At 44.9% G+C, this 144,179-nt stretch overlaps 1 protein-coding gene and 1 long non-coding RNA gene across 3 annotated transcripts; both read left to right on the forward strand.

Moving 5' to 3' along the window:
• The first annotated feature begins 22,655 nt into the window (after positions 1–22,655).
• Positions 22,656–117,914, forward strand: rnf126 (ring finger protein 126). 2 transcript variants are annotated; one of them, XM_072482093.1, is made up of 9 exons: positions 22,656–22,755; positions 59,056–59,117; positions 63,559–63,622; positions 75,582–75,832; positions 76,255–76,323; positions 81,523–81,604; positions 85,644–85,737; positions 98,062–98,177; positions 114,059–117,914. In XM_072482093.1, exons 1-9 carry the CDS (start codon positions 22,684–22,686, stop codon positions 114,206–114,208), a joined length of 960 nt encoding a protein of 319 aa, XP_072338194.1. In that variant the 5' UTR covers positions 22,656–22,683; the 3' UTR covers positions 114,209–117,914. The 2 variants fall into 2 exon arrangements, with proteins under 2 accessions (XP_072338194.1, XP_072338195.1); XM_072482094.1 differs by having other exon boundaries at positions 81,523–81,592.
• An 8,401-nt stretch (positions 117,915–126,315) lies between these two features.
• On the forward strand, positions 126,316–128,442 carry LOC140394911 (uncharacterized). The gene is made up of 2 exons (XR_011936073.1): positions 126,316–127,204; positions 128,107–128,442. It is a non-coding gene; the product is annotated as an uncharacterized lncRNA (long non-coding RNA).
• Positions 128,443–144,179: the final 15,737 nt, after the last annotated feature.

The following is a 144,179-nucleotide window of genomic DNA, read 5'->3' on the forward strand; positions in this document are numbered from 1 at the left end:
GCATTGAGGACTAGACCCCAAATCGGTGGCGCAGTGGTTAGCACTGTTGCTTCACAGCGCAATGGTCCCAGGTTCGATTCCCGTCTTGGGTCACTGTCTGTGTGGAGTCTGCACGTTCTCCCCGTGACTGCGTGGGTTTCCTCCGGGTGCTCCGGTTTCCTCCCACAAGTCCCGAAAGACGTGCTTGTGAGGTGAATTGGACATTCTGAATTCTCCCTCAGTGTACCCGAACAGGCGCTGGAATGTGGTGACTAGGGGCTTTTCACAGTAACTTCATTGCAGTGTTAATGTAAGCCTACTTGTGACAATAAAGATTATTATAATAAATGCAACCTGGAACAGCACTTGGGATCGGCACCCGCACAGATCACTGTGAGCAATTAAAGAAACCTCCAGATAAGATCTGGGCATATATAGAACACATAGTAATGCTTACATAAGAGCAGGTTACCTCTACACTTTAGAAACTCATAGATTCATCAGTTGTATACATCTCTGCAATGGTAACTAAATATGCAGATGTATTTTAAATAGTTATACTTCATTGGAAGGGATAGCAGCATGACATCACTAGCAGGGAAATGTCATGTGATCCAGTCTTAGGGCTCGATTCTCCGGAGAAATCTCCAGGTGTGGTAGTGAGCGGAAATTGCTGTGAGCTTCCCAGCACTCGGCCCAGCGAGGCCGGCAAGGCAATTCAACGTTAATTGGTTCACTTAACTGAGGCCTCATGAGCTTCTCAGCCCAAATGACGGATCGCCAGCTGATTCGCCGGCACCACTAACAAGGTCGAGCAGCACATAAGCTGCACTCGTTCAGCCAACCCCAGCCAACTCACAACAATGGCTCCAGAATTCAGCGATGCAAACCCCGGGAGGCTCCTGGATGCAGTGGAGATCAGGAGGGATGTCCTGTTCCCCCCCGGAGGCCCGGAAGGTAAGTCACAAGACAGCCAGTGATGCCTGGGAGGAGGTGGTGGCAGCAGTCAGCTCGGGCAGTGTGACCAGGACTGGCTTCTAGTATCCGAAGAAGGTCAACGACCTACACCGAGTAGACACCAACATCACACCCCCCCAAACCCCCAAGGAAGCGTTCACCCAGGCGATCCCCAACCTTCCCTCCATCTCCCTCCCCCTTCAACCCTCCCTCCCTCCACCTGAACCCTCCCTCCACAGCCGCCCCCATAACTGTCAACCACGCGTGTGGCTAACGATGCCCTCTGTGTCTCCTCCGGAAAAGCTCTCCCATAATCAGTGGGAGAGGGCCCAGACTGGCAGTGGGGTGTCGACTTGAGAATCCTCACCTCGAGGAGTGGACCCTGGAGGTGACCGGTGTGGCCGAAGACAGAGAGGTCACCAACACAGAGAGGGCGGATGCTGCAGAGGTGAGGAGCCACCAGACTCCACCCGGAGGACCTGTTAAAGGTGAGTTATTGCCTTACTGACTGACCCATCCCTCCTACTGACCATATGTCCATTCTCCCGCAGGTCCTCCAGCCGAACTCACCGGCTCATTCCAGACGGCCCCCTGTCTTGACTCCGGGGAGAACACCTCAGAGGAGAGCTCCGAGGATGCAACCGTTATTATTATAAATGTGCGGCCGTGAGGCATAACCAAGGACAAATTAGATCCATTCCAGCTCCTGGCACAGCTGTTACCCCCACCCTCCACCAGCGCAGATACACACACCTCCGTGCGAAATGTGGTCAGGCTTCCGGGGCACAATCTGGTGAGCACCACACTGCTGATGTTGTACATCAGGTGGGGCAGGAACCCCCAGGCGAGACAGCAGGTGCGCATTGCCGAGGCACCAGAGCATGGCCCGGTCACTGGGGGATGTGTCCCAGTCACTGAGAAGCATCGTCGAGGGCGTCAACATGATGGTGTGCCAAAAAAACAAAACAAAAAGAAAACTTGCAGGGCTGGCAGAGATATATGATGCAGGGGCTGCCAGGGCTCGAACTGGCTGCCCTTCTGACCCAAGGCGGCCCCCAGGGCCCTATAGGCACAGGCCGGGAGGAGGGGGCGCTGAGTGCCAACCCGGACCCATCCCATGGAGCGGCGATGGTGGCCACCAGCTCTCCCGAGTTCCATCCCCCTGATGAGGCCGCGTCTCGGGGTCAGCACATGGGACAGGGCGGCAGGGCTGTACATGTGCCGCCGGCAAGTGCGCCAGGCCCTCTGGCCCTGGAGGACTCCCGCCACGGGCACCGACGGCCACAGGATGATGTAAGCAGCTTTCTCCCTCCACCTCCGATGTGCAGTCTGGGGAGACACCTAGACATAGTGGTAGAGCTAGGATGACCAAGCACGTTCAGGATCACTGCTGCCCTTATGGGGTTGAAGTAATATATGTTTTTAAAAATTTGTTCAGCTTAATAAAACATTTGTCATGTGAGAGTACCAGAGTGTGGGTGGAGCTGGGCTGTCTGTCAGCTTTATACTTTCGTTTTAGGCTGTTTGCTTCAAGGTGTGTTTTAGTGTTTTTTTCAGAGCTGGGTAGCTGCAATCACAGCCAGGAGGATATTAGTCTTTCTCTCTGTAGTCTAAAAACTGTAAATCGATCCTTTGGTGATTTAAAACTAATAACTGCTCTCAGTAGTGATTTTAACCTGAAGTGCTTCTGTTAAAAGTTCTTTTTTAAGTCTTATGGATGTTAAAAGGAAAGCTTAAAGTATTACTTTGTGTTATATTCTTTGGGGGTTGTATTTGAATTAATGGTTGCTAAGATGTTCACTGTATGTTTTAAAAAGGTGAACTTGAGTTCATAGAATAAACATTGTTTTGCTTTAAAAAATACTTTTCCATTTCTGCTCTACCACACCTGTAGAGTGGGCCGTGTGCTCCCCATACCACAATCTATTAAAAGTTGTGGGTCAGGTGAACTCCATGATACACTTTGGGGTTCTCTAAACCCTGGCCCATAACAAATTGGGGTCTTGTCCAGGATAAAAGTCTATCTATTGGATTGGCATATGAACTTAAAGACAGTGAGGGGTGAGCATATTGTGGTTGCTTTTCAGGTGTGGTATTCTAGTTTAAGTAGGGAATGTGTTGTGGACAATGGCTCTTTCAGAGGCTCTGAAGTTTTTGGGGGTGGAGACGGTCACACACAGTAACTTACGGACAGAGACTAAAAGCAGACTGTTAGATTTGGCAAAAACATTGCAGTTAGCATTACCTGACAAAATGCCAAAAGATGAGGTATTATGGCGGTGGCTAAGCATTTAAAGTTGCCTGAGATACAGTTTGACTCATTGGAAATGGCAAAAATTCAGTTACAAATTAAACAAATGGAACATGTGAACGAATTAAAGCAGCTTGAATACGAAAGAGATAGAGAGTAAAACGAAAGAGAAAGGCAGAACCAGATCAGGGAAAAAGATAAAGAGAGAGAGTTTGAACTTCAGAAAATGGCCATGAAACATGACAGTCAGTTAAAATTGGCAGGCGTAAAGGGAAACGTACTGTTGGATGATAGTGATGAGGATAGTGAGAAAGAGCATCATAATCGAAGGCTTGGTGGGGTTCTATTTAAATATGTCCAAGCATTGCCAAGATTTGATGAGAAGGAGGTAGAAGCCTTTTTCATTTCATTTGAGAAAGTAGCTAAACAAATGAAATGGCCACAGGACATGTGGGTATTACTGATTCAAACCAAGCTGATAGGTAGGTGTTTGCATCACTACCAGAGGAGGTATCTGGGACGTATGAGGAGGTGAAAACCCCATCTTCGGTGCATATGAACCTAAGATGCAGCCTGAAGCCTACAGACTAAGGTTTAGAAATGTAAGGAAATAACCTGGTCAAACATACATGGAGTTTGAAAGGATCAAACAGAGTGATTTTGATAGGTGGATAAGGGCTTTGAAAATAGACCAAATGTATAAAGCTCTCAGAGAAATTATGCTTTTGGAGGAGTTTAAAAATTCAATTCAGAGCAGAGGGTTAAAACTGCGAGATTAGCAGCAGAAATAGCAGATGATTATGAATTAATTCATAAATCAAAGCTTGGTTTCCGACATCAGTTTCAGCCGGTGAGGGATAGAAACTGGGGACATGAGAAATACTCAAGTGGTAAAGGTAAAGATGATCTGATGGGAGATAATGAGAGTGTACCTCAGACTAAAAAGGAAATCTAGGACGGTGGAAAAGAAATGAAATGTTTCAAATGTTTTTACTGTAACAAACTAGGCCATGTAAAGTCACAGTGTTGCTGGTTGAAGAAAAGCACTGGAAGGCTGAAGTTGTAAAACAGGATAAGACAATTTTAAGAGATACGGGAGCTAGTCAATCTTTAATGGTAAGAGATGAGGAGTTATGTAGTTTGGGAAGAATGTTGCCAGAAAAGGTGGTAATATGTGGAATTCAGGGTGAGAGGAGTAGTGTTCCATTATATAAGGTAAGGTTGGAAAGTCCAGTGAAGAGTGGTGAAGTGGTAGTAGGAGTAATAGAGAAACTATCTTGTCCAGGAATACAGTTTATCTTGGGTAATGATATAGCTGGATCGCAGGTGGGAGTGATGCCTACTGTGGTTGATAAGCCAGTGGAAAACCAGACAACTGAAGTGTTGAAGGACGAATATCCTTGAATGTTTCCGGATTGTGTAGTAACAAGGTCGCAAAGTCACAGGTTAAGACAAGAGGAGAAATCAAAGAATGAAGATGAAGTTGAAGTGCAATTATCAGAAATGATTTTTGATCAGATGGTTGAAAAAGAACAAGAACAGGTGGAGGATGAGGCGGATATTTTTAGTTCAGGAAAATGGCGGAGTTACAACAGAAAGATGTAGAAATAAACCGGATATATCAGAAAGCAGACACGGAAGAGGAATCTGCGTGTATACCAGAGTGTTATTACCGTAAACGTGATGGCTTGATGAGAAAATGTTGACCTTTACATTTGCATGCAGATAAAAAGCGGACAGATGTTCATCAAGTAGTATTGCCAGTAGGGTATAGAAAGGAGGTGTTGCGAGTAGCACATGAGGTACCAGTGGGAGGTCATTTGGAAATAAGGAAACCACAAGCTAAATATCCAAAAACATTTTTATTGGCCTGGACTACATAAAGATGTAGTTAAATTTTGTCAATCATGTCACACATGTCAAGTGATAGGGAAACCTAAAGCAGTGATAAAATCAGCGCCCTTAATACCCATTCCAGCATTTGAGGAACCTTTTACAAGGGTCCTAATCGATTGCGTAGGACCGCTCCCTAAAGCAAAAAGTGGGAATCAATATCTTTTGACTATAATGGATATGTCTAACAGGTTTCCAGAGGCCATTCCAGTGCGTAATATTACAGCTAAAAAGATTGTGGAGGTGTTACTTAAATTCTTTACTAGATATGGACTACCCACAGAAATACAATCAGATCAAGGATCAAATTTTACCTCGGGGTTCTTCAAAGAAGTTATGGATAGCTTAGGAATAAAACTATTTCAATCAAATGCGTACCATCCAGAATGGCAGGGAGCCTTAGAAAGGTGGCTTCAGACATTAAAGACAATGTTGAGGGCTTATTGTCACGATTATCCAGAGGATTGGGATAAAGGAATTCCATTCATACTGTTTGCAATTAGGGATGCACTTAATGAGTCAACCAAATTCAGTCCTTTTGAACTAATTTTTGGTCATGAGGTAAGAGGACCACTTAAATTGATTAAGGAAAAATTGGTGAGTGAGAAATCGGAAATTACATTAGTGGATTACGTGTGTTATTGAAAATATGGAAAGATGTGTCATTTGAAACATGGAAGTCTGGCAATATCTGGTCTGAGAGAACCATGAGAGGATACAGGGAAAGATCCCACAAAGGGCAGCTGCAAAGAGCAGGATTGTAAAATGCAAATATCCTTGGTCAAGCAGGCTTAGCAAACACACAGGATTTTGAATGAAGCCAAAAACAATGGCTCACACCTTCATTGATTCATTGAAATTAACTATCTTAGTAAGCAGCTGGAAAGGAAAGGAAGAGGTTCAGTTGAATTTGGTGACAATTCTAGGTGTGAAATTTTGCTAATACCAGGTAAATTAAAGAAACCTTTACGGGTTAGAAACAAATCAAAATATCAAATTATTACTGAATAATGAAACCTCCGGTCAGGCATCTCAAATTGGACATCAGCTGATGGATGATCTGCGGTCTCCACGGGGTAGGTACTACGCAGTGGAGTTATTAAGGGTCTCGGCAGACAGCAGCGACTGACGAGGAACCCCAACATGATAAATGACAATAGTTTAAGAATTTTTGTAGCTTGATGCCATGGTGGGAAAATTATTACTAATGTAGCAAACAATATTGCATTGAAGAGCTGTAAACATTATTAAGGAAGAAATGTCATGTAAATTGGTAGGGACTATTATGTATGATAATGGGGGTATGTGTGCCGTTCAAGAACTTGATCAGCATTTCTAAGATGTGTGAATGTTTTAATAGAGGGGGAATTGTGGTAGTTTAGTGTGTTTTCTTGATTTAACTGCATAGAACGTCATGAATAATATTGATGTTGTTTACACGCCATATTTAGTATGTAATAGCTATGGGTCCCAAAGCTACGAAGGGATGTGCTGATATTGTACTTTATTTTTAGTATTGAAATTGTGATAACAGTTCCAAATATGTAAAGTAGTAACACAGTCTATTTCTGTGGTTAGGTGATGAGTAATGTGTTAAAATAAGACTTAATTGTTTTTTTACTGTGTATTTAACAATAGGGAGAATTTATTTGGAAAAAGAAAAGTGATAGTTCGATGTGGTTTTGCGAATACTGTTGGCGTATTATGTTGCAAATGTTGTCATGGAAAATATACACTTTCATGTTGTAAGGGAAATGATGACAGACAAAAGGGATTTGAAGGAAATTTGTCAGAAATATATTCTCTCATGTACACCAGGGACTGGCAGACATACATAGTTCAGGACAATGTTAGACATTAATGTGGGGAAGTCAGGGATAGAAGCAGGGTCAATTGAACCTTTTAAATTAATGAAGCAAGGGAATCAGTGGGTGGTACATGATATCATAATTTACCATTCCAATGAGACACGGAAAGCAATTTGGATGATGGAAAAATGGGACACTATAAGACCATAAGACCATAAGACATAGGAGTGGAAGTAAGGCTATTCGGCCCATCGAGTCCACTCCACCATTCAATCATGGCTGATTTCAACTCCATTTACCCGTTCTCTCTCCATAGCCCTTAATTCCTCGAGTAATCAAGAATTTATCAACTTCTGTCTTAAAGACACTCAACGTCCCGGCCTCCACCACCCTCTGTCGCAATGAATTCCACAGACCCACCACTCTCTGGCTGAAGAAATTTCTCCTCATCTCTGTTCTAAAGTGACTCCCTTTTATTCTAAGGCTGTGCCCCCGGGTCCTAGTCTCCCCTGTTAATGGAAACAACTTCCCTACATCCACCCTATCTAAGCCATTCATTATCTTGTAAGTTTCTATTAGATCTCCCCTCAACCTCCTAAACTCCAATAAATATAATTCCAGGATCCTCAGACGTTCATCGTATGTTAGGCCTACCATTCCTGGGATCATCTGTGTGAATCTCCGCTGGACCGGCTCCAGTGCCAGTATGTCCTTCCTGAGGTGTGGGGCCCAAAATTGCTCACAGTATTCTAAATGGGGCCTAACTAATGCTTTATAAAGCTTCAGAAGTACATCCCTGCTTTTATATTCCAAGCCTCTTGAGATGAATGACAACATTGCATTTGCTTTCTTAATTACGGACTCAACCTGCAAGTTTACCTTTAGAGAATCCTGGACTAGGACTCCCAAGTCCCTTTGCACTTCAGCATTATGAATTTTGTCACCGTTTAGAAAATAGTCCACGCCTCTATTCTTTTTTCCAAAGTGCAAGACCTCGCACTTGCCCACGTTGAATTTCATCAGCCATTTCTTGGACCACTCTCCTAAACTGTCTAAATCTTTCTGAAGCCTCCCCACCTCCTCCATACTACCTGCCCCTCCACCTATCTTCGTATCATCGGCAAACTTAGCCAGAATGCCCTCAGTCCCGTCATCTAGATCGTTAATATATAAAGAGAACAGCTTGGCCCCAACACTGAACCCTGCGGGACACCGCTCGTCACCGGTTGCCATTCCGAAAAAGAACCTTTTATCCCAACTCTCTGCCTTCTGCCTGACAGCCAATCGTCAATCCATGTTAGTACCTTGCCTCGAATACCATGGGCCCTTATTTTACTCAGCAGTCTCCCGTGAGGCACCTTATCAAAGGCCTTTTGGAAGTCAAGATAGATAACATCCATTGGCTCTCCTTGGTCTAACCTATTTGTTATCTCTTCAAAGAACTCTAACAGGTTTGTCAGGCACGACCTCCCCTTACTAAATCCATGCTGACTTGTCCTAATCCGACCCTGCACTTCCAAGAATTTAGAAATCTCATCCTTAACAATGGATTCTAGAATCTTGCCAACAACCGAGGTTAGGCTAATTGGCCTATAATTTTCCATCTTTTTCCTTGTTCCCTTCTTGAACAGGGGGGTTACAACAGCGATTTTCCAATCCTCTGGTACTTTCCCTGACTCCAGTGACTGTTGAAACATCATCACCAACGCCTCCACAATTTCTTCAGCTATCTCCTTTAGAACTCTAGGATGTAGCCCATCTGGGCCCGGAGATTTGTCAATTTTTAGACCTCTTAGTTTCTCTAGCACTTTCTCCTTTGTGATGGCTACCATATTCAACTCTGTCCCCTGACTCTCTGGAATTGTTGGGATATTACTCATGTCTTCTACTGTGAAGACTGACGCAAAGTACTTATTCAGTTCCTCGGCTATTTCCTTGTCTCCCATCACAAAATTACCAGCGTCATTTTGGAGCGGCCCAATGTCAACTTTTGACAATGTCAACACTAGACAGCCAGTGATGGACAAAAGACCTTTTTGGTTACTGATGGACTGAGTTGTGTGCTGTTTCCAAGGGACATGAGGAAGCTTCTACGTTACTGCTACCCCAAGGAAGTAAAATGCTTTGGAGGTAGTGGAACACACGGATATAGCTATTGTGTTCCCTTCCTGAGCTGCTGCGGCTGTGGTTCACGGTAATTGGACTTGAGGAAAGAACAAAAAAAGACTCTTATCGACACTGGTCTAGTGATATGGATGCATTTACGAATTGATTTCGGTGCACAATTTAAAATCACAAAACATACATACAAATGAGAAAGATCGGGGATAAATGTTAGTCAGTACAATTAGATGGGGGGATAATTGACCAAAAGGTCTAATTATGTTTCAAATGTCAAGACGGGGTGTTATTGAAAATATGGAAAGATGTGTCATTTGAAACATGGAAGTCTGGCAATATCTGGTCTGAGAGAAACATGAGAGGATACAGGGAAAGAACCCTCAAAGGGCTAATAGCAGCTGCAAAGAGCAGGATTGTAAAATGCAGATATCCTTGGTCAAGCAGGCTTAGCAAACACACAGGATTTTGAATGAAGCCAAAAACAATGGCTCACATCTTCATTGATTAATTGAAATTAACTATCTTAGTAAGCAGCTGGAAAGGAAAGGATGAGGTTCAGTTGAATTTGGTGACAATTCTAGGTGTGAAATGTTGCTAATACCAGGTAAATTAAAGAAAACTGGAGACTATCAGTCTACGAGAAACATAATTTAGAGCCAGAATCAAAGTCAAAATTATGAGCTGAGGACACAATTGGAAAATAAAACTAGAGCAATGACAGGAACCAAACCAAAAGTAACACCTCTTGAACCCAAAGCATTTTTGAATATCACAAAGGAACATTGAACATCACAAAGGACACAATGTAATCAGATCTATAAGATGAAGTTATGTCAAAATGAATACTTAGTTGGATTAGAATGTTTAGATCCAAGATACTTTTTACAATCAAAGAAAATAAGAGTTACTTTACAATAAAGTCATAAAAACTAGATAACTGTTAGAAAAATATATAAACCCGAAGAAAGGGGACAGCAACCAGAACCAGAACTCAGAGAGAGGCGGAGCAGCAGAGAAGGAACAAGCAGCTCAGAGTCAGATTACAGTCAGCGCGGCCATGGGAAAGGGACAGGGCAAAGCAGCCGAGCTAAAATAGCTAATACATCAAAGGAAGACTAGAATTTAAAGAGTTGGCAGAGTCAGCTCTGAGTCAGCTCAGAGATAGCCAGCAGAGTCAGCTCTCACAGCTCGGTACATGGGAAAGATAGGACATAGCAACCGAGCTCATCAGCGAATACATCGAAAGAAGACCAGATTTTAAAAAGAAGATTGATTGTCAAGTTGGGCCTGAAGGTCCCGTCAACCAACCAGAAGGATCCAGAAGCAAGATATTTTTCCTTTCTGGAAAGAAAGTATTTGCAGCTTTTAAAAGAAAAAATATAATAATAAAATAACTTAATTTAACCTGAAATAGTGGTTATTCCAAAGTCTACTTTACTTACTTAGCAATGCGGGACCCAGGATCGATGCTACTAAGTGGTAAGTAAATGAAATCTTCGGTGAAGGTATGGGTTATACCGGGGGATAACTTGAAAATATAGTTTGATCTGAATAGCGCCCACTGAAGCCTGCATCGGAGTCAGGGAGTGAGAAACCCTGTTCACCATTTAGAATGTCGGCCCTTTTTGGTATAGGGGGACTTCTAAGAATAGTGGTGAGTTTTCAACAACACGTGTCAAATTTTAGGGAACGATTAAATAGAGCAGGTGAATTGGCTGGACAACATTTAAAAGTTGCACAAAATGTGATGAAACGGGTAGCGGACAAGAAATCCAAAGTTCGTAGTTTTGCCAGTGGAGATAAAGTTTTAGTGTTGTTACCAGTGGTAGGTGAGCCTTTTAAAAGCTAGGTTTTGTGGACCTTATCAGATTGAAAGTAAATTAAGTGAGGTGAATTATGTGGTAAAAACGGCAGATAGAAGGAATACTCACTGAGTGTGTCATGTGAATATGCTTAAAAGGTACTTTGAAAGGGAAGGTGAGGAAAAGGAGGAGGTTTTAATGATTCTAACTCAAAGTGACGAACCAAATCCAGATGACTGTGAATTTGACATACCTCAAATTAAATTGGAAAACGAGGATGTTCTTAAAAATTGGGATAAATTTTTTAGTTACCTTCCAGAGGAAAAACGTACTGACCTGAAAGTTATTAATATCACATGGGCAAGTCTGTGGCGATAAATTGGGAAGTACTAAAATGGCTATACATGATGTATATGTGGGAAATGCTGTTCCAATTAAACAACATCCATACAGACTTAACCCTTTAAAATTGGCACAGGTTAACAAAGAGATTGAGAGTATGCTTAAAAATGGCATAATTGAAGTGGGTTGCAGCCAATGGAGCACACCCATAGTGATGGTACCAAAACCAAACGGTACCCAATGGTTGTGTGTGCACTATAGAAAGGTTAATGCAGTTACAAGAACGGACTCTTATCCTATCCCACGTTTGGAGGATTGCATTGAGAAAGTGGGATAATCAGCTTTTATTTCCAAACTGGATTTACAAAAAGGCGAAGGAGATTTCAGCTTTTGTGACTCCAGATGGTTAGAACATAGAAAAATACAGCACAGAACAGGCCCTTCAGCCCACGGTGTTGTGCCGAACCTTTGTCCCAGATTAAGAACAAATTAATGTACAACCCATCATTCTACCGTAATCCATCTACCTATCCATTAGCCGCTTGAAGGTCTCTAATGTTTCTGACTCAACAACTTCCACAGGCAGTGCATTCCATGCCCCCACTACTCTCTGGGTAAAGAACCTACCTCTGACATCGCCCCTTTATCTTCCACCATTCACCTTAAATTTATGTCCCCTTGTAATGGTTTGTTCCACCCGGGGAAAAAGTCTCTGACTGTCTACTCTATCTATTCCCCTGATCATCTTATAAACCTCTATCAAGTCGCCCCTCAACCTTCTCCGTTCTAATGAGAAAAGGCCTAGCACCCTCAACCTTTCCTCATAAGACCTACTCTCCATTCCAGGCAACATCCTGGTAAATCTCCTTTGCACCTTTTCCAAAGCTTCCACATCCTTCCTAAAATGAGGTGACCAGAACTGCACACAGTACTCCAAATGAGGCCTTACCAAGGTTTTGTACAGCTGCATCATCACCCCACGGCTCTTAAATTCAATGCCTCTGCTAATAAACGCTAGCACACCATAGGCCTTCTTCACAGCTCTATCCACTTGAGTGGCAACTTTCAAAGATCTATGAACATAGACTCCAAGATCTCTCTGCTCCTCCACATTGCCAAGAACCCTACCATTAACGCTGTATTCCGCATTCATATTTGTCCTTCCAAAATGGACAACCTCACACTTTTCAGGGTTAAACTCCATCTGCCACTTCTCAGCCCAGCTCTGCATCCTATCTATGTCTCTTTGCAGCCAACAACAGCCCTCCTCACTATCCACAACTCCACCAATCTTCGTATCGTCTGCAAAATTACTGACCCACCCTTCAACTCCCTCATCCAAGTCATTAATGAAAATCACAAACAGCAGAGGACCCAGAACTGATCCCTGCGGTACACCACTGGTAACTGGGCTCCAGGCTGAATATTTGCCATCCACCACCACTCTCTGACTTCTATCGGTTAGCCAGTTCGTTATCCAACTGGCCAAATTTCCCACTATCCCATGCCTCCTTACTTTCTGCAGAAGCCTACCATGGGGAACCTTATCAAATGCCTTACTAAAATCCATGTACACTACATCCACTGCTTTACTTTCATCCACGTGCTTGATCACTTCCTCAAAGAATTCAATAAGACTTGTGTGGCAAGACCTACCCTTCACAAATCCGTGCTGACTATCCCTAATCAAGCAGTGTCTTTCCAGATGCTCAGAAATCCTATCCTTCAGTACCCTTTCCATTACTTTGCCTACCACCGAAGTAAGACTAACTGGCCTGTAATTCCCAGGGTTATCCCTATTCCCTTTTTTGGACAGGGGCACGACATTCACCACTCTCCAATCCCCTGGTACCACCCCTGTTGACAGTGAGGACGAAAAGATCATTGCCAATGGCTCTGCAATTTCATCTCTTGCTTCCCATAGAATCCTTGGATATATCCCGTCAGGCCCGGGGGACTTGCCTATCTCAAGTTTTTCAAAATGCCCAACATATCTTCCTTCCTAACAAGTATCTTCTCGAGCTTACCAGTCTGTTTCACACTGTCCTCTCCAACAATATGGCCCCTCTCATTCGTAAATGCTGAAGAAAAGTAGTCGTTCAAGACCTCTCCTATCTCTTCAGACTCAATACACAATCTCCCGCTACTATCCTTGATCAGACCTACCCTCGCTCTAGTCATTATCATATTTCTCACATATGTGTAAAAGGCCTCGGGGTTTTCCTTGATCCTACCCGCCAAAGATTTTTCATGCCCTTTCTTAACTCTCCTAATCCTTTTCTTCAGTTCCCTCCTAGCTATCTTGTATCCCTCCAGCGCCCTGTCTGAACCTTGTTTCCTCAGCCTTACATAAGTATCCTTCTTCCTCTTAACAAGACATTCAACCTCTCTTGTCAACCATGGTTCCCTCACTCGACCATCTCTTCCCTGCCTGACAGGGACATACATATCAAGGATAAGTAGTATCTGTTCCTTGAACAAGTTCCACATTTCAATTGTGTCCTTCCCTGACAGCCTATGTTCCCAACTTATGCACTTCAGTTCTTGTCTGACAGCATCGTATTTACCCTTCCCCCAATTGTAAACCTTGCCCTGTTGCACGCACCTATCCCTCTCCATTACTAAAGTGAAAGTCACAGAATTATGGTCACTATCTCCAAAATACTCCCCCACTAACAAATCTATCACTTGCCCTGGTTCATTATCAAGTACCAAATCCAATATGGCCACCCCTCTGGTCGGACAATCTACATACTGTGTTAGAAAAGCTTTCGGGACACACTGCACAAACACCACCCCATCCAAACTATTTGATCTAAAGAGTTTCCACTCAATATTTGGGATGTTGAAGTCACCCATGACTACTACCCTGTGACTTCTGCACCTTTCCAAAATCTGTTTCCCAATCTGTTCCTCCACATCTCTGCTGCTATTGGGTGGCCTACAGAAAACTCCTAACAAGGTGACTGCTCCTTTCCTATTTCTGACTTCAACCCATACTACCTCAGTAGGCAGATCCTCCTCGAACTGCCTTTCTGCAGCGGTTATACTATCTCTAATTAACAATGCAACCCCCTCACCTCTTTTACCACCCTCCCTAATCTTATTGAAACATCTATAACCAGGAACCTCCAACAACCATTTCTGCCCCTCTTCTATCCAAGTTTCCGTGATGGCAACCACATCGTAGTCCCAAGTACCGATCCATGCCTTATGTTCACCCACCTTATTTGTGATGCTTCCTGCGTTGAAGTATACACACTTCAACCCATCTCCGTACCTGCAAGTACTCTCCTTTGTCAGTGTTACCTTCCCCACTGCCTCACTACACGCTTTGGCATCCTGAACATTGGCTACCTTAGTTGCTGGACTACAAATCCGGTTCCCATTCCCCTGCCAAATTAGTTTAAACCCTCCCGAAGAGTACTAGAAAACCTCCCTCCCAGGATATTGGTGCCCCTCTGGTTCAGATGCAACCCGTCCTGCTTGTACAGGTCCCACCTTCCCCAAAATGTGCTCCAATTATCCAAATACCTGAAGCCCTCCCTCCTACACCATTCCTGCAGCCACGTGTTCACCTGCACTCTCTCCCTATTCCTAGCCTCGCTATCACGTGGCACCGGCAACAAACTAGAGATGACAACTCTGTCTGTCCTGGCTTTTAACTTCCAGCCTAACTCCCTAAACTCGTTTATTACCTCCACACCCCTTTTCCAACCTACATCATTGGTACCAATGTGCACCACGACTTCTGGCTGCTCCCCCTCCCCCTTAAGGATCCTGAAGACACGATCCGAGACAACCCTGGCCCTGGCACCCAGGAGGCAACATACCTTCCGGGAGTCTCGTTCGCGACCACAGAATCTCCTACCTATTTCCCTAACCATTGAGTCTCCTATCACTATTGTTTTTCTATTCTCCCCCCTTCCCTTCTGAGCCCCAGAGCCAGACTCAATGCGAGAGACCTGGCTGCTAGGGCCTTCCCCCGGTAGGTCATCCCCCCCAACAGCATCCAAAACGGTATACTTGTTTTGAAGGGGAACGGCCACGAGGGATCCCTGCAGTGTCTGACCGTTCGTTTTCTTTATCCTGACTGTAACCCAGCTATTCTTGTCCTGTACCTTGGGTGTGGCTACCTCCCTGTAACTCTTCTCTATCACCCCCTCTGCCTCCCGGATGATCCAAAGTTCATCCAGCTCCAGCTCAAGTTCCCTAACACGGTCTCTGAGGAGCTGGAGCTGGGCGCACTTCCTGCAGGTATAGTCAGCGGGGACATCGGTGGTATCCCTCACCACCCACATCCTATAGGAGGAGCATGCAACTGCCCTTGCCTCCATCCCCTCTTACCTTACAGAATATAGCTGCACTGTGGACCAACTGGAACTCCGCCCTCTGACTCTGCTCTCAGTCAGCGGCACTCTCTGTAAACTCCCAGCTCCCTTCACGCTCTTTGAGGAAATGGAATGAAAGGAGCACCTTACTCCCTCCGCACCTAACTCCCTCAGTCACCAAACTCTCACTACAGCACTCAAATGCACCCAAATTCAGCACTCAGTGCAAACCAATTCAATATATCAATTCAAAGTTATCCCATTTGGCATGAAAAACGCCCCAGCCACATTTCAATGGTTAACTAACAAAGTTGTTTCAGGGTTACCCAATTATGTGGTATACATCGACGCTCTGGTAATTTTCAGCCAGACATGGAAAGAACATTTGAAACATCTGATGGAGTTATTCAATCGACTTCAGGAGGCAGGTATGGTGATAAACCTAGCCAAAAGTGAATTTGGAAAAGCCCAAGTCACTTTCCTTGAGGAGTTTCTGATACCCTCGAGACATAGTGAAATAATTTCGATTTCTTGGCAAGAGTTGATTTGATTGAACATTGTTGAAAATTGTTTGTTGCATGGTTGCTCCACTGACGGACTTGCTGAAGATACGTCGAAAATTTCAGTGGACAGCGGACTTTCAACAGGCATTTGACTGCCTGAAAGCTGTGATTACCAATGCTCATGTGTTGGAGAATTACAAGGGACTCTGTGATCATATTGAACTAAAGTATCTGACTTTAAAGAGAAATGCCGAGGCATAGGGAAATGGACAGATCGTGCAAGGACCTTCTTGTTCAAAGAGACTGTCAATCGAGAAGGATTTCAGTTGGAGGAAGAACAAAAGAAAATGGACTATATTATTATACCTGTTTGTGTGTATTTTTTTTTAAACTAAAAAGTATATTTACTGTGTGCATTTCTTGAAGGATAGTGAAAAGGTGAAAAATGAAACCATCTTGAAGTTGATGGTTTATTTTTTTTCTTGGGGAGAGGTGTCATGTGAGAGTACCTTTAAGAAATGGGTGTTTAAGAAATGTACCTTTAAGAAATGGGTGTTTATCAGTGATGTCAGAGTGTGGGTGGAGCTGGGCGGTCTGTCAGCTTTTTACTTTCGTTTTAGGCTGTTTGTTGCAGGGTGTGTTTTAGTTTAGTTTTCAGAGCTGGATAGCTGCAGTCACGGCCAGAAGGGGTATTAGTCTTTCTCTCTGTAATCTAAAAACTGTAAATCGATCCGATGGTGATTTAAAACTAATAACTGCTCTCAGTAGTGACTTTAACCTGATGTGCTTCTGTTAAAAGTTATTTTTTAAAAATCTTATGGATGTTAAAAGGAAAGCTTAAAGGATTACTTAGTGTTGTAGTCTTTGGGGGTTGCATTTGAATTAAGATGTTCACTGTATGTTTTAAAAAGGTGAACTTGAGTTCATAGACTGAACATTGTTTTGCTTTAAAAAATACTTTTCCATTTCTGCTGTACCACACCTGTAGAGTGGGCCGTGTGCTCCTCATACCACAATCTATTAAAAGCTGTGGGTCAGGTGAACTCCATGATACACTTTGGTGTTCTCGAAACCCTGGCCCATAACACATTGTCTTAATGCATCATTTACCATCTAGCTAAACAGAACATTCTACACATTTAAGGTTGTATAAAGCATTACTGTAGCTATTTATTACTTGGATGCAAAAAGAAACAGCACGGGTGGGTCTAAAGTATGTATGTGGATGCACAGTGTTTACTGAAAGTGAGCACAGGCTGAGGATGGGTAGGCAGCAGTACAGGCCAACAAACAGTGCTAAACTTTAATCTGAGAGATAGAAATATCCAAGTCCAGGGATCAGGTACAGAACTTTAAAATGTCTAATTAATTTTGGTGAAATTGGAGGAGGCCATTCAGCTTAGCAGAAGACCTATGCCTGGAACTTTTGCAGGACCACTTTCCCGGGCCTATCATAGCTTTGGCGGAAGATCAGTGAGTGAAAACGCTGTAAAGCAGACAAATCTCCACTGAGATCATGGCAGGAGATCAGTGGAATCCCACGGAAATTCAGGGCAGCCATATTGAACATGAAGCATTCATAAAACCAGCAAGCCCTTTCAAAGCTAAAATAAAGCGAACAAATTATCATTCAAGCTGAATTACGGGCTGTAAAAATCCTCAAGGACAAAGGAAGTGGCCCAGTGCGACAAATCTGAGAAAAGAAAGACTTGCATTTTCATGACGTCTCTCGTGACAAACCGACATTTCAAAGCATTGTACAACCAATTAATTACTTTCAAAGCGTGATGCGGAAATGCCCCCTTCCAGTCGGGGAACACTTCAGCAGTCAAGGGCATTCAGCCTCTGATCTTCGGGTACGCGTTCTCCAAGGCGGCCTTCAGGACGTGCGACAACGCAGAATCGCTGAGCAGAAACCTATAGCCAAGTTCCGCACACATGAGTGCGGCCTCAACCAGGACCTTGGATTAATGTCGCATTACATTCACCCCCCACCATCTGGCCTGAGCTTGCAAAATCATATCATATAATCATATAATTTACAGTGCAGGAGTAGGCCGTTCGGCCCATCGGGTCTGCACCGGCTCTTGGAAAGAGCACCGCACTTAAGCCCATGCCCCCACCCTATCCCCATAACTCAGTAACCCCACCTAACCTTTTTGGACACTAAGGGCAATTTAACATGGCCAATCCACCTAACCTGCACATCTTTGGACTGTGGGAGGAAACCCACACTGAACGGGGAGAAAGTACAAACTTCCCATAGTCGCCCAAGGCCAAAATTGAATGCGGGTCCCTGGAAAGCCCGGAATAAACCCACACAGACACGGGAAGAACATGCAGACTCCGCACAGACAGTGACCCAAGCCGGGAATCGAAACTGGGACCCTGGAGCGGTGAAGCAACAGTGCTAACCACTGTGCTACCGTGCAGCCCTGGGCTGAGACAATTTACACCTCTTTAACCTGTGATTATCCCTCTCTCCAGTCGCACCGTCTGGACTTAATTACCTGCGAAGACTCGCATTCAAAGTATCATCTTGTATCATTGACTTTGTCTATATATGTGGTTGTGTAACCCACTTCTTCACTCACCTGGTGAAGGTGCTGCGCTCCGAAAGCTAGTGATTCGAAACAAACCTGTCAGACTTCTTACTGTTTCAAAGCACGGCCACTGCTTTCATACAGAAAATGAGGCAATTTGTGCTCATCAAACTCCCACGATGTAATGACCAGCTAATCTGGTCTTGTGATGTTGATTGAGGGATATATTGCCCAGGACACCAGGTCCCGGCTTCTCTTCAAAATGGCACCAGGGCATCTTTTACATTCACCTGACCTGGCAGCTGGGGCCTCATTTTAATGCCTCGCCCAAAAGACAGCACCTCTGACAGTACTGCATTCCTTCAGTGTTGCATTGGAGTATCAGCCTCGATTATTGCACTCAAGACCTTGAATGGGACTTGAACCCAGAAGCTGCTGACTCAGAGGTGCGAGTGCTACCAACTGAGCGATGGCTGATATTCCCTACAGGAAACGCAGAAACATGTTATAAGGCTGGTCAGAGATGCAAAGAGAGCTGGCTAAAGGGACAGCCACTGACATTAAACGTAACTAAAACCATTCCTTCAGTACAACAGCAGCACAGTCAGAGAAAGGTCGAAAACTGTAAAAGATGCTAACAGGCCTGAGACTTCTAAAGAGCATAAAATGGTAAATATTTTGAATAAATACTATCTTCTAGTATTCACAAGAGAAGACATTCCAGCTCCAAATAGGGATACTCCAAGTATGATCAGCATTATTAAATAGACTCTTAATGAATAAATCCCCAGGGATGGATGGTATTTATCCCAGATTGCTGAGAAAGAATAGGGAGGAGTTCTGTGAGGCACTGCCTACCTTTAGAATGGAATCATTAATGGGCACATGGGGAGATCTCAATCGAATGGAAAAGGGCTAATGAGCTATCCATATTGACAAAGGTTGGCAAAGAAGACACGGACAACGATTTGGTTAGATCTAGGATTTGGGTTTTTCTTTTTATTCACTCATGGGATGTAGACATTGCTGACAATACCATAATTTATTGCTCAACCCTTCTGAATGGCTTGCTGGGCCATTTCAGATGGCAGCTTACAATTAACCAAATTGCGGTAGGTTTGGAGTCATGTGAAGACCAGACCCAAAAGAATGGTAGATTTTCTTCCCGAAAGATCTTCAGTGAAGTAGATGGATTTTTACATCTCAATTGTTTCAGGATCACCGTTACTGAGACTTGCTTTCTGTTTCTGCTTTGCTTAATGGGCGGCATGGTGGCACAGTGGTTAGCACTGTTGCTTCACAGCGCTAGGGACCCAGGTTCGATTCCTGACTTGGGTCACTGCCTGTGCGGAGTCTGCATGTTCTCCCCGTGTCTGCATGGGTTTCCTCCGGGCGCTCCGGTTTCCTCCCACAAGTCGCGAAAGACGTGCTTGTTAGGTGAATTGGACATTCTGAATTCTCCCTCAGTGTACCCGAACAGGCGCCGGAGTGTGGCAACTAGGGGCTTTTCACAGTAACTTCATTTCAGTGTTAATGTAAGCCTACTTGTGACACTAATAAAGATTATTATTATAAGATTCAGGCCCTCCCTAAACCCCTCCACTGCTTTGCTCTTTGACACTCTGACCACCTCTGACACAGCTTTTGCCCCTCTCTCGTAACAGCTCTTCCTTTTTGGCTTTGACTTCATTTTGTTTGAAAAGAGCTCGGTGAAGCACCTTGCTGGTTTAGCACACGGGGCTAAATCGCTGGCTTTTAAAGCAGACCAAGCAGGCCAGCAGCACTGTTCAATTCCCGTACCAGCCTCCCCGAACAGGCGCCGGAATGTGGCGACTAGGGGCTTTCCACAGTAACTTCATTGAAGTCTACTCGTGACAATAAGCGATTTTCATTTCATTTTCATTTCACATTAAGAATGTCGTAAGGAAGAGAGAGTGGTAGTTACTGGACAGGTTAAAAGAAAAATAACCAGTACCATTAAAATTGGGAAAAAATAGCCGGGGTGAAATCTTTAATAAAACTATGAAAGAGCTCACAATACACATTTATGTACGGGGAGCTGTGCTGATTTTTCAATAAAATTGAAATACAATCGGCACGATTCTCCCAAAAGGGATCAAAGTCCCCTTTCGAGCGCGTTGAGCCGCGTGATTCCCAGCGCTCGTAGTGCAGAGAAACACGTGGCTATTCAATGCGACTCGCATTGTACAAGGAGCCTGAATGGGGAAAGTGCGGCCGAGGCTGCACAGAGCCCCGTTTTGTGCAGTGGGGAATCTCCACTCGCTGGACCACCACGGTGTAGCGAGAGATTTCCGAGGCCCCTAAAGTGATCCCCGAACTCCCCCCAGCCAGAACGCACTATGGGAGGGTCTCCAACCCCTCCCCGCACCCCCCGCAAAACACACGCAGGGTACCTCAGGCCCAATCGCGCATGCCCAAAAATGCCAGCTTGGAACTGCTAACCTAGGACCCTGGCAGTGCCCATGCCAGCTGGCAGTGCCAACTGGGCTAGCTGTCTCGCTCTAATATGCATATTTTCCAAAAAGTGATCCCGTCCTCAATGGGCGGCATTCACATCGCAAAGGATCATGGGCTCAGATCCCATGCCGCTGGTGAAATTTAAATTCAATTAATCAATAAATTTAGAATTGAACATTATTTCCAGCAATGGTGCCATGAAACCATTGCCGCTTGCCGTAACCCCCCCCCCCCCCCCCCCCCCCCCCCCCCCCCCCCGCCCATCTGGTTCACTCGCTGTCATCCTGGGTCTCGCCTACTTGTGATTCCAGATTCAGGGCCGTGTGGTTTACTCTGAAATGGCCGGGCAAACCACTCAGTTGTACCAAAAAGTCAAATAAGAACAAAACCAGACTGACCATCTGGCATTGACCTAGCACTTGAAATGATAAAAGCACTCCTTGTCCAGCTGTCCTTGCAGAGATATTGTTCCCTCCGGAGAGGGGGGGGGGAGGGAACTTTGACGTTGGTGACTGAATTTCTTTGGGGGCGAGGGGGGGGTAGAGGTGCGGGGGGGGGGGTTGGAACTTCGATATCGATGACCGAGATTTTCTGGGGGTGAGGGTGCGGGGAGTTGATCTTCGATGTCGCTGAGATTCTTGGTGGGGGTTGGGTTCGATGTCCGATGTCGATGATCGAGATTTTCTGGGGGGGGGGGGTGCGGGGAGTTGGTCTTCGATGTCATTGACCGAGATTCTTGGTGGGGGGTGGGGAGTCCCATTGAAGGGGGGAACTTTGATGTCAGTGACCGAGATTCTCTGGGGGAGGGAAAGGGGTAGGAATTTGATGTCGGTGATGGAGATTCTCTGGGGGTGGAGGGGGGACTGCGGCGGGTCTTCGATGTCGGTGACCGGGATTCTCTGGGGGTGTGGGGTGGGGATTGCGGAGGGTCTTCGATGTCGGTGACCGGGATTCTCTGGGGGTGTGGGGTGGGGAGTGCGGAGCGACTTCGATGTAGGTGATCGGGATTCTCTGGGGGTGTGGCGGGGGGATTGCGGAGGGGCTCCGATGTCGGTGATCGGGATTCTCTGGTGGTGGGGGGACGGGGGGACTGCAGAGTGACTTGGATGTAGGTGATCGGGATTCTCTGGGGGGTTGGGGTGGGGGGGGAGGAGTGCGGAGCGACTTCGATGTAGGTGATCGGGATTCTCTGGGGGTGTGGGGGGGGGGGGGGGGTGCGGAGGGGCTTCGATGTAGGTTACCGGAATTCTCTGGGTGTGTGGGTGGGGAGTACGGAGCGACTTCGATGTCGGCGACCGGGATTCTCTGGGGGTGTGGGGGGGAGTGCGGAGGGTGTTCGATGTAGGTGACCGGGTTCTCTGGGGTTGTGGGGAGGGAGTGCGGAGGGACTTCGATGTCGCTGACCGAGAGAAGCTGGGCACTCACTCAGTTCAAGGGCAATTAGGGATCGGAAATAAATGCTGATCTTGTCAGGGATGCCCCCATCTGATGGAAGTCATCAAAGCTCCTCACAGTCAGGTGGAGCTGAGTGAATGGGGCAAAAGCAGGGGAGGGCGGGGCCAGCTGCCTGCCAGCTCTGATTGACAGCTCCATCACACGTCACAAATGGCGTGTGAGGTCATATGTGTGACGCGGTGCGGCGGCCGCTACGTCACTGAGGCGGCGCTACGTGAATATGGCGGAGGCTTCCTCACTTGCTCGCTATTTCTGTCACCGCTGCTCGGCCGAGATTCTCCCCAGGCTGCCGGTGAGTCAAAGCTTTCTGTCCGGCTGGCACGGTCAGAGGGGGGCGGGATTGGCGGCGCGGCGGGTGAGGAGGGTGAAGGGCCGTCGCTGGGGCCGGGGGAGAGCGCGCGGCCGGGCCGCCCAGCCGGTGAAGCTAAGCCCGGGTTCGGCTCGGCACGAGCTCGGGGCCCCGCTCGCTGCCAGATAGTGAGCTTGCCGCAGTGCGCAGGCGCGGGCTACTGCCCTGCCCCACACAGACCCAGCACAAACTTGTCTCAACTTTCCACAACTTTTCTTCCTCTGTTCAGTCAACACCCCCCAAATCGGGGTTCAGTCAACAGCCCCCCCCCCCCAAAAAAAACTGGGTTCAATCAACAACCTCCCCCTGCACAAAAACTGGGTTCAGTAAACCCCCCCTCCCCCAAAAAACACTGGGTTCAGTCAACAGCCCCCCCCCCCCCCAAAACTGGGTTCAGTCAACAGCCCCCCCCCAAAAAAAAACTGGGTTCAATCAACAACCTCCCCCTGCACAAAAACTGGGTTCAGTAAACAACCCCCCCCCCCAAAAAAAAACACGGTTCAGTCAACAGCCCCCCCCAACTGGGTTCAGTCAACAGCCCCCCCCCCCCAAAAAAAAACTGGGGCCCCCCCCAAAAAAAAAACTGGGTTCAGTCAGACCCCCCCCCCAAAAAACTGACTAATGTCTTTCACTTCTCAGTCCTGCTTGTTGCGACTGCTACCAGTCGATCTGCTGTCATGATATGTCACATTTGACTTTCTATGTCTAACTGGAGCTTACACACCTTGCTGGTCTCTGCCTTAAATATGTACGAACATGCATACAAATTAGGAGCAGGAGTAGGCCACTTGTTCCCTTTGCCCTGCCTTTTGATAAGATCATGGCCGATCCGGTTATAGGGCTTCCTTCCTTCCCCCAACCCCCCATTGTACTTTAACTCCACCTAGAATACATTCTATGACCTTGCCTTCATTTCTGTCTCACTCCATACAATCTGAAGCTGATGGACCTTGCACAACTACTTAGTTGAGATTATGGTGTAGGGCTACTGGTGCGCGCAACCAGCTACTTGGAGTTATGTGTGTTTGGAGAGTTATGGGACACTAGTTTCCCCTCAACACCTCTCTTTATGTGGATGTGTAGCTTAGTAGATCAAAGGTACAAGCCCTCAAACATTTCCCATGTGCCCTATTATTTCATTTATTTTGATACAAGTACTTTATATAGTCTTTATTTCACTTTATTTCTTTCCTCTCAAATCCATCAGCCATTTCTCGAGTAACTTTTAAATGAACTCTTATTAAAATTCATCTTGCACAATTTGAACTTCTGGTCAGGCACTCATGGGCACACTGATTACCCTCACCTAATCAACTGTTGTAAGATGGTGCAAGTTCTGTGGTTTAATTAGGCACTATTGCTGTGGTTGGCAATCTGAAATTAAAACGGTGTCCCAACGGTTAGGTGGGGTTACTGGGTAACGGGGATCGGGTGGAGATGTGGGCTTAAGTAGGGTACTCTTCCCAAGGGCCGGTGCAGACTTGATGGGCCGAATGGCCTTATTCTACACTGTAAATTCTGTGATTCTAAAGCAGAGATTGCTGGCAGCATTCAGGTCAGGCAACATCCGTGGAGTGAGAGACAGACAGCTACCCTGATAGGTTTTCTGTTATTTTAAATTATAATTACAGCTCCGTTTAACCACAGTACACGTTGTCAGTCATATTTGTAACCAGAATATATTTGTTCACCAGCCAAATTTAAATGTTGGATTAATTTAACCCACCATTTGGATTTATTTCACTGTAAATGTGGTGTATTTTTTCCCCTACTGCTGCAATTAATTGAAATGTGTAAAGCAGACATGAACAGAAGAGCAGTATCATTTTCTCTTTCACGAAGGGAAATCTCCCGTCTCATTTAGTGAGTTATCTTTCTGGTTATAATGCCAGAGGCTTAATATGGGAAAATCTAAGGCTTTCTCCTTACTTGGAAATGAGTGACGCCTTGTGCCACTATTTAGTTGGAGCAGAATCTGGCAAGTGTCTCTACAGATTTTCTTGGGGCGCCATCTGTTGAACACTGGAAATAAATCAAGGAAGTATGAAAATGCTCGTACTTGCAGAAAAAAAATCACACTCTATTTCATATTTTTGTTTTTTACATAGGGCAAGCCTAATAGTCATCAGGCATTTATAGAAGACTTGGGCTTTATTCATTTTAGGCACTGATGTGTATTAGCTGTCTGTGTGTCTGGGGTTGGGGGAGGAGGTGATGGTTACATATTCACAATCTAAAACTACCGTGAGAATCAGTTTGTCGTCGTTCTTAAAAATATAGTCCACAAAATACAGCTCAAATCTCTTGAGATTTACTGTGAATGATTTGACTTCTGTTGAAGTTGACACTTAAAATGTGGTTATTGATGAAGCGAGTGAACAGTCATTCCAATAGTTATTTTGGCTTTCTGTTTCAGTTTGTAGTTGCATTTTTGTTTTCCATATTCTGGAACATTCTGTCTTGGTGACTAACAGGCATCAAATGATTGTATTAGAATAGTTGCGTGTCAGGCAGCTCTGTTGCCTCTTGAGTCAAAGACTTAAATATTGAATCTAGGCTAACAATCTAGCACATTGCTACGCTATCAGGAGTGCCATCTGTTGGATAAGATGTGAAACCGAGACCCTGTCTACCCTCCCAGGTTGATTGAAAATGGCAGCGTTCAAAAAGCTGGGCGTGGTGGTGCTGGAGAGAGATTCTTCTGGTGTGCTGGCCACTATTTACCCTCAGCCAATATCACAAAAGACAGATTATCTGGTCATTACTGTGTGTAAGACCTTCCTATAATTGGTTGTATGTTTCTGATGCATTACTTCAAAAGTACAAATCACTTGGAATGTCCTTTTCTTTCTATTGCAGGCAGTGCTTGTGAAATGTTTGCGAGAAGTCTCTGGAGGACTCGCATACTAGTCTCTAGAAATTGTCAGCTCAAAACATGTGACCAGTTGCCCTGTTTTGCTTTTGTTAATTCTGCTTTGTTCCTGAGAGTATTACGCTGCATTTCTGCCTGATTGTTCCATCTTGCCCTTGCAGATATGGACTACATTCATTTACCCTATTAAAAATAATTTGTATTAAATTCAGGTAGTTAGTGTTCCTTACTAATTATCTTTAGTTTCTGCTGATATTGGGGAGTCTAGGTAAGTGCATGAGGGAGAATGGAAAAAGAAGGGTGCAGCGAGGGTTCAGTGGAGTGGGAGGAGGCTCATGGAGAATAAACACAAGTACAGACCAGAATAAACACAAGTACAGACCAGTCCTATCTATTGGCCTCTGTTTGTGTAGTACGTTGTAGGTAACTTAGGAAGACTTGAGACAGAAATTTGAAGGTGGCAAGACAGGTGGAGAGAGTGATTAATAAAGCATTCTGGGCTTTATTAATAGGGGTATTGGGTACAAGAGCAAGGCGGTTATGCTGAACTTGCACAAGATACTAGTTCAACCACAGCTGGAGTACAGTGTACAGTTCTGGGCGCCACAGTACAGGAAGGATGTGAATGCATTAGAGGGAGTGCAGAACAGGTTTACAAGAATGTTATCAGGATAGACTGGAGAGGTTGGGACTGTTCTCCTTGGAGAGAAGGCAAAGAGGAGATATTTAAGATCATGAAGGGGTGTTTTAAATCAGACAGGGAGAAACTGTTCTCGATTGTAAAAGCATCAAGAACGAGAGCGCACAGATTTAAAGTGATTTATAAAAGAAGCAAATATGTGAGAGAAAGCTTTTTCACTCGAGTGGTTCTTGCCTGGAATACACTGCCAGAAATTGTGGTGGAGGCAGCTTCAATCGAGACATTCAAGAGGGCATTAGATCATGTACAGGGAAAGGCAGGAGAATGACATTAAGCCACGGTGCTCTTTTGGCGAGCCAGTACAGAATTGTGGGCCAAATGGCCTCCTTGTGTGCTGTGACAATTCTGTGATTGTGGTATGCAAATACATATTGTCACCACCCAAAAACTGTATTTCCATACTTTTTCTTTCCCAGAGAACTAATAACCGATACCAAACGATGAGCCCATTTAAATTTTGTATTAAATTCCTAACCAAGCATAAACAGAATGTGCAGGATGTCCTGCAGTGGTACTGATCTCCGTGTGAAAGACCTAATTGGAAAAAGCTGCAGGTGTGACCTCCACCCCCTCTATGCTCCACACATGAATTTAACCTAATAACAGACTGTTGTAATATCAATATGTCATACTTGTTCCTGTTGGGTGGCGAAAAGCTTAGAAGGTTAGAAGTTTTTTAAATTTAAGTAGTTAAATGTCATACGGTTTTTCTGCTCATAATCAATATATTAGTTTCCATGGCAATCGTTATTGGTTCTTTGTTCGAATGATATTTGTTTATGGACTGCTTTTGTGATTTGAATATTTACAGTGCTTTTAGCATTGCAGCTCTTGACTGGAGCAGGGAGCATTGTTCTCTTGCAGAATAGCACTTGGTTTGAAAATAGTATGAATGTATATAATTGCAGTAGCATAAGGTGTGACTAAATATGTGTGCTGTAGTTGCATGTTATGTGAATTTGATTTAAGATTACATTTGCACTGCAGTTTGATTCAAGTAAACTATAAGTTTGAGCTGTAGGAATTTATTTCTACTACTTGGGCACAGTGGAATTGGAATCTTTCTAATTGGAACTTTGATTTGAGCTCAATCCAGATTGGGTTGTCTGCTCTTCTGCTCCTCGTCAGCTTCAGTGTTTTACATGAAACACGTTTGGACCAAGCTCACAGTGAGCCTTATTTTCAAACAGTTATTCACGTGGCAAGGCCAGCATTTATTGTCCATCCCAAATTGCCTTTGAGACGGTGGTGATGCACTGCTGCAGTTTATGTATTGTGCCGTGCTGTTCGATCAAAATACTGGATCTCCCTCCCTAACATTGAAGGAACCGTGATATATTTCCAAGTCTGGCTGGCTGGTGACACGGAGGGAAACTTTCAGGTGGTGGTGTTCCCATGTGCCTTCTGCTGCCGTTGTTTTTCAAGGAAGTGGAGCTCAGGGATTTTGTAACGTGCTTCCAAAGAAACCCTGGTGAGTTGCTGCAGTGCATCGCGTATGTGGATGTTCCACGCTGCTGCTGCTGCTGTTGTGTGCTGTTGATGGAGGGAGTGGGTATTTAAACTGGTTAATGGGATGTCGTCTCTATCGCACCTGTGCTGATGATGCTACCAGAGTGCTAAAAGAGATGGCTAGGGAAATTGCAAATGCACTAGTGATAATTTACCAAAATTCACTCGACTCTGGGGTGGTCCCGGCGGATTGGAAATTAGCAAACGTGACACCACTGTTTAAAAAAGGAGGTAGGCAGAAAGCGGGTAATTATAGGCCAGTGAGCTTAACTTCGGTAGTAGGGAAGATGCTGGAATCTATCATCAAGGAAGAAATAGCGAGGCATCTGGATGGAAATTGTCCCATTGGGCAGACGCAGCATGGGTTCATAAAGGGCAGGTCGTGCCCAACTAATTTAGTGGAATTTTTTGAGGACATTACCAGTGCGGTAGATAACAGGGAGCCAATGGATGTGGTATAACTGGATTTCCAGAAAGCCTTTGACAAGGTGCCATACAAGAGGTTGCTGCATAAGATAAAGATGCATGGCATTAAGGGGAAAGTAGTAGCATGGATAGAGGATTGGTTAATTAATAAAAAGCAAAGAGTGGGGATTAATGGGTGTTTCTCTGGTTGGCAATCAGTAGCTAGTGGTGTCCTTCAGGGATCAGTGTTGGCCCACAACTGTTCACAATTTACATAGATGATTTGAGTTGGGGACCAAGGGCAATGTGTCCAAGTTTGTAGACGACACTAAGATAAGTGGTAAAGCAAAAAGTGCAGAGGATACTGGAAGTCTGCAGAGGGATTTGGATAGGCTAAGTGAATGGGCTAGGGTCTGGCAGATGGAATACAATGTTGACAAATGGGAGGTTATCCATTTTGGTAGGAATAACAGCAAAAGGGATTATTATTTAAATGATAAAATATTAAAACATGCTGCTGTGCAGAGAGACCTGGGTGTGCTAGTGCATGAGTCGCAAAAAGTTGGTTTACAGGTGCAACAGGTGATTAAGAAGGCAAATGGAATTTTGTCCTTCATTGCTAGAGGGATGGAGTTTAAGAATAGGGAGGTTATGCTGCAATTGTATAACGTGTTAGTGAGGCCACACCTGGAGTATTGTGTTCAGTTTTGGTCTCCTTACTTGAGAAAGGACGTACTGGCACAGGAGGGTGTGCAGAGGAGATTCACTAGGTTAATCCCAGAGCTGAAGGGGTTGGATTACGAGGAGAGGTTGAATAGACTGCGACTACTTGTTGGAATTTAGAAGGATGCGGGGGGATCTCATAGAAACATATAACATTATGGAGGGGATAGGATAGATGCGGGCAGGTTGTTTCCACTGGCGGGTGAAAGCAGAACTAGGGGGCATAGCCTCAAAATAAGGGGAAGTAGATTTAAGACTGAGTTTAGGAGGAACTTCTTCACCCAAAAGGTTGTTAATCCATGGAATTCCTTGCCCAGTGAAGTAGTAGAGGCTCCTTCATTAAATGTTTTTAAGATAAAGATAGATTTTTTTTGAAGAATAAAGGGATTAAGGGTTATGGTGTTTGGGGCGGAAAGTGGAACTGAGTCCACAAAAGGTCAGCCATGATCTCATTGAATGGTGGAGCAGACTCGAGGGGCCAGATGACCTATTCCTGCTCCTAGTTCTTATGTTCCACAACAGCGCTTCCGACATGTTTTCCTTTTCCCTCGGCTGAGGATTCTCCCCATCACTGTGGGGAGCTCAGCTGTGTTCAATCCATTTCGGGAACTTCTGCCCTTTCCCTTCCCTCTCAGAACGACGATGGTGTCCTCCTTTTTCACTACACAATCCTCTCTGTTCAAAGGATTAACTTCTGCCATTTCCATCACCATCATGCCATTACCAAGCAAACCATCCCTGCCCATCCATTGTCAGTATTCCCGAGGGACCGTTCCCTCCACGCACCGTGGTCCGCTCTTCTATCATACCCAATAGTTAATGTAGGCTGGAAAATAGCAAATATAAACTCCACTATTTAAGAAAAGAGGGAGAGCGGTTACAGTGAGCTAAAGATTTGTTAACCTGACAGCAGCAGTCGGGAAAACTTTAGAAAATATTATCAAAGATATAATAACGGAATATTTAGAAAATAAATGTAGGACATGTTGCTCTGTTTATTTGGTTCTAAATATGGCGGTCAATATGGTCGCCTTCCTTATTCCTAATTACGTTTGCTTTAGAGTCGCCAGGTCTCTTTCTATACCGCCACAAGGTTCAAACCCGAATACTGATCAAAGAGCCGATACACCAGTTAGTAGTTCAAAGTCAATACTATTTATTTACACACACATCATGCACAAAATACTACAGACTAAACTATCACTACTGCGAAAGCCTATACTTAGCTTCGGGCGCCCACTCAGTCAGAGGGACAATGGCCGATCGTATCTGAGGCTGCTGGGGTCGAAGTGGTGAAGGGGAACAGCTAAGGTCGTCCATCTGGTAGCGAGCGTTGACCTTGGACTTACTTGCTTCTGGTGTAGCTGGTGGAAGGGTCTCTCTGCTTTGAGAGCCGATTCCAAGAGAGCGATTCTCTCTTGGGGCCGCCTTCTTATACCTGAAGGGGGCTTCGTGCGCTTTTGGGCGGGCCTTGAACTTGGCCCCAATCAATTAATCACTCGTATTGATCTTGACCAATAAAGGGGTGGGTGCCCTGATGGCTGGGGGTGACCTAGGTCGCCGTTGGCCTGGCTTTGTTTGTGCTTTCAGTTTGGGGAACTGGCACCGTGAAGTCTGGAGCCAGATCGGTTACTTGAGTATCTCCCTTTGTTCCCAGAGATGGGTCATCAATATGCTAATGGACCTACAGTTTCAGTCTCGTCTGGGAGCTGCGGTTCCAATACACGTACAGGCTCTGTGCCTGCCTGCTTTCTTAGCATTGTCCATAGTTCCCTGCAATCTTTGCAAACATCCATTTTGTATTCTGGAAGTGGCAATCCCAGATGGCTACACACCCTCCTTGTGATCCTCAACGCTAAGTGTGAAGGATAACATTACCGCGTTGTCTTCGTTCTCCTCCCAAGTTGGGCACCCATAAGCACTGACAGGCTCTACACTGCTCTGTCTTATGAATTGCAACTTTTACCTAAATTATTTTATGTACATACATCATTATAAAATTCTAAGGGGCGCTATGACATTCAGGCATGCATTACAAAATAAAAAAACTGGAACCTCTAACTGTCCTTAACTAAACTATCCTCAATCAATTAAAATACTTTACAACATTTTAAACTGTACAATAGCAACAACACAGGTCTCTCTGGCTTGGCAGTCAAGCACAGAGTTTTACATTTCTTTATTACAGCGAAACGAACACACAAAAAAAGGATGTACTTTAATTCCGTTAAAGGGGTTGGGGGCTCTGTTGAAGTCTGTAAATAGGGGATCCGAAGGTGTATAACGGAGTGCGGGAGGCTTTCCTTCGCCATTTCCTGAGTCTAAGGGTCTGAACGACACTGCAGAGTATCGGCAGTACTAACAGTGCTTCCACAACGTAGGACAGGGAATACCAGGTGATAAACATGTCACACCAGGTCGGTGTATCGGTAACTATCTCTGGGTACAGTGTATGACGGGGTGGGAAACATTCACGGCCTGTGTGATAGGGGTCAGGGGGGTAGCGTCCGCGCGCAACTGGAGGGATCCCGCAAAGATCCAACTGTAAAGCATGATGGTTGTCTTCATCTTTCCTTCTTTCTTCTTTTCTTCTTCTTGGGGCTTCTGTGGTTGCGTAGTTCTATGGACACAAGCATAATTTCTGTTGTTATCTTGTTTAAGATCTCGTGTGTGTGTGTGTGTGTGTCTGTCTGTCTTTTCTTATCAATTACCCATTATAATTGGTCACCATCTGTGACTCCCTCATTTAAAAAAATAAAAATAAAAATTTTGGGACAAGACATCCGAGAAAAATACTGACAGTGTGAGCCGTCTTGCAGCCCGTGCGATCTACCATCCCAGTGTTTGAGGATGTAAATAGCATTTGGAAGCAACCTAAGGGTCGCCATAAACAAACAAAAGAGTTTTGAACTAAAAGTGCCAAATGGGGTGCGTATGGGCCGCGGCGGGTAAGAATGGGTAGAACCCCCGGGTAGGACGGTGACCAGTGCCTTATGTGCTCTACCCGAACATAGCTGACCAGATGGGGGGTCCTCAGGCAGGGCGGGGACCAGTGCCGTTTCTCCACTGCCTGAGAGACCGGCAAGAACGGTAAGAATTTGTGGTCATTGTGGGGGTTGCATTTGTGCTAACTTCTACCTTCCAAGCAGAAGAGCAGTTATGATCGCTTGTCGGTGGACAAACTAGTTCCTCTAACAGCCATTTGGCGTCAGAAGGGTAGTTCTGACCATCACGATGTGGCGTGGGGCCATAAAAAACTTTAAATGAACAAACACCATTCAACATTCACAATAACGAACAAACATAACAAACATGGTGCAGGTTCCATCAGAAAGGACACCGTAACTCTCCATCGGTTCCTTTTTACCATCATCTGGACACCTCATTGCTCAATAGCGAACAGAGTCGCAAAGGGATTCATTTGGTGGGAGTCAGACTCTATGTCATCATTTTCTCCCGGCTGCCACACTCTTGACTAAAGCTGCTTGGGGCCAATTGGGGTCCATCTCATCATTCCGGATGAGCCTGAACAAATTGCCTAGGTGCCAGAATTTTGTATCGAAGTTGGAGCTGCTAGGGTTTAATCCGTAATCATGGGCGGTGGGTCTGGATCAGGGGCTTTAATATACGTTATCTCGAAGGGGTCGCTGGAACCATGTTCGGAATCGCTGGGAGTGCGGCCTGGTGCAGGGGTATAATCGTAACGTGGTGTGCTGGGGCTGTCGTCATCGCTATAGCTGTCATAGAACATTACAGCGCAGTACAGGCCCTTCGACCCTCGATGTTGCGCCGACCTGTGAAACCACTCTAAAGTCCATCTACACTATTCTCTTATCGTCCATATGTCTATCCATTGACCATTTGAATACCCTTAGTGTTGGCGAGTCCACTACTGTTGCAGGCAGGGCATTCCACGCCCTTACTACTCTCTGAGTAAAGAACCTATCTCTGACATCTGTCCTATATCTATCTCCCCTCAATTTAAACCGATGTCCCCTCGTGCTAGACCTCACCATCCGAGGAAAAAGGCTCTCACTGTCCACCCTATCCAATCCTCTGATCATCTTGTATGCCTCAATTAAGTCACCTCTTAACCGAAAACAGCCTCAAGTCCCTCAGCCTTCCCTCATAAGATCTTCCCTCCATACCAGGCAACATTCTGGTAAATCTCCTATGCACCCTTTCCAATGCTTCCACATCCTTCCTATAATGCGGCCACCAGAATTGCACGCAATACTCCAAATGTGGCCGCACCAGAGTTTTGTACAGCTGCAACATGGCCTCATGGCTCCGAAACTCAATCCCTCTACCAATAAAAGCTAACACACTGTATGCCTTCTTAACAACCCTCTCAACCTGGGTGGCAACTTTCAGGGATCTATGTACATGGACACCGAAAGATCTCTGCTCATCCACACTGCCAAGAATCTTACCATTAGCCCAGTACTCTGTCTTCCTGTTATTCCTTCCAAGATGAATCACCTCACACTTTTCGGCATTAAACTCCATTTGCCACCTCTTAGCCCAGCGCTGCAGCTTATCTATGTCCCTCTGTAACTTGTAACATCCTTCCGCACTGTCCACAACTCCACCGACTTTAGTATCATCTGCAAATTTACTCACCCATCCTTCTACGCCCTCCTCCAGGTCATTTATAAAAATAACAAACAGCAGTGGCCCCAAAACAAATCTTGTGGTACACCACTAGTAACTGGACTTCAGTCTGAACATTTCCCATCAACCACCACCATTTGTCTTCTTCCAGCTAGCCAATTTCTGATCCAAACTGCTAAATCACCCTGAATCCCATGCCTCCGTATTTTCTGCAGTAGCCTACCATGGGGAACCTTATCAAACGCTTTACTGAAAACCATGTACACCACATCAACTGCTTTACCCTCATCCACCTGTTTGGTCTCCTTCTCAAAGAACTCAATAAGGTTTGTGAGGCACGACCTACCCTTCACAAAACCGTGTTGACTATCTCTAATCAAATTATTCCTTTCCAGATGATTATACATCCTATCTCTTATAAACCTTTCCAAGATTTTGCCCACAACAGAAGTAAGGCTCACTGGTCTATAGTCTCTACTCCCCTTCTTGAACAAGGGGACAACATTTGCTGTCCTCCAGTCTTCTGGCACTATTCCTGTAGACAAAGATGACTTAAAGATCAAAGCCAAAGGCTCAGCAATCTCCTCCCTAGCTTCCCAGAGAATCCTAGAATAAATCCCATCCGGCCCAGGGGTTTATCTATTTTAACACTTTCCAGAATTGCTAACACCTCCTCCTTATGAACCTCAAGCCCTACTAGTCTAGTAGCCTGAATCTCACTATTCTCCTCGACAACATTGTCTTTTTCCTGTGTGAATACTGACGAATAATATTCATTTAGCACCTCTCCTATCTCCTCAGACTCCACGCACAACTTTCCACTACTGTCCTTGACTGGGCCTACTCTTACCCTAGTCATTCTTTTATTCCTGACATATCTATAGAAAGCCTTCGGGTTATCCTTGATCCTACCTGCCAAAGACTTCTCATGTCCCCTCCTGGCTCTTCTTAGCTCTCTCTTTAGGTCCTTCCTAGCTAACTTGTAACTCTCAACCGCCCTAACTGAACCTTCATGTCTCATCTTTACATAAACCTCCTTCTTCCTCTTGACAAGTGTTTCGACTGCTTTAGTAAACCACGGTCGCTGCTGGTTGAAGGAAGGGAGAGGCTGAGTCGTGCCTCTGGAGGTGGAGTCGTAGTCGTGTCAGGACGGGTTGGGGGAGGGTAGGAATATGTCGTGCGTGGGCGGGACGTACACATCCGCTGCTGCAAGCTGGATGTGGTGTGCATGGTTGTTCTGCGAGCCATAAGCCTTAAGCTGGTTTATGTGGAACCATGCAGACTTGCCATTTGGATAAGTGATTTTATACACAAAGAGGCTGACTTTATCAGAGATGGAGTACGGTCCGGAAAATTTGGGGGAAAGGAATTAACTGGGGTTGTATCGGGATAGCATCACTTGCTGCCCTACTGCAAACTTAGTGGCATGTACCGTTTTATCAAAGCAAGCTTTGCTTTGTTTCTTGCGGGTTCCAAGCCTGACGGCTGCTGCAAGCTGGGTGGCCTTCACATTTTCAATAACCTGTTGTACTGCTTTCTCATGCGTGAGGGCGGTGACTGTGGGGCTGGCCAAATCCAATCCTAATAAATATTCTGTCCCTTCATGGGGCGTCCGGTCATGAGGGTGTGGGGGGTGTATCCTGTGGATGTGGATACTGTGTTTCGAATGAACATTAATGCAAATGGGAGAACTGTGTCCCAGGTGCTGTTGTGTTGATGCTGGTTTGGGGAGGGCATTGGTGTGCTGGTTCTGTTGCTGTTTCGGGGGCGCTTGACATTCTCGTGCGTAATGTCCTAATTGGCTGCAATTATAACATTCCTGGGATTTGGTCTGCTGTGGGCTGTTTCTTCCCTCATTTATCCATGCGGGGTTCTGGTGCGTCCTAACTGGATGCATGTCTGCCTGTTCTTCCTCTGTTTTAACAAATGTGGTTTGCCTTGGATGGACTGTTCCCAATTGCGGGACAATCTTTTCAAAACCCATTTCTAGTTGTGGGCCTCGTCTGAGGGGTCGTAATTTGTGCAAGCTCTCTGTCCTGCCTCTGTCGCATGAGAGACTAGGATGCAAGTCCATTTGGCCATATTATCTGGGGACAAATGGGCGCGGGCTAACTCTACGAATACTGCTGTGAAATGTATCCACAAGCATCCAGCAAACGCTGTGGGGTGCTCTGCCTTCTACGGGGTCTCCTTTGTTATAGCCGATCGCATCTAGGATCGCCGTGTGCATTTCTTATTGGGTGCCTCCTCCTACATTCTGTGGGTCGGGAAGGGCTGCCACGACTGAAGGGTCAAGGCTTAAAACTGTGAGCTTCACTTGCTCCTTTTCATCTAGGCCATACATGGTCACCTGCTGTTTTACTCTATCAAAGAACTGGTGGGGTAGGAACGGTGTTATTTTATCACATGCGTCTCTTAATTAGGCGACGGTTAGCGGGGTAGTGTATAGGAAATCTGAGTTTCCTTCTGCTGCGGCCCTGCGATGTGTGGTTACAGGGTTCATAGGGGTGTGTTCTGCTTGTGCAGTCGGGAGTTGGGGTGCTTTTTGTTGAGTAATGGGTCAAGAGACATTGCAATTAGTTGTCTCATTTATGTTAAGTATCCATTAATTGACACATATGTAAAGGGGCTTCAGGTGGCCTCTGTCAGGTGGTGTGTTAAGAGTTTTGAGCAGAGGCTGTGGAAGTGAAATAAATGGTGTTTGATGAAAAGGAACAAGAACTTTAGACTCTTCATATCACAGCAACTAAAATGGTTAACAATTGGTAGCAGAGGATGGTTGCTGTGTAAATGTGAAGGGTTGAAAGATACAACTTTTCCAGATCAAACCAAGGAGTGAGTGAGAAAAGGGGGAAAAGGATATATGGCTGAACCAAGGATAAAGATGGCTGGAGATGACTATCCTCCCTTATTTTCTGAAAGAATCGTACGACCAATGGAGAAGTGCAGTAGTTATGTGGACTGAAGTAACTGCTTTGGGAAAGGGAAAACAAGGTATGGCATTGGCTCTTTCTCTACCATATGGCAGTAAAATCCGAAACAAAGTGCTTTCTGAGCTGGAATTGGAAGAGTTAGACTCAGAAGAAGGTCTGGAGACTTTATTACATTATATGGATAAGATTTATAAGAAAGATGACTTTGTTAAGTGCGTATGAAGGATGGTCGGATTTTGATAAGTTCTGGAAAATGGAGGATATCTCCATGGAAGACTATATAATGGAATTTGGCAGACTGTATAAAAGGCTGCAGAAACACCATCTGGAACTTCCACAGTCTATGTTGGCCTTTAAATTACTTGGCTGTGCTAGAGTGAGCAACATGGCTAGGCTCCTGGTTTTGACAGGAGTTCAGTTTACTGATAAGGATACCTTATTCAAACAGATGACAAAAGCTTTACAAAAGTTTCTGGGGAAACATTCGATTCCGATGGCTCTGATGACCCAAATAGGTCAGCCTGCAATAAGGCAGAATATGGGAGATAAACTAGTAACAGGATGGCGAAATCGTATGGCTACGAACAGGGCTCAAGACTATAGACAGAGACCGAGACAAGGAAATTATGAAGACAGAAACCCAGTTAGAACCTACAATAGGAAGATGAACCCCAGAAATGCACGGGGCATGATAAATGGATGTTTTCGATGTGACTCTCAATACCATTATGCTTTCAACTGTCCAACTCGTTATGATAGTGTTTGAAGCGACACATGACACGGAAGAGCCAGAAGAGGAAAAAGATAGTGACCAGAAAGAAGGCATTGTCCTATTGACAAGCAGTTTTACGCCGGTAATGAGGGTGTTGGTTGCAGAATCCTTCAACTGTGCTGTATTGGACAGTCGCTGCACATCTACTGTGTGTGGAATTGACTGGTTAAAATGTTACCTGGACTCTTTGAATGCTGAAAATCGTAACAAGGTTAAGGAATTTGAAAGTTCCACAAGTTTCAGGTTTGGGGATGATAATACCCTGAAGTCGCTGAAAAAAGTGGTGATCCCTTGCAATATTGCCCGAGTGAATCATTTCATTAGCACGGATGTTGTATCAAGTGAGATACCTTTGCTTCTGAGCAGACCATCGATGAAGAAAGCACACATGAAACTGGATATGGAACAGGATAAGGCAACAGTTTTTGGAAAGACGGTGGACTTAAAATTTACACAGTTGGGACACTATTGTATTCCATTACTGACAAATAATTTTTCAAGTAGAGTGGTTAAGGATGTGTTAATGGCAGTTGAAAATCGGACTTTAGCTGATAAAAAGCTTGTGGTATTAAAACTGCATTGGCAATTTGCACATCTGTCTCCTCGGAGGCTGAAAAATCTATTAAAGGATGCAGGGGTAAGGGATGACGACTATACTAAACTGATAGAACAGGTTAGTGACCGCTGTGAAGATTGTAGGAAGTACAGAATGACACCAGCACGACCGATAGTAACCCTACCTTTGGCCAGGGATTTTAACAACATTGTGGCCATGGACCTTAAGATCTGGGATAAAGCAAATAATATATTTATTTTGTATTTTGTAGATTTAGCAACCAGATTTAGTCAATCAACGATTGTACGAAGTAAAGAAAAGAGAGTAATTCTGGATCAAATCGTGGAAAAATGGATAGGGACAGGAATGGGTCCACCGGCAAAATTCCTTACGGACAATGGGGGAGAATTTGCTAATGATGAGTTTAGGGATATATGTGAAAACATGAATATCAGAGTTATGAATACCGCTGCAGGAAGCCCATTTAGGAATGATGTCTGTGAAAGAACTCATGCTGTCATCGATGACATGCTTCGGAACATTTTGGCAGATCGACCAAATTGCAGGCTAAATTCAGCTTTAGCATGGGCAGTACATGCAAAGAATTCATTGCAGATGGTTGGGGGCTATAGTCCTTTTCAATTAGCGTTTGGTAGAAGTCCTAAAATTCCGTCCATTTTGAATGACCAGCCTCCAGCTTGGGAGGGGACTACAATTAGCTCTGGTTTTGCTGAACATTTAAATGCATTACATAGCAGTAGAAAAGCTTTTTTGGAAGCAGAAGTCTCTGAAAGAATTCGCAGAGCTTTAAGACATAACGTACGGCCATCAGATGCCGTTTTTCAGCAAGGAGGCATGGTATACTATAAGAGAGACAATTCTAATGAATGGAAAGGCCCAGGGGAGATCATAGGCATAGATGGCAAAACAATTATTTTGCAACATGGTAATCAAACTGTTGGGGTCCATTCATCAAGGATAATGGGTACAGATTACAAATTTTCAAATTTAGACAAAGCAGACCGACATGACGAGGAACCAGAGTCATCTGGTATGCATGTGTTACAGAACTATGAGGACCAATTAACTGATATAGACAGGGTTTCTGTGGAGGAACGCAACACTTCTGGTGAATTAAAACAGGCCATTTTTCCGAAAGGGCAACTGCCAAATGCTGGTACAAAAGTGACATACTTGCCTGAAGGGTCTAGTCAATGGAAGGATGCAACTGTTATTAGTAAAGCAGGGAAGGCCACTGGAAAATATGAACATTGGTTGAATGTACAGCATTCAGGGGGAGGAGTCAAGACAATGGATTGGGAAAACAAAGTTCAAAAATGGAGGGCACAGAAACGCAGTGCCAGTTCAGATAGTACATCGGATAGTGAACAGGTCCGCAGGAAAAGGTCGAGAACTATTGAAACGACATCCCACAGCAGAAGGGAAAGATCAAGCAGTAGCAGTACAGAACGAGACACCAGGCGGGAGAGGGGACGTAGTTTGTCAAGATCTCGGAACATGAGTAAGACTACGAATACTAATAGGAGTAGAAGCGCACATGCACGTGAGATTTTGGTGGCTTCAAATAAATTAGATGAAAAAGTTATTAAAGTAGCTAAACAGCAAGAATTGCTTCGTTGGAGTGAATTTGGGGTATACACGGAAGTACCGAATAGGGGACAAAGAGCTCTATCCCACAGATGGATTTGCACGGAAAAGGTTCTTCCGGATGGAACTTAGAAGGCAAAGGCCAGGCGTGTGGCAAAGGGATTTGAAGAAAACTTGGAAGATCAGGATTTAAGGGTAGATTCACCTACAGCAGGAAAGGTTGTTCTAAAGATCTTCTTGGCTCTATTAGCCACAAAGGCATGGGAATGGAAATCTATAGATATAAAAGCTGCCTTTTTGCAGGGGCATCAGCTCCAGAGAGACATTTTTCTCCGTCCTCCTAAAGAAGCAGCTAACACAGAAGGGTACTCTGGAAATTGAACAAATGTGTATATGGATTAAATGATGCATCTGGTATTTTTCGGTACAGTCAGTTTTGTTAAAGTTAGGCTGTTGCCAGTTGAAAGCAGATCCTGCAATGTTTTACTGGCACTATAAAGGAAATCTTTCTGGCATTTTTGTGATGCATGTCGATGATTTTTTGTGGGGTGGGACTAGTGATTTTGAAGCTATTGTAATCTCTGGTTTGAAGAAAGAATTCAGGGTTGGAAGTCAGGCTTCCGGTGCATTTAAATATATTGGACTGGAAATTGGACAGACTAAATTAGGGGCAACTTTTATGTCAGCAATCTTATTTGGAAAGCATCACCCCAATAGCAATTAGTCGTGGCCGAGTTTCACAAAAAGATGCAATGGTTTCAAAGATAGAAAAAGAGCAACTACGAAGTTCAATTGGGCAACGGAACTGGTTAGGTAGACAGACTAGACCGGACGTGAGTTTTGATGTCTTAGAGTTGAGTACAAAAATGAATGATCCCAAAGTGGAAGACATAATAAGAGCAAATAAAGCATTGGCCAAACTAAAAATGCAGGAGTGTGTTTTGAAGTTCCCGGTTTTAGGTGACCGTAAGCACTTGAAACTCATAGTTTATAGTGATGCGTCCTACGCAAATTCATGTGATGGGGTTTCAAGCGCGGGAGGTTTTATAATTTTCCTTTTGGGGAACAATGGTAAATGTTGCCCGCTTGTGTGGGAAACAAAGAAAATAAGGAGAGTGGTAAAAGCACTTTGGCTGCTGAGACGTTAAGCCTTGTAGAGGCGGTGGATATGGCTTTTTATATAAGTATGATATTGACAGAAATTTGGGGATTTGGGCAATATACCTATTGACTGTCACATTGACAAATCCCTGTGGGAAAATGTGCACCCTACAAAAGGTGTCAATGAAAAGAGGTTACGGATAGACATCGCAAGTTTGAAGCAGATGTTGGACAGAGGGGAAATAACAAAAATTACATGGATCGACAGGAGCTATCAACTGTCAGACTGTTTTCCAAAAAGAGGGGCGAGTTCACATAAACTTTTGGATATTGTTAATGAAGGGCGTTTGTTTCTGTGACTTTTTTTTTTCTTTCTCGTCCAAACAAAAAACAAAGAAAAGGGGGGACATCATGTGTATGTTTTTGAGTTTAGAAATTTTGTTTTCACCTAATTATTTTTTTTCTCCAAGGAAGGGGTTAATTAATGTTAAGTAATGGGTTAATTAGTTGTCTCTTATGTTAAGTATCCATTAATTGACACTGATATGTAAGGGGGCTTTCAGGTGGCCTCTGCCAGGTGGTGTGTTGTTAAGAGTTTTGTGCAGAGCTGTGGAAGTGAAATAAATGTTTGGTGAAAAGGAAAAATAACTTTAGACTCTTCATTTCACAGCAACTAAAACGTCTAACACTGTTCATTTCTGAGGGTTTTCCTACATATCTATGGGCAGTCTCATTTAACTCCTGCCAGTCGGGGCCATTTTCCTGGTCTAACTGGGGTCCAAACGTGCTCTGAAACCCATTCTGAACAGAAAGCAGAGATTGCAATTCTGCAATTTGCTTCCGGCCCTTTGCGTGATCTACCGAGCTCTGCCTTTGTTCCATCGTGGAAGTGTGGAGTGCTCGTAGGGCTGCTTTTAAATCGCTGCACTGTTTCTGTAACTGCTCGACTTGTTGTTCGGTTTCCTGTCTTACCAACACCGTGCTTGCGTGTCTTGGTAGGCTTTGTCATATTGGGACTGAAAGCTGCTCAAATGGGCGAGACCAGACTGGTGTGCCCGCTTGGCATCCTCCACCTCCTTGTCCCTCGCCGCTAACTGCTCTCTCAGTTCCTTATTCACTCTCTCATATCCACTCACATCTCCTTCACTACTCTTGTCTCTCTCCTCAATCTCTCTACGGAGCATCCTCACAACCTCCCCTGTGCCTCGCAATTGTGCCAAGCAGAACACGATTGCCATCGGCTTGCGAGCTTTCCCATAGCTCTTCTTATGGATTTCTGTCAGGTTCTCCCACCAAGTATGCCCTATACGTCCGGGACCTGTTTCATCATTGGCGCAGAATTCACTCCAAAGGGGCCATCCTTTCCCTTTGAGATATTTTCTGATCTCTTCTTCCCATGTGGGACACTGTCCTACTCTACTGGTTGATGCGACCTCGAATTCCTGGGGGTTCATAGGCGTTCCATTATCTTCATTGCCATTTTTCTCTATCTCTGTTGTCTCTACTGAATTTGGAACAGGGGGTGATAAAGTGGTGATGCAAACACGGGTACGGCTTATGCTAATTTCCGGCCTACAAAACTCCCGACAGTTTTACGCAACAAAATCTCTCGGGTTTACCTTGTATCCCTGTTAGTACGCATGCATTAACACACTTCCGAATCTTGGAGGTTTGATCAGTATTGTTCTTGCACTTGTGGTTTTTTTCTGTTTCCAATTGGATTCCAATTCAAATTTGGGTTCTCTTGGAGTGATTAGGCCACTTCTAGGTCGAGTCCCGTCAGATGTCACCAGTAAATGTTGCTCTGTTTATTGGGTTCTAAATATGGTGGTCAATATGGTCGCCTTCCTTAATCCTAATTACTTTTGCTTTCGAGTTGCCAGGTATCTTTCGATACCGCCACCGAGGTTCAAACCCGAATACTGATCAAAGAGCCGATACACCAGTTAGTAGTTCAAAGTCAATACTATTTATTTACACACACAGTAATATCTACTCATGCACGAAATACTACAGACTAAATTATCACTACTGCTAAAGCCTATACTTAGCTTCGGGCGCCCACTCAGTCAGGAACAGTGGGCGTTGTTCGGATCTGAGGCTGCTGGGGTCGAAGTGGTGAAGGGGAACAGCTAACATCGTCCGTCTGTTAGCGAGCGTTGACCTTGGACTTACTTGCTTCTGGTGTAGCTGGTGGAAGGGTCTCTCCGCTTTGAGAACCGATTCCAAGAGAGCGTTTCTCTCTCGGGGCCTTCTTCTTATACCCAAAGGGGGCTTCGCATGCTTTTGGGCAGGCCTTGAACTTGGCCCCAATCAATTGGGCCGTATCTTGATCACTCGTATTGATCTTGACCAATAAAGGGGTGGATGCCCTGATGGCTGGGCGTGTCCTAGGTGGCCGTTGGCCTGGCTTTGTTTGTGCTTTCGGTTTTGGGAACTGGCACCGTGAGGTCTGGAGCCAGATCGGTTACTTGAGTATCTCCCTTTGTTCCCGGAGATGGGCCATCAATATGCTAATGGACCTCCAGTTTCAGTCTCGTTTGGGAGCTGCGGTTCCAATGCACGTACAGGTTCTGTGCCTGCCTGCTTTCTTAGCATTGTCCATAGTTCCCTGCAATCTTTGCAAACATCCATTTTGTATTCTGGAAGTGGCCATCCCAGATGGCTACAGACAGGGCAGAGTCAAAGTGGATTTATGAAAGTGAAATCATGTTTCTGAGACCTGTTGGATTTTTTTGAGGATGAAAGGGTGGCAGTTAGATAATGTTAATGACACTGGACTAGTAATCCGGAGGTCTAGGGGATGCTAATGCTCTGGGGGCATGGATTCAAATTCCACCACAGATTTGAAATTTGGTTAATAAATCTAGAATTAAAAGCTATCCTCCGTTTTAGTGACCATAAAACCATTGACTGAAAACCCATCTGGTTTACTCATGTTCTTCATGGAAGGAAATCTACTGTCCTTGTCTGGTCTGGTGGCATGTGCAGTCGATTTTGGCGGGAGAACAGCTGGTGAGTCAGTTTCAGCGGGAGCAGTGCGGAAGTGGCTGCTGGGAGGTAAGCCTGTCCTTTAAAAGCACTTGTCTTTGCAGGGGCAGGCCAGTCGATTTCGGCGGGAGAACAGCTGGTGAGTCAGTTTCAGCGGGAGCAGTGCGGAAGTGGCTGCTGGGAGGTAAGTCTGTCCTTTAAAAGCACTTGTCTTTGCAGGGGCAGGCCAGTCGATTTCGGCAGGAGAACAGCTGGTGAGTCAGTTTCAGCGGGAGCAGTGCGGAAGTGGCTGCTGGGAGGTAAGTCTGTCCTTTAAAAGCACTTGTCTTTGCAGGGGCAGGTCAGTCGATTTCGGCGGGAGAACAGCTGGTGAGTCAGTTTCAGCGGGAGCAGTGCGGAAGTGGCTGCTGGGAGGTAAGTCTGTCCTTTAAAAGCACTTGTCTTTGCAGGGGCAGGCCAGTCGATTTCGGCGGGAGAACAGCTGGTGAGTCAGTTTCAGCGGGAGCAGTGCGGAAGTGGCTGCTGGGAGGTAAGTCTGTCCTTTAAAAGCACTTGTCTTTGCAGGGGCAGGCCAGTCGATTTCGGCGGGAGTGGAGCTGGCCGGTTAGTCAATTTCAGCAGGAGCTGAGAATTTTTCTTTTTTTTAAATTAGTGTTTTAGGCGGGAACAGGAAGTCGACCCGCGGACGTCTGGGAAGACCTTCACCAATAAATTCTGGTGGAGAGGAAACCCGAGACACTACACGTGTAGTGTCTCCCACCCGCCCTCCTCCTCTAACCTAATAATAAAACCCATTGGTCTGAGGTAAGTACCATATTTTATTATATTATTATTTTTTATAAAAAATTTAATTTAGTTGTTAGCCAGATCTTGGTAGAAAGTTAGAGGAATGGCAGGGAAGGGAGTGCAATGTTCCTCCTGCAGGATGTTTGAGGTGAGGGATGCAGTTAGTGTCCCTGCTGATTTTACCTGCAGGAAGTGCTGCCATCTCCAGCTCCTCCAAGACCGAGTTAGGGAACTGGAGCTGGAGTTGGAAGAACTTTGGATCATTCGGGAGGCAGAAGGGGTCATAGATAGCAGCTTCAGGGAATGAGTTACACCAAAGATTGGAGATAGGTGGGTAACTGTAAGAGGGACTGGGAAAAAGCAGTCAGTGCAGGGATCCCCTGCGGTCGTTCCCCTGAGAAACAAGTATACCGCTTTGGCTACTTGTGGGGGGGGACGACTTACCAGGGGTAAGCCATGGGGTACGGCCTCTGGCACGGAGTCTGTCCCTGTTGCTCAGAAGGGAAGGGGGTAGAGGAGCAGAGCATTAGTAATTGGGGACTCTATAGTCAGGGGCACAGATAGGAGATTTTGTGGGAGCGTGAGAGACTCACGTTTGGTATGTTGCCTCCCAGGTGCAAGGGTACGTGATGTCTCGGATCGTGTTTTCCGGGTCCTTAGGGGGAGGGGGAGCAGCCCCAAGTCGTGGTGCACATTGGCACTAACGACATAGGTAGGAAAGGGGACAAGGATGTCAGGCAGGCTTTCAGGGAGCTAGGATGGAAGCTCAGAGCTAGAACAAACAGAGTTGTTATCTCTGGGTTGTTGCCCGTGCCACGTGATAGTGAGATGAGGAATAGGGAGAGAGAGCATTTAAACACGTGGCTACAGGGATGGTGCAGGTGGGAGGGATTCAGATTTCTGGATAACTGGGGCTCTTTCTGGGGAAGGTGGGACCCCTACAGACAGGATGGTCTACATCTGAACCTGAGGGGCACAAATATCCTGGGGGGGAGATTTGTTAGTGCTCTTTGGGGGGGTTTAAACTAATGCAGCAGGGGCATGGGAACCTGGATTGTAGTTTTAGGGTAAGGGAGAATGAGAGTATAGAGGTCAGGAGCACAGATTTGACGTCGCAGGAGGGGGCCAGTGTTCAGGTAGGTGGTTTGAAGTGTGTCTACTTCAATGCCAGGAGTATACGAAACAAGGTAGGGGAACTGGCAGCATGGGTTGGTACCTGGGACTTCGATGTTGTGGCCATTTCGGAGACATGGATAGAGCAGGGACAGGAATGGATGTTGCAGGTTCCGGGGTTTAGGTGTTTTTAGTAAGCTCCGAGAAGGAGGCAAAAGAGGGGGAGGTGTGGCGCTGCTAGTCAAGAGCAGTATTACGGTGGCGGAGAGGATGCTAGATGGGGACTCTTCTTCCGAGGTAGTATGGGCTGAAGTTAGAAACAGGAAAGGAGAGGTCACCCTGTTGGGAGTTTTTTATAGGCCTCCTAATAGTTCTAGGGATGTAGAGGAAAGGATGGCGAAGATGATTCTGGATAAGAGCGAAAGTAACAGGGTAGTTATTATGGGAGACTTTAACTTTCCAAATATTGACTGGAAAATATATAGTTCGAGTACAATAGATGGGTCGTTTTTTGTACAGTGTGTGCAGGAGGGTTTCCTGAAACAATATGTTGACAGGCCAACAAGAGGCGAGGCCACGTTGGATTTGGTTTTGGGTAATGAACCAGGCCAGGTGTTGGATTTGGAGGTAGGAGAGCACTTTGGGGACAGTGACCACAATTCGGTGACGTTTACGTTAATCATGGAAAGGGATAAGTATACACCGCAGGGCAAGAGTTATAGCTGGGGGAAGGGCAATTATGATGCCATTAGACGTGACTTGGGGGGGGATAAGGTGGAGAAGTAGGCTGCAAGTGTTGGGCACACTGGACAAGTGGGGCTTGTTCAAGGATCAGCTACTGCGTGTTCTTGATAAGTATGTACCGGTCAGGCAGGGAGGAAGGCGTCGAGCGAGGGAACCGTGCTTTACCAAGGAAGTGGACTCTCTTGTTAAGAGGAAGAAGGAGGCCTATGTGAAGATGAGGTGTGAAGTTTCGGTTGGGGCGATGGAGAGTTACAAGGTAGCGAGGAAGGATGTAAAGAGAGAGCTAAGACGAGCAAGGAGGGGACATGAGAAGTATTTGGCAGGAAGGATCAAGGAAAACCCAAAAGCTTTCTATAGGTATGTCAGGAATAAGCGAATGACTAGGGAAAGAGTAGGACCAGTCAAGGACAGGGATGGGAAATTGTGTGTGGAGTCTGAAGAGATAGGCGAGATACTAAATGAATATTTTTCGTCAGTATTCACTCAGGAAAAAGATAATGTTGTGGAGGAGAATGCTGAGCCCCAGGCTAATAGAATAGATGGCATTGAGGTACGTAGGGAAGAGGTGTTGGCAATTCTGGACAGGCTGAAAATAGATAAGTCCCCGGGACCTGATGGGATTTATCCTAGGATTCTCTGGGAGGCCAGGGAAGAGATTGCTGGACCTTTGGCTTTGATTTTTATGTCATCATTGGCTACAGGAATAGTGCCAGAGGACTGGAGGACAGCAAATGTGGTCCCTTTGTTCAAAAAGGGGAGCAGAGACAACCCCGGCAACTATAGACCGGTGAGCCTCACGTCTGTAGTGGGTAAAGTCTTGGAGGGGATTATAAGAGACAAGATTTATAATCATCTAGATAGGAATAATATGATCAGGGATAGTCAGCATGGCTTTGTGAAGGGTAGGTCATGCCTCACAAACCTTATTGAGTTCTTTGAGAAGGTGACTGAACAGGTAGATGAGGGTAGAGCAGTTGATGTGGTGTATATGGATTTCAGCAAAGCGTTTGATAAGGTTCCCCACGGTAGGCTATTGCAGAAAATACGGAGGCTGGGGATTGAGGGTGATTTAGAGATGTGGATCAGAAATTGGCTAGCTGAAAGAAGACAGAGGGTGGTGGTTGATGGGAAATGTTCAGAATGGAGTACAGTCACAAGTGGAGTACCACAAGGATCTGTTCTGGGGCCGTTGCTGTTTGTCATTTTTATCAATGACCTAGAGGAAGGCGCAGAAGGGTGGGTGAGTAAATTTGCAGACGATACTAAAGTCGGTGGTGTTGTCGATAGTGTGGAAGGATGTAGCAGGTTACAGAGGGATATAGATAAGCTGCAGAGCTGGGCTGAGAGGTGGCAAATGGAGTTTAATGTAGAGAAGTGTGAGGTGATTCACTTTGGAGTATTTGGCTAATGGTAAAGTTCTTGAAAGTGTGGATGAGCAGAGGGATCTAGGTGTCCATGTACATAGATCCCTGAAAGTTGCCACCCAGGTTGATAGGGTTGTGAAGAAGGCCTATCGAGTGTTGGCCTTTATTGGTAGAGGGATTGAGTTCCGGAGTCGGGAGGTCATGTTGCAGCTGTACAGAACTCTGGTCCGGCCGCATTTGGAGTATTGCGTACAGTTCTGGTCACCGCATTACAGGAAGGATGTGGAGGCTTTGGAGCGGGTGCAGAGGAGATTTACCAGGATGTTGCCTGGTATGGAGGGAAAATCTTATGAGGAAAGGCTGATGGACTTGAGGTTGTTTTCGTTGGAGAGAAGAAGGTTAAGAGGAGACTTAATAGAGGCATACAAAATGATCAGGAGGTTGGATAGGGTGGACAGTGAGAGCCTTCTCCTGCGGATGGAAATGGCTGGCACGAGGGGACATAACTTTAAACTGAGGGGTAATAGATATAGGACAGAGGTCAGAGGTAGGTTCTTTACGCAAAGAGTAGTGAGGCCGTGGAATGCCCTACCTGCTACAGTAGTGAACTCGCCAACATTGAGGGCATTTAAAAGTTTATTGGATAAACATATGGATGATAATGGCATAGTGTAGGTTAGATGGCTTTTGTTTCGGTGCAACATCGTGGGCCGAAGGGCCTGTACTGTGCTGTATTGTTCTATGTTCTATGTGACTTCAGACCCATGTCAATGTGGTTGACTCTTAACTGCCCTCTGAAATGGCCTAGCATGTTACTCAGTTGTACCAAACTACTACAGAGCATTTTTAAAAAAAAGGAATGAAACCAGACTGATCACCCTAGGCACCAGAAGCTCCAACGGCAAACCCAGCTGTCCACCCTGCAAAGTCCTTACTAACATCTGGAGGCCTGTGCGAAAGTTGGGTGAGCTATCCCATTAGTCAAGCAACAGCCTGACCGTCATACTCATTAAATTTAAAAAAAAAATCTTTATTGTCACAAGTAGGCTTACATTAACACTGCAATGAAGTTACTATGAAAATTCCCTAGTTGCCACACTCCGGTGCCTGTTCGGGTACATGGAGAGAGAATTCAGAAAGTCCAATTCACATAACAGCATGTCTTTTGGGACTTGTGGGAGGAAACCGGAGCACCCGGAGGAAACCAACTATGGTGAATGTATTCACCTAAGTATGAATCCTCACGGAACTTCCCCCTCCCCACAGCCTCTAGGCCCTCAAACGATGCCGGGCTATTCTCCTACTATGCCCATTGGGTCCCCAACTATGCGGACAAAGCCCGCCCACTGATTCAAACCGCATTTCCCCTGACGGCTGAGGCCCGCTCGGCCTTCAGCCGCATCAAGGCCGACGTCACTAAGGCCACAATGCACGCAACCGCCCCCTTTCAAGTAGAGAGCGATGTGTCAGTACCTGCTCAGTAAAGGCATCGCCTCGGGCAGGACTGCGAGCTATAACCCGCAGGGAAATGGGCAGGCGGAGAGGGAGAACGCGACGGTATGGAAGGCCGTCCTTCTGGCCCTCCGGTCTAGAAGTCTCTCGATCCCCCGCTGGCAGGAGGTCCTTCCCCACGCCCTCCACTCCATTCGATCACGCCTCTGCACAGCCATGAACGAGACCCCTCACTGCCGTTTGTTTGACTTCCCTAGGAAGTCCATCTCTGGGGTCTCGCTTCCATCCTGGCTGACAACTCCGGGACCTGTCCTTCTCCGGAGGCATACGAGGAGCCATAAGACCGACTCCCTGGTCGATAGGGTCCAGCTGTTGCACGCCAACCCCCAGTACGCCTACATCATGCACCAGGACGGACGGCAAGATACGGTCTCCCTACGAGACCAGGCGCCAGCTGGTTTCCCTGCCAACGTGCCCCCCCCTCCCCGCTGCCTACAGCCACCCCCAGCGCCCCTTACGCCCTCCTGGGTCTCCTGTATTGTCCCGCGCTGGCACTGGCGCCCCCCCCCCCCCCCGCTTACCCCCACCCCTCAACCGTCTCCGACATGCTGGACTGAAGCTCAAGCTTCAGACACAACGCCCCCGGAGTCACCACCTGCACCCGGAGTCACCACCTGAATGTATTCACCTAAGTATGAACTGTCTGTATAGTGCTGTGACCTGGTAATGATGATACGGTCTACTTCCAGGTACTGTACTGGAACCCCGGTAGGCTCCACCCTCACCGGGGCAATATATAGACCGGCCACCTGTGGGTGGCACTCATTTGTACAGCCGACACTGGCAGGCGAGTTCATGGAAGCCTAATGTTCACTCGTTCTCAAGTCTCACAGTGAATTGACGGTATAACACCCACACAGACACTGGGAAAACGTGCAGACTCCGCGCAGCAGTGACCCAAGCCAGGGATCGAATCCAGGTCCCTGGCACTGAAGCAACAGTAATTCAATGTTCCAGACACCTTACAATGTCCCACCATCATCATTCTGTCTTGTCCCATCAACATAATGGAGTGCATTTGGGAGTGCAGTTGCCCCGGGGTGGTATGCAACATTAATTTTGACTCTGAAATGTCATGGTATCAGGTCAAACATGGGCAAGGAAACCTTTTGCTGATTACCAGCTACCATGCCCTGTCCTCTCAACTGATGAATCAGCACTCCTCCATGTTGAACACCACTTGGGAGAAGCATGGAGAGTGACAAAGGCACAGAATGTACTCTGGATGGGGACATCAAGGTCCATCACCAACAATGGCTCGGTAGCCTCAGATATGCCTGAACTGGCCAAGTCCTAAATGATGTAGCCGCTAGCCTAGGTCTGTGGAAGGTGGTGAGAGAACCAACGAGAGAAAAACCTACTTGACTTCGTTCTACCCCCTCACCAATGTACCAGTCACATATTCATCTGTCCATGACAGTATTGGTACCAGTGACCACATACAGTCCTTGTGGAATCTGGCCTTCACAGGTGTGACGTTACCACCATGCCAGGTGAGAGATTTCAAGCAGATCTAGCAACACAAAACTGGGCATCCATGGGTGTTATGAGCCATTAATAGCAGCAAAATTGTATACAACCATAATCTGTAATCTCATGATCTGGCATATCCTCCACTCTACCATTGCAATCAAGCTAGGGGTTCAGTGAAGGAGTGCAGGAGAGCTTGCCAGCAGCAGCACCAGGCACACTTAAAAATTAGGTGCCAATGTTGTGAAGCTACAATACACGACTACTTGTATGCTAAACAGCAGAACCTGCTTGTGACTGGCAGAGTGGAACGATCCGATTTCTACAGTCCTACCACATCAGTCATGAATGGTGGTGGACAACTAAACCACTACTGGAGGAGGAGCCTCCACAACTATCCTTAATGGTAGGGGGAGCCTAACAGCACATAGCGCAGAACCCACCTGAACCATACTAGCAAACCTCCCAGCCAGGATATTGGTGCCCCTCCAGTCAGTTCTCCTCGGAGTAAAAAGCAGAATGTGGTCATCTGGGACTATGGTGACTTTTACTGAGATAATCTGCAGCTATTCACAATGTGTATTAATGATTAGGATGTGGGGGCCAAATGTAATATTCCCAACTTTGCTGATGACCCAAAAGTAGGTAGGAATATGATTTTTGAGGAAGATGCAAAGAGTATTTAAACAGGCTAAATGTGTGGACTAGAACATGGCAGATAGAATATAATGTGAAGTTGGCACTTTAAAAAAACAACCCAGAAATGTAGAGTAGTTCTTAAATGGGGAGCGATTGGGAAATGTTGATGTCAAAGGGACATGTGTGTTCTTAATGAGTCACTGCAGGTTCAATAGTCAGTTAGGAAGGCAAATGGTATGTTGACCTTTATTGCAAGGAGATTTAAGTACGGGGTATACAGCAGTCATTTTCAAAGTTGGGGTCGCGACCCGCGGGCGGGTGTCGGGAGGATTGCGGAGCCATCCATCGCGGCATTCCCGATCGTGGGAATTAATGCGCAACGGCCGCAGCAGCCGGCTTTAAAATGATGGCTGCGACCGGCTTTCAGAATGCGGGCACGCTGTGCATGCGTGCCCGCTCATCAGTGCGCATGCCTGGAGCCCAGAGAAAAACACTGTCTCCTCCCGACGTCAGGGTGCTGACCCAGGAGAAGATTTTTAAAAAATTCAATGCAGTCTTCCTGCCTGAAGTGACGGAAGAGAGCAGGTCACGCTACCCGAACACTGACGTCACAGGCTCTTGGCGCGATTGCGATTCCTCCATTTTGTCAGCAGCAAACCAGCAACAGGACTGTAAAATTTAAAATGGATCATTTTGTAATAAGGAAGAGAGGGCCAGAGACACAAACAGGCCAGGATCTTACAACTAAACCTGCTGGAGAGAGTGGCTCAGGAGAGTACACAACAGGACAAAGCTGTGCTGGTGTGACCTCCGATGAACAACCCATACAGAAATGTAACATTAAATGACAAAGCAAGTGAGATCTTGAGGACCACCTGGCTCACCTGCCGCATTAAAGGTAACCAAAATGGTGGGTCATGAAGTTCGGGAGGCATGGGTCGCGAAGGTCGGTTGGCATGGGTCCCAAAGGTTGGCCGGTTGGTAAAAATGGGTCCCAGGGAAAAAAAGTTTGAAAAGCACAGGTATAATAGAGCTTTGGAGTATCGTGTACAGGTTTGGTCTCCTTACCTAAAATCTAAAGAAGAATATACTTGCCAAGGAAGGAGTGCAACAAAGTGTTCAGCAGACTGATTCCTGGGTGGCAGAATAGCACTGTGAGGGGAGATTGAGGAGACTGGACCTGTATTGTCCAGAGTTTAGAAGAATGAAAGATGATCTTATCGCAGTCTCAGAATAAGTAGGCTATTAAGGACTGAGATGAAGAAGAATTTCTTCACTCGAGGGTGGAAAATCTTAATTCTCTACCCATGAGGCTGTGAAGGCTCGGCTGTTGAGCATATTCAAGACTGAGATAGATAGATTTCTACATAGTAAAGACATCAAGGGATATGGAGGTAATGTGGGAAAATGTTGAGCTGGATGATCAGCTGCGATTTAATTGAATGGCGCAGCTCAAGAGGTCGAATGGCCTATTCCTGCTCCTACTTCCTTTGATCCTTAGAAATCAGCAATTTGCATTTATATAACCACCTAACTTGGCAGTCCCAACCATCGGGAACATTATTTCCGAATCTACCCTGCCTAATCCTGTTAGAATTTTGTAAGTTTTTATGAGATCCCCTCTCACTCTTGTAAACAATTAATATAATAGCCAATTTACTTCTCCCTCCATCCCAAGAATCAACCCGGTAAACCTTTGCTGCACTCTCTCCATAGCAAGAACATCCTTCCTCAGATAAGGACACCCAAAACTGCTCACAATACGCCAGCTGTGGCCTCACCAATGCCCGATATAATTGCAGTAAAACATCTCTATTCCTCTACTCAAATCCCCTTGGTATGAAGGCCAACATACCATTTGCCTTCTTTACTGCCTGCTGTACCTGCACGCTTACTTTCAGCAACTGATGCACAACTGTGGGGCGGCACAGTAGCACAGTGATTAGCATTGTTGCTTCACAGTGCCACGGACCCTGGTTTGATTCCCGGCTTGGGTCGCTGTCTGTGTGGAATCTGCACGTTATCCCCGTGTCTGCATGGGTTTCCTCCGGGTGCTCCGTTTCCTCCCACTGGTCCCAAAGATATGCTGTTAGGTGAATTGGACATTCTGGAACCCCCCCCCCCCGTGCAACCGAACAGGCATCGGAATATGGCGATTCGGGGATTTTCACAGTAACTTCATTGCAGTGCTAATGTAAGCCTACTTGTGACAAAGATTATTATTACAAGGACACCAAGGTCTCACTGAGTATCGATTTCTCTCAATTTACACCCATTCAAATAATAATCTGCCTTCCTATTTTTGCTCCAAAGTGGATAACCTCACATTTATTCACACTATACTGCATGTGCCCACTCAGCCTGTCCAAATTCCGCTGAAGCATCTCTGCAACCTCCTCACGGCTCACCCTCCCACCTAACTTTGTATCCTCTACAAATTTGGAGAAAATACATTTAGTTCCTCGTCCAAATCATTAATATATAATGTAAAGGCAGCACGGTAGCATTGTGGATAGCACAATTGCTTCACAGCTCCAGGGTCCCAGGTTCGATTCCCCGCTGGGTCACTGTCTGTGCGGAGTCTGCACATCCTCCCCGTGTGTGCGTGGGTTTCCTCCGGGTGTTCCGGTTTCCTCCCACAGTCCAAAGATGTGCAGGTTAGGTGGATTGGCCATGATAAATTGCCCTTAGCGTCCAAAATTGCCCTTAGTGTTGGGTGGGGTTACTGGGGTATGGGGATAGGGTGGAGGTGTAGGCCTTGGGTAGGGTGCTCTTTCCAAGAGCCGGTGCAGACTCGATGGGCCGAATGGCCTCCTGCACTGTAAATTCTATGATAATCTATGATAAACAGTTGGGGTCCTGGCACAGATCCCTGAAGTACCCCACTAGTCACTGCCTGCCACTCAGAAAAAGACCCATTTATTCCAACTATTTGCTTCCTGTCTGCTAACCAGCTTTCTATCCATCTTAAGACGCTACCCTACTATGTGAGACCTTGTCGAAAGACTAAATAAACCACATCCACCGGTTCTACCTGGTCAACTCTATTAGTTACAGCTTCAAAGAATTCTAGTAGATTTGTCAAGCTTGATTCCAAGTCCGACTCCAGGACTTGAGCATGATAATCTAGGCTGATGTTCCAGTGCAGTACTGAGGGACGATCTTTCCGATGAGCCAATAAACCTTCCCCCTCAGGTGAATGTAAACAATCCCATTATTCCAAGACCAATATTTATCCCTCAATCAATGCCACTTAAAGGCAGGTCTTGTCATCATTACTTTGTTATTTGTAAGAGTTTTCTGTGTTCACATTTTTTTGTCACGTTTTATGCAGTACAACTGTAACTCAATCTCATTGGCTGTAAAGTGGGATATTCAGCGATCATGATCGGCATAATAGAAATTATTTTTCCCTTTGTTTTTATCCTTCTTTCTTACTTTTGATTTTAGTAAGAAGGATAGCAATGACTTTGGTGACCTCCAGCATTGCATTAATTAGCTTGCGTATTTCCTGTATAAATCCTGTGGACTGACTTAATATTTAGGTATATAGGGCTATCAATGAAAATTTGCTTGGACTGTCCATGAGCTAATTGCACTGTTTCAGCATTTTTGGTTTATTAGCTCGGCACCATTATATCATGGCAAAAGATGATGCCAGTGTAGTAAAACTTTTCTTTCTGTAAATTGCAACTAGTTTCTGCCCTACATGATGCAAGCTGAAATAGCGAATGACATATTCCTTTGTACTCTTTCAACTTTCCAGTTTGTGTCTTCCTACATAAAAACTTATGTAAGTGGCTGTCATTTTGGATACATTTAATCAAGGCTTTGCATATGAAGTTTTCTCTCTGGCTGTTGGGGCATCTGTGACATTAGTTGGGGCAGTCTGAACTTAATTTTTCACGAGCGTAGGCCCCAAGTACAAAACTGGTGATAGCTGACAATCCCCTCACCATGTCAGATTGGGTGACATGAGAGTTTATGCTGATGCAGTGGTGGATATTTTTAAGATTCAATAGCCGGGTTTCTTTTTTCCATATCTGCACTTAACCCTGCCTGTGACGTTTCCCTTCATTAATTTTAATACGTGCAAAATTCACTGCTATCGAGAGCATTGAGTTTATTGCATCTGGTTATGCTGTTCCTGACCTTTGAAGCAACAATTTGATAATCAGGTTAAGTTTCACTTCAATTGCTGAGCAGTTCACTTTATGAACAAAAATGGTGAATGCATGCAATTTTTAATTACAAAAAAAAAATTAGCCTTTAAAATATATTTCCTTTTGAGCTTTTAGGTTGTCCTTATCTACACATAAGCATACAAAGATACATTACGAGGAGGTATTGAAGTCATTGCCAAAGTTATCAGGTATAGGCAGGCAGGCACCATTCAAACATTGCACCTTATCAAAAGATAACTAGAATAGTTGCAATTAGGCTTTTAGGAAAGTATGCAAGACAATTTTTTGAAGTTTGACATGTCCACTTTATTTTTAAAAATCACACGCAGGCATGGTTTTTTGTCCTTTCAAATTTGACAAGTCTGTTGAGGGTATTTTCATCTGTTTAATTTGACAATACCGATGGCACTCGAAATTAGAGCAATTTGATAGATTGAAAGTAGCACAGATTAAGCTCATGACATTTCACAGAGGTCAGTATTTATTTAGATAAATAATATGGTTAATGCTTTTCTAAATTATTAACTTATTAGCTGATTCATTGGTGGATTTAGCCTTGCGCTTGTCCAAAGAAAGTAATGACTTGTTAAAAGGGGATTAATAGTCAACCATATGTTTTGTACTGGAGTCATAGAACATAGAACATTACAGCGCAGTACAGGCCCTTCGGCCCTCGATGTTACGCCGACCTGTGAAACCACTCTAAAGTCCATCTACACTATTCCCTTATCGTTCATATGTCTATCCAATGACCATTTCAATGTCCTTAGTGTTGGCGAGTCCACTACTGTTGCAGGCAGGGCATTCCACGCCCTTACTACTCTCTGAGTAAAGAACCTACCTCTGACATCTGTCTTATATCTATCTCCCCTCAATTTAAAGCTATGTCCCCTCGTGCTAGACATCACCATCCGAGGAAAAAGGCTCTCACTGTCCACCCTATCCAATCCTCTGATCATCTTGTATGCCTCAATTAAGTCACCTCTTAACCTTCTCTCTAACGAAAACAGCCTCAAGTCCCTCAGCCTTTCCTCATAAGATCTTCCCTCCATACCAGGCAACATTTTGGTAAATCTCTGCACCCTTTCCAATGCTTCCACATCCTTCCTATAATGCGGTGTCCAGAATTGCACGCAATACTCCAAATGCGGCCGCACCAGAGTTTTGTACAGCTGCAACATGACCTCATGGCTCCGAAACTCAATCCTGCAAAAACAGTTGGGTTTCCTTTGGTTTTTCAAATTAATTTGTGATAATTATTGCCATCCCTCATTGCTCTTAAGAAGGTGAGTAATTTGTTGCTCTTAAAGTTAGTCATTTTATTGAACCACTGCAATCCATGTGGTGAGAGGCTAGTCAGATGCCAGGATTTTAATCCAGCAACTGCAAAAGAACTGCGTTAATGCGTTTATTAGGATGATGTGTGAAAGCTAGAAGGGGGTTTGGAGGTCAGGCCGGGTCTGGTGGGAGTGAATTGACTAGCTGCGACACTGAATCTATAGGGGAGCAGTGCACTGATTGGTCTGATATGTATGTAAAGGGAAGGAGTGTAATGGCTATTCTGCGAGTATGTTTGCTTTCCTCTACTATATGTCTTGGAGAGAAGTGTTTTGTTTTCTGTCTTGAGTCTGACAGTTTTGAAATCTTTTCTTGCAGTCAGAATTTAGAATGGTATGTGTGCCATTATAATTGCAGACTTCTCTACAGATTAAATGCTAATCATCAATTATATCCTTAACCAGAAGTATCGCAATTTAATTCTTCCCGATTCTACCTGTTGAGTATAGAATGCAAATGTGATCAAGGGCTTGCTGGGAAAACTAAAAGCTGCACTTTGCAAGCAACCAATTGTTAGGCAAGTTGTTGTATAACTTGTTCTCCAATTTGACCTTTCTGTGGAAAAGAAATTTCTTATGAAATGTTACCTCACAAGTGAAATGTGACTTAGACTGGGGAAAAATTGTTCTGTGCATAGCACTAAACATACATTATTCAATTAATTGGTTATGCTTATTTCATGGAATTGGGCACAAGTATTACTTTGTGCCATGACTGATGTACCATATAAAATTGCATTTGCCACAGTTTGAATGATTAAGGAAGTAATTTGAAGATTTACTAGCTATTAAATCAGGAATGTGATGCTAATAAAAGGGTTTACGGACATTTTCTCTAGGCCTTGACACGGCAGCATAATTATTGCTGTGATTGGCTTGCCACAGCATTGTAACATCAAATTATGGCCACTCCATGATTTTAGAATTTTTTTGCACATCTGCACATCTTTATGTTAAAGCTGACTATTCTTTTGGGCGTTTTAAATAAGTAAATTTCAACTTAGTGAAATGGCTGATTTTTGCACAAGAGCTGGTAATTCCTATTGCTGAACCATTATCTAGTAATTTGTGTTACTAAGCTGTGGAGTTACTGGAATTTGTTTGCTAATTAATATCAGCATGCAATTGCTAATCAACTGACTGCATAATCGCAACTTGCAGTGTGTGTGCAGATTTTTGGACATTAGCAAATAAGAATCAGTGACTGAATAAAGAATGTAATAAAAGGCTAAATTAAAAATAGTCAGTTGGCTAATATAAAGATGACCGGAGTACTATCAATTTTTACTAACTATTACCAATAACTAAATAAATTAATTCATGAATGAATGTATCTATATCATTAAGAACTATGAAACTCAAATTGCAGCTATTAGTAGCACACTGGCTGCCTTATTTGAGATTTTTCTGGAGTGTCCAGTTTATGACTGGAACAGGTACATAAAAAGTTGCTGAACTTCATGCTAATTCATGTTAGAATATTCAAGCTGCAGCAGCTGTTTTATTTTAGTCTATTTTATTTTAGTCTGAATGGAATACCAACAACTAAGCTTGTTCAGTCAATGCCTGGAAGTTCCAACAAAGACACTGCCTGGCAGAGAGAATAACAAAAAATGCTAATTGAATACTTTGAAATATTGTCTGATTAATGAAATGTATACCAACTAGTTGTAAAACAGAAGGAATCTAGCAAAGCAATAACATGGAAAAAAAACACAGCTTAGAACTTTACTGCAGCGCCTGCATTTCTACATCACGTGAGGCTCATGGTTTTTTTCAGGCTCAGAGGGCCAAATAGCTGCCTCCTTCTATTTCCTATGTTTCTTATTCAATTTGCTAAACTTTTTAAAAACAAAAAAATAAAGAACTCAGTACATTTTGAAATGTACTGAGTTGGTTGTGGCCCTTTTAGCACCAGTTTCTTTGCTCGTATGGTTCACTTCTTATTATGATTAAATGATTTGACTTAAAGGCAAAGTCATTCACCAGGAAAGTACAAGAAAAATCAGAATATCTACTCATCTCCTAGCAGCTGGGTTATACAGCAGCACCTACGAGGGCTGTCTGCCAATCCTTAACAGGAAATTATGAGCCAAAATGTTGACCTAAAAGACAAAAATGCCAAACCATTGGTGAAAAACATCTAGCTTTACTGTGTATTCCAACCCGTATCTCTATCTGCAGTTGTACTTCTGAATGTTGTTACTAGGGACTAATATGCACACTGACAATTTTCTTGGGGTTCTTTGACAGAATTTCAAATGTTCAGCTTTGTCTATGTTTTCTGATGTTGTTTTATTCTATCCCCAGGAATATACATGTCCAAGATGTGACTCAGGTTTTATAGAAGAATTACTTGATCAAGTACCAAGGTAAAACAACATGTATTGCAAAGTCGTAACTAACTTTTTAATTAAAAAAAAAAAAAGTATTTCAAGAAACTTCACAGCATCATAATATCCCACCTAATGTAGTTTTGACCAGCGAGATAACAAATAGGTTGGCTGAAAAATTATAATCCAAGAGAACTGTAATCTTACAGTGGCTTATTCTGGGTATCAAAATCTAATTTGGCAGAGTGTATTCATGAATGACTGATTTTTATTTTTATGCCAAAGAAAGAGTAAATTATTTATTGCATCCTCAAGAATATTATAAATGCTGAACTTTATTGAGAGTACTTACCACATTATGAACTAGCCCTGTATCTGCAGGGATCTTCCAGCCCACTTTGACTCGGTACACCGCAGTAATGTGAAGCAGTGATGGACACAGTCCATTTGTTCTGAATTCCTGAGTGGGTCCTTTTGTTTTCTACCTGTCTACCATTTTCTCATGCATTCCCAGTTTTTATCCTGAAGCCCCATGAATTTGTAAAGTAAACATTTGTATGAAAGATTACTTTTGGAACCGTAGCTTCTTGTGGAGTTTATCATCCTAGGTGTGGGCTATTACTTCCTCCGAAAAGTGAGATGACTTTTGCTCCTTGTCGCCAATTTAATGGAATACTATCCCAGAAGCGTCACCAATAATGTTGCCCTTTGGAGTCGCCAATATTATACTGAGGCCCTTTTTATGATATGTTACGTCTCAACAGCGTCGCCAATACTGTGGGTGTTTCTGTTTCTCTTACTGAACCACAAGGCTTTCCCGTATATCGGTCAAATTACCACACAACCAGTTAGTCAGTTCAAGTTCAAAGATGGTTTATTTACACACAAGGGTTACTTTGGCATGCAAGCACAATGTACTACAAGTTAAACTACACCTATAAACTACAATAACCTACACTTAACTTCAGGCGACCGGCACTGTGCAAGTGGAGTGGATAAGGCCTTTATCTTGATCTCACGTGGCTGGTTTGAAGAAGTAGCTCTGTCTCTGCTGGGCTCATGCGTCAGGTAGCGATCGTTGGTCTTGAACTTGGCTGTCTGGTTGTTATGCTGCAGTTGGGCTGGCACAGGCCGGATTCAAAGGAGGCTGGCACAGGCCGGGTCCAAAAGAGGCTGAATACATGGCTGTGTCCCTTTTTGTCCTTCTGAGTTTCGCGCTCTTTGGGGCGGTCCTTAATCTTGGACCCAATAATTTGACAGGGCTTCAATCACTGCCTTCGATTTAGTCTAATAAAGGGGTGGGAGCCTTGGTGGCTGGGCGGGTCCTTAGCGGACATTGACCTTGGCAGTTGGGCTCTCTGAGTAAAGGGAGTGGCGCCGATCAGTTGTGGCTGTATCGGTTTCTTGAGTGCAGTCCTAAAGTTCTGGAGAAATGGGCCATTAGAATGCAAACGAGCGGGGGTTTTGATCAGGTCTAGCTACCTGTGTTTAAAATACACAGAAGCTCTGTATCTGTCAGTCCTGGGTTGGCCATAATTCCCATGGTCCTTTGCAGGTGGCCATCTCAGATTGCTACACTCTCCATTGTGCTTATAATTCAAGAACTACACTCCTAATGCGTCAGCCAAAGAGCATAAAACCTCAATGCATTACTGCCAAACTCCAACCCTCCTTCCCAGTGCTCCCAGATCTTCATAGCAGCCCACCAAAACTGATAAATCTGTCTCCGTTATTTGATGTAACACCCATGGTCAATCTATCCATTTCCAAATATCTGCAATTGAACAATTGGCAGTACTGCATTGAGATTTTATGCTTTTTGCCTGAAGCTTGAGGGGAGTGGGTGTCTAGTTTTTGCATCTAAGAGCACTGGCGAGGGAGCTAGCCATCTAACCTTTCTGAGGAAGTAACATCCCAAGCCTGCAGTGATAAACCCCACAAGTACCTCGGGTTCCAAACGTTATGTCCAAAGTTTCACGCAAATGTCCACTCTACAAGCTCAAATTTGTGGGGCTTCAGGATTAAAAACTGGGAATGAATGAGAAAATAGTGGATGAACGGACGCGTCTGACAAAACAACTGACACATTGAACAACACCCTGGGGCACTGGTTAATATATAAAAATAAATCTTGCAGGCATATAGACTGACTGACTTGCTGCACTGAAGCATAACTTCAGGCTCTCTGAGCAGTTCAGGAGATTATTATTATGGCAGGTATATAATCAAAGTCCAGGGTATAAAAAAAATAAGAATGACAATATTCAATTGCAGGATATTTGCAGTTAATGAGGGTAATGGGTAGATTGATCTGGAAATTTAAAGTCATTTGTCTACAAACTTCCCCCCCTCAGCAACAATTATACTGTTAACTGACCTCCAGCTTGTGCTTATTTTAACAGCTTGGTACATCTGGAGGGACAGTCTGGATAAATGCAGTTCCAACTTTAATATTGTAGCAAATAACCCATAACTATTCTATTATTTTAAAATGGCACATTGTTCATAGGTTAGACAATATCATGGAATATTGGTAGTGTAAGAAAGTATTGGCTCTGTAATCAAAATACATTTGCTAAATGCTTGATGGAATACTGATTCATGCAGTTCTATTTTTAGGCTGCACTTATTGTCTGACACATTCTGATGGAGAAATTTGAGGTCTCTTTACTTAAAAAATAAATGTCCAATTAGGGGCAATTTTAGAGTGGCCAATCCATCTGCCCTGCACATTTTTAGGTTGTGGGGGTGAGACCCACGCAGACACGAGGAGAATGTGCAAACTCCACACGGACGGGGGGGCCGGGATCAAACCTGGGTCCTCCGTGCCGTGAGGTAGCAGTGCTAACCACTGTATCACCATGCCGCCCCAAGGTCTCTTTACTGAATGTTAATTAAGTACTATCTAATATATCTTCTGTAAACAATGCTTGATGAGAGAGGCTGGAAGATGATGTAAAGGAAAAATAATTTGTCATGCTGAATTTATCAAGAGATTGTAAAGCAAAAGGAATAGGTTTTCAAGAGCACTTCTGTATTCTGCACAGAATCCTCCTGCTATGGTGGTAGTTGATTACCACTTTCAGTCTTTGTATGCTTTTGAATACCATGGAATACTCTGCAAAAATTCTCTAGGCAGGTACAATGTAATTGGGTCATTATGCTTTATCAATAGTTAATCATTACATTTTACAGTGGCAGAAATGTTGTATTGTTGAAACAAAGGCTTCCACCATGCAAATAGAGTTGGAACTCTGCATGGAAAGTATCTAATACCTGTTTGAACTGAATACTGAATTGCTTTCTCATGGAATTGGCCTAATAGTCATCGCTAAAATCTGTCTGCATTTGTATATTTTATTCAGGTTGTATGGCTTAGGATCTAAGTATAGCTCAAAATGTTGGTTATTAATGTACTTGCCATTCTGTCCTTTTGCCTAATGATCTTTATTGTAGGCTTACATTAACGCTGCAATGAAGTTGCTGTGAAAATCCCCTCGTCGCCACATTCCGGCGCTTGTTCGGGTACACAGAGGGAGAATTCAGAATGTCCAAATTACCTAATGTCTTTCGGGACTTGTGGGAGGAAACGGAGCACCCGGGGGAAACCCACGGAGACACAGGGAGAACGGGCAGACTCCGCACAGATAGTGACCCAATCCGGGAATCGAATCTGGGACTCTGTCGCTGTGAAGCAACAGTGCTAACCACTGTGCTACCATGCTGCTCAATGCTCCACTCCGGTGTTCATCATCTATAGGTTTGAAGTCATGATTCTCTTGACCACTTCCAAAAAGGCAAGGTTATATTATTGGCGATTATTCAGGCATTATTTTTTATCCCTCTGCTCTGACTACTCGAAGTCAGCGTCACGTGCTGGATCTGACGCTGATCTGCAGTATTTCCTGTGTAGCTGCTTAAGCTTTGTAATGGCTATCCATTGATCAGCTTCCTGATAAATATGAGGAACTCAAAATGGCAGGTTTCCAAATACCGCATATATTGGTTGAAGGCCTTCCCTCTGCTTTCCTTCTCAAAACAACAACTTGAGTACCACTGAGGATAGGCTAGATCATTTGGCCAGTTCCATTTTACAAACCATGCTGATTGTGTTGTTATTTAAAGTAATGTGAGCCATGAAACTTATTTTAGTAAATGGCTGGCCACATTGAAAGGTTCCGGCAGCTGCAAACTACAATCTTGCAAGGATATGTGAAAGGAGAATCTAGAGTTGTCCATGGATCTTGTGACTGTTGCATAATATATTGGGAACTATTGGGATTTTGAAGCAAAATAATTCCTTAACTGAAACGGATGTTAACTGTTTGACTTGCACATGGTCTCTGACTTTAACCCAGTAATTAGTACAGATGATGCAGCCTGCCTTGTTGTACATTAATCTGTAATAGCTAGTTGCAAGTTCTTATGCAAATTATACCGTATGACATTGCTAATTATGCAATATTTGGAATTCTTGTAGAAACACTGAAAATGGCTCGGGTTCAGCAGCTTCCACAAGTGACCAGACTCGACAGTTATTTGAGGTTGGTAGCATGGTTTTGCCAGGGTTTCAAGTTTTAATTACTTTGCAGGCCTTAATTATCTCGTGTCATATCCATTCCTAACTTAGTTTTTGATCGAACTACATTTTCAATGAATAATTGTTTTCTGAACTATAACTTTTTATTAATGGTTATCTCACAACAACATATTGCTTTAATTGTAGTCAATACAAAGTATGAAAGAATGCACACTGTGATTACATTTAGATTATCAATATCTTATTTTGAAAGGGTTGGTGACAATTTGCTGTAATAAGCTAAGCATGTGGCAGGACACCACTCGCATAGATCTTTATTTGATTCACACACCACCAACCACTCTATAAAGTGGGGGTTCCCAAACTGAGAAGGAGCTGGCTGGCTTCAAGGTTTTTCCATTGTTGTACTGGAGGTCTTGGGGCACAAGATGGAAAGCAGAAGAGATAGAATTCTGCAGAGATAGAATTCTGCAGTGCAGAAGGAGACCATGCGGCCTATTGAGTCTGTGCCTACACTCCATCCCCGTAACCCCATAATCCACATATCGTTTGAACACTTAAGGGGCAATTTAACATGGACAATCCACCTAGCCTGCTCTTTTTTGGACTGTGGGAGAAAACTGGAGCATCCGGAGTAAATGCATGCAGACATGGGGAGAATGTGCAGATTCCGCACAGACAGTGACCTAAGGCCGGAATTGAACCCGGGTCCCTGGCGTTGTGATGTAGCAGTGCTAGTCTCTGTGCCGCCCTGTATTTACTTGTCATCGAAAGGCTATGGGAGTAGATAGCCACAGAGGTCAATTCCTGGAGACTGGTCCACAAAACCTGAATGCAATGGTGGAAGCAATTCAGTGGTCTCAGGAATGGTCAAGATCAGTACGTACATCTTCAAATGCCACATCCTATCAACAGTAGCACTACTCTCAGCTACTCCTCAATTTGCAACGTTCCCATCATCCACCCACCAATCTCTCTTGATCAAGTCTCACTCTTAACATTCATTCGCTTCACTGCGTGCACACTCACCTTGGCACTACTGCAGGTCTCATACCCACATCTGAAAGTTTGCACATTCTGTCAACCATTCAGTTGTGGCAGCCACATTGTCTGAACAAAAGTTCAACTGACATCCTTCCCCCTTTCCTGTAGCGCAAGGTGGCGCACAACTGGAAGCAGCAGGAATTAACCAGAGGGGGATAGGTATGCCTTTGTGTTCTCGTCCATGTGGAGGACACTACTGGCCAATACTGACGCAGCCATTGCTGAAACCATGGCCAACAGTATGCTAAAACCACTGTAGATTATTGTATCTTTGTGGTTAATCCTCCTTCTCATGTCCCACTTGCTCTATATTCCACCATCTCCGGAAAGCTACAGATGCTATAAGCATGCACCACTTACTTCCACCTCTCTCCCGACAATTTAACCCTTCTGCCTTTTACCTTTCAGTTAACCAAGAAATACAAATTAATCAGGTAGTGGAGGAATATCAAAAAATAAAGTGATGAAGGTACAACACCATCACTTGATTTCACACTCTTGGGCAACAGCTCAAATGTTGACATTCCATCTATCTTAAAGAATAGATTGGAGAAAAGATCTTCACGTGCTCAGGCACAGGGCTGGTGACTCCAGAGAAGGATACTGCAGGTACCAGTTCGCTAGAGTTCTGCATAGGACTCGGATAAGGACTTTGATGTGAAAAAATACAGAAGAAGACTGGGCAGATACAATAAAATGCATGTGCAATTGGCATCCTCTTTGAAAGCCTGCACTCAATTTCCAGGAGCTTGGAGGCATCCAGGTCTAACTTGGCATGCAGTTTGTAGCTTACCCTTTCCAGCAAGGGAGTGGTGGCTAATCCATGAGCATACTGTTGGGTTCAACAGTGATACAATATTCAATGGTTGATGTGTCACCTTCTTTAATAGAATAAGCAGCTCGCACCAAAGGTCTGAATGCTGTAGTGGTTCAGACTAGTCTCATGCAAGCTTAGACTACTGCCAACAAGGCTGTGAGTACCATTGTGCAAAGGAGCCTGCAGCATGTTGGAGAAATTCAGGATTACTGAGGCATTACCCCAGGAGGAAGGCAGTGGCTCCATTTAGCATGACCCTGATGTCTCTCTTGAGGATTCATGCTCTCATTTCTGCTTCTCTGCAAATGTCCTTGCTGTTCTCTACTGAAAGCCATCAGCCTTTCACTGTTGCGCTGCATCACTGGGGATAGCGCATCGTAGGAATAACACGACAGGTTCAGGCACATAGAAGATGGGGGCTAAGGGACAGCACAAAGATGATCAGTTTAATTGTATTTGGAATATGGCATAATTTGATTTATAAATCGTATGCATTTATTTTGTATGGCTTCTATCTCTACTGTGTTCAAGAGAATGGTGTGATGGTCAGTGACCGAAGGGAAGCAGTGTTCAATTGCTGGTGAATGGGAAATTGGGATTGTTGCACTCTCATTAATTTTTCACAGCCGGTGCAGAAGGTTGCTGTCTAGCTTGGTGCCTCCCTTTCTTTCCCCTTTCTCCAATTCCTCCTCCTCATACTTGATCTCAGCTGCCTGCTCTGTCATAGACAGCCGATAACTGATGGCAAGGGTTGCCTCCTTATGTTGGCGAGGTTGTGCAGCACGCAACAGATGCCAACAAATCACAAGTCCTGCTAAGTTGAATATTTCAATGGAGTCCAGTGATTGTTGTTGCAGCATGACAGTAGTCTGCTGTATCAAATTTCTCCTGAGAATACTCTTATTGTAGAATGCTGTGCACCTTTGTGTGTGGCTTGCGAAACAAAGTCATGCGCCATATCACCAATGGATAGCCATTTTTGCACAGTTGCCATCCTTTGGTTTGCTGTGGTGGCTGGAAATGCAGCTGTCACAGTAAATTACTGCAGTATTAAGGTATTACCACTGCTACCAAGATGTTGGGTGTTGTGTGGCCTCCAACACCTGGATGTTGAGGGAATGAAATCTATTTTGTTTTTGTACATTACGGAGTTGGCTTGAGGTAATATGCATATAGTCAGTAGCATCCTACACCATGAGGTAGCCTGCAGTCCGAGCAATCCCGAATGGAAACTACCTGCTTGTCTTTAGCAAGAGAGAATAAAATGGAGTTCTGTCTCTTGGGAGGTCCTGTGGCTCTTGCACAGTAGGGGATGAAAAACTGCGAGATATTGCAGAGAATGTCAGAACCAGCTTGGAAGGATCAAAGTTCATAGTGCCGGTCATCTTCTTAGCCATTGGCAGTACAATCTTTGTCTTGCTCTGTTGTCTCATTGTTCCATTCTTGATTTCAGGAGGATGCATTGAAATGGATGTGGCCTTCTGCTGAAAGCCCTCTTGTGCAAACGTACAAATTAGGAGCCTGTCGAGCCTGCCCTGCCAGTCAATAAGATCATGACTGATCTGACTGTAACCTCAACTCCACATTCTCTCTTTTGCTGGCACACCACTTGTTACATCTTGCCAACCAGATTTTATGCCTACTGTTTCCTGTTAGCTAGCCAATCTTCCATCCATGCCAATATGTTACCCCTTAGGCCATGAACTCTTATTTTCCTTAATAATCTCTGATGTGGCACCTTATCAAATGCCCTGGAAATCTAAGCACAGTACATCCACTAGTTCCTCTTTAATCAAATTTCTTCAACCAGTGAGTGGGAACTGCAACAAGAAGCAGTTGAGGCCAAAACATTGTATGTCTTCAAGAAGGAATTGGATATAGCTCTTGGGGCTAAAGGCATCAAAGGGATTGGGGGTGGGGGGGGGGGGGTGGGGGGGAGAGAAAGTGGGAACAGGTTACTGAGATGGATGATCGGCCATGATTATATTGAATGATGGAGCAGGCTCGAAGAGCCAAATGGCCACCTCCTCCTATTTTCCATGTTACGTTTTCAAAGAACTCCAATAAATTGCTTAAATATGATTTCCCTCTCAAAACCATGTTGACTTTTTCTGGTTACCTTGAATTTTTCTAAATGCCCATCTATAATATCTTTAATAAATAACATAGCATTTTTCCTATGACAGATGTTGGGTTAACTGACCTATAGTTTGCTGTTTTCAGTCTCCCTCCCTTTTTGATTAAAAGAGTTCCATTCGCTATTTTCAAATCTAATGGAACCTTCCCCAAATCTAGTGAATTTGGGAAAATTAAAACCAATGTATCAACTGTCTTACTGGCCACTTTTTTATTTTAAGACCCTAGGATGAGGTACATCAGCATCTGGGGACTTGACAGCTCGCAGCTCCAACAATTCGCTCAGTACCACTTCCCTGGTGATTGTAATTTTCCGGAGTTCCTTCCTCCCTTCCATTTCCTGATTTACAGCTAAATCAGAGATATTACATGTATGCTCCGTCGTGAAGACCGATGAATACCTGTTCAATTCATCTGTCATCTCCTTATTTTCCATTATTAATTCCCCAGACACACTTTCTATAGGACCATGCTCACTTTATTAAATCTGTCTTTATATTTCAAGCATGCTTCTTCTCCATAAGACCATAAAACATAGGAGCACAATTAGGCCACTCGGCCCATCGAGCCTGCCCTGCCATTCAATCATGGCTGATATATTTCTCATTCCCATTCTCCTGCCTTATCCCCATAACCCCTGATCCCCTTATTAACCAAGGACCTATCTATCTCTGTGTTAAATACACTCGGTAACTTCTGTGGCAATGAGTTCCACAGATTCACCGCTCTGGCTGAAGAAATTCCTCCTCATCTCTGTTTTAAAGGATCATCCCTTTAGTCTGAGATTGTGCCCTCTGGTTCTAGTTTTTCCTCCAAGTGGAAACATCTGCTCCACGTCCACTCTGTCCAGGCCTCATAGTATCCTGCAAGTTTCAATAAGATCCCCCGTCATCCTTCTAAACTCCCAACAAGTACAGACCCAGAGTCCTCAACCGTTCCCCCCCCCCTTATTAATCATCTTTGCTGTTTTGTATATTCTGTCCAATCCTCTGACTTGCCACCCATCTTTGTGCAATTAGTTGCTTTTTCTTTTAACTTTATTTAACTATATTTAACTTTTTTTTTAGTTAACCACGGCTGGTGGGGCCTCCCCGTGTAATTTTTCTTCCTTGTTAAAATGCATCTATTCTGTTAAATGTCTGCCAATGTATCTCTATTGACCTATCGCTTTGCCTCTCTATTGACCTATCCCATTGCTAATTCACTTTAGCTAGCTCTGCTTTCATGCACTCTTAATTTAAGCTCAAGATTATAGCCTTAGACCCACTCTTTTCTCTCAAATTGAATATAAAATTCAATTAGAATATGATCCTTCTCCTTCTCTTCCATCTTCTAGCAACTTTTTATCCTCTGGGCATTCTCCCACGCGCGCTCAGTTCAAAAGGGAAGCCAAGTTAATGCAAGCTCATTGAGCAACTGGTTTGCACAGAAGCCTTAAAGTCGGCAAAAGTACCTGCCGCATCACTCCTGTCGACTTCTGCAATTGGAACAGCTATTGGAAACATCAGCATTTGTAGATCTCAGCAGCAGTCAGAAGAAGTTGACCAGTTACTAAATAAGTTGTTGATTCTTTTAGATAGTGGAGTGAGGTAATGGGATTAGGGTTACATGTTTACACATGTTCATTTTTGCAAGGTTAAGAGAAGGCATTGATGAGTGTGAAGCTCCAAATGTCAGCGCTGATGTCAAATCGACATTCCATGCTGATTGGTGTCTCAATTTACCTACTCTGTATATTTCTGGCAGACATTAGCTGTGCACGTTAATTACCTTCACCATTATAGTGTTTAGCATTATTCTCGTCCGAAGTGCATGTGTGCTGTGAACACCATTTTGATCACCCAACAACACACATGGAACTCAAAGAATGGGCACGACAGCTTGCATCTCTCCTCCCCCAACCCCCCACCCCCGCAGTTTTTGTTGCTTATGGAAAAATTGGGTACTTATTATTTTTTAAAGCACTTTAAGAAACCTCTGCATGTCGTGATAAGTGTTATGCTTCCTCCTAATTAGCTCCAGCATGTGCATTTTTCAAATAATCCATTTAAAATAAAACTTTTCAGATTGTTTACTGTGTGCAATAAACTACTATCTTGCCCATGTCTATCGTATAGTTTCATAAAAATTCAAAGTTCTTGATGGCTTTTGTTACAATTATGAGGTTTATAAGATTATGTTTTGTGTCGGAATGACAAATTGCCGTTCCAACCTGAATACAAGGCCCCTGTGATTCATTTTGCTGTATGGAATTGTGCAGAGGAAGTCATTTTAAAGATCAGGTTACAGGAATTCCTAAAATATCACTGAATATCAAGCAGGTTAGTCTGCCAGCATCTGATCGAGAGGGAGCAGCCAGAAGCCTAATGTGTCTCTGTTTCATCGCACCTGTGGATGGGAGCTTGTGCTCATATTGAAAAGACCAAATTCATGAGTTGAAACAAGGTAGGGTGCTCTTTCCAAAAGGGCTGGTGCAGACTCGATGGGCTGAATGGCTTCCTTCTGCACTGTAAATTCTATGATTCTTTCAGCTATTAACTGGAAGTTTGAATTTCTTTATTAGTCTCTACGGAGATCGTAACACTGGTGAGGGGTGAGAAGGGGCAGTGATTTTTTTTTTTTTAAAAGGCAGCACCCGTCCATTTCCTCCAACATCAAGCTATTTAGTGTAGAGATAACAATGAAAATTTGTTGTCTGTTCAGACATTGCCATCGATTCATCTGGAATTATCAGGGAGCCACAATGTACACATTACAATTGTGGGAAGCCTATTTTGCTGTGCCTCTCACAGTACTGTCAGTTCTGCTTGAAATGTTGAGTCGAGTGATATCTGCTAGTCCTTTGCTTACTGAAGAGAAGCAATGGGAGCAGTTGAATGTTCTATCCAAAGTTCTCAACTACAAACATTTTGAGTGAGAAAATGGAAGAATGTTTTATTTCTAAAATCATCTCCTTCACTGTCAGCCCTATTTTGATGATGCAGTTGGGATGCTTCACATTAAAGTTAAACAAGTCCTTAAAATCATTTCAATCCCTGTAAACATGAGTATCTGTGTAGTCCAAAACCATGCAAATAGCAGATATATTTAGCCCTGAGAAAACTTACTTGTGCTCCTATCGATTTAGAAGAGTTAAGGAGGCTTTTAAAACCCACAAGATCTCCACCTGTGGTGATTTGATTCTGTACTGTTATAGAAATTAGCAAAATATTTACATGTGTTTACTTCCTTCCTCATTTTATCTTTCTAATAACATGCAACATGAGAGTTACATGTACTTTATTAGTTTATTAACCCAGTGGTTATCCAAAATAAGCATATAAATCTCTATGCCATACTAATAGAACATACAGTGCAGAATCGAGTCTGCACCGACTCACTTAAGCCCTCACTTCTACCCTATCCCCATAACCCAATAACCCCACCTAATCTTTTTGGTCACTAAGGGCAATTTATCATGGTCAATTCACCTAATCTGCACGTCTTTGGACAGTGGGAGGAAACCGGAGCACCCGGAGGAAACCCACGCAGACATGGGGAGAACGTGCAGACTCCGCACAGACAGTGACCCAGTGGGGAATCGAACCAGGGACCCTGGCGCTGTGAAGCCACAGTATTATCCACTTGTGCTACCGTGCTGCTATAGGTAGATAGACTGTTGTCAGTGGAGGGAACTGCACACAAGGGGATTAGTTGTAGAGTGTCTGTGGCATACAATACTGCCGTGGAGGTTATAAATAGAGGTGGTGGATTCAGTCAGTTATTTTGTCAGCAGCATCCATCTAATCAGGACAGGATAAAACCAGCCCAAGCTGGGTTGTCATTTCATCGCTGTTAATTTTGAATATATAATATGAGGCCGAATATATTTCAATTTTGTTTCAAAGTTCAAACGTCACTAAATTGTGGTAGATGTATGACGCATCAAAGCAGAGAATGTTCTAAGTTTGATACCTGATCTGTTTTGAATCCGTTAATTTGAATCATGGTTGCGGTAAGTGTACTTCGTCAGTCTTTTTATTGCTCTGAAATGATTTCTGCTCAAAGTACACCTCTGTGACCATCTGGTAAGGACAGCTGTGCATTCACTGATAAAGGTTCTTTCTATTGAATAGCTTGTTGACACTCATTGAGATTTGTACATTAATTTTTGCCTCTTGGATGAGATAGAAAAAGGGGACAAGCCAAAGAAGAGACATTTTGCACTGCGCACTAAAATAATAGCAAAATACATCCGGTGCTGGAGAGCTGAAATAAAAATAAGTGCTGGAAAAAAATCAGTGGGTCTGGCAGCATCCGTAGAGAGAAACAGATTTAACGTTTTGAGTCCAATATGACTCGTTGTAAATAAGAGTTAGGAATAGAATTTACAGTGCAGAAGGAGGCCATTCAGCCCATCGAGTCTGCACCGGCTCTTGGAAAGAGCACCCTACCCAAGGTCAACACCTCCACCCTATCCCCATAACCCAGCAACCCCACCCAACACCAAGGGCAATCTTGGACACTAAGGGCAATTTATCATGGCCAATCCACCTAACCTGCACATCTTTGGACTGTGGGAGGAAACCGGAGCACCCGGAGGAAACCCACGCACACACAGGAAGAATGTGCAGACTCCACACAGACAGTGACCCAAGCCGGAATCGAACTTGGGACCCTGGAGCTGTGAAGCAATTGTGCTATCCACAATGCTACCGTGCTGCCCGTTTTATGCTATTGAAAAGAGGGAGGAGCAGTTGGAACAACGCTGAGGACCCGGGTTCGATCCTGGCCCTGGGTCACTGTGGTGGGTTTGAACATTCTACCCGTGTCTTCGTGGGTTTCAGCCCCACAACCCAAAGATGTGCAGGGTAGGTGGATTGGCCACGCTAAATTGCCCCTTAATAAAAGAAAATGTCAAAGATATGGAACACAAGGCAAAGGGAATGGGTGGCACGATAGCACAGTGGTTAGCACTGTTGCTTCAGAGTGCCAGGGACCCCGGTTCACAGTAACTTTATTGCAGTGTTAATGTAAGCCTACTTGTGATAGTAATAACGACCGTATTAAAGACGGGTCCTGTTGCTCTTTCTAGCTTTAGTCTATTTGCTCTGTTATAGGTCACCTTTGCTCATGAGTCGCCAGGTATCTTTATGATACCGCCACGTGGTTCAAGTTTAGGTCATGATTAATAACACAGCACACCGCTTAGTAAGGATTAAAACAACGGTCATTTATTATATACAACAAGCAATATTAATACCCTAATACTACTTTCTATACAATAAACCTATCACTACTGGCCAATACTTAACTTAGGACGAGCCCAACAGGTCCGGGAAACGAATGGCTTGTCCAATCAAATCTGGCCCGCGGGATTCAAAAGGCTGCTACAGGTCGGTGGCTAGGTGTCTCTACCGGATAGCGATCGTTGGATTCACACTTACAGTGGCCGGTGGCTGGTCTTGTGTAGGTCTCGAGCAGGTGAAGATGAGAGAGAGAGAGAGATCTGAACTTGGACCTTTACTTTTATAGGGCCCAGGGGCTTCCCGCCTCCCGGGGCGGCCCTTGACCCTGAGTCCCAAGTGATTGGATTCTGTCCCCAGTCTCTGGGGTCGATGTGTCCAATGGTGAGGTGATTCCTCGATCAGGGGGTGGTCGCTCACCTGTCTTTGTTTCGGCCACTGCAGGCGCCGACAGGTCTGGCCCTGTATTCAATTGCTAATATGTTGCAATTGTTCCCGGGGATAGCCGATTTAACTGTGGATGTCTTGAGTAGATTAGGTGTAAACAGTCCTGAATGAAACTGCGGATACCTGGGTTGATGGGCTGTTGATAGCCCTGAGTATCGATCTGGGCTACGTTCCCAGAGCTGAAGCTGCAAACCTGCCTGCAGCTGCCTGCTTGTGTCTTCTTGGCTGCTTTTCCCAGCAGTCTTTCGGTTTAGCCATTTTAAACTGGGTTTTGGCCAGATTAATCGGAACGCAGCCATTTTACATGGCTACAGTCCAGAGTAGGTATTAACAGCAGAATAAAGTCAGTACTTTCTGAAAGTAAAGACGTAAACAAGATATAGACTGGCATTTGTGCGGGTCAGGTGAGGGCGTTCAAAATAGAAGACCGAGTTCATGGTCTGAAGTTATTGAATTTAATGTTGAGTCTAGAAGGCTGCAAAGTACCTAATCGGAAGCACTTCATTCTCTTTTTATTTGCACTGTACACCTCTCAAATGCCATTGAGATTGGTAAAGATTTGTTTCCAATCAGCATTGCTATTTATCCCCAGGTATGGGCAGAGCTGAAGATTCATACTAAATTTAGCCAAGTTTAACCCAGAAGAAAGTTTTAGGCTGCTGGTAAATACAAGGAAAACATTGATTTTCTGCAATATTATCAGCTTAAAAAAAATAAATAGATAGATGGTCAAAGCATAGTCCCATGCTTCCTTCCTATAAAGTCATTGAGGTGAGCAGCACAGAAAAGACCCTTTGGCCCATCGCATCTGCGCCGGTCAAAAACACCCACCTAAAGTATTCTAATTTCATTTTCCAGCACTTGGCATCATAGAATCCATGCAGTGCAGAAGAAGGCCATTTGGCTCAGAGTTTGCAATGACCCTCTGAAAGACCAACCTACCTAGGCCTATTTCCTTTCCCTATCCCCATAATCTCCCACAGACCAAAGATGTGCAGCTTAGGTGGATTGGCCATGCTAAATTACCCCATAGTGTCCAAAGGTTAGGTGGGGTTATGGGGATAGGGTGGGGGAGTGGGCCTAGGTAGGGTGCTCTTTTGGCTGGTCGGTTCAGACTCGATGGGCCAAATAGCCTCCTGCAGGGGGGATTCTATGATTCAATGACACATGGAGTTCCCAACTTTTCAACTTTCTGATAGTTGAAAGATGAAAAATACATCCACAGTGTACTAATATGTGTAGGCTAAAACTACTTGGTTGGTCAGTTTACTCACCAGTAAATTAACTGAGGAGCTAACAATATCAGAAGGCACTGAATCAAGATGGTACTCTTTTTAAAATAATGTTTTTTTGCAGTGTATGGTTCGCATAACATTTTATCCAAAAATTGTCAGATGTGCTATTGCATCTGGAGAACTTGAATTTCACCTGTGAAGTTCAGATTTTTAGGAAACAGCAAGTTCTTTGATCCCTTTTAAACTGCACAACATCCATGATGTGGGCAGCACGGTAGCATTCTGGATAGCACAATTGCTTCACAGCTCCAGGGTCCCAGGTTCGCTTCCGGCTTGGGTCACTGTCTGTGCGGAGTCTGCACATCCTCCCCGTGTATGCGTGGGTTTCCTCCGGGTGCTCCGGTTTCCTCCCACAGTCCAAAGATGTGCAGATTAGGTGGATTGGCCATGATAAATTGTCCTTCGTGTCCAAAATTGCCCTTAGTGTTGGGTGGGGTTACTGGGTTATGGGGATAGGGTGGAGGTGTTGACCTTGGGTCGGGTGCTCTTTCCAAGAGCCGGTGCAGACTCGATGGGCCGAATGGCCTCCTTCTGCACTGTAAATTCTATGATAAATTCTATGATCTGCATGATGAGTGATTTTCATAAACGAGGCATTTCTCCCTCTTTTGTTTTCCTGAGTGCTTGTTGATGCCTTGACTTTGCAATTTGTGGCACCTAGAACCAATTGTCCTACATTCTGACCTATTCCTACATCAACCACCCATGCTTGCCCCATAGACAGCCAGTCTGAATTTCATTTGGAAGTTGAGTGAATGAAAACTATTATGAATCCTCTGGTAAAAAATTTTTAAAAATAGGGAAGCAGAAACCAGGCGCTTGCCCTGCATGAAAAGCAAAGGGAAAACATAAACCTCTACAGAGGCCAAGGAATCAGTTCTATAACTATTTTTGAGAATTATGTTCGTGAGGGGCAAACGGAAAACTTAAAAAGAATTTTTATTTGAAAACCAGGAAATGCTTATTCCTCATTGTCCTTCAAAAATCTGTTTACTCCAGGGTTTAGACCAGCACTTGCTTTCCTTACCACAAGGGAGCTATGGACAGTTTACATTTGGCATTTTGGATGACCCCTTTGATCCCTTCCCCTTTGGAGCCAACCAGAGTTCAGAAGAAAACAGAGACTCTGAAAATAGGAGAGAAAGGGAGCACCAGTCGCGACCACGATATAGTTCCAGGCAACCCAGAGCACCTCGGTTCCCATCACGGCGCCCTACAACACGAAATGAAGGAGTTCCGACTCTAGAAGGGTAGGTGCACCTCCTGAAATTTCAGCATTCAACCGGGGAAGAAACTTGGTTCTAGTGAGAAATGTTTACTTTGGTACCTATCTTTAGCTGTTAATTTGCTTTTGTTAAACCCGCTCTATGGTGTCTATTTTACTGCTCTGTCTACTTCCAGGAAGATTATTAATGGCATCTATATCTGAAATCTGGGCAATGTGATTATAAATTAGAATGAGGACTTCACAACAGCATGTGTATATTAAATAAATTTAAAGCATGTGCTTTTAGCATTTTAGGATGTGATACTGGTTTAAATGAAAGCTCATTTTTATGTATGTTTTGTATATGTCAAATTGTCGATGGCTGGAAAGTTCACTCGTTTGCTTGCACCGACTGCAGCTTGAAATTATATTCGAGCTTTCAAACTTTTCTTTTGTTTATTACAGAATTATTCAGCAATTGGTTAATGGAATCATTGCACCTACGGCAGTGCCAAACTTGGGATTGGGCCCATGGTAAGTTGTAGGGGCTGTTTAGCACAGGGCTAAATCGCTGGCTTTGAAAGCAGACCAAGGCAGGCCAGCAGCATGGTTCGATTCCCGTAACAGCCTCCCCGAACAGGCACCGGAATGTGGTGACTAGGGGCTTTTCACAGTAACTTCATTTGAAGCCTACTTGTGACAATAAGCGATTTTCATTTCATTACAAAGTTGCTGAATAAGTTTATGTTGAAGAGTGAATGTGGAGATATTGAAATTTAAGACCAACTGTTTTGAGACATTGATATCTGAAATAAGAGGTCAAATTTGCATGCTTTTTTTTTTTTCTTGAACTATGATTATTACAATGGCCAAGATTTTTCATAAAAATAATATCTGGTGTATGCCATTATTGGAACATAGATTGTACAGGAAATTAGATATGTAAGTTCCCAGGTAGAACCAGAATTTCAACTAGACACTAACTCAAACATTGCATGCATGAGGAAATTATTTGCAAAAGCAATATTTTATAACATGGTTTATTTTTAGATGATAAAAATGAATTGTAGCACATGAGGCAGCTTTTAGGCTAATAAATAGCAGTGATCATCCAGTTGATGGTTGCTATTTGAGGTTACAGAGTCTGAAAGGTCTACTCCGGGCAGACAGAATTGAGCTGAAATTTAGTGATCACAATCATGCAGTGTAATTCAACTGACGTCAATTTTTGTCAGTTTTATAGCCTTTCGTTTCTTTTAGTTTATTGCTTCATCGAGTTTGGACTTGATTTCAAATTGTCCCATTAACCTGAATCTACTTTGGGGCCGTGAAGGGAGAAGTGTGGATTTTTGGTTTGGTCACCATTTTATATAAAGACGGGAGAAATTTAGAACCGTCACTGAATTGAATTGCACCAAATCTTGATTGTGCTGCTTTTGATTTGCTCCCATGCTTGCTGCAGCACCACATGCAAGGAAATACGAAGGATCCTCTGCAAAGCTGGAATGTTTGAAATTTAGTGTATGTTGTGATCATCATGCGAGAAATATTGGTCAATGTATCTTCAGTCGCATCTAGGGAAGGCGGTTGCATAGTGGTATTGTTGCTAGACTAGTAATTCAGAGACCCAGGGTAATGATCTGGGGACCTGGGTTCAAATCCCACCACGGCAGATGGTGGAATTTATACTCAATTAAAATATCTGGAATCAAAAGTCTAATGAAATTGTTGATTGTCGTAAAACCTATCTGGTTCGCGAATGTCCTTTTAGAGAAGGAAATCTGCCAACCCTCATCTGGCCCACACATGACTCCAAACCCACAGAAACTCTTCAAGTTTCCTCTGAAATGGCCCAGCACGCCATGCAGTTGAATTCAACCACGACAGAAAAATGAAAAAGTATAGAAACTGGACCACCAACGACAACGGAAAACCCAGCCCAGTCGACCCTACAGAGTCCTCCTTATTAACATCTAGGGGCTTGTGCTAAAGTTGGGAGAGCTGTCTCACAGACTAGTCAAGCAACAGCCTGACATAAGTCATACTCACAGAATCATACCTTACAGACAATGTCCCAGACACACTATCACCATTTCTGGGTATGTTCTGTCTCACCGGCAAGACAGACCCAGCAGAGGTGGTGGCACAGTGATATACAGTCGGGAGGGAGTTGCCCTGGGAATCCTCAACATTGACTCTGGACCCCATGAAGTATCATGGCTTCAGGTTAAACATGGGCAAGGTAACTTGCTGATTACCACGTATCAGCCACCACCAGCTGATGAATCGGTAATCGTCCATGTTGAACACCGCTTGGAGGAGACCCAGGCAAGGAATTTGCTCTGGGTGGGGGACTTAAGTGTTCATCATCAAGAGTGGCTCAGTAGTACCACCACAGACCGAGCTGGCTGGGTCCTAAAGGGCATAGCTCCTGGATTGGGACTGCAGCAGGTGGTGAGGGAACCAACATGAGGGGAAAACATACTTGGCCTCATCCTCACCAACCTGCCTGCTGCAGATGCATCTGTCCATGACTATATTGAGCGAAGTGACCACTGCGCAACCTCTGTGGAGACTAAAGTCCCGTCTTCACATTGAGGATACCCTCCATCGTGTTGTGTGGCACTACCACCGTGCTTAATGGGATAAACTTCAAACTGTTCTAGCAACTCAAGACTGGGTTTCCTTGAGGCGCTGTGGGCCAACAGCAGCAGCAGAATTGTACACGACCACAATCTGAAACCTTATGGCCCGGCATATCCCCCACTCTACCATTACCACCAAGCCAGGGGATGAACCATGGTGCAATGAAGAGTGCAGGAGAGCATGTTAGGAGTAACACCAGGTGTACCGAAAAATGAGGTGTCAACAAGGTGCAGCTACAACACAGAACTACTTGTGTGCCAAAGAAGCTAAACGATTCACAACAAATGTAAACGTATCAGATCTAAGCTCTGCAGTCCTGCCCTATCCAGCCGTGAATCATGGTGGACAATTGAAACAATTCGCTGGAGGAGGAGACTCCATAAAGATGCCCAGCCTCAATGATTGAAGAGCCCAGCACATTGTGAAAAGATGAGGCTGAAGCATCAGCACCAACCTTCAGCCAGAACTGCCGAGTGGATGATCCATCTCTATCTTCTCCAGAGGTCCCCAGCATCACAGATGTTAGTCTTCAGCCAGTACAATTCACTCCACTCCGCGTGATATCAAGAAACGGCTGAAGGCACTGGATACTCCAAAGGCTATGGACCCTGACAAAATTCTGGCAATAGTACTGAAGACTTCTGTTCCAGAACTTGCCGCACCCCCAGCCAAGCTGTTCTCGTACAGCTACAATGCCAGCAATTCCATTCGGCAAATTGGAAAATTGGCATGTCCTGTACACAAGAAACAGGACAAGCCCAGCCAATTACCGCGCTCTCCGTCTACTCTCCATCAGCAAGGAAGGAGTCATCAAAGGTGCGATCAAGCGGCACTTACTCAGCAATAACCTGCTCACAGATGCTCCCTTTGGGTTCTGCCAGGGTCACTCAGCTCTTGACCTCATTACAGCCACCTTGAACCGCTGCAGTCTCTTGAGGTGTAGGTGCACCCACAGTGCTGTTAGGGAAGAAATTCCTGGATTTTGACCCAGCGACAGTAAAGGAACGGTAATATATCTCAAGTCAGGATGGTGAGTGACTTGGAGGGGAAGCTCAAGGTGGTGGGGTTCCCATGTGCCTGCTCCTCTTGTCCTTCTAGATGGTTGTGGTCGTGGGTTTGGAAGGTGCTGCCGAAGGGGGATTGGTGAGTCCCTGCGGTGCATCCTTGCAGATAGTACACACTGCTGCTACGTGCATCGGTGGTGTAAGGACTGAATGTTTGCGGAAGGGGTCGCATTCAAGCGGGCTACTTTGTTCTAGATGGTGTGGAGCTTCTCAAGTGTTGGGGCTGTAATCATCCAGGCAAGTATTCCATCACAATCCTGACTTGGTGGACAGGCTTCGGAGGGTCAGGAGGTGAGTTACTTTGCACAGGATTTCCAGCCTTTGACCTGCTCTGGTAGCCACAGTATTTGTATGGCTAGTCCAGTTCAGTTTCTGGTCAATGGTAATCTCCTTCTCTTCCCCTTCTTTCTTCTTCTTCTTCTCCTCCTCTTTCTCCCCCCCCCCCCCCCCCAAAAAAAAAGGGAGATTCAGCGGTGGCATGCCATTGAATGTCATGGGGCAATGGTAGATGCCAGTGTTGTAGCTGGACTGGAACAGTTTTTCTAGGGGTGTGGCACGTTCTGGGGCACAACTTTTCAGTACTGTTGTGGAATATTGTCAGGACCTAAATCCTTTGTCGTATTGAGTACCTTCAGCCTTCTCTTAATATTACATGGGCTGAATTGAATTGGTTTAAGACTGACATCTGTGATACTGGGGACCTCTGGAAGGGGCAAAGATGGACCATCCATTCGGCACTGCTGGCTGAAGATTGTTGAAAATGCTTTTGTACAGTATGCTGGGCTCCTCCACCATTCAGGATGGGGATATTTGTGGAGCTTCCTCCAGTGAGTTGAATTGGCTACCGCCATTCATAGCTGGATGTAGCAGGACTGCAGTGCTGGGATCGGATCCATTGATTGTGGAATCGCTTTAGCTCTATTACTTGCTGCTTTTGCAGTTTGGCATGTACGTATTCCTGTTGTAGCTTCACCAGGTTGACACCTAATTTTTCAGTATGCATGGTGCTGCTCCTGACATGCCCGCCTGCATTCTTCATTAAGCCAGGGCTATCCCCTGGCTTGGTAATGGTCGAGTGGGGGGATATGCTGGACCATAACGTTAAATATTGTGGTTGAGTAGAATTCTGCTGAGGGCCCACAGAGCCACATGGATGCCCAGTCTGGAGTTGCAAGATCAGTTTGACATCTATCTCATTTAGCACGATGGTGCCACGCAACCCTATGGAACAGGACTTCACTGTGGGGTGGTCACTCCTACTGATACTGTAATGGACAGATGCATCTGCGGCAGGCAGGTTGGTGATGATGTGGTCCAGTATGTTTTACCCTCTTGTTGGTTCCTTCACTTGCTGCAGCCCTAGTCTAGCAGCTATATTTTTAAGACCCGGCCAGCTGAGAGTATAGTGCAGCTTCATAGTATTGGTTTTCTGCTTCTGCCTTCAGCTCCATGTCGACCTGTTTTATGCTGTAGACCTGACCACTCCCCGTCCAAAACATCAATTAATATCTGCTATGTTGACCTTCCTGAGGTGTGGTTCAGTGCTACTGTTGCTTTGATTCAAATAGGTTGGTCTTTTGAGATGAATTGATCATAAATATACACGGTTTTTCTTAATTGTAGAGTATCCTCTTGCTTTGGTAGGTAAATTTGGGGAGCCATAATATTGAACTGTGCAAACTCAAATTCTCCGATCCAATCACTATGTGAGCTGGTGGATCCGAAAAGGTTAGGGTGAGAATTGCTCATATTCTGGAGGTGTGACGTTTGTGCAACAGCATTCTTATGATCTAATATATTTGTTAAACAGCAATGTTGTCTGGTCAGGCTCATGTACGGAAATGGTCACTTGGCAGTTCAGTATCAAGGGATTCTGTAGGCATTCTATGTAATAGGTGAGGGATTGTGAAGAAAGTTGCTTTTTATTTCAACTTTAAAACTAAAAAAGACTATATTCAGTATAAATAAAATTTCATTTATTTTTGCATATCAACTTGTAATGTAAATTTTCTATGGATTATAGGGGTGTTTTGCATTCAAATCCAATGGACTATGCGTGGGGAGCCAATGGCTTGGACACAATCATTACACAGGTAGTTAATCTGGTTAGTGCAATACTGTTCATGTTGAAATTATATTACGAAGATGGATACAAGAAATGTTATTTGATCCTAGATTCTGACACACATGTACTATTATACTATTAATTTTCTGAATGGATGTTTCATTATACAATGTAACCTCTCCACTTCGATAAGTAAAACCATTTTCATTACTACTTTACCATGTTTTATCATTGTTTTACACTTCAATTAAATGTTTGTGTCTGTGGTGTTTCCCGTTTCACACACTTGTGGATTAGGCATTCTCATGACATTCTGAAAGCCAGAAAATTCTGAAATCTGGAAATTATTTGTTCCCCAGTATTTCACACAGGAGAGGTTACAGTGTATTGACTCAGTTGCGATTTTGTCCCAGCAGAAAATCATGTCTGTAAAATGTTTTTTTGTTCTCCTTTTGGATTTCTTTCTCTTCTGTCACCCCCACCCAGACATCCCAATTGTCTCATGCAATTTCACTTTACATTTCCTCATGGGAGGCGTTGGCTGCTTATTGGGGTACAGCTCCTCAGATGTCCACTGATCTCCAGTAGCTCACTCTGGTTGTGGTCTTAACTCTCCTGCCTGTCCCCCATAACCCTTAACTCTTTTTTTGCTAAAATTATGTCGAACTGAACCTCGAATATATTCAGTGACCCAGCCTCCACTGCAGGCTGGGCATAAGATTAATGACTCCAAAAAGAAATTCCTCCTAATCTCTGTCTTAAATGGGAAGCCCCTTATTTTAAATTGTTCCCCCTAGTTCTAAATTTCCCCAGGAGAGGAAGCATCCTTTGAGCACCAACCATGTTGAAGCCCTCAATCTTAAATGTTTCAATATCACCTCTAATTCTTCTGAACATAGCTCCCAACTTGCTCAACCTTTCCTCCTGAGACCATCCCTTCATCCCAGGAATTAGCCTAGTGAACCTTCTTTGAATTGCTGCCAGTGCAAATATATTTACCAAATAAGAAGACCAAAACTGTACACAGCTCTGTTATGATTGTAGCAAGATTTGCTTTTATACTGCATTTCCCCCTTCCAATAAATGCCAACATTCCATTTGCCTTCCCGTTATCCGCTGAACTTGCATGCTAGTTTGTTGTAATTTATGCACGAGCACTCCCAAACCCCTCTGCTGATGTTTTCTGCAGTCTTTCACCATTTAAATAATATTTGACTCCTTTATTCTTTAAAAAAAATTTTTTTTAGAGTATCCAATTCATTTTTTTTTTTTCTAATTAAGGGGCATTTTGCATGGCCAATCCACCTAGCCTGCACATCTTTGGGTTGTGGGAATGAAACCCACGCAGACACGGGGAGAATATGCAAATTCCACACAGACAGTGACCCGGGGCCGGGATCGAACCCGGGTCCGTGGCGTCATGAGGTGGCAGTGCTAACGACTGCGCCACCATGCTGCCCCCGGCTCCTTTATTCTTCCTAACAAATTCATAACTTCACATTTTCCTACATTATATTCCATCTGCGTGCCGCTCCCAACCTGTCTGTATCCCTCTGAAGACTGTCATCCTCACCACTTGTCTTCCCACCTGTTTTTGTATTATCAGCAAACTTGGTAATAGTGCATTCACTTCCCTAACCAAGTCATTAATATATATTGTAAATAATTGTGGCCCCAGCACAGATTCTTGTGGCAATCCACTAGTTACAGGTTGCCACCCTGAAAATGACCCTCTTATCCAAATTCTTGTCTTCTATCAGTTCTCTATCCTTCCATGTGGTACCTTATTAAACTCTTTTTTGCAAATCCAAGTATATTATATCTACTGGTTCCCCTTCATCTGTCCTGCTCATTACCACCTCAAAGAATTCTAATAAATTGTCAGGCATGATTTCCCCTTGGTGAAGCCATGCTGACTCTGTTTGATTATATTATGCATTTCTCAATGCCCTGCTATTACATCCTTTATCATGGATTAATTTCTGTCATTGGGAAAATGTTAAGCTAAACTATAGATTTCTACATTCTGTCTTCCTCCTTTTATGAATAGTGGTATTATATTTGTGGCTTTCCAATCCACTGAGAGGTTTCCAGAATCGGAACATTTTGGAAGATTACAACCAATGCAGCATTTCTTTTCAGTCCGTAAAATGCAGACCATTAGACGAAGGGACTTATCAGGTTTTAGTCCCATTAGTTTTCTTCATACTTTTTCCTCTAGTGATCTTGGTCATTCTTCTTTTAATCCTTGAGTTCTTACTATTCATGGGATGCCTCCATTGTCTTCTACTGTGAAGACAAATGCAAAATACTTATTCAAAGTCTCTGCCACTTGTTTCATAGAATTTACAGTGCAGAAGGAGGCCATTCGGCCCATCGAGTCTGCACCGGCTCTTAGAGCACCCTACCCAAGCCCACATCTCCACCCTATCCCCAAAACCCAGTAACCCCACCCAACACTAAGGCAATTTTGGACACTAAGGGCAATTTAGCATGGCCAATCCACCTAACCTGCACATCTTTGGACTGTGGGAGGAAACCAGAGCACCCGGAGGAAACCCACGCACACACGGGGAGAACGTGCAGACTCCGCACAGACAGTGACCCAAACCGGGAATCGAGCCTGGGACCCTGGAGCTGTGAAGCAATTGTGCTAACCACAATGCTACCGTGCTGCCCACTACCGTTTCCCATCACTAATCTCCCAGTTTCATCCTCTAAGGGACCAATGTTTACTTTACCTGTGCTATTTAAATAATATATATTTATAGAAGCATTTACTTTTGATTTTTTAGATTTCTTGCTATTTTTCACTTGTACGCCAATTTCTCCATCTCTTATTTTTCAGTCATACTTCGATGGCTTCTAAAATGTTCCTTATTTTCTGGGCTAAGCCATGCCTTATGAGGGAAGCAGATCTCACTTCAACCATCTGCTACAAAAATCCGTTTAAAGATTGTACTGACTAGACGTCTCAGTAACAATGCCAAGATTGCGGTTTTAAATTTGGGGCTGCTGACGTACCACCATACAAATCTGTGCTATTATTATTTTTTTATTTTTTTACAGGAACAAAATATGCATCAATAACCATTCTACATATTTCTTCAGTTTTTAAGAAATTTTTGTTCATCTGTTAGCGGGTCAAGTAGATTGTTAACTTGTATTTGTAGTTTTACTGCCAATAATCTGACAGGTTTTGCGCTTACTGTTTTAAATTAAAAAATTTTTTTTTAAATCCTGTTCTTAAGCTAGTCGTTTTGAGTGATCAGCCTGAACAGATCATTATGGGCCACAACTCCTGAAGGAGTGGCAATTGAGCCAGGGGAGGGAGGAAGGTTCAAGCCAGTGGTGGTGGGGGAGGAGAGTATAGTTCCAGCGTACTCTTTTGCAGCCTCAAACTTTGGATTGTCCCAAATGCTACAGCAATAGTTACCCAGAAAAGGTTTGAAGAATTAAAATCCCTTTTACCTGCTGGGTAATTATTATACTGATCCCCGCCTCCTGCATGGACCTATCCCACCTCAGACCACCAACTCTCCCCAGTGCCAGGCCTGACCCCGGCACCCGTCCTGATGCCCAATTTCCAACCTCTTCCCCAAAATAATTCTTACCCACTTGCCTTCTAAACATACCATCCCCCTGGCTTGCCAAAGGCCTTTAAACTTAGTTGGACCTTTAAACTTAGTCTAAAGGGGGAATGGCTTACCTACCTTCGAATGAGCTACCTTCACCTGAGGTCCCAGGCGCATGCTGCATCAAAAAGATCTCGCTTGGCTTGAGTCGGAAGGTCAGGTGAGATGAGATCATCTGGATTTCCAGGTATTAGATAGAAAGCTCCAGGATTTTGACACATTAATGATAAAGGAATATTGAAGTTTAGGTGTGTGACTTGGGAATTTGGAGCTGCTGCTCTGGGCCGTCTCTGGTGAAGGTCGCAGGTTTGGGAGGTGCTCTGAAAAACCATTAGCCAGTTTCTGCTGTACATCCTGTAGATTGTATACACCCAGCCATGGTACGCAGTCAGTTTGGTTATGTTCTTTGTAATCACTGTCTAATTAATTATTTCCTTCCTTCAGCTTCTGAACCAGTTTGAAAATACTGGCCCGCCTCCTGCAGATAAAGATAAAATCAAGACTCTTCCCACGGTAGAAATAACAGATGAACATGTAGGTGGGTGTACTTCGGACCAGTAACCAAATGCCTCGTTGCTTTTTCGTCCTCCTCACCCTGTCTTAACTTTGTCAGGAATATACTAATAAATACATCAGCTGCTAAAACTAACTTTATGGAACTTTTGTCATTCTGTACGATCAAATAACAGAACTTGGTCATGTTATTATGGACTGATTTTGATCTTTCTGGCTTCATGCAAAAACCTTTTATTCACATCAGGTTCTCTGGTGGTTAAGTGAATATCATATTTAGATAAAATAACTGAACTACCCATAAAATTGAAATACAAACAGAAAATGCTGGAAAAACTCAGCAGGTCTGGCAGCATCTGCGGTGAGCGAAACAGTTAATGTTCTGAGTCCTTGTGACACTCTTCAGAGCCCTAAGATTAGTTTGAGATGTATATGACTTATTTGATTCATTTTGGCAGGAGGAATGTGGAGAGACAAAAAAGTTGCAACTTTAAATTGGGTTGAGGAGCAAAGGGACCTGGGTGGATATGTGCATAAATCATTGCAGGTGGGTAAGACGGGTTGAGAGAGCAGTTAATAAGCCATACAGTATCCTGGGCTTTATTAATAGGGGCATAGAGTACAACAACAGGATAAAATGCTGAATTGGTATAAGCGGGAGGTGATGGCTAGTGGCATTGTCAGTGGACTAGTAATCCAGAGACCCAGGACAATGTTGTGGGGAGACCCGGGTTTGAATCCCATTATGTCAAATGGTGGAATTTGGATTCAATACAAATCTGGAATTAAAAGCCTAATGATGACCAAAAAACATTCTTGATTGTTGTAAAATCCATCTGGTTCACTAATGTTCTTTAGGGAAGGAAATCTGACATCCTTACCGGGTCTGGCCTAAGCAGTGTGGTCCACTTTTTAAAAATGTCCTCTGAAATGGCCTAGCAAGCCAGGGCAATTGGGGCTGGGCAATTAATGCCAGTGATGACCACATCCCATGAATGAATTTAAAATAAAATTTGCTAGTTCAGCCTTAACTGGAGTACTGCATTCAGCTGTGGGCGGCAGACTTTAGGAAGGATGTGAAGGCATTGGAAAGAGTGCAAAAAAATTCTCAAATGGTAGAGATGAGGAAGTTCAGTTATGAAAACAGATGGGAGAAGTTAGGACTGTTTTCCTTAGAGAACATAGAACATACAATGCAGAAGGAGGCCATTCAGCCCATCGAGTCTGCACCGACCCACTTAAGCCCCCACTTCCACCCTATCCCCGTAACTCAATAACCCCTCCTAACCTTTTTGGTCACTAAGGGAAATTTATCATGGCCAATGATTAAAGTTTAAGGGAGATGTGCGTGGAAAGTTTTTTACGCAGAGGGTGGTGGGTGCCTGGAACGCTTTGCCAGCGGAGGTGGTAGAGGCAGGCACAATAGCATAGAACATAGAACATAGAAAATACAGCACAGAACAGGCCCTTCGGCCCACGATGTTGTGCCGAACCTTTGTCCTAGATTAATCATAGATTATCATTGAATTTACAGTGCAGAAGGAGGCCATTCGGCCCTTTGAGTCTGCACCGGCTCTTGGAAAGAGCACCCTACCCAAACTCAACACCTCCACCCAACACCAAGGGCAATTTGGACATTAAGGGCAATTTATCATTGGCCAATTCACCTAACCCGCACATCTTTGGACTGTGGGAGGAAACCGGAGCACCCGGAGGAAACCCACGCAGACACGGGGAGGACGTGCAGACTCCGCACAGACAATGACCCAAGCCGGAATCGAACCTGGGACCATGGAGCTGTGAAGCAATTGTGCTATCCACAATGCTACCGTGCTGCCCTTAAGAACAAATAAATCTACACTATATCATTTTACCGTAATCCATGTACCTATCCAATAGCTGCTTGAAGGTCCCTAATGTTTCCGACTCAACTACTTCCACAGGCAGTGCATTCCATGCCCCCACTACTCTCTGGGTAAAGAACCTACCTCTGATATCCCTCCTATATCTTCCACCTTTCACCTTAAATTTATGTCCCCTTGTAATGGTGTGTTCCACCCGGGGAAAAAGTCTCTGACTGTCTACTCTATCTATTCCCCTGATCATCTTATAAACCTCTATCAAGTCGCCCCTCATCTTTCTCCGCTCTAATGAGAAAAGGCCTAGCACCCTCAACCTTTCCTCGTAAGGCCTACTCTCCATTCCAGGCAACATCCTGGTAAATCTTCTTTGCACCTTTTCCAGAGCTTCCACATCCTTCCTAAAATGAGGCGACCAGAACTGTACACAGTACTCCAAATGTGGCCTTACCAAAGTTTTGTACAGCTGCATCATCACCTCACGGCTCTTAAATTCAATCCCTCTGTTAATGAACGCGAGCACACCATAGGCCTTCTTCACAGCTCTATCCACTTAAGTGGCAACTTTCAAAGATGTATGAGCATAGACCCCAAGATCTCTCTGCTCCTCCACATTGCCAAGAACTCTACCGTTAACCCTGTATTCCGCATTCATATTTGTCCTTCCAAAATGGACAACCTCACACTTTTCAGGGTTAAACTCCATCTGCCACTTCTCAGCCCAGCTCTGCATCCTATCTATGTCTCTTTGCAGCCGACAACAGCCCTCCTTACTATCCACAACTCCACCAATCTTTGTATCGTCTGCAAATTTACTGACCCACCCTTCAACTCCCTCATCCAAGTCATTAATGTAAATCACAAACAGCAGAGGACCCAGAACTGATCCCTGCGGTACGCCACTGGTAACTGGGATCCAGGCTGAATATTTGCCATCCACCACCACTCTGACTTCTATCGGTTAGCCAGTTTGTTATCCAACTGGCCAAATTTCCCACTATCCCATGCCTCCTTACTTTCTGCATAAGCCTACCATGGGGAACTTTATCAAATGCCTTACTAAAATCCATGTACATTACATCCACTGCTTTACCTTCATCCACATGCTTGGTCACCTCCTCAAAGAATTCAATAAGATTTGTTAGGCAAGACCTACCCCTCGCAAATCCGTGCTGACTATCCCTAATCAAGCAGTGTCTTTCCAGATGCTCAGAAATCCTATCCTTCAGTACCCTTTCCATTACTTTGCCTACCACCGAAGTAAGACTAACTGGCCTGTAATTCCCAGGGTTATCCCTAGTTCCTTTTTTGAACAGGGGCACGACATTCGCCACTCTCCAATCCCCTGGTACCACCCCTATTGACAGTGAGGATGAAAAGATAATTGCCAACGGCTCTGCAATTTCATCTCTTGCTTCCCATAGAATCCTTGGATATATCCCGTCAGGCCCGGGGGACTTGTCTATCCTCAAGTTTTTCAAAATGCCCAACACATCTTCCTTCCTAACAAGTATTTCCTCGAGCTTACCAATCTGTTTCACACTGTCCTCTCCAACAATATCGCCCCTCTCATTTGTAAATACAGAAGAAAAGTACTCATTCAAGACCTCTCCTATCTCTTCAGACTCCATACACAATCTCCCGCTACTGTCCTTGATTGGACCTACCCTCGCTCTAGTCATTCTCATATTTCTCACATATGTGTAAAAGGCCTTGGGTTTTTCCTTGATCCTACCTGCCAAAGATTGTTCATGCCCTCTCTTAGCTCTCCTAATCCCTTTCTTCAGTTCCCTCCTGGCTATCTTGTATCCCTCCAATGCCCTGGTCTGAACCTTGTTTCCTCAGCCTTACATAAGTCACCTTTTTCCTCTTAACAAGACATTCAACCTCTCTTGTCAACCATGGTTCCCTCACTCGACCATCTCTTCCCTGCCTGACAGGGACATACATATAAGGACACGTAGCACCTGTTCCTTGAACAAGTTCCACATTTCACTTGTGTCTTTCCCTGCCAGCCTATGTTCCCAACTTATGCACTTCAATTCTTGTCTGACAACATCGTATTTACCCTTCCCCCAATTGTAAACCTTGCCCTGTTGCACGTACCTATCCCTCTCCATTACTAAAGTGAAAGTCTCAGAATTGTGGTCACTATCTCCAAAATGCTCCCCCACTAACAAATCTATCACTTGTCCTGGTTCATTACCAAGTACTAAATCCAATATTGCCCCTCCTCTGGTCGGACAATCTACATACTGTGTTAGAAAAGCTTCCTGGACACACTGCACAAACACCACCCCATCCAAACTATTTGATCTAAAGAGTTTCCACTCAATATTTGGGAAGTTAAGTCACCCATGACGACTACCCTGTGACTTCTGCACCTTTCCAAAATCTGTTTCCCAATCTGTTCCTCCACATCTCTGCTACTATTGGGGGGCCTATAGAAAACTCCTAACAAGGTGACTGCTCCTTTCCTATTTCTGACTTCAACCCATACTACCCCAATAGGGTGATACTCCTCGAACTGCCTTTCTGCAGCTGTTATACTATCTCTAATTAATAATGCCACCCCCCCCACCTCTTTTACCACCCTCCCTAATCTTATTGAAACATCTATAACCAGGGACCTCCAACAACCATTTCTGCCCCTCTTCTATCCAAGTTTCCGTGATGGCCACCACATCGTAGTCCCAAGTACCGATCCATGCCTTAAGTTCACCCACCTTATTCCTGATGCTTCTTGCGTTGAAGTATACACACTTCAACCCATCTCCGTGCCTGCAAATACTCTCCTTTGTCAGTGTTCCCTTCCCCACTGCCTCATTACACGCTTTGGCGTCCTGAATATCGGCTACCTTAGTTGCTGGACTACAAATCCGGTTCCCATTCCCCTGCCAAATTAGTTTAAACCCTCCCGAAGAGTACTAGCAAACCTCCCTCCCAGGATATTGGTGCCCCTCTGGTTCAGATGCAACCCGTCCTGCTTGTACAGGTCCCACCTTCCCCAGAATGTGCTCCAATTATCCAAATACCTGAAGCCCTCCCTCCTACACCATTCCTGCAGCCACGTGTTCAACTACACTCTCTCCCTATTCCTAGCCTCGCTATCACGTGGCACCGGCAACAAACCAGAGATGACAACTCTGTCTGTCCTGGCTTTCAACTTCCAGCCTAACTCCCTAAACTTGTTTATTACCTCCACACCCCTTTTCCTACCTATGTCGTTGGTACCAATGTGCACCACGACTTCTGGCTGCTCCCCCTCCCCCTTAAGGATCCTGAAGACACGATCCGAGACATCCCTGGCCCTGGCACCCGGGAGGCAACATACCTTCCGGGAGTCTCGCTCGCGACCACAGAATCTCCTATCTATTCCCCTAACCATTGAATCTCCTACAACTATTGCTTTTCTATTCTCCCCCCTTCCCTTCTGAGCCCCAGAGCCAGACTCCGTGCCAGAGACCTGACCGCTAGGGCCTTCCCCCGGTAGGTCATCCCCCCCAACAGCATCCAAAACGGTATACTTGTTTTGAAGGGGAACGGCCACGAGGGATCCCTGCACTGTCTGCCTGTTTGTTTTTTTCCCCCTGACTGTAACCCAGCTATTCGTGTCCTGTACCTTGGGTGTGGCTACCTCCCTGTAACTCTTCTCAATCACCCCCTCTGCCTCCCGGATGATCCGAAGTTCATCCAGCTTCAGCTCCAGTTCCCTAACACGGTCTTTGAGGAGCTGAAGTTGGGTGCACTTCCCGCAGGTATAGTCAGTGGGGACACCGGTGGTATCCCTCACCACCCACATCCTACAGGAGGAGCATGTAACTGGCCTAGCCTCCATCCCCTCTTACCTTACAGAATATAGCTGCTGTGTGGACTAACTAGATCTCCGCCCTCCGACTCTGCTCCCAGTCAACTACACTTCCTGTAAACTCCTGGCTCTCTTCGCACTCTTTGCGGAAATGTCGGAAACAAAATGAAAGGAGCACCTTACTCCCACCTCACCTAACTCCCTCGGTCACCAAACTCTCACTATCGCACTCAAAAAGCACCAAATTCAGCACTCCCTCGGTCACCAAACTCTTACGAGAGCACTCAAATGCACCAAATTCAGCACTCCCTCGGTCACCAAACTCTCACTATCGCACTCAAAAAGCACCAAACTCAGCACTCCCTCGGTCACCAAACTCTCACTATCGCACTCAAAAAGCACCAAACTCAGCACTCAGTGCAAACAAAGTCTGCACTGTAGGGGATCACTTTTATACTGTGAATCTAGCCTCTGAAAAACTGGCCTAATCCAATTAACTAATTAACAAGCTCCAGCTGCAAGTGCCTAGAAGTAGAAGCCTGTTTAAAGCTGATTGAAAATTCACTTCTAAACCAAACAGCAACTTTTAAGTTAATTAACTAAATAAAAGAAAAACTAAACTTTAGATAAAAATTTATTTAAGATGCATCTAGACAGATATATGAACGGGCGGGGAACAGAGGGAAGTAGAACCTTGGAAAATAGGTGACAGGTTTAGATACAAGATCTGGATCGGCGCAGGCTGGGAGGGCCGAAGGGCCTGTTCCTGTGCTGTAATTTTCGTTGTTCTTTGTTCTAATCCACCTAACGTGACGGGGAGAACGTGCAGACTCCGCACCAGCGGGGAATCGAACCTGGGACCCTGGCGCTGTTAAGCCACAGTGCTAGCCACTTGTGCTACCCGATTCACGGGCATGAGAAGAGAAGATTTAGAGGAGATTTGATCGATATATTCAAAATCATGGGGCCTGGACCGAGTAAATAGAGAGAATCTGCTCCCACTCGAGAAAGGATCAAGATATAAGAAGCAAAAGTGAGATGAGGAGAAACATTTTTACGCAGCTAGGGTTTTGAATGCACTGCCTGATGTGTGGCGGAGGCAGGTGCAGTTGAAACATTCAACAGTTCAAATTACACCACAGCAGATGGTGAAATTTGAATTTAAAAAATATGAATATTAAATTATAAGTCTAATGATGAACATGAAACCATTACCAAGTGTCGTAAAAAACCATCTGGTTCACCAATGTCATTTAGGGAAGGAAATCTGTCGTCCTTACCTGGCCGATGTCATTGGGAAAGGGTTATTGGGTTATAGGGATAGGGTGGAAGTGAGGGTTTAAGTGGGTCGGTGCAGACTCGATGGGCTGAATGGCCTCCTTCTGCACTGTTTGTTCTATGTACATGTGACTCCAGGTCTACAGCAATTGTGTGCCAGTTAGTTCTGAGTCGGGGACAGTTTTATGCTGTGGCCTCGGGCTCAAAAAGAACTGTACCAAGACTGCCCAAACCCTTTTTTATTTGGGATGTTTACTTTATTTCATCATTCTGGCTGGATTGATGGTCTTGCTCCACAGGTGGGTGGTAACTACGTAAACTGTTTCCCAGAGAGTAATTCAGTGTGAAGAAAACTGGATGATGTTTTTGTTATTTGCATACAATAGTTTAAAATAGAAATAGTAAGTGTTGTAAGGCGTTTAGTCTGGTAGATCTTACTATGATATTTATAGTCTTGGGTATTTCAACAGTAAGTATTTATTAATTACCAGAAGCTATATACACAGTTGCAGTAAAGGTCTAAGCTAGGAGCTCTCTCAATGCTTACTTCTACATACACCTCTGTCCAACATGGCACTGACTCTGTAGATGCAGGTCATGGGATCTCTTGCTCAGCTGTGGGTGGTACTGTACTCAGCCCCACATTAGCCCTTTATGTGCCAGACCCTTCCATACACTACACCTTCCCCAAGTCTTCATCCAACATCTTTACAAGTTATTCCAGTTTATCCCATGTTTTTGCATCATTATTACTGCTACGCCATCTATACTCTTCTCTCCACTTCCGCCCCCAATCCACCCCAAGTCACTGAGTTCATAGATTCAGCTGGTCTGGAAGCTTTATAACCATTCCATGACTTGGTCTCACTATCGTCTGAGGAATAGAGAATTGCAGGTAAACTTTGAATTGGATGTTGTTCTGGCATCTGGGTGCCTTTACTCCTTTTTCTGTTCTTTGTCATTGAATTGCTCTTTGTTGATTGCCCAATTGTAGTGATAGATGGTGGCTGGCTTATCCAGGTCATTGCATGGACGGTTGAACACTGGGCTGGTCTCCATCTTCTTCCTTATGAGGCTCGCCATGACGCCCGCTGGGATGGAAGATGACTCTTCCTGTTGTGAGTGTGACTTGGCAGTAAGCTCACCTTTGCATTGGCAGTGTGCTGTACTGTTGTCAATGGATGCCTGTTACTCAATTCCAGCATAATTTGTGGCACTATTATGCTGGCTGGGGATTACAATATCTGCTCTGATGCTTCTGGCTTTATCTCCAGCTGGCATTGGAACCAGAGATTGAGGCACTTTTCGTTGCTGGTTCCCCTCTCGATTGCCATCTATTCGAGGTACCATGGTAACCATCTGAGTGTTTGGCTGGTCTGACCAATGAGGAGCTTCTGGCACCGGTGACGAAAGTCAACAAATCTTCTCTGCAAAGAGAGGAGACAATTCGGAGCTGAGGTCCCAGCCAGAAAATCTTGTTGGCACTCTCAGGAACTTGCAGTTCTGTGTAATTTGCAACAGTGGTTGTCTTGCCACTTTCTGCCAGTTTGAGGAGATTCAGGATGACTATGGCTTCTCTGCTCAAGAGGGAAGGTGACTTGTTACGGCCATACTTTTGACTGGAAGTTGAATTCCTCTGGGTCGCATAAACTTTTGTAACTTTTGTTCATAGTTAGGTTCTTCACCCAATAGAATCATAACACTGGCTCCGGTGTGAGATGGCCATTAACAGAGATATCTGAATTCCAGAATGAAACTTCAGGCTCTTTGACCTCACCCAGGAAGCAAGGTTGTGTATCTTGGTGTGCTGTCTCGACCTTGTAAGCCCTCTTGTGATGTTCCGAGTGTTTTCGCTTTGCACAGCGTCTTGGTGATTACGTTGAAAGCATTGGGATGAATTTGCTGGACATTGCGTCATGTCTGGGGACACTTTTCTCTACAACATTGGCGTGGTTGCTCTACTGGTCGGTTAGGATATTGCTTCCCTTGCTTTGGAGTGTCCCTGTTTCTGCGCTGTTTCACGAACTGAACAGTGGGGTTTACTTTGCACCATGCTTTGCTTCCTCCTCTTAATCTGGATTGGTGCTGCAAACTGACTTCAGATTGCATGACAATCTGGATGGCTTTCTCTATGGGCAGATCTTTCGTTGCATGACGCTTGTTTGAAGCGCGTTGTCTGCCACTCCTACAACCTCTCTAACCCTGATGAGCTCAGATTTCAGGTCACTGTATTCACAGCCTTCAGCTATTCAGTACAGTTGATTAATGGAGGAGTCGACAGGTTCTCCTGACTGCTGGACAAGCTTGTTAAATTTAGCCCCATCAATGGTTTTGATACTTCTGAGGTTAAGTTATTTGAAAACTTCAAATTCTCCGGATTCTTTGGTTCCTTGTCTAACTATTATATCGGTGGCTATCGGGCCTAGTGACTAAAGCAGTGTGTTAACTTGTTGGTTCTGCCTTTTCTTGGGTATCATTCTTCTGGGCTCTCAATTTTGTGACTGATCTGGAACTTGAATGAATCTAAATTGATCTGGAAGAGTGGATTTCTCATGCGCGGTTAAAATTTGTAACTTGCACATTCAGCTTTCAAAGGGTTCCAAAAATCTAAGATGGTGCCACCGTATGCTTCTGTTCTAAGATCTTACCGGGGTTTTAGCAGGCTGCTGCAGTGATGGATTGACTGGTTAGCGTCTTCCCTGTTTTGGCTCAGTGTCCCCTGGTCTTGGAAGAAACAAATCCTGCTTTTGCCAGGATTTTAAAGCTGCCTACTCAAGTCACGATTCATTTTTAATTAATTTTTTTTCTTTCGTCAGAACAAACTCGGCCTTCACATACATGTTCAGGCACGGAGTCGGAAATTAATTTCTCGGACTGTGATTTGAACGGCTTTTTCTGACTGCTGCCGTATTTAACTTTTTTTTTCAGGACTAGTGTTGCCAGGAATTCTAAGTTTCAAGCCCACCACTGCTAGGTCTGCTGACTCTGTACACTTTAGGTATTGAAGCTGGACTTCCATACGATTCAATGGAATCTTCTCCTTCAGTGATAAATTTACTTTCTGCTTCCAGGTCTTTCTTTTCAACTTTTCTCCAGTAATTTATTTCTGTGCCTTTACCTCTTGAGCTTTTATTCAGCTCAGACTGCGTCTTTGTCCTTTTACATTCAGTTTTCCAGGATTTTAATTTTCTTTTGCAGTCTGAGGTTTTGAGGTGTTTTGGCTGCTGCCATCACATTGTGAGGTAGTTTGTAGGTCTTGAGGTTTCAGATACTGTAACAGAAAGAGGTTATTAACTACTAGAAACTACATATATAGGTACATTAAAGGTACTCTGTCCAACACGGCACTGACCTCCTAGTTGCGGTTCATGTCATCCCTTACATAGCTGGGTGGTGTCGAAAACTCGACTCCGAGCAAGACTCAGACAACAATGTTAACATCAACAGATAATTTAATTTACTTGCCACAAGAGGACATTGCGCATAAGCAAGGGTTAGGGTGAGAATCCAAAGTACAACAGCTCTCCTGCATATTTATACAATGGAGTAAACAAATGTCACATGACTTTGAATCTTGGCGTCTAAAAAAAACCCTTACTCAGCTTAAAATTCGAAAAGACCTTATTTAACTTTGAATCGTGACTCCTCACAATGCCAGGATGCACTCGGGCTGTATTGATAATGTATGACTTTATGCCTGTGTGTGTGTGACAATGTGTGGAAACACGGTTATAGATAAAGAAGTGATACTACAATACACAGGAAAGAGGACCCAACCTATTCTTATACTCTCAGCAGTATTTTCAGTACACCACACTTATGGCCAAGTATCCCATCATGCCTTGGTTATAGTTAGCCAGAAATCTACGTTTCTACAGTGGGCTGTACTGTACTCGGTCCAATATTTACCCTTTATTTAGGGTGTCAGCTGAGTTGACTGGATGACTGGTTCGTGATGTGGAGCGAAGCCACCAGAATGGGTCCAATTCCCGTGCTGGCTGAGATTATCCATGAAGGCCCCACCTTCTCAACCTTGCCCCTTGCCTGAGGTGCGGTGACTCTCGGGCTGAATCACCACCAGTCAGCTCTTTCAAAGGGGGAGGTCAGCCTATGAATGGTCCTTGGGGACTCTGGCAGCTTTCATTTCAACCCTTTATTCGCCAGACTCTTATATCGCATTGAGTCCTCATGTGTTGGAAGTTTACATAAGAAATAGGAGAGAAGCGGGCAAAAAGGCCCCTTGAGCCAACTCTGCGATGGATAACATTTCATATCTGTGTTTCGGCACTAATAATATGAGCGGATCAAAATGAATGGTAGGCGAAAGGTGATAAAAGTGACAAAATGCAATCTCTGTTCAAGACAGATTTATGAAATGTGTAAATCACTCTGGTGATTTAAAAGCAATATCAAGGAGATGAAATGATATTTGGAATTGGATGCAAAGTGCAGTATTTAGTTCACACTCAAACTTTTTGTCTTTCTAACTGTTTGAAGAATTATGCATAGAATTGAGATACTCACACATAACATTACATAATACGTTTAATATTTGACAGGTGTTGTGGAATTCTGCAATCACCGAGTTCGTAGTATGTCCCTGGAATTGGAGAGCACACCATTTGTGATTCCATCCCTGAAAACTTACAGCACTCCGCAGATCTCCTCATAGATGAGTCCAGAGACTCAATGACATTACATTGGGCAAGCTAGACATCGGATGACTGGTTTGGTAATACCCTGGATGTTATTGCAGAACACTTCGCAATCGTGCTTAGGCAATTTTTTTTTTGCCTCCTTTATCACTGCAAGACATGATGGCCATTCATCTAAATTGTAATCAATTACAGCCGTGGTTGTTACCTGAGTGTTACGGTATCTGAATGTCATGGGCCAAAACCCTAGGGCTGTCTGTTTTGAACTGGTCTGCAACGGTTATGGTAGATTTAGTTCTGATTAGAACATTGATGTAGAACGCCTTTATCATTAGCATTATTGCCATGAGTGCCTATGTTGTTGGGTGTGGGCCTGCGTCAGGTGGTAGTCTTGAGTTACCGAGCACTCCTCTTATTAAAATGTACTGTTTGTAATTAGCCCTCAAATACCCTCGACGTAATTCGATTAGTTTGCAGCCGACAGATAAATCCCACACCCAACTGCTCTCCCACCACCAATGCCTGTTTACCAATCTAAAATTAATTTGAGAAATTTATCGTTGTGATATGGGCTCACAGTTCTATTTTAAGCTAAATGTGCATTGCCTTTGAGGTAAAGCTGAAGGTCTGTAACATAGAATTTATAAAAATACATCCAGTTGATCCAGCTGGATTGTGTTTGCTTCCAGTGCAGTCTTTCATGGGACAGATTAAAGAAATTGAATGTCTAAATTGTTCTTTCTTGGCAGGTTGTGGTGTAGAATGCCCAGTGTGTAAAGAAGATTACAGCGTTGGAGAAACTGTTAGGCAGCTTCCGTGCAACCATTTATTCCACAATGACTGTATAATACCTTGGCTAGAAATGGTAAGTAGCAATACTCCATTCAACCTCAAGAAGTTTACAGCATGAAAACAGGACCTTCGGCCCAACTTGTCCATGCCGCCCAGCTTTTACTACGGAGCTTGTCCCAACTGCCCGCATTTGGCCCATATCCCTCTGTACCCAACTTTCACATATAACTGTAAATGCTTTTTAAAAGACAAAGTTGTACCAGCTTCTACTACTGCCTCTGGCAGCTCGTTCCAGACACTCACCACCCTCTGTGTGAACAAATTGCCCCATCGGACCCTTTTGTATCTCTCCTCTCTCACCATAAGCCTATGCCCTCTAGTTTTAGACTTCCCCACCTTTGGGAAAAGATGTTGACTATCTATCGACCTTACCTATGCCCTTCATTATTTTATAGACCTCTATAAGATCACCCCTAAGCCTCCTATACTCGTGGGGGGAAAAAGTCCCAGTCTATCCAGCCTCTCCTTATAACTCAAACAATCAAGTCCCAGTAGCATCTTAGTAAATCTTTTCTGCACTCTTTCTTGTTTAATAATATCCTTTCTATAATAGGGTGACCAGAACTGTACACAGTATTCCAAATGTGTCCTTACTAATATCTTGTACAACTTCAGCAAGACGTCCCAACTCCTATATTTAATGTTCTGACCAATGAAACCAAGCATGCCAAATGCCTTCTTCACCACCCTGTCCACCTGCGATTTCACCTTCAAGGAGTTATGAACCTGTACCTATAGATCTTTTTGTTCTATAACTCTTTCCAACACCCTACCATTAACTGAGTAGGTCCTGCCCTGATTTGATCTACCAAAATGCATCACCTCACATTTATCTAAATTAAACTCCATCTGCCATTAACAAATAACGGTGGACCCAGCACTGATCCCTGAGGCACACCGCAGGTCACAGGCGTCCAGTTTGAAAAACAACCCTCTACAACCACCTTTTGTCTTCTGTCGTCAAGCCAATTTTGTATCCAATTGGCTACCTCACCCTGGTTCCTGTGAGATTTAGCTTTATGCAACAACCTACCATGCGGTAACTTGTCAAAGGCCATGCTAAAGTCCATGTGGACAACGTCGACTGGACTGCCCTCATCTACCTTCTTGGTTACCCCTTCAAAAAATGCAATCAAATTCGTGAGACATGATTTTCCACTCTCAAAGTCATGCGGACTGTCCCTAATCAGTCCTTGCCTCGCTAAATGCCTGTAGGACCTGTCTCTCAGAATACCTTCTCACAAACTTGTCCATCACAGACGTTAGACTCACCGGTCTCTAGTTCCCAGGACTTTCCCTGAGGCCCTTCTTAAATAAAGGCACAACATTTGCTACCCTCCAATCTTCAGGCACCTCACCTGTGGCTGTCGACGATTCAAATATCTCTGCTAGGGACCTGCAATTTCCTCCCGAGCCTCCCACAATGTCCTGGAATACATTTCATCAGGTCCCGGGGATTTATCTACCTTGATGACCTGATAGAGGTCTACAAAATTATATGGGGCATAGACAGAGTGGATAGTCAGAGACTTTTTCCCAGGGTAGAGGGGTCAATTACTAGGGGTCATAGGTTTAAGGTGCGAGGGGCAAGGTTTAGAGGAGATGTGTGAGGCAAGTTTTTTTACACAGAGGGTAGTGGGTGCCTGGAACTAGCTGCCGGAGGAGGTGGTGGAATTAGGGACGATAATGACGTTTAAGGGGCATCTTGACAAATACGTGAATAGGATGGGAATAGAGGGATACGGACCCCAGAAGTGTAGAAGATTTTTGTTTAGATGGGCAGCATGGTCGACGCAGGCTTGGAGGGCTGAAGGGCCTATTCCTGTGCTGTACTTTTCTTTGTTCTTTGATGCGCTTTAAGACTTCCATAATAATAATCGCTTATTGTCACAAGTAGGCTTCAATTAAGTTACTGTGAAAAGCTCCTAGTCGCCACATTCCGGCGCCTGTTCGGGGAGACCGGTATGGGAATTGAACCCACGCTGCTGTCCTTGTTCTGCATTACAAGCCAGCTCTTTAGCCCACTGTGCTAAACCAGCTTCTCTGTAATATGTACAGTACTCAAGACATCACTATTTATTTCCCCAAGTTTCCTAACATCCATGCCTTTCTCAATAGTAAATACCGATGAGAAATATTCATTTAGGATCTCGCTCCTCTCTTGTGGATCCGCACATAGATGACCTTGTAGATTCGTATGGTGCCCTACTCTCTCCCTCGTTACTCTTTTGCCCTTTGTATTTGTAGAAGCTCTTTAGATTCTCCTTTGCCTTATCTGCCAAAACAATCTCATGTCCTCTCTTTGCCCTGCTGATTTCTCTCTTAACTCCGACAATCTCTTTGCTCTTCAAGGGATCCACTTGATCACAGCTGCCTATGCATGTTATATGACTCCTTTTTGACCAGGGCCTCAATATCCCGAGGAAACCCAAGGCTTCTTACTTCTACCAGACTTACCCTTCACTCTAAAAGGAATGTGTTACCCTGCCAACAGACTCCCCCAATCAACTTTTGAAAGTTCCTGTCTAATACCATCAAAATTGGCCTTGTCCCAATTTAGAATTTTAATTTTTGGGCCTGACCTATTATTCGCCATAGCTATCTTAAAACTAATGGAATTATGGTCACTGGTCCCAAAGTGATCCCTCACTAACACTTCTGTCACCTGCCCTTTCTTATTTCCCAAGAGGAGGTCAGGTTTTACCCCCTCTACTCAGGCCATCCACATACTGAATGAGAAATTCCTCCTGAATACACAACAAATTTCTCATTCCAAACCCCTAGTGCTATAGCTGTCCCAGTCAATGTAGGGAAAGTCCCCTACTATTACCACTGTTACTAACTTTTGGTTGGCTCTTAAATCGTAATTTGCTCTGTTTGTATAACCTTCGCTGTAGAGTCGCCAGGTATCTTTATGATACCGCCACGAGGTTCAAGTTCAAGTACTGATCAATAACTCAACACACCAATTAGTAAGATTCAAATCAAAGCACATTTATTATACACAGTAAATCACTACTCATGCATAAACTCTACTTTCTAGGCTATTCCTATCACTAAAAGGCCTATACTTAGCTTCGGACTGGCGCATCAGGTCAGGGGAACAAATGGCCTTTCGTTCAGATCCTGAGCCTGCAGGATTCAAAAGCTGGTAGAGACTGGTAGCTAGGAGCGCCTATCTCGTAGCGAGCGTTGACTTGAGACTTACTTGGTTGGCAGCAGCTGAGACAGGTCACTCTCACGGGTTGATTCAAGTAGCTGAGTGACCCTGCCAAAGAAGGACGATTTGAACTTGGGGGCTTTACTTTATAGTCCCAAGGGGCTTCCTGCCCTTCAGGGCAGACCCCGTACCTGGTTCCAAGTGATTGGACTACTTTCCGATCACTTGTATCGATTTCTCCAATGCTGGAGCGGTTCCCTGATCGCTGGGCGGTCCCTAAATGTCCATTGGCCTTCCTTTGTCTTGGCTCCTGCTGGCGCCGAGGAGTCTGGCTTGGCTTTATTCACCTTAACTGTTGCCATTGTGCCCTGGAATCGCTCATTACTATGGAGATGGCTGCTGCATTACTATGCAGATGGCTGCTGGTTTTAGTGCTGTCTGGTTTCTTACAGGTTCCAATATACATGATTTCTGTATTTGCTAGTCTTTGCCTGTGTTGGCCGAATTTCCCTTCAGCCTTTGCGGTTCTCCATTTTAAGTCGGGAAGTGGCCAACTCAGGTGGCTACATGCCCTCCTTGTGATCCTAACGCGAAGCGTGAAGGATCATATAACTGCGTCTCGCAGGCTGTGTGATTTACCATCCAAATGTTTGAGGATGTAAATAGCATAGGGATGGCAACCGAAGGGTCGCCTGAAAACAAAACAAAACCTTTTGAACCAAAAGTGCCGAAATGAGGTGCGTATGGGCCGCGACGGGTAGGAATTGGATGGAATCCCCGGGTAGGACGGCGACCAATGCTGTGTGTTCTCTACCCGAGCATAGCTGACCAGAGGGGTGTCCTCAGGCAGGGCGATGACCAATGCTGTTTCTCCACTGCCTGAGCAACCGACAAGAACGGGTAAAAAATGTAGTCATTGTGGGGGGTTGCCGTAAAGGTTCTTCCTTCGAACTAGAAGAGCAGTTACGAACGGGGGTTTGGCAAACTCTCAGCGGTTTCGGCCGATGAGTGTGCTGGCAAGTTCTCAAAGGTTTCTGCAGACAAATAAGGCGTGGGGCCGTGGAAATTTCTTTTTCCGATCTTACAAACAACATTTAATACTAACAGTAACAAACAACATTAAACAACATGCTGCAGGTTCCATCAGAAAGGACACCGTTTTCTCCCAAGCGGTTCCTTTTTAAAACGTCATCTGGACACCTCAGTTATCAGTTGCGAACTGGGTCGCAAAGCGGTTCTCGCTTTGGCAGTCAGACTCAAAGTCGTCATCTTCTCCCAGTTGCCATACTCTCGAATGTATAAGGGCTGATAGGGCTGCATGGTGCGATTTGGGGTCCATCTCGCCGTTCCGGACGAGCCTGTATGAGTTGTCACGGTGCCAGAAAGTTGTATCTAATTCTGTGGGAACGGAGTCGGGGTCGTAATCGTAGGGCGGTGGTCTTTGGTGGGGTTTGTTGAGGAAAGTGATGAGGAAGGGATCACTCGAATCGTGGTCAGATTCGCTGGGTGTGGGTCCTGTTGCATGGGGATAGTAGGGAGACGTGCTGTGGCTATTGTCTGAGTCACAGTCGCTGTCGCTGCTGCTGCTGTCTGTGGGGGTTCCGGGGCGGAGTCTAGAGGTCGGGGGTTGAGTCGAGGGCGAGTCCGTGGATGTGGTGGGCGTGTTGGGGGAGGGTAGGGATACGTTTGGTGTGGGCGGGCTGTGGTCTGCTGCGTCCAGCATGACGTGGTGCGCGTGGTTGGACTGTGGGCCATATGCCTTAAGCTGGTTAATATGGAACCACGCTGTCTTTCCGTTGGGGTACTTAAATTTATAGACGGAGGGGCTTACTTTGTCCGCAATGGAGTACGGACCCGAATACTTCGGTGACAGGAATGTGCTGGGGTTGTAAATTGAGAGCATGACCTGCTGTCCTACCTCAAACTCAGTTGCATGCACTGTCTTGTCGAAACAGGTCTTGCTCTGTTTCTTCCTTGTGCCTATTCTTACTGCGGCTGCTAGCTGAACCGTTTTTACATTCTCAACTAGTTGTTTTACCGCGTTCTCGTGTGTGAGGGCCGTCACTTCAGGGCTGGTCAAGTTCAATCCTAATAAAAATTCTGTGCCTTTCATGGGGCATCCGGTCATGAGAGTGTGTGGGGTGTAACCTGTGGAAGTTGAGACAGTATTTCTCAAAAACATCAGCGCAAAAGGGAGGACTGAATCCCAAGTGGTGTTTTGTTGGACCATTTTTCTGAGGGTTGATTTTAGGGTCCGATTCATGCGCTCCACAATACCACTTGACTGGGGGTGGTATGCGATGTGAAATTTTTGGGTAATGCCGAATATCGTGAGGACGTCATTCATGACACGTCCCGTAAAATGGGAACCTTGGTCGGATTCAATGCTGCGGGGGAGTCCCCACCTCGTAAAGATGTGGTGGGTTAAGATCTTTGCGGTGGTCTTTGCCGTGTTTGTTCTGGATGGGAATGCCTCTACCCATTTCGTAAAAGTGTCTATGATGACTAATATGTATTTGTAACCATTCCTGCAAGGGGGCAATGGTCCTATAAAATCGATCTGGAGGTTAGTCCAGGGGCCGTTAATGGGGCGGGTGTGACTAAGTTGAGCTTTCTTGGCGTATCTGTCCGGATTGTTCTGGGCACAGATAAGGCAATTCTCAACGTAGTGTGTTACGTCTTCTTTTAAACTTGGCCACCAACAGAGCTGCTTGAAGTGGGCTGGAGTGGGATCAATTCCCTGATGTCCATGACTGTCATGGAATAAACAAATAAGTTGATTCCTGTCCTGTTCAGGAACCACATAAAGGGTGTCTTTTAACACCACACCGTCATGTGTGGTCAGTGAATTTTTAAATCTATCATAAGGTGCCGTAAATTTTTCTTTCAAAATCTACCTGAGATTGCTATCCTGCTTCTGGGCCTGCACTAAATCCTCGATATTAGTCTGCGAGACCTGAACTGCATTCACTGGTGTGCTTTCGGGGGGTGTCCAAAAATGTCCATGCCTGGAACCTGCTTTGGCCAGTGTGTCGGCTTTTACATTTCCAGGGGGGGAGGAACGGTGGTGACTTTGAACTTTTAACGATTCCGAATGTCCTGTTCTGTGCTTTTTCTAAGATGTGGCGGAGCAATGGGGCTGAAGGGAGGGGTTTTCTATCTGCGGAAACAAATCCTCTTGCTTTCCACAGGGGTAGGAATTCTGTAAGGCTATTGCAGACATAGAGGCTGTCCGAGTATATGTCTGCTGGGCTGGGGAAGGAATCTGGGTGATCCACAATGTACGCAACGGCTGCTAGTTCTGCCGCCTGTGCGCCTAAGTGGCCTGGTAGCTTTAGTGATATTTCTTCTAGGACGCGTCCCTGTGCGTCCTCGACATACATGCCGCATCCTGTAATGCGCTTCCCTTCTAAGACTGTGGAAGAACCATCCACATATATTCTTAAAGGTTCGCACGTGTATGTGTGCTGGGGGGTCTGGGGTGAACTACCTATCTTTCTGGGGGGGTGTTTTCGCAAGAAAGTGTTGTGGTGCGGTGAGATGATTTCACATTCATGGGGGGTGCCTGGGTACTGAAGATTATCTGCTAAGAAAGTGTGGATCTTGGTCCGTTTAACAGTGATGTCCCATCCCTGCAAAAGAAGGGTCCATCTGGCTGCTCTAATCTGACTAACTGTACCGTCCTTGAGTCGTCCGTCAAGTAAAAGTTGGGTATGGGTGTGTTCTGTGAGGATTGTGATGGGGTTTAGTCCGGTTCTGAAAGAAAAATACTGAACTGCCCAGAAAACTGCGAGCAGGTGCCTTTCACAGGCCGAAAATCCCTGCTCCACAGGATCTAAAAGTCAGGAGGCATAAGCCACGGGTCTTAATTGTTCGTGCCGTTCCTGGAGGAGCACAGCCGAAAGGGTGCGGTCTGTGCTAGCTATCTCTATAGCGTAAGGGGAAAGCGGGTCTGGAACTTGTAGTGCGGGGGCTGCAATGAGGGCTCTTTTCAAAGTATCCACAGCATCCGTATGCCGCGGAAGCCATTCCCGAGGGGCTCCTTTCTTTAAGACTTCCGAGAGGGGTGCTGCTTTGCCGGCGAAACCATCAATGTGGTTTCGGCAGTAGCCAACCATTCCTAAAAACAACCGGAGGGCTGAAACATTCTGGGGAAGGGGAAATTTGGCAATCGAGTCAATCCTTTTGTGCTCGATCTCGCGTTTACCGTGCGTGATAATCATACCCAAATATATCACTTTGTTTTCCAAAATCTGGGCCTTTTTGGGGTTTACTTTACAACCAATTTTCTGAAGGCGTTCCAGGAGTTCGGCCAGAAGCTCGATGTGCTCTGCCTTGGTGTCTGTCTGCAGTAATAGGTTGTCCACATACTGGACCAGACATTCGGGGTGAAAAAATTTTGATAATCCATTTGCCAGCTGTCGGTGGAAAATGGCGGGGGAGTTGTGGAATCCTTGTGGAAGGCATGTCCACGTGTACTGCTGATTTTTAAAAGTGAATGGAAATGGACCAGAATCCATTACTGACTTCCAAAACCGTAAAGTATTGTGAGTTGAGTCCCTGTTTGAGCATGGTCTCGGGACTTGTGGCTACCGTGGCGGCTGCTGCGGGGGTGACTTTATTGAGTTCCCGGTAATCGATGGTCAGTCGCCATGATCCGTTGGGCTTTCTCAATGGCCAAATCGGGGCATTATTAGTGGAGGCTACTGATCTAAGTACGCCCTGCTCTAATAAGCTGTCGATCACTTTTGCGATTTCTCCCTCTGCCTCTTGGGGAAATCCGTATTGCTTTTGGGGTCTAGGGTCAGGTCCTATGATTTGAACAGAACCAGTCATCCGGCCATAGTATTGTTTGTGGGTCGCAAATGCTGTCTTGTGCTTCTGCAGAACTGCCCTAGCCTGCTTGTCTGTGCTAATTGTGGCTGGGTCAAACCAGAATTCGGCGACTGCGCTAATCTTGTTGGCGTATTCACCTATTGTGAGCGTTGCGGGGGCTCTTGCGGATTTTGCCATTTTCCAAACACATTGGTTCACTGGATCAAAGGACAGGTTGTGGGAATTCATAAAGTCAATTCCCAAAATGTATTCTGCTGTGTGGGGTAGATCGACTAAGACTATGGGGTGCTTGGTGGTGATGTTGCTGATTTGAATGGGTACAGGGGCTGTGATGTGTCCCTGTTGTGAGTGGCCTGTAAAGCCGCTGAGGGTGATGGTGACTGTAGTGTGCCACGTGTCTTTCTGGAATATGGTGGAGGAATTGATTGTGGTGCGGGACCCTCCTGTGTCCCAGAGAAATTCGAGGGGCTGCCCCTGTATCTTTGCTGCAACTACTGGTCGGCCGGACCTATCCCAAAGGGTGTCGCAGACCCAACTGGGGGAGCCCGAACACCGTCAGTCCGTTCCGTTCAGGTCCGTCTGGTCTGAACGGGTGCTCACACTATGTATGGGCTCTGTCCTATTCTTATTCAGAATGCCTGCCTGCTGGGCTCTCTGTGGCTTTCGTGGGGCATTGCATTCTCGTGCAAAGTGTCCTAACTGTCCACAGTTGTAACACTCCTGCGGCTTTTGTGGGGGGCTGTTCCTGCCTTCGTTCACCCATGTGGGGTTCTGGTGTGTTTTCACCGCTTGGATGTCTGCTTCTGCCTGCTGTTCCTCGGGTTTCCTAACTGCGGGTTTGTTTTGTACAGACTGCTCCCAGGTGCGTGACAATCTTTTTAAAACCCATTTCTCATTGTGGGCTTCCTCTGAGGGGTCATTATTCATACAGGCTTTTTGTCCTGCCTCTCTGGCATGTTAGATAAGGGTGCGTGTCCATTTGGCATACCGTCTTGGGACAAATCGGCGCGATCTAAATTTCCAAAAACTGCTGTGAAATGAATCTACAGGCGTCCAGCAAATGCTGTGGGATGTTCCGTCTTTTTCTGCCTGCACTTATTCAGGCCTTCTACGGGGTCACCTCTGTTGTAGCCGATCGCGTCTAGGATCGCTGCTTGCATTTCCTCAAAGGTGCCTCCTCCTACATTCTGTGGGTCGGGAAGGGCTGCTATGACCGAAGGGTCTAAGCTCAAAACTGAGCTTCACGTGCTCACGCTCGTCGAGGCCGTACATGGTCGCCTGCTGCTTTACTCTAGCAAAGAAGTGGCGGGGGTCTGAGGTGGGGAGGAAAGGTGTGATTTTCTCGCACGCGTCCCGTAATTGGGTCACGGTTAAGGGGGTCGTGTACAGGAATTCCGTGTCTCCTTCCGAGGTGACTGCGGTGGGTGGTTACTGGATTCATTAGTACCTGAACTATCTGCTCTGGGGGGTTGGGGCGCTTTTCTCTTCTGGGGCTTTCCTTGCGCACATGTTCCCTGAACATATCTATGTGTGGTCTCATTTAATTCTTCCCAATTCCGGCCGTCTTCTGCATCTAACTGGGAACCAAAGGTGCTCTGGAATCCATTCTGAACTGAAAGTAAAGATTGCAGTTCTGCACTCTGCTTCCGGCACTTTGCGTGATCTAATGAGCTCTGTCTGTGCTCCGTGGTGGTAGTATGGAGTGCTCGTAATGCTGCTTTCAGGTCGCTACACTGCCTTTGCAATGCCTCTACCTGTTTCCTCTCTTACCAGGACTGCACGTTGCGTGTCCTGATAGGCCTTTTCGTACTGTGTCTGAAAGCTGCTTAGGTGCGCCAGACAAGACTGGTGTGCCCACTTGGCATCATCCACCTCTCCGTCCTTTGCTGCTAACTTCCTTCTTAATTCTAGGTTCTCTTTCGCAACCTCACTTACATCAACCTTGCTCATTCGATGTATTCCTTCTATCTCTTTGCGGAGCGTCCGAACGACCACCTCTGTGCCTCCAAACAGGACACGATTGTCATAGGCTTGCGAGCTTTTCCCAAGCTTTTCTTACGGATTTCGCTCAGGTTCTCCCACCAAGTATGTCCTATACTCCTGGGACCTGTTTCCTAATTTTCACAGAATTCGCTCCAAAGGGGCCATCCTTTCCCTTTGAGATACTTTCTGATTTCCTCTTCCCAAACGGGACACTGTCCTACTCTACTGCTGGTCGCTGCGACCACGAATTCTTCGGGGTTCATGAGGCGTTGCATTGCCTGCATTGCCATCTTTCCTCGCTAAACACTTCTCTTAAAATTTGGAACCAGGGGTATTAAGGCGGTGCTGTAATTACGGGTACGGCTTTCGCTATTTTCCGGAATACAAACTCCCGACAGTTTTGTCGCAACAAAAATCGATCAGTTTACCTTATAGCCCTGTTAGTTACGCATGCATTAACACACTTCCGAATTATGAGGATTGATCAGAACTGCTTGAACACTTGTGGTTTTTTCTGTTCCCAATTGGATTTCTAATTCAGATTTTTGGGTTCTCCCGGAGTGGTTAAGCCACTTCTAGATCGGGTCCCGTCAGGATGTCGATAATATGTTGCTAACTTTTGGTTGGCTCTTAAATCGTAATTTGCTGTTCGTATAACCTTCGCTGTAGAGTCGCCAGGTATCTTTATGATACCGCCACGAGGTTCAAGTTCAAGTAATAATCAATAACTCAACACACCAATTAGTAAGATTCAAATCAAAGCACATATATTATACACAGTAAATCACTACTCATGCATAAACTCTACTTTCTAGGCTATTCCTATCACTGAAAGACCTATACTTAGCTTCGGACTGGCCCACCAGGTCAGGGGAACAAATGGCCTTTTGTTCAGGTCCTGAGTCTGCAGGATTCAAAAGCTGGTATGGACTGGTAGCTCCAGTCGGAGCGCCTATCTCGTAGCGAGCGTTGACTTGAGACTTACTTGGTTGGAGGCAGCGAGCCAGGTCACTGTAAAGGGTTGGTTCAAGTTGCTGAGTGACCCTGCCAAAGAAGGACGATTTGAACTTGGGGGCTTTACTTTATAGTCCCCAGGGGCTTCCCGCCCTTCGGGGCGGACCCCGTACCTGGTTCCAAGTGATTGGACTACTTTCCAATCACTTGGATCGATTTCGCCAATGCTGGAGCGGTTCCCTGATCGCTGGGCAGTCCCTAAATGTCCGTGGCCTTCCTTTGTCTTGGCTACTGCTGGCGCCGAGGAGTCTGGCTTGGCTTTATTCACCTTAACTGTTGCCATTGTGCCCTGGAATCGCTCATTACTATGCAGATGGCTGCTGCATTACTATGCAGATGGCTGCTGGTTTTAGTGCTGTCTGATTTCTTACAGGTTCCAATATACATGATTTCTGTATTTGCTAGTCTTTGCCTGTGTTGGCCGAATTTCCCTTCAGCCTTTGCGGTTCTCCATTTTAAGTCGGGAAGTGGCCAACTCAGGTGGCTACACCACCCTATTTTTCTTTTGCAGCTATCTAATCTCCTTGCATACTTGCTCCTCAATTTCCTGCTGACTATTGGGGGGTCTGTAGGACAATCCTATCAAAGTGATCTCTCCCTTATTTTGCACTTCTACCCATCTAGACTTGTAGGCAAATCCTCTGATATATCCTCTCTCAGTACTGCCGTGATATTCTCCCTAATCAAAATCGCAACTCTCCCTCCTGTCTCACCTCCTGTTCCATCTTTTCTATAGCATCTGTACCCTGGAACATTGAGCTGCCAGTCCTGCCCCTCCTTTAGCCATGTTTCAGTAATAGCTATAATATCCCAGTCCCATGTATCTATCCATACCCTGAGTTCATTTGTCTAGTCCGTCAGGCTTCTTGCATTGAAATAAATGCAGTTTAATCTAGACTTCCCTTGCTCTCTGCCCTGCTTTCTCAGACCATCTGTCCGGTCATGTTTTGTGCACTCTCCCTGTGTTTTACTTGGACTTACTGGACCCATTCATTGAGTTCTCCACAGTCTCTGTACTGTGGCCCTTTTTGAATTTTGACTTTGGTTTCTCTGCCTTTCACTTTTCCCCTTACTGCCTTTTGTTTCTGTACCCACTTTAATTCCCTCTGACTTCCTGCATCGGTTCCCATCTCTCTACCGCATTAGTTTAAACCCTCCCCAACAGCACGAGCAAACACTTCAACTAGGGCATTGGTTCCAGTCCTGCCCAGGTGTAGACCGTCCGACTTCTACTGATCCCACCTCCCCCAGAACGGGTTCCAATGTCCTAGGAATGTGAATCCCTCCCTCTTGCACCGTGTCTCAAGCTACATATTTATATAATCTATCCTGACATTCCTACTCTGACTAACATGTGGCATTGGTGGCAATCCTGAGATTGCTACCTTTTGAGGTCATTAAGCTGTTCCAATGAACAGATTTCCATAGTTTTGCTCAGATCCTGCAGCAAACCAGTGCAGCTTTCTTGGTAAAATGAAAAAATGATGTACCTCCCTATTTATTGGCTTCAGATCACTGAATGCCCCCCACTATCCATCACCGAATCCTCCTTGATCGTCTTGGAGGTTACTATTGATCAGAACTGGACCAGCCATATGAACACATTGACTACCGAAGCAGTCAGCTGGGAATTCTACAGCGAGTAAGTCACCCAGCGAGTAAGACTCCCCTAACCTGGCCACCATCTACAAAGTACAAGTCGGGACTGTGGTGAAATACTCCCCAGTTGCTGGATGAGTGCAGATCCAACAACACTCTATAGCTCAATGCCATCCAGGACAAAGCAGCCCACTTGATTGGCACCCCATCCACCACCTTCAACATTCATTTCCTCCATCACTGATGCACAGTGGCAGCAGTGGGTGCCAGACACGAGATGCCAAGGCACCCTTGATAACACCAAACCCCAAACACATCATCTCTACCACCTAGAAGGATGAGGGCAGCAAATGCATGTGAACATAGTCGCCAGCAAGTTCCCCTCAAAGCCACGCACCATCCTCATTTGTTTTTTAAAAAAATAAAAATTTAGAGTACCTAATTAATTTTTTCCAAATAAGGGGCAATTTTAGCATGACCAATCTACCTCTGCACATCTTTTGGGTTGTGGGGGCGAAACCCACGCAAACACGGGGAGAATGTGCAAACTCCACACGGACAGTGACCCAGAGCCGGGAACGAACCTGGGACCTCGGCGCCGTGAGGCCGCAGTGCTAACCACTGCGCCGCCGTGTTGCTCACCATCCCCATTTGGAACTGTCTTGTTGTTCCTCCCCTGTTGTTGGGTCAAATGTTTGGACCTCCTTTCCTAACAGCTCAACGCTGGGTGCATCTACACCACATGCACTCTAGCAGTTCAAGAAAGTAGCTCACAACCACCTTTTTGAGCACAATTGAAGATGCAAAATAAATGCTGGCCTAGTCGGTGATGTCCACATCCCACAGTGAATAAATAAAAAAGTGAAACCTAAAGAAACGTCTCTTGTATTCCGCAGGGTCAGTATAAATTTTAATTTAGTGTTGCTGCGATAATAGAATAGTAAAACTGTGGAATTAATCCTTGATGGTCTGTAGAATTTGTAATCTATGTAAGCATATTTTTAAACAAAATGATTCTTTATTTGATTTTACTTGTACAACATTCTGCATTTGTACTTTGCAGAATTTCCCCCCCTCTCTTTACACTAGTTTGTTTCATTTTTTTCTTGATGTCTTTACCTCCTTGTTGGGGATCTGCAAGGTACAGATTTTCGTCATTATCTTGCCCAAGTAACTTTTCATGTTCAGCCTAGAAATTATTCGCAAAAATGAAAACTGTTTAGAGGGGAACAAGCATGCATGAGGGTTTCAGCAAAACCTGAATGGGGGCAAGAATAAATATATTCCTGTGATGGATGGAAAATGTGGATAGATGCTTACCTCTTTGTCAGATATGGCACCCGAGAGCAAGAACAGACTGGTTTAGTCTCAGCCAGTTGCAAGGGAGAGAAATTGAGTTGCTAGCCAGGGAACAGAGTTTAGACTGGGGACTGAAAGCAATGGCTTCAGCCTTCTCATGATTTAATTACACTCGCTTGCCTCTTTGACCTTTTGTCGAGACTCGACAGAGTACTCTGGTGGAAGAGTGTATGCAAACACTTGTGCTTCTTTTCATCATCAAGCACAACCGTGAAGAGGAGTCCAGAAAGGCAAGCTTCATGCATGTATCCCTGTTGATGAATACAGATCAAGCCTTTAATCAGCACCAATCATGATGCCGTTTACCTAGCATCCTGTCACAGAACTGACTCAATTTTGACAAATCTGCTGGGGATCTGCTGCAAACTGGAGTAGAAGCTGTTGTCGACCCAGTCAAATAGACATGCGAATAGCATTGGCATGATCCAATAAAAGCTATGTGCATGTTGTTCTGTTCCATCCGTTTCTCCTGAATCTGCCTTCCCGTGGTAAAACATGAGGTGTTGCAATGTTTCTCTGACGCTGCATCAAAACTCTGAGAAGATTAGATTTAATCCAGTGATTGAAACAACCCTAATAGACTAAGTAAAGCAAAGTTCCACAGCAATTCTGCAACATTTGTAGGACACTGACCTTGTCCATGATGAGGGTGGCGCCATCCACACTCTTCATAGGTGAACTCCTGATGCGACTGGAGACCGTGCATTACTTCGAGCATGACAGAAAATTGCCATTCCAGCCCGTGCAGGTTTGGATTTTACAACTATTATGTCACACCAATCATACTGTCTGCACACATGAGACAATTTCAAGGGCAAATGGAGATCTTTCATGTTCCATTTGCCTGGGGTTTCTGGCAGACTTTTTAACAGCTGGGCTGCAGATCTCACATTAGATTTTAGTACCAAATTTACCACCTGCAACTGCTCCAAATGCATTGTGAAACTGCACTACCTAAATCTGAAGATCCTAACATTGATTCCAATAGTTTTGCTGCATTTGTTGCGAGATGGTTGCTGCAGTTGCCCTCTGCCATTGTCAGGAGGGGAAAGCAACAGGATTTCTGCTGGATGCCTCTGCATTATCTATTTTCTGCCTGTTTTCCAAATTGACGTTAGCAAATATTCTTGTGTCATTAAGAACCAATCATAAAATTAAATTTCAACCAGATGAACAAAAGGCCAGAAGTGGGGATGTTTGCAGACGATTGCACAATGTTCAGCACCATTTACAACTCCTCAGATAACGAAGCAGTCCTATGTCCAAATGCAGCAAGACCTGGACAATATCCAGGCTTGGGCTGACGAAGTGCCAAGTTACATTCGCTCCACACAAGTGCCAGGCAATGACCATCTCCTACAAGAGACGATCTAACCATCGCCCCTTGACATTCAATGGCATTACCATCGCTGAATCCTCCACAATCAACATTCTGGGCGTTATACTCTGGGCATTGAGTATAAAACTGGGCGTTACCATTGACCATAAACTGAACTGGACTAGCCACATTAATACTGTATATAGTATATTACAGTATATTTCCCCTCTTATGTTAGACCAACCAAAATGCATTCTCACATTTGTCCAGATTAACCTCCATTTGCCAATTATTTGCCCAAAACTCCAACCTATCTATATCCTGCTGTATCTTCTGACAATCCTCAAACTACCTGCCACTCCACCAACCTTGATGTCATCCGCGAACTTGCTAATCAGACCGGCTACATTTTCCTCCAAATTGTTTCTGTACACTACATACTTAATGTACAACCAATGTTCCGCTTAACTTACACAAGTGCAGCCATGCAGCAGTGTTAAGTGCTGAGGAAAGCATTTTCAGAGGAGCTATGGGTGAGTGGGTTGAAGCTTATAAGATGGGCAAAGACGAGCCTTGGGGCATAGACTTGCTTCATATACCATTTCTCTCTTCTCTTCACTCCTAGCATGATACCTGTCCAGTGTGTCGGAAAAGCTTAAGTGGGCAAAACACAGCAACTAATCCTCCTGATTTATCAAGGATGAACTTTTCTTCATCGTCATCCTCTTCTGCCTCAAGTTCGCCGAGTAATGAGAATTCAACAAACAATTCCTGAATTTGAACAAAGAGCATCTAAGGTTTACTGTTTTCATATGCAACAGTGTTGATGACTACCGTGAAACATTTTATAATTTAAATTATTGTATTATGCATGGCGCAAAGAAAGCCAGAGTAAATGGAGTTTTTTTAACAAAAGAACTCTTTTCTAAAATCTCTACTCGAACATGAATACCCAATTTTCGTTTTCAAGATTTGTTTTATAGGTTTAACTTCTGGGACCGATTTAATGTTTTCTTATTGACAAGCTGCTATGTTCAATTTATTTCATCTCACTTGGGGGTGGAAAAGGCCCTGTGTGCACATTGCTGTAATCATACTGCTGTGAATTATCTTAAGCAGTGGAAGATGTCTGCTGTTCTATCTTTCACAAATATATATAAATCTTTAACCATTGTAATGTGTTTTAAGATTAATGCGGCTGTTGAACTCTGGGTATCTTCATTCTATTTTATAGCCCTGAATTTTGTTTTTCCTCATACTTTATTAAAAAAAAGGGATTATTGTTTTCAAAATCATCTTTTTTGTTTGGATTGGCTGTTTTATAGATACTATGGAAAGCCCAATGACGGCCTACATCTTTCCATTTTCGTTTAATAGAAAATGGGGAGCTGTTTGCTTCAAATCAAGGGCCTGGAGATGGGAGTGTGCGTGGGGGATTGGGAAGAGAGGGGTGGGGGAAGAAAATCTATCTGACAATTTATCTTAAGACATTGAAGTGGTAATGATTACATGCCTACTAAAAAATCTTTTTTTAACAACCATTCCTTGTGTTGAATCTGATAATATTTGAATCATGGATGAAGTGTGATGCCTCGACTGACCGAATCGGAGCAGTTTATCATTAACCCAGCAGCATTAATTTATCGGCAGCTGGGCTATCAGTCATCAGACACTTCCTGTTTAAAAAAAAAAGTCGGATTGCCTGAGTATGAAGCATTTAGTATTGCTTGGGTTTCCTGGTGAGACATGAAACTTTGAGATGTGCCCAAAGGTATGCTTGTCAGTAGGTAACATACGATGTATAGAAATGTGATCCAAACAGATAACTAGTACATTTGTGGCATTTACTGAGTTTGTTAATACTGTGTATCAACCATCAATTGTATACAAGTCAGTGAATAATCATTTCTTTTTTTAAAAAAAACCTGTTGTCCTCTGATTTTGTTTACGTGCGAAGAGCAATTCTTTTAAAGGCAATCCTAAATGTTCAGTGATGTGAAACATGATTTCCAAATTCAATAATTATAATGATGGAAGCTTTTCATTCTTAAACACTTTTCACTGACTTTATAAAAATAAAGTAACTATAGTGATGCACAACTTGCAGGTAAGAGTTATGTATTTTATTGTATAGTTAAGAGGTTGATTGTGATGTGAAGTGTCATTGTGCTTTTAACAGAGAAGATAAGGGTGTGTCATTAGTGTAAAGTAAGGGGGAAAATACACTTGTAGGTTACAGTTCCTTGTCTGTCTCTTACACTTGTCTTAAGATCAATGTGAGAGCTTTGCTTTAATTTGGCTATGTTCCTGGAGATCTGGAATCCTGCACTTGAAATCTCACAACAGAATTGTCTCCGTTCACATCAACAATGGTTTGTTAGTAAATGGGCTTCAGCTAGCCCACACAGATAGGTCCGTTGCTCAGTCGTCTGCGGGGAAGCAAGCATTTGAATCTGAAAGCAAGAGGGACAGCTTAGTAAACTCGTGGGAACTGAAGTGGTGAGACTCAGTAAAGCTGCAGAAATTACATGAAGTTTTAATGACCTGCTGAGCAAGACTATTTAAAACAAAATATAATAGATGAAGCAGTACTTGTACCACAAACCTTGTGACATGCTCCGCAACAATCTCAATAGAAGTCCAACGTATACACACGGGTATAAATTAACAAATGGTGTATATAAACACATCTGCTTTTGATTATTTGGTTTTGGTGTTTGTAAGAACTTGAGTCCATGTCTGAATTTTAAAACAATACCTGAGACTTACAAAACAAAAATGACTGCTGCAATTTTGGCTGTGGTGATGATTTGGAGCAGGAGATGAATCTGCTTTCAGGACATTTGAGGAATTGGTTCTTAGTAACTAATGCAAGGATGAAGAGAGGTTTCCCGAATAACCCATCAGTTTGCGCTGATTTTAACATGCCCCCGAAAAAGGCTGTCAAAAATAGATTCTGCCAACTGTCACTAAGACGGCAGCAGCTAGGTGCAAATCTGCACCAAATTTAGAAAAATGTTTTAATTTGATTTGTTTTTTCCTCTGTTGTCTCTCCAGTGTTGTATTGCTCACTGACAAGTATATCGGTGCATGCATTTCTGTTCAAGCCTGAAATGTCTTCACAATAGCCTTGATCCCCTGAATAGTATTGCCAGGCATCCGAAAAATCTTTCGACACCAATAAATTTTGTGGGAATCTTTTTAAAAAGAATTCTTCATCGAGCACTTTTTTCTTTCCCGAGCACTTTTTTTCTTCCCCAATGAACAGTTTGGCTGATCTAAAAGTAACAATTTCCCCATCATCTACTGGCCATGGTTTTGAAGACATTTTGAAGATGCATTGCACAATGATACTACGTTTGCTGTTTTGGATACAGTATAATTTCAAAGATTTATTTACCTCCCCTTTTGAGCGTTTTTTAAATGAAAAAAATGCCTTCTCTTTTATTAACTCTAACGTTCAGCAGAGCATTAGGGATAATTGGCTAATGTTAAACCTTCGATCACTTTTCTGCCTCCTAGTTCCTCGCTCCTCCAGCAGCAATATCTTGATGTTAACCATAGAATAGCCTCTGTGCTTAATGATGAACCTTATGGGTGATCACTGCTGAGATTCAGAAGGTTGAAGTTCCGCAATTCTCCTAAACATTTGACATATAGGTTGCACTGACCTCCCACTGGGGAGATTGCATTTAGGTTAAGGACTAGGTAGAGGCAATGGAACCTGGCACCGTTTGAGTACATGATTTCCCCCAACGGGGATGGGCATAATTTTAAAAAGGAAGGCAAGGTGCGGAAGTGGAGGTAAATGCAAAACAATGAGTTTTCTTTTTAATCAGCCATATCAGCCACCTGTATTTGTGTAACATCCTAATTACTCCCACCGCACATCCCCATTTTTTAAAAAACAGGTCCCCGTCCCCCCAGGATGACTAACGTGTGTACTTTATCTGAATAAATCATTTTCCAGATGGAGTAAGTTGAAATCGTAACCCATATCTGCAAAGATCTCTAATGAGATTAATTGTTTGACTGAATTAACCCATGTAACTGTAAAAGGTATTCTTCAGCAATTGCAACACTTAGCCCAGACCACTCAGATACCTTTTTGAGCATCACCGCAGTCTTGCTCCTGGTCCTGTTTAAATCCTGAAGGGTTTCCTGTTGAGAAGTATTGCAAATGCATTCTGTTTCGTGCATAAAGAAATGCACTTTAATTGCCACAGATCTTTAGAAGGAAACAGAAAGGAGACTAGTAACTTTGCACATCTGTAACCTGATACAAATTGAGCTTTCTTGCTCGCATTTTTTAAATTGTATCTGTAAATATTGTGTAGGGAGTATAATTAGTACAGTGTTGCACAAAAATGATCAAACTGGTAGCAAGTCCAGGCATGATGCTCCTATTATGGAGAAGGTAATTGCATAACTTGTAAATGTACGATACATATTGCAGTTTCAATTAATAAAATGGTTAAAAATTGAAAGTTATGGGAAATTATTTTGTATAAATCCATGCTGTCTTCCAACGTATAGTGGAAATGCTAATGTAATGTGTACTGTGCAGTGGTGAACATGCCAAAAGATGTTCTCATCCACTATCCCGTTTCACCTTTCGGGTGGCACAGTGGTTTGCGCTGTTGCTTCACAGCGGCAGGTCCCAGGTTCAAATCCCGGCTTGGGCGGGAATTGGTCTATGCGGCGTCTGCACGTTCTCCCCGGGTCTGCATGGGTTGCTCCGGTTTCCTCCCCGGGTCTGCACGGGTGCTCCGGTTTCCTCCCACAGCCCAAAGATGTGCAGGTTAGGTGGATTGGCCATGATAAATTGCCCTTCGTGTCCAAAAAGGGTAGGAGGGGTTATTGGGTTACGGGGATTACGTATTGGGTTATTGGGTTACGGGGATAGGGTGGAAGTGAGGGCTTAAGCGGGTCGGTGCATACTCGATGGGCTGAATGGCCTTTTTGGATTGGATTGGATTTGTTTATCGTCACGTGTACCGAGGTACAGTGAAAAGTATTTTTCTGCGAGCAGCTCAACAGATCATTAAATACATGAAAAAGGAAATAAAAGAAAATACATAATGGGGCAACACAACATATACAATGTAACTACGTAAGCACTGGCATCGGATGAAGCATACAGGGTGTAGTGTTAATGAGGTCAGTCCATAAGAGGGTCATTTAGGAGTCTGGTGACAGTGGGGAAGAAGCTGTTTTTGAGTCTGTTCGTGCGTGTTCTCAGACTTCTGTATCTCCTGCCCGATGGAAGAAGTTGGAAGAGTGAGTAAGCCGGGTGGGAGGGATCTTTGATTATGCTGCCCGCTTTCCCCAGGCAGCGGGAGGTGTAGCTGGAGTCAATGGATGGGAGGCAGGTTCGTGTGATGGACTGGGCGGTGTTCACGACTCTCAAGTTTCTTGCGGTCTTGGGCCAAGCAGTTGCCATACCAGGCTGTGATGCAACCCGATAGGATGCTTTCTATGGTGCATCTGTAAAAGTTGGTAAGGGTTAATGTGGACATGCCGAATTTCCTTATTTTCCTGAGGAAGTATAGGTGCTGTTGTGCTTTCTTGGTGGTAGCGCCGACGTGGGTGGACCAGGACAGATTTTTGGAGATGTCCACCCCTAGGAATTTGAAACTGCTAACCATCTCCACCGTGGCCCCATTGATGTTGACAAGGGTGTGTACAGTACTTTGCTTCCTGAAGTCAATGACCAGCTCTTTAGTTTTGTTGGCATTAAGGGAGAGATTGTTGTCCACTAGGTTCTCTATCTCCCTCCTGTATTCGGACTCATCGTTATTCGAGATCCGGCCCACTATGGTCGTATCGTCAGCAAACTTGTAGATGGAGTTGGAACCAAGTTTTGCCACGCAGTCGTGTGTGTACAGGGAGTAGAGTAGGGGGCTAAGTGCGCAGCCTTGCGGGGCCCCGGTGTTGAGGACTATTGTGGAGGAGGTGTTGTTCATTCTTACTGATTGTGGCCTCTTGGTCAAAGAATCGAGGATCCAGTTGCAGAGTGGGGAGCCAAGTCCTAGGTTTTGGAGCTTTGATATGAGCTTGGCTGGGATTATGGTTGAATGCGGAACTGTAGTCAATAAATAGGAGTCTGATGTCGGGGTCCTTGTTTTCGAGATGCTCTAGGGATGAGTATAGAACATAGAACAGCACAGAACAGGCCCTTCGGCCCTCGATCCAGGGAAATGGCGTTTGATGTGGACCGGTTGCAGCGGTATGCGAATTTCAGTGGATCAAGGCGTTCTGGGACTATGGAGGTGATGCGCTTCATGATCAACCTCTCGAAGCACTTCATTACGACTGAAGTCAGGGCCACTGGACGGTAGGTTCTTCTTTGGTACCGCGGTGTATGATGGTGGTCTTCTTGAAGCAGGTGGGGACCTCGGAGTGGAGTGGGGACAGGTTAAAGATGTCCGCAAATACCTCTGCCAGCTGGTCCGAGCAGGCTCGGAGTGCACGACCAGGTGTCCCGTCCGGCCCGTCGCTTTCCGAGGGTTCACTTTCAGGAAGGCCGATCTGACTTCGGAAGCTGTGATGGTGGGTATGGGTGAATTATGGGCTGCTGGGGCATTCGACAGCGGATTGTTGGTTACCTGCTCGAACCGAGCATAGAATGCATTGAGTTCATCGTGGAGGGGTGTGCTGCTGCCAGAGATACTGTTCGACTTCGCTTTGTAGCCCGTTATGTTGTTTAGTCCTTGCCACAACCGCTGAGAGTCTGTCTGTGACTCTAGCTTGGTTTGATATTCTCTCTTGGCATCTCGGATGGCTTTGCGGAGGTCGTGCCTGGATTTCTTGTAAAGGTCAGGATCGTCTGTCTTGAACGCCTCAGATCTGCCCTTCAGTTGGGAGTCAATCTCACGATTGAGCCATGGTTTCCGGTTGGGGAACGCACGTACTGCTTTCTTTGGCACGCAGTCATCCACACATTTGCTGATAAAGTCTGTGACGGTGGTGGCAAACTCCTTTAAGTTGGTCGCTGAGTTCTTAAATATGGACCAGTCCACTGTCTCTAAGCAGTCACATAAGAGCTCTTCTGTCTCCTTGGACCAGCACTGCACAACCTTCAGCTGGATTCTCCCGCTTGAGTTTCTGTTTGTATGCCGGGAGAAGGAGCACCGTCTTATGGTCTGATTTCCCACAGTGCGGTCGGGGGATGGAACGGTAGGCACCCTTGATTTTTGAGTAGCAGTGGTCAAGAGTGTTGTCGCCCCTGGTGTGGCAGGAGATGTGCTGGTGGAATTTTGGCAGTACACTCTTGAGGTTGGCCTTGTTGAAGTCTCCGGCCACGATGAACAAGGCCTCCGGGTGTTCTGTTTCGTAGTTGTTTATTACTGTGTATAGTTCGTCCAGCGCCTTCCTCACTACTGCCTGGGGTGGGATGTAGACCCCTGTGATAATGGCTGAAGTGAACTCGCGTGGAAGATAGTATGGGCGGCCAGGTATTCCAGGTCTGGGGAGCAGTAGGTCGCCAGGGTCGCTACATCCAAGCACTAGGAGGAGTTGATGAGGAGGCACACCCCTCCACCCTTCACTTTGCCTGATGATGCCATGCGGTCCGCCCGGTGAATTGAGAAGCCTTCAGGCTCTATGTTCTAGTTGCTGTTCTTGTCCACCATTCATGTGCGATTCCAGCAGTCATCTCCGGGTAAAATTAAAAAGGCTGTTTCCTCCTAACCCTAACCCTACCACCCCTGCCCTTCACCACAGTGCAGGCCAAGGCTGATCTGTGCTGGGTAAATTTAGTAGATCAAGAAACCATTGGGAATTTCCTCATCTTTGTGACTTTAATGGCATTTACCCAGTGAATCATTAAGGAAGTAGGTTTATTTTATTAAATCTGTCTCTTCCGTAACACCTTCCTGAGAGACTGCGGAGGTGGTTATTTTTCTGGTTGACTGTGCTGCCACTCCAATGCAACAATGCCACCTTGTGTAAAAGCGCAGTACATCATTTGTTAACAGTTATGGATTTTCAGTCATCTGGTGGATTTACTGCGTCTATAGCCCCTTGTTAAGTTGAAGGACCTCCGTGTTTTATTTAGTAAGTGAATTTTCAAATTCAGTGCCTGTTATGTGCCACAGATCGTTGGACCATTCCAACAAAAGCATAAGGTGGGGAGGGCGACATCAAGAGAATTTGCCCCCAAATCATTAATAATGTCATTGAGTTCCATAGACTTGATTCCAGAAAGTCCAAGCATGGGAGTCCCTCAAATTTTCACATCTGGGTAGTTTTTAACATTTAAATAATACATTAAAAATAAAATCTGCTTTTAAATTTTGTTGGCTTGAGTTCAAATGCTCAATGTAAAACCCAAATCAACTCAAAAACTAACTGGTTACTTTGTAACACCACTTTCACTTGTATAAGAGTATTTAGTTCCCAACTTTACCCATAGAAAGATGGCGTTCGTTCAGAAAAATTCAAACTAGTATTTGGACACCAACAAAAGGCAGATTTTTTTTATTTTAAAAATAAATTTAGAGTATCCAATTCATTTTTTCCAATTAAGGGGCAATTTAGCGTGGCCAATCCACCTACCCTGCACATCTTTGGGTTGTGGGGGTGAAACCCACGCAAACACGGGGAGAATGTGCAAACTCCACACGGACAGTGACCCAGAGCCGGGATCGAAAGTGGGACCTTGGCGCCATGAGGCAGCAGGGCTAACCCACTGTGCCACCGTGCTGCCCAAGAAAAGGCAGATCTAAGTCCATGAAATCAATCCCAGTTGAGCTGATGCCTAACATTTTATATAATATGCTAAAGTTTAAGCTATTTTCTACCAGCATCTGTGTGTCTTTGAAAATCTGAAGTTACGTTATGGACAGGGAATTACTTCCCTGTCCCACCACTCCCAAGTTTGATCGTAACAAGATTTTTGTGAATTTAGAGAGGATGCAGATATTTACTCAATATCAGCGCTTAACCATTTATGTTCTGGTTGTAAAGAAACTAGTCTAGCAGTTTTTTTTTGAGTTATAAGCAAAAAGGAGTTGGTTTTTATTAAGTTAAAAGCTCACCCTGATAAAAATGAAAGCATATATGGGGGGGGGAGGGGTACGGTAGCACAAGTGGTTAGCACTGTTGCTTCACAGCGCCAGGGACCCAGGTTTGTTACCCGGCTTGGGTCACTGTGCAGAGTCCGCATATTCTCCCCTTGTCTGCGTGAGTTTCCTCCGGGTGCTCCGAAAGATGTGCTTGATGGACATTCTGAATTCTCCCTTGGTATACCTGAACAGGCGAAGTAGTGCGACGACTAGGATTTTCACAGTAACTTCATTGCAATGTTAGTGTAAGCCTACTTGTGACAATAATAAAGATTATTATTATAACAAAGTAAACCTGCTTCTCGACCTTTGCAACACACCCACACATGCATGCAGGATTTCAAGCTATACTGGAGCGAGTTACTTTCTCAGCCAGATTAGAGTTCAATGCTGAAATATTTAAAAAGTGAGAATTCGCGGTTTTGAGTCCTTGGCTGTGGTGGATTTTTCTCCAGGGTAGAGGGGTCAATTACTAGGGGGCATAGGTTTAAGGTGAGAGGGGCAAAGTTTAGAGTAGATGTACGAGGCAAGTTTTTTACGCAGAGGGTAGTGGGTGCATGGAACTCACTACCGGAGGAGGTAGTGGAGGCAGGGACGATAGGGACATTTAAGGGGCATCTTGACAAATATATGAATAGGATGGGAATAGAAGGATACGGACCCAGGAAGTGTAGAAGATTGTAGTTTAGTCGGGCAGTATGGTCGGCACGGGCTTGGAGGGCCGAAGGGCCTGTTCCTGTGCTGTACATTTCTTTGTTCTTTGTTCTTTGTTCTTTGGTGGTCTTGAGATTACAGTTGTTGAAACCCATGTAAAGCTGTAATTGCGAGAGAGAATTTAATTTTAAAATGTAATTCATTTTTTCCAGAAGTTGATGATCTTTGTACCAAAGTTTCCTTTTGATGCAAGTTCACTATTTCTGTGCTGGATTTTTAAACTGAGAGAAGAGAAGGGAGCTCATTAATGCTTCATTGCAACTTTTCCAGCCTACTATTTTATCGGCTTGCTGAGCTACATGGTAGCACAGTGGGTAGCACTGTTTCTTCACCGCTCCAGGGTCCCAGATTCGATTCCCGGCTTGGCTCACTGTCTGTGCGGAGTCTGCACGTTCTGTGTCTGCGTGGGTTTCCTCCGGATGCTCTGGTTTCCTCCCACTAGTCCCGAAAGACGTGCTTTTCGGTGAATTGGACATTCCGAATTCTCCCTCGGTGTACCTGAACAGGTGCCGGAATGTGGCGACTAGGGGCTTTTCACAGAAACTTCATTGCTGTGTTAATGTAAGCCTACTTGTGACAATTAAGATTATTATTATGAAATATTTCAAAACTACTTCTGACCCGATAATGATTTCAGAAGGTGTTTGCTTAGCTGATTTCTGAACTTTCTATGGCTTTTGTTTCATGCCTGAGGTGATTAGATTCAGTAATGTCCTAACCATGAACTCCTGAATATCCATTAGTCATCTTGATGCGATAGAAAGGATGCCTTTCCATGTATCTATTGTCCTAGAAGACCTTTTCTGTCTCCACTTGAGAGGTAAACTATTACGATTGCAAATAATAATCACTTATTGTCACAAGTAGGCTTCAATGAAGTTACTGTGAAAAGCCCCTAGTCGCCACATTCCGGCATCTTCGGGGAGGCCGGTACGGTAATTGAACCCGCGCTGCTGGCATTGTTCTGCATTACAAGCCAGCTGTTTAGCCCGCTGTGCTAAACCAGCCCCTAGTTTTTTTACTTTGAAGAACTCCGTGCAAACTCCACACAGGCAGTCACCCGAGGCCTGAATTGAACCAGGAACCCTGGAGCTGTGAGGCAGCAGTGCTAACCACTGTGCCACAGTCCTGCTTGGGAGTTAACTGTCAGTTACCATCAACTGGTGCTTCTCCATGGCAATGACTCTACCAATCAGAGTCCACTTGCCAATAAATCAGCACACTCTTCTTTGTGTAAATTTGTTGTTTCTCTGACATTGGTATTCTTGCGAACTGTCCTAATGAACGCAATTCAAAAAAGTTTCAACAAAAACTTTTTCTAGCCATACTGAAGTTCTGTCTGTACTGCCAAATGACTAGTTCAATACGTGTTCAATTTCACCAGTTGATCCAAACGTTATACCACTCGTGGTAATGACAATAAAATTAAGGCACAGAATTTTGTTAAGGGAAAATAACATCAAAAGACTAAATGAACTCGGGCAGCAATGTCAAAACATCAGCAGGCATAGGCGCTCAAGTAAATTCTTTCTATTATTCTTCATAGATGAAGACACTATTTAGCTTTGTAATGTGTTCTTTGGTGGAAATAAATAAGATGTACTATAAGGAGATGGAGTGGACTGAATATATCCATGGCATGTGGCTTACAAAAACGAGTGGGGGAGCCAAGCAAACCTAGAGTTTAATATTTAATATAGCAACTGAATTGAAACTTGGTGCTAGTTTGGGCTTTATAAAATGTTAGTTCCCCAAACGCTGGTGTATCCGAGCGAGCACTGAAAGGTAGAAAATATTTTGATCTTCAAGAAAGAAGCAAAATTAATCGAGTCCATTGTAGACTAGTTGCAGAATGGGAGGAGGTATACTTCAGTATTTATAAAAACATCTTAATTTATTAATGTTCAGTCAAAGATGGAAGATTGCCTAAGGATTTAGAAGCAATAGATCATTTGTCATCTGCTGGAGGATGAGATTAAAATAGTGGACGTTGATTTAGGAATCAAAAAGACATGACAAAAGGAAAAGGCTCCAGATATAAAAACTCAATGATTACTTTCAAATGATATATGGGAAGTTCTTTTGTATTTTGAAGAGCAGATGGAGGGTTTTTTCAATGGCTTGTGTAACTGTTGGTTGACTTTGATACTGAGTCATACACATTTTGCCCTGGTATAGTCTGAGTTATCTGATTGCAGACAGGATAGAGGTAGAAGGTGCTACAATTGACCTCCATGGAGGAAGAGAAAAATAAAAACCCATTAACATTTGCTTTCTGAGGACTGTTGCTTAAAACTTGTGGGCAGCACGGTAGCATTGTGGATAGCACAATTGCTTCACAGCTCCAGGATCCCAGGTTCGATTCCAGCTTGGGTCACTGTCTGTGCGGAGTCTGCACATCCTCCCCGTGTGTGCGTGGGTTTCCTCCGGGTGCTCCGGTTTCCTCCCACAGTCCAAAGATCTGCAGGTTAGGTGGATTGGCCATGATAAATTGCCCTTAGTGTCCAAAATTGCCCTTAGTGTTGGGTGGGGTTGCTGGGTTATGGGGATAGGGTGGCGGTGTTGACCTTGGGTAGGGTGCTCTTTCCAAGAGCCGGTGCGGACTCGATGGGCCGAATGGCCTCCTTCTGCACTGTAAATTCTATGAAAAACGTGTATGTCGATTGATGGGTCTAGTTTGCCCGTGATGTTTTCCGCCGTAATATAGACTCCAGACCCTTGTTGTCGAGGCTCGTTTGTAAAATAAAAGTGGCCATTCGGGCATCGTACCTGTGAAACTGTTTTCCAGTAAGAGTCATTGAATTTGGTATAAGGGTGGCTGGGGAGGGGTGGGGGGTGGCATTGCTATCTTTCACCAGTGCATTTTTTCTGCATACCAGCATCTGGAATAATCATGCCTTTACCATTTCCTTTATTTTCCTTAAAAACTGCTCTGTAGAAACAAAATGTGTTTTATTTTTTAATAATCTATATTAGTGTCACAAGTAGGCTTACCTTAACACTGCAATGAAGTTACTGTGAAAAGCCCCAAGTCGCCACATTCTGGCGCCTGTTCGGGTACACGGAGAATTCCGAATGTCCAATTCACCCAGCAAGCACGTCTTTCGGGATTTGTGGGAGGAAACCGGAGCATCCGGAGGAAACCCACGCAGACACTGGGAGAGCATGCAGACTCCGCACAGACAGTGATCCAAGCCGGGAATCGAACCCGGGACCCTGGCGCTATGAAGCAACAGTGCTAACCACTGTGCTACCATGCCATTCCTTCCTGAGATGGGGCCATCACTGCAAAGCCAGTGTTTATTGTCCACTCCTTTCCTGGAGAAGGTGGTGGTAGGCCACAACCTTGAGCCACCGTAATCCATATGGTGAAGGTACTTTTTCACCCAGATCCCAGGTCTCTGCTGCTGCACCTCAAGAATTGTATCCCTATTTTATATTCTCTGTCCATGTTCTCCCTACCAGAATGCATCACCTCACAATCAGGCTACTGCAGTTTAATGGTGGCATGTCCTTGTGATCATTCTAATAATGAGGTACAACAGGTGCAGGTTTTTACTAACTATTTGCCTCCAGAAGTAATATGTCTGGTTTTCACATCGATAGATTTTCTTATGCTGCATATTTTTTATTTTTCCATCCTTCATGTTGATATATTTAGGAACTGTCCAGATGGGTTTTTCCTCAAAAATAGTTGAGTGAAATATGCAAAAAAATCTGTGTATTAATGTAATTTCTATTTTTTTTTAATTGAACAAGATTAATTTATTTATTCAGACTCTTACGGCATTATTCAACTTTTATTTTTTGCATGTGAATTTCAGGCGATGTTGTCTGTCCAAGCGTAGGTGTGTTATGAAATCCATTGAGGGACATCCCGTAATAAAAAGGGAGAACAAAGTTACCTGCTGTAGTTTGCGCTGGCTCTCAGAGCAGTGGATACTTCCATCTCACAGAGCTGGAAGGGAGCCAAGAAACAGAAGTCACAGGTTTGTGTGTACGTTGCTCATAAAAAGAAGCAATTGCTTCAGCTGTCTTTTAACTACAAATGTGGACAGACCAGGTAAGGATGGCAGATTCCCTTCCTTAACGGGCATTAGTGAACCAGATGGGTTTTTACAATGACCGGCAATGGTTTCATGGTCATCATTAGACAGTCCATATATTTTTAAAAATTAATACTAATTTCACCATCTGCCTAATTTCACCATCTGCCAGGGTGGGGTTTGAACCTGGCTCCCCTAAACATTACCCTGGATCTCTGGACTAATAGCCCAGCAACAATACACTGCATCCCCTCAATCCCTTAGTGGGGTGGAGATGGAATGTACCTATATGTTTAAGCATGCTGTTTGTCTCCAAGGGAGTAAAAAGAATGACCAGGGGCAGGAAATTATTTTAAATGGAAACATTTTATTTTAGTTTGCTCAGAGGAGAAATTGCTTCCTCAATTATTTTAAATAGAGGGGTTATGTGGCCACGTTAAGTGTGATATTTGTGGTCAGAAGGAGACTGATTGCAAAACCCCCTCAAAATAGTAATATTGAGTTTAGAATCAGCGAGTATTAGTTTAAATTGCAACTTTGATCAGCAGATTACAATTTGAACCTTACAGGACTGAGTTGACTATTTGAAGTCGTTGTAAGAGTCCTTCCTGTTATTTCCATTGTTCCGATTTATTTTTGGTCCGTGTACCCATAATCAGAATGTGCCTTTAAGCAGAGAACTCCAGATGACGCAGCCTGCTTGTCAGGACATTGTGTTCCCAGGTTTTATGTTTGGAGAGGAGAGGCCAGACTCTTGGCACCAGGTGAATCTTGGGAACCGGATTTGGAGGAAGTCAGTTCGATTGGTTTCACTCTCCTCTCTTCTTTCTTGTCTCTCCCACCAGTGAGTGCCTGGCACATCTTAACAATAAACTTGAAATGATCCTGAATCTACAGATAAAGCAGACCACCTTACCAGAGAACATCTTCTCAAGCCTAGAAGTAAGAAGTACCGAATCGAAAGCTGAATCTTGGACACTAACAGGAATTCATCCTGCTCTATCAATGATTCTTTTACTTTACTCATCTTTATTTACCTTTCAACTACGCATTCCCCTCTGTTGTTTGTCTGTGTTTGTGTGTAAAGAGTGGGGTAGATGGGGTTGGGAAAGATTGTTACATTTTTCTGTTAGTTTGATTATAATACTGTACATAATAAAAATGTACTTGTGATAAAGTTACAGACCTGGTGACTGCGGTTAATTGGGCCAAGCCAAGGTCCTCGGATATTTTAAAATAACATTAATTTCGCTTGAGTTGCCACTCCGCATCAAGTGGCGCTGGAATTGACCGTGCACTGACCCTGGGTGTCGTGACTAACTAACCTCATATGAGCAGCTTGGTGTGATGCTGAATCATACATAGCAGAACGTTCGATGTGCGATGCCAGGTCAAATCATGGCGGAGTTGCCATCACTGGCTTCACTATAATTGGGTACGGGTTGGAAAAGCCCACCTTGGTTAATAACCAGAGAGGGAATACAGCTCGATTATTGCATTCAATATTTTGAAGGGCTGAAGTAACTTCAATGGTCTAACGAATTAACAGCAATCATAGTTTATGGCAGGATAAGGCTCAGTTGGTAGCAATCTTGCCTCTGAATCCGAAGGTGGTGGATTCAAGCCCGTTTCCAAGGCTTCAGAACATTTGAGGAGGCGGTGCATTGGCTGAAGTGCTATCCTTCAAATGAGGCATTCAAGCAGGGCTTCCCAGATGATGGGTCGCAAGATGGGAGATTTTGTGGTGACCAGCTGGGAGACATGGCTGCCATGCAGCTCAGGTGGACCTCGGACTCTTTAAATCCTCTTTGTTTTGGTGGGCGTGGTCTAATGGATTGCTCTCGGAGGCCTGATTGCTGCTGCAAAAAAAGCCTGTAGAAAGGTAGGGTTTCTTTTGTAGAAAGCCTATTTCTTCAATAAACAGGATCATAATGCAGTAATCCTGATCCATTACATAATCTGAATCCTATAATATCAATAATAAAGTTGTTACAGTATTACATTCATATAATAATATTCTGATAATTATGTGGGTGGCACGGTAGTATAGTGGTTAGCACCTGGCTTCACAGTGCCAGGGACATGGGTTCGATTCCCGGCTTGGGTCACTGTGCGAAGTCTGCACGTTCTCCCTGTGTCTGCGTGGGTTTCCTCCCACAAGTCCTGAAAGACATGCTTGTTAGGTAATTTGGACATTCTGAATTCTCCCTCCGTGTACCTGAACAGGCGCCGGAATGTTGCGACTGGGGGCTTTTCACAGTAACTTCATTGCAGTGTTAATATAAGCCTACTTGTGACTGAAGATTATTATTATTAAAATGGCTACGGCATTTGTCTGCATGACAACGATTGGACTTTAATTCACTGGGATGTTTGAGATGTGGTTAAGTTGCTGTATAAATGCAAGCCCATGAAGAAGGGAAGGGTTTAATGGAAAGTGAAATGATTGACTGAAGGGAAGATAAAGATAGCTGATTATTGGCTGACTCAGGGTGAATGGTATTTGTCCAATCGCTATACCAGTGAATGCTATATTTAGTTAAACCTTCATAGATTATGCATTCAAGACATTAAATTTGATCTGTTTGCCTTTATTCCAATTAAAACAGTAAAAATAAGTTTGAACACAGATTACTCTCAACATTCACTGTGCACAAATCCCATAGTGATAGTAAAAATGCATGAGTACTTGGGTGTCACAACATTTTGACTTCTTTTGGTGATCATAGACTCTGTGTGAATTTCAACCCCAGTGACCCGAAAGCAACAGACTTTGCAGGATCACGTTTATAGGAAGATAGAAAATGAAAGCATCCTTTGATATTGCTGCCAATCCTTCTGCGGCCGGAGTGGAACCATTGTCACTCCTTGGTTGACCTACTTTAGTAATTGCCCCAATTCAAAACCTGCTACCAGCCACACAGTACTTTACTTCACATGACACTGATCCTATCTGTTTCAGCAGATGGCACTGATTGTATCATTGATGAAAGCTCTCCCTGTGTGTAATGAGTCTCGTTATACTGCAGTCTACAATTGATCCAACAGATGGCGCTAAGGTTACTGCTCAGCTGATGTCTGTCAGACACCAGGAATACACAATAGACTTGCTATATTGCACTTTTACAGCTTGTCCAATAGAGGACATTAGCTGGAGATGTCAGCTATAGGATAGCCGGTAATACTATAGAATCAAGGGGCGTGCAATGGATTTTTCCGATGTCTTCAGGTGACCAAAAGGGAGAAACAGATGGCAACATGGACATATTGTAGCACAGTGGTTAACATTGTTGCTTCACAGCGCCAGGGACCCGGGTTAGATTCCCGGCTTGTGTCACTGTCTGTGCAGAGTCTGCACGTTCTCCCCGTGTCGGCGTGGGTTTCCTCCGGGTGCTCCAGTTTCCTCCCACAAGTCCCAAAAGATGTGCTGTTAGGTGAATTGGACATTCTGAATTCTCCCTCTGTGTACCCGAACAGGCGCTGGAATGTGGCGACTAGGGAATTTTCACAGTAACTTCATTGCAGTGTTAATGTAAGCTTACTTGTGACACTAATAAAGATTATTATTATTATGAAGGTCGGAGGGTTGAAAGTTTTTGACCCTTGATTTATAATGACTCGACTGAGTCAGGGCAACAACCTGTCCAAGGGAAAGAGCAGGTTAACCAAAGTCCTCACTCTAGATGGGTGACCAATAGTTCTGGCTGCTATGTGGCTCCTCTCTGAGGAAAGAACTTTGTCCAACTGAACAGATGCTGCATTCACTGTTTAGTTATGTAGATCAACATTCTTTACTTGGGTGAGGTCCTGAAGGACCATGGAAGATCCATAAAAAACCCTTATATTATTTTGAAATATATTTGGTGTGTTTGGGCCTTTCAGTACAATTAAACATTTTTGTACATATGCGATAAATAGAACGTACAGTGCAGAAGGAGGCCATTCGTTCCATCGAGTCTGCACCAACCCACTTAAGCCCTCACTCCCACCCTACCCCTGTAACCCAATAACCCCTCCTCAGTTCTGCCTACTGAAGCCCTGCTCTTTACTGTCTGATTGTTGGCAGCTGCTTCTCTGGTGCCGATGCTCCTAGAGTACAGGCTCACTGTTCAGGTATCAAGGTTTGCTGAACATGCAGTTCTCTAATCGTCCTGTGAGGCATTGGACCTGTGCCCAAGGAGGCACTTGAGAGTTTAGGAGCGTGAAGTGCTCTCACCACTAAGCAGGCTAATTCGTGATTTGAAAAAGCCGTCAGCTGTGAAACTAGAGGCTGCTCACAGTCAAAGGGAGTGAAATTGAATTTCAGGAGATAAGCCACAGCAGGGCTCTGTCCTGGAAGCGTTTGATGGGACAGACGGGTAGCAACTGTGGTTGCCTCTGTTATGGGTCTCCACAATATTTAAAGATGGCTTGAAGACCTCACAGACACATAGACCCCCCCCCCCCCCAAGCCCAGGGGCGACCCCTGACCTGGAAAGCTTCAAACCGCCCTGACCAAGTCCAACCCCCCGAGCACTGGGGCAACAGCTCCAGTGCCTTGAGAGTTGAATACCGCCAAATGGAAATGGCTCCTCACCTCCTAACTTCCCCTCCGCAGCCATTGCGCCAGCTTCACGTTTTTGAAAAGGAGTTCTAAACAACACCTGTGTGACTTTCTGCTGGGGAGTCGTGTAATTCCCGGGAGGCCGCTGCATTCGACTTCAATCTCGTTACTGAGATTTAAATGCATGAAAATGAGGGTTAATGACATTCTCACCATTTTGGGGCATAACTGAACTCTCCATTGAGGGCAAGCCGGGTGCATCGCAAAATGGTTAACGCCTGGCGCAAATCTCAATTTCTGCCCTCCTGCTATTCACCCAGCGAATCCCAATCCACACCGGGTCGAAGGTGCCGCTGAATTGCGCCCAAAGTCTCCTGCATGGAAATAGTTCAGATGAACGTAAGGTACTTGTGGATGAAGACGACCAGTTGGTCATTATAATAAATGATCCTCTGATCTTGTTTCTTAAATGGTCACTTGCTTCTTGACAAACCTCAAGATATCATCTTAAAGTTACCTATATCCCCTTGTTCTATTCCTGCAGTGCAGTATTCAGATCAAACTTTTCAATATTATTTGCTGACTCATTCACCTCTTTGATCACCTCACAACCACCTCCTTTCCTGGTGAAATAGCCAATATAGAACATAGAAAAAGAGGTGTGAATTGTACCAAGCCAGGACAGTTGGTAGGATTTTGCAGGCCAGATGGTGGGGGATGAATGCAATGCGACATGAATCCCAGGTCCCGGTTGAGGCCGCACTCGTGTGCGGAACTTGGCTATAAGTTTCTGCTCGACGGCATTGCTGCAACAGCCTCAGTACTCAACACCGATAACTGCCAATCTCCAGACGCAATTCTGCAACTCATCCGCTTCATTCTGGATCACAACGTCTTCACCTTCGACAACAAGTTCTTCATCCAGACGCACGGAACAGCCATGGGGACCAAATTCGCACCCCAATACGCCAACATCTTCATGCACAAGTTTGAACAGGACCTACTCACCGCACAGGACCTTCAACCGATGTTATACACCAGATACATCAATGACATTTTTTTCCTTTGGACTCACGGCAAAGAATCACTGAAACGACTACACGATGACATTATTAAGTTCCATCCAACCATCAGACTCACCATGGACTACTCTCCAAAATCAGTTGCATTCTTGGACACACTCGTCTCCATCAAGGACGGTCACCTCAGCACTTCGCTTTACCGCAAACCTACGGATAACCTCATGATGCTCCACTTCTCCAGCTTCCACCCTAAACACATTAAAGAAGCCATCCCCTATGGACCAGCGCTCCGTATACACAGGATCTGCTCAGACGAGGAGGAGCGTAACAGACATCTACAGACGTTGAAAGATGCCCTCGTACGAACGGGATATGGCACTCGACTCATCGATCGACAGTTCCAACGCGCCACAGCGAAAAACCGGACCGACCTCCTCAGAAGACAAACATGGGACACAACCGACAGAATACCCTTCGTCGTCCAGTACTTCTCCGGAGCGGAGAAACTACGTCATCTTCTTCACAGCCTTCAACACGTCATTGATGACGATTAGCATCTTGCCAAGGTCATCCCCACACCCCCACTACTTGCCTTCAAACAACCGCGCAACCTCAAACGAACCATTGTTTGCAGCAAACTACCCAGTCTTCAGAACAGTGACCACGACACCACACAACCCTGTCATGGCAATCTCTGCAAGACGTGCCAGATCATCGACATGGATACCACTATTACACGTGAGAACACCACCCACCAGGTACGCGGTACATACTCGTGCGACTCGGCCAACGTTGTCTACCTCATACGCTGCAGGAAAGGATGTCCCGAAGCGTGGTACATTGGCGAGACCATGCAGACGCTGCGACAACGAATGAACGGACATCGCGCAACAATCACCAGGCAGGAATGTTCCCTTCCAGTTGGGGAACACTTCAGCAGTCAAGGGCATTCAGCCTCTGATCACCGGGTAAGCGTTCTCCAAGGCGGCCTTCAGGACCCGCGACAACGCAGAATCGCCGAGCAGAAACTTATAGCCAAGTTCCGCACACATGAGTGCGGCCTCAACCGGGACCTGGGATTCATGTCGCATTACATTCATCCCCCACCATCTGGCCTGCGAAATCCTACCAACTGTCCTGGCTTGGTACAATTCACACCTCTTTAACCTGGGGTTACCCCATCTCTGGATCTGTAAAGATTTAATCACCTGCTAATGCTCGCATTCCAAGCATTGTTTGGCATCTTTGAATTTGTCTATATATGTGTTTCTGGAACAGACCTCTTCATTCACCTGAGGAAGGAGCAGCGCTCCGAAAACTAGTGACATCGAAACAAACCTGTTGGACTTTAACCTGGTGTTGTAAGACTTCGTACCATAGAAAAATACAGCACAGAACAGGCCGTTCGGCCCACGATGTTGTGCCGAACCTTTGTCCTAGATTAATCATAGATTATCATTGAATTTACAGTGCAGAAGGAGGCCATTCGGCCCATTGAGTCTGCACCGGCTCTTGGAAAGAGCACCCTACCCAAAGTCAACACCGCCACCCTGCACTAAGGGCAATTTTGGACACTAAGGGCAATTTATCATGGCCAATCCACCTAACCTGCACATCTTTGGACTGTGGGAGGAAACAGGAGCACCCGGAGGAAACCCACGCACACACGGGGAGGATGTGCAGACTCCGCACAGACAGTGACCCAAGCCGGAATCAAACCTGGGGCCCTGGAGCTGTGAAGCAATTGTGCTATCCACAATGCTACCGTGCTGCCCTTAAGAACAAATAAATCTACACTATATCATTTTACCGTAATCCATGTACCTATCCAATAGCTGCTTGAAGGTCCCTAATGTTTCCGACTCAACTACTTCCACAGGCAGTGCATTCCATGCCCCCACTACTCTCTGGGTAAAGAACCTACCTCTGACATCCCCCCTATATCTTCCACCATTCACCTTAAATTTATGTCCCCTTGTAATGGTTTGTTCCACCCGGGGAAAAAGTCTCTGACTGTCTATCTATTCCCCTGATCATCTTATAAACCTCTATCAAGTCGCCCCTCATCCTTCTCCGTTCTAATGAGAAAAGGCCTAGCACCCTCAACCTTTCCTCATAAGACCTACTCTCCATTCCAGGCAACATTCTGGTAAATCTCCTTTGCACCTTTTCCAAAGCTTCCACATCCTTCCTAAAATGAGGCGACCAGAACTGTACACAGTACTCCAAATGTGGCCTTACCAAAGTTTTGTACAGCTGCATCATCACCTCGCGGCTCTTAAATTCAATCCCTCTGTTAATGAACGCTAGCACACCATAGGCATTCTTCACAGCTCTATCCACTTAAGTGGCAACTTTCAAAGATGTATGAACATAGACCCCAAGATCTCTCTGCTCCTCCACATTGCCAAGAACTCTACCGTTAATCCTGTATTCCGCATTCATATTTGTCCTTCCAAAATGGACAACCTCACACTTTTCAGGGTTAAACTCCATCTGCCACTTCTCAGCCCAGCTCTGCATCCTATCTATGTCTCTTTGCAGCCGACAACAGCCCTCCTCACTATCCACAACTCCACCAATCTTCGTATTGTCTGCAAATTTACTGGCCCACCCTTCAACTCCCTCATCCAAGTGATTAATGAAAATCACAAACAGCAGAGGACCCAGAACTGATCCCTGTGGTATGCCACTGGTAACTGGGATCCAGGCTAAATATTTGCATCCACCACCACTCTCTGACTTCTATCGGTTAGCCAGTTCGTTATCCAACTGGCCAAATTTCCCACTATCCCATGCCTCCTTACTCTCTGCAGAAGCCTACCATGGGGAACCTTATCAAATGCCTTACTAAAATCCACGTACACTACATCCACTGCTTTACCTTCATCCACATGCTTGGTCACCTCCTCAAAGAATTCAATAAGACTTGTAAGGCAAGACCTACACCTCACAAATCCGTGCTGACTATCCCTAATCAAGCAGTGTCTTTCCAGATGCTCAGAAATCCTATCCTTCAGTATCCTTTCCATGACTTCATTTCATTTCATTTCACTTTGCCTACCACCGAAGTAAGACTAACTGGCCTGTAATTCCCAGGGTTATCCCTATTCCCTTTTTGAACAGGGGCATGACATTCGCCACTCTCCAATCCCCTGGTACCACCCCTGTTGACAGTGAGGACGAAAAGATCATTGCCAACGGCTCTGCAATTTCATCTCTTGCTTCCCATAGAATCCTTGGGTATATCCCGTCAGGCCCGGGGGACTTGTCTATCCTCAAGTTTTTCAAAATGCCCAACACATCTTCCTTCCTAACAAGTATTTCCTCGAGCTTACCAGTCTGTTTCACACTGTCCTCTCCAACAATATGGCCCCTCTCATTTGTAAATACAGAAGAAAAGTACTCGTTCAAGACCTCTCCTATCTCTTCAGACTCGATACACAATCTCCCGCTACTGTCCTTGATTGGACCTACCCTCGCTCTAGTCATTCTCATATTTCTCACATATGTGTAAAAGGCCTTGGGGTTTTCCTTGATCCTACCCGCCAAAGATTGCTCATGCCCTCTCTTAGCTCTCCTAATCCCTTTCTTCAGTTCCCTCCTGGCTATCTTGTATCCCTCCAACGCCCTGTCTGAACCTTGTTTCCTCAGCCTTACTTAAGTCTCCTTTTTCCTCTTAAGACATTCAACCTCTCTTGTCAACCATGGTTCCCTCACTCGACCATCTCTTCCCTGCCTGACAGGGACATACATATCAAGGACACGTAGTACCTGTTCCTTGAACAAGTTCCACATTTCACTTGTGTCCTTCCCTGACAGCCTATGTTCCCAACTTATGCACTTCAATTCTTGTCTTGACAACATTGTATTTACCCTTCCCCCAATTGTAAACCTTGCTCTGTTGCACGCACCTATCCCCTCTCCATTGCTAAAGTGAAAGTCACAGAATTGTGGTCACTATCTCCAAAATGCTCCCCCACTAACAAATCTATCACTTGCCCTGGTTCATTACCCAGTACTAAATCCAATATTGCCCCTCCTCTGGTCGGACAATCTACATACTGTGTTAGAAAAGCTTCCTGGACACACTGCACAAACACCACCCCATCCAAACTATTTGATCTGAAGAGTTTCCACTCAATGTTTGGGAAGTTAAAGTCACCCATGACTACTACCCTGTGACTTCTGCACCTTTCCAAAATCTGTTTCCCAATCTGTTCCTCCACATCTCTGCTACTATTGGGGGGCCTATAGAAAACTCCTAACAAGGTGACTGCTCCTTTCCTATTACTGACTTCAACCCGTACTACCTCAGTAGGCTGATACACCTCAAACTACCTTTCTGCAGCTGTTATACTATCTCTAATTAATAATGCCACCCCCCCCCCCCCCGCCCCCCCATCCACCTCTTTTACCATCCTCCCTAATCTTATTGAAACATCTATAACCAGGGACCTCCAACAACCATTTCTGCCCCTCTTCTATCCAAGTTTCCGTGATGGCCAACACATCGTAGTCCCAAGTACCGATCCATGCCTTAAGTTCACCCACTTTATTCCTGATGCTTTTTGCGTTGAAGTATACACACTTCAACCCATCTCCGTGTCTGCAAGTACTCTCCTTTGTCAGTGTTCCCTTCCCTACTGCCTCATTACACGCTTTGGCATCCTGAATATCGGCATCCTGAATATCGGCTACCTTAGTTGCTGGATTACAAATCCGGTTCCCATTCCCCTGCCAAATTAGTTTAAACCCTCCCGAAGAGTACTAGAAAATCTCCCTCCCAGGATATTGGTGCCCCTCTGGTTCAGATGCAACCCGTCCTGCTTGTACAGGTCCCACCTTCCCCAGAATGCGCTCCAGTTATCCAAATACCTGAAGCCCTCCCTCCTACACCATTCCTACAGCCACGCGTTCAGCTGCACTCTCTCCCTATTCCTAGCCTCGCTATCACGTGGCACCGGCAACAAACCAGAGATGACAACTCTGTCTGTCCTGGCTTTTAACTTCCAGCCTAACTCCCTAAACTCATTTATTACCTCCACACCCCTTTTCCTACCTTATTACCTCCACACCCCTTTTCCTACCTATGTCGTTGGTACCAATGTGCACCACGACTTCTGGCTGCTCCCCCTCAAGGATCCTGAAGACACGATCCGAGACATCCCTGGCCCTGGCACCCGGGAGGCAACATACCTTCCGGGAGTCTCGCTTGCGACCACAGAATCTCCTATCTATTCCCCTAACCATTGAATCTCCTACAACTATTGCTTTTCTATTCTCCCCCTTCCCTTCTGAGCCCCAGAGCCAGACTCAGTGCCAGAGACCTGGCCGCTAGGGCCTTCCCCCGGTAGGTCATCCCCCCCCCCCAACAGCATCCAAAACGTATACTTGTTTTGAAGGGGAGCGGCCACGAGGGATCCCTGCAGTGTCTGCCCGTTCATTTTCTTTATCCCGACTGTAACCCAGCTACTCTTGTCCTGTACCTTGGGTGTGGTTACCTCCCTGTAACTCTTCTCTATCACCCCCTCTGCCTCCCGGATGATCTGAAGTTCATCCAGCTTCAGCTCCAGTTCCCTAACATGGTCTTTGAGGAGCTGGAGTTGGGTGCACTTCCCGCAGGTATAGTCAGTGGGGACACCGGTGGTATCCCTCACCACCCACATCCTACAGGAGGAGCATGCAACTGGCCTAGCCTCCATCCCCTCTTACCTTAAAGAATATAGCTGCCCTGTGGACCAACTGGATCTCCGCCCTCCGATTCTGCTCCCAGTCAGCTACACTCTCTGTAAAATCCTGGCTCTCTTCTCACTCTTTGTGGAAATGTAGGAAACAAAATGAAAGGAACACCTTACTCCCTCCTCACCTAACTCCCTCAGTCACAAACTCTTACTATAGCACTCAAATGCACCAAATTCAGCACTCAGCGCAAACAAAGTCTGCACTGTAGGGGATAACTTTTATACTGTGAATCTAGCCTCTGAAAACTGGCCTAATCCAATTAACTAATTAACAACCTCCAGCTGCAAGTGCCTACAAGTAGAAGCTTTTTTTTAAAGCTGATTGAAAATTCACCTTCTAAACCAAACAGCAACTTTTAAGTTAATTAACTAAATAAAAGAAAGACTAGACTTTAGATAAAAATGAAGCCTTATACTCCCTCAGTCACCAAACTCTCACTATAGCACTCACATGCACCAAATTCAGCACTCAGTGCAAAACCAGTGCAATATCTTTAGTCTTTCCTGTTGATTTTCTGACACGGGTGGAATCTTGTTGGGGCATCGAGAGGCTCGTCGACCGACTGGAGGGCCAGCGAGAGACCCACCCTGCTTCTTTTAGAGAAGGGCTCAAGTTTTGCCTATCAAGGGCTGTCTATCAAGAGCTACCAGCCAATCAGTGGCTGGCGGCTCTTGTGCTCAGCAGTGCCACTGCGGAGGCTGTGGCTGCTGCCGGTAGTACAGGCACCCAGGTTTGCCAAGCAGGCCGCAGGAAATTAACATGGAGGAGGGAGAGGAGGAGGGGACAGGGGTGTTTTTCAGGGTGGAGTTTGCGGAGAAAGGGGTGCGGGGGGTTCAGAAGTGCAATTGACGATTAGATCCCAGAAAGATCACCTTCACAAAAATATACACCTGAGAAACAGATATTGTCATTATTTAAATATTTCCAGGGCCGTGTACTCGCAGTAGCTGAGGTGCTGCCACTTTCCAATTAGTGACGGGCCGAGCAGAGGAGCTGCCCGCCTGTCATTGGCTGCTAGCTATTGGTAGAAAAGACTTGAGCCCTTCAAAAAAAGGGGGAGGATGGGTCTCGCTGGTAAATATAAAGCTACTTAGTATCTCATATGAGGTAATTTTATATTGAGTAGATTTAAATGAACAAGTTCAGCTCAATCCACGTTTGACATTATATCCTAGATTGTCAGTTCCCTGTCCTGTCATGGGCTGTGTTCTCCAGATTGCAGATTAAGCATTTGAATTATCAGGTTGTTGGGATATTGAATGGTATCCATGATGGAACGACGAACCAATCATTTTCTCTTTCAATATGTACCACCTTCATCGCAATCTCCATTTAATAATCATAATAATGATAATCTTTATTATTGTCACAAGCAACAAACTTATTGTGAAAATCCCCTGCTCGCCTGTTCGGGTACACGGGCCGAATTCAGAATGGCCAATCCACCTAACCTGCACATCTTTGGACTTGTGGGAGGAAACAGGAGCACCCGGAGGAAACTCACGCAGACCCGGGGAGAACGTGCAGACTCCGCACAGACAGTGACCCAACGGGGATTTGAACCTGGGACCCTGGCGCTGTGAGGCAACAATGTGGTTAACATCTGGGACTAGCCTTGAATTCCTACTCTGATGCCCTGTTCCTTTAAACGACTGCTCAAGAAAATTACTTTCTATCCTTGGACTCCTGGGAAGAATCTGCAGACTCCCATGTAAATTCCCAGAATAATTCTACCTCAAAGAAAGCATAATAATACTGTGCAAGAAAATAACAATAAAAATTGCACTAACAACCTCAGATTTGCTTCACAGGCAATATGGCACCTCGATAGCGTACCCACTGTTGCCATCCAGGAAACACAGCAATGAATGTGCGCACAGCTCGATCTCACAGCCAGCGATACGATACTGATGAGATGCTCTGTTTTCGTGATGTTCATTGAGGGATAGATAGTGGCGAGGGCATCAGCGAGAACTCCCCGGCTCTTCTTCAATTAGTGTATCGGCATCACCTGGGTCCACCTGAAAGGGAAGAAATGGTCTTGGTTTATTACCTTATTGACTCAACATTGCAGCGAGGGTGTCAGCCTAGATTGTGCGCTCAGGTCGCTGGACTGTGGTCTAAACCCGCAGCCGCACGACTCCAAGGCAAGAGAGCTACAACTGAGCCATGGCGGAAAACTTATTAAATCAAAGAAGCGATTAAAAATGATAATTTCGGCTTCCGGGTGCGGCGATGACCAGCTGAGTCGCACGTTTTGGCAGCTCCCGGTGAAACGGACTTTTGGGCTCTTGATAGGAGCCCCAACGGCAATTTTGACGGCTAAAAACACTGTGCGGTAAACCAGAAGGGAATCCCCCCTGGATACGGATGGAAAAAGGAGGAGAAAGTGACCGGATTGCAGTGGATCCTTTAGAACAGCGGCCAGGAAGGCAAGCAAAAACCAAGATGGCGTCGGAAGGTGGCAGTTTAACATGGGGCCCTGAACAACAAGAGTTCTTGAAATGCTGTGTGGAAGAGCTCAAAAAGGAAATGAAGAAGGAGCTGTTGGCCCCGATACTACAGGCGATCGAAAGGCTAAAGGAGGAACAAAAGACCCAGGAGCGGGAGCTTCGGGTCGTGAAGGCAAAGGCAGCTGAGAATGAGGACGACATACAGGGCCTGGTGGTGAAGACGGAGACGCATGAGGCACATCAGAAACGATGTGTGGAAAGGTTGGAAGCACTGGAGAACAACGCAAGGAGGAACAACCTGAGGATTCTTGGTCTTCCTGAAGGTGCGGAGGAACGGACGTCGGGGCATATGTGAGCACGATGCTGCACTCGTTAATGGGAGCGGAGGCCCCGGCGGGTCCGTTGGAGGTGGAGGGAGCATACCGAGTGATGGCGCGAGGACCGAGAGCAGGAGAAATTCCCAGAGCCATAGTGGTGAGATTCCTCCGTTTTAAGGATAGAGAAATGGTCCTTAGATGGGCGAAGAAAACTCGGAGCAGTAAATGGGAGAACGCGGTGATCCGCGTTCATCAAGACTGGAGTGCGGAGGTGGCGAGAAGGAGGGCGAGCTTTAATCGGGCCAAGGCGGTGCTTCATAAAAAGAAGATAAAATTTGGAATGCTGCAACCGGCAAGACTGTGGGTCACATATCGAGGGAGGCACCACTACTTTGAGACGGCGGATGAAGCGTGGACTTTTATTGTGGAAGAAAAACTGGAATGAGCGGGTTATTAAAAAGAGCATTTGAACAAAGTGGTGGGGCGAATGTGGGGGGCGAAGAGGGGGGTTAAAAAGGGGGGTAAGAGGAGTTTTATGTACTAATCCTGCGATGTGGTAACTTTTCTCTCTTCCACAGGTGGTGATGGGGGGAGGAGGGGAGGTGGAGGAGATGGGGCGTTGGCTATTGGGGGCGGGGCCAAGGGAGAAGCGCGGGCTTGGTTCCCGCGCTATGATAATCATGGCGGGAATAGAGAAGCAGGAAGGAGGGGGCGTCGCACGGTGCGAGCCGAGGTCACGGGGGGAAGCCGAGGTCGGCCAGAGTTTGCTGACTTCTGGGAGCAACATGGGGGGAGTAATTACGCTAGCGGGGGATCTAGTGGGGGGGAGTGGGGGGGGGGACTTACTGGGTTGCTGCTGCTGGGGAGAGGGGGGAGCTGGTATGGGAGGGGATGGGTGGGGGGGCACCGCCTAGGGGAGATACAGCTGCGTGGGAACCGGCTGAGGAGCTGGAAAAAGGGGATGGCTAATCGACAAGGGGGGGTAGGAAGCCCCCCAACCCGGCTGATCACGTGGAACGTGAGAGGGCTGAACGGGCCGATAAAGAGGGCACGGGTACTCGCACACCTTAAGAAACTTAAGGCAGATGTGGTTATGTTACAGGAAACGCACCTGAAACTGATAGACCAGGTTAGGCTACGCAAAGGATGGGTAGATGCGAAAAACAGGGGGGTGGCTATATTAGTGGGGAAGCGGGTAATGTTCGAGGCAAAGACTATAGTGGTGGATAACGGGGGCAGATACGTGATGGTGAGTGGCAAACTACAGGGGGAGACGGTGGTTTTGGTAAACTTATATGCCCCGAACTGGGATGATGCCAATTTTATGAGGCGGATGCTAGGACGCATTCCGGACCTAGAGATGGGAAAGCTGATAATGGGGGGAGATTTTAATACGGTGTTGGAACCAGGGCTGGATAGGTCGAAGTCCAGGACTGGAAGGAGGCCGGCAGCAGCCAAGGTACTTAAAGATTTTATGGAGCAGATGGGAGGTGTAGACCCGTGGAGATTTAGCAGACCTAGGAGTAAGGAGTTCTCGTTTTTCTCCTATGTCCATAAAGTCTACTCGCAAATAGACTTTTTTGTGCTGGGAAGGGCGTTGATCCCGAAGGTGAGGGGAACGGAGTATACGGCTATAGCCATTTCGGATCACGCGCCACACTGGGTAGACTTGGAGATAGGGGAGGAAACAGGAGGGCGCCCACCCTGGAGAATGGACATGGGACTAATGGCAGATGAGGGGGTGTGTCTAAGGGTGAGGGGGTGCATTGAAAAGTACTTGGAACTCAATGATAATGGGGAGGTCCAGTTGGGAGTGGTCTGGGAGGCGCTGAAGGCGGTGGTTAGAGGGGAGCTGATATCAATAAGGGCACATAAAGGGAAGCAGGAGAGTAAGGAACGGGAGCGGTTGCTGCAAGAACCTTTGAGGGTGGACAGACAATATGCGGAAGCACCGGAGGAGGGACTGTACAGGGAAAGGCAAAGGCTACATGTAGAATTTGACTTGCTGACTACGGGCACTGCAGAGGCACAATGGAGGAAGGCACAGGGTGTACAGTACGAGTATGGGAAGAAGGCGAGCAGGTTGCTGGCACACCAATTGAGGAAAAGGGGAGCAGCGAGGGAAATAGGGGGAGTGAGGGATGAGGAAGGAGAGATGGAGCGGGGAGCGGAGAGAGTGAATGGAGTGTTCAAGACATTTTATAAAAAATTATATGAAGCTCAACCCCCGGATGGGAGGGAGAGAATGATGGGCTTTCCCAAGGTGGAAGAGCAGGAAAGGGTGGGACTGGGAGCACAGATCGAGGTAGAAGGAGTGGTGAAAGGAATTAGGAGCATGCAGGCGGGAAAGGCCCCGGGACCGGATGGATTCCCAGTCGAATTCTATAGAAAATATGTGGACTTGCTCGCCCCGGTATTGACGAGGACCTTTAATGAGGCAAAGGAAAGGGGACAACTGCCCCCGACTATGTCTGAAGCAACGATATCGCTTCTCTTGAAGACGGAAAAGGACCCGCTACAATGCGGGTCCTATAGACCTATTTCCCTCCTAAATGTAGATGCCAAGATCCTGGCCAAGGTAATGGCAATGAGAATAGAGGAATGTGTCCCGGGGGTGGTCCACGAGGACCAAACTGGGTTTGTGAAGGGGAGACAGCCGAACACGAATATACGGAGGCTGTTAGGGGTAATGATGATGGCCCCACCAGAGGGGGAAACAGAGATAGTAGTGGCGATGGATGCCGAGAAAGCATTTGATAGAGTGGAGTGGGATTATTTGTGGGAGGTGTTGAGGAGATTTGGTTTTGGAGAGGGGTATGTTAGATGGGTGCAGCTGTT

Source organism: Scyliorhinus torazame, chromosome 18 (genome assembly GCF_047496885.1).
Source record: "Scyliorhinus torazame isolate Kashiwa2021f chromosome 18, sScyTor2.1, whole genome shotgun sequence".
Classification (NCBI taxonomy): Eukaryota; Metazoa; Chordata; class Chondrichthyes; order Carcharhiniformes; family Scyliorhinidae; genus Scyliorhinus; species Scyliorhinus torazame.

Bases quoted from the DNA above. Each gene is read 5' to 3' on its own strand.
- rnf126 (XM_072482093.1), top strand. From the start codon at position 22,684: ATGGCGGAGGCTTCCTCACTTGCTCGCTATTTCTGTCACCGCTGCTCG. The intron at 63,623-75,581 runs GTTGGTAGCATG...TGTTTACTCCAG, and splicing joins AGACTCGACAGTTATTTGAG to GGTTTAGACCAGCACTTGCT. The intron at 81,605-85,643 runs GTTAGTGCAATA...TCCTTCCTTCAG, and splicing joins TTACACAGGTAGTTAATCTG to CTTCTGAACCAGTTTGAAAA.